Source organism: Cucumis sativus, chromosome 4 (genome assembly GCF_000004075.3).
Source record: "Cucumis sativus cultivar 9930 chromosome 4, Cucumber_9930_V3, whole genome shotgun sequence".
Classification (NCBI taxonomy): Eukaryota; Viridiplantae; Streptophyta; class Magnoliopsida; order Cucurbitales; family Cucurbitaceae; genus Cucumis; species Cucumis sativus.
This window is the reverse complement of record NC_026658.2, coordinates 22880729-22987183: the sequence shown is the minus strand read 5'-3', so window position 1 is coordinate 22987183 and position 106455 is coordinate 22880729. Positions and strand designations below refer to the sequence as shown.

The 106455-nt window shown below is 32.6% G+C and overlaps 16 protein-coding genes, 1 long non-coding RNA gene and 1 pseudogene across 22 annotated transcripts; 10 read left to right on the top strand and 8 right to left on the bottom strand.

Moving 5' to 3' along the window:
• Positions 1 to 1439: 1439 nt before the first annotated feature.
• LOC101221474 (LRR receptor-like serine/threonine-protein kinase GSO1) lies at positions 1440 to 3034 on the bottom strand. The gene has a single exon (XM_004145953.3). It carries the CDS (start codon positions 2872 to 2874, stop codon positions 1609 to 1611), a length of 1266 nt encoding a protein of 421 aa, XP_004146001.1. The 5' UTR covers positions 2875 to 3034; the 3' UTR covers positions 1440 to 1608.
• Positions 3035 to 6683: 3649 nt separating this feature from the next.
• LOC101221238 (proteasome subunit alpha type-4) lies at positions 6684 to 9807 on the bottom strand. Of its 2 annotated transcripts, none has more exons than XM_011655709.2 (2): positions 9569 to 9807; positions 6684 to 7771 (listed from the first exon to the last, which is right to left on the bottom strand). In XM_011655709.2, exon 2 carries the CDS (start codon positions 7702 to 7704, stop codon positions 6952 to 6954), a length of 753 nt encoding a protein of 250 aa, XP_011654011.2. In that variant the 5' UTR covers positions 7705 to 7771; positions 9569 to 9807; the 3' UTR covers positions 6684 to 6951. The 2 variants fall into 2 exon arrangements, with proteins under 2 accessions (XP_011654011.2, XP_004146000.3); XM_004145952.3 differs by having other exon boundaries at positions 6684 to 7749; positions 9569 to 9794.
• Positions 9808 to 12400: 2593 nt separating this feature from the next.
• Positions 12401 to 13903, bottom strand: LOC105435284 (36.4 kDa proline-rich protein). Its single transcript, XM_011655708.2, is given in 3 exon segments — positions 12401 to 12691; positions 13072 to 13615; positions 13618 to 13903. Coding segments are annotated over 2 exon segments (762 nt in total). The 5' UTR covers positions 13865 to 13903; the 3' UTR covers positions 12401 to 12691; positions 13072 to 13100.
• A 6461-nt stretch (positions 13904 to 20364) lies between these two features.
• On the bottom strand, positions 20365 to 23815 carry LOC101218001 (leucine-rich repeat extensin-like protein 5). Its single transcript, XM_004146021.3, has 3 exons — positions 23365 to 23815; positions 22346 to 23260; positions 20365 to 20728 (listed from the first exon to the last, which is right to left on the bottom strand). Exons 1-3 carry the CDS (start codon positions 23435 to 23437, stop codon positions 20697 to 20699), a joined length of 1020 nt encoding a protein of 339 aa, XP_004146069.1. The 5' UTR covers positions 23438 to 23815; the 3' UTR covers positions 20365 to 20696.
• Positions 23816 to 24356: 541 nt separating this feature from the next.
• On the top strand, positions 24357 to 25384 carry LOC101221004. Its single transcript, XM_004145951.3, has 2 exons — positions 24357 to 25027; positions 25148 to 25384. Exons 1-2 carry the CDS (start codon positions 24602 to 24604, stop codon positions 25235 to 25237), a joined length of 516 nt encoding a protein of 171 aa, XP_004145999.1. The 5' UTR covers positions 24357 to 24601; the 3' UTR covers positions 25238 to 25384.
• LOC105435283 (anthocyanidin 3-O-glucosyltransferase 2) lies at positions 25324 to 27171 on the bottom strand. Its single transcript, XM_011655707.2, has one exon. It carries the CDS (start codon positions 26902 to 26904, stop codon positions 25462 to 25464), a length of 1443 nt encoding a protein of 480 aa, XP_011654009.1. The 5' UTR covers positions 26905 to 27171; the 3' UTR covers positions 25324 to 25461.
• Positions 27172 to 28728: 1557 nt separating this feature from the next.
• Positions 28729 to 38808, top strand: LOC101217760 (probable phosphoinositide phosphatase SAC9). 2 transcript variants are annotated; one of them, XM_004146020.3, is made up of 12 exons: positions 28729 to 29560; positions 29676 to 29808; positions 29963 to 31179; positions 32083 to 32190; positions 32346 to 32516; positions 33113 to 33355; positions 33857 to 34288; positions 35251 to 36069; positions 36387 to 36584; positions 37245 to 37715; positions 37817 to 38047; positions 38318 to 38808. In XM_004146020.3, exons 1-12 carry the CDS (start codon positions 28937 to 28939, stop codon positions 38591 to 38593), a joined length of 4923 nt encoding a protein of 1640 aa, XP_004146068.2. In that variant the 5' UTR covers positions 28729 to 28936; the 3' UTR covers positions 38594 to 38808. The 2 variants fall into 2 exon arrangements, with proteins under 2 accessions (XP_004146068.2, XP_011654008.1); XM_011655706.2 differs by having other exon boundaries at positions 29420 to 29560; positions 29686 to 29808.
• Positions 38809 to 39458: 650 nt separating this feature from the next.
• On the top strand, positions 39459 to 43766 carry LOC101217524 (pentatricopeptide repeat-containing protein At3g22150, chloroplastic). Of its 3 annotated transcripts, XM_011655703.2 has the most exons (4): positions 39459 to 42094; positions 42222 to 42316; positions 42436 to 42801; positions 43037 to 43766. In XM_011655703.2, exon 1 carries the CDS (start codon positions 39561 to 39563, stop codon positions 42012 to 42014), a length of 2454 nt encoding a protein of 817 aa, XP_011654005.2. In that variant the 5' UTR covers positions 39459 to 39560; the 3' UTR covers positions 42015 to 42094; positions 42222 to 42316; positions 42436 to 42801; positions 43037 to 43766. The 3 variants fall into 3 exon arrangements, with proteins under 3 accessions (XP_011654005.2, XP_011654006.2, XP_031740200.1); XM_011655704.2 differs by lacking the exon at positions 42222 to 42316; XM_031884340.1 differs by having other exon boundaries at positions 39459 to 42316.
• A 1847-nt stretch (positions 43767 to 45613) lies between these two features.
• LOC105435387 (putative UDP-glucose flavonoid 3-O-glucosyltransferase 3) lies at positions 45614 to 46954 on the top strand. The gene has a single exon (XM_031884926.1). The coding sequence runs from the start codon at positions 45652 to 45654 to the stop codon at positions 46225 to 46227; it is 576 nt and encodes a 191-aa protein (XP_031740786.1). The 5' UTR covers positions 45614 to 45651; the 3' UTR covers positions 46228 to 46954.
• A 168-nt stretch (positions 46955 to 47122) lies between these two features.
• LOC101217294 (anthocyanidin 3-O-glucosyltransferase 2) lies at positions 47123 to 49151 on the top strand. Its single transcript, XM_004146018.3, has 2 exons — positions 47123 to 48355; positions 48505 to 49151. The coding sequence occupies exons 1-2, from the start codon at positions 47272 to 47274 to the stop codon at positions 48879 to 48881; spliced, it is 1461 nt and encodes a 486-aa protein (XP_004146066.1). The 5' UTR covers positions 47123 to 47271; the 3' UTR covers positions 48882 to 49151.
• Positions 49152 to 59673: 10522 nt separating this feature from the next.
• LOC101217050 (anthocyanidin 3-O-glucosyltransferase 2) lies at positions 59674 to 62518 on the top strand. Its single transcript, XM_004146017.3, has 2 exons — positions 59674 to 59699; positions 60708 to 62518. Exons 1-2 carry the CDS (start codon positions 59674 to 59676, stop codon positions 62296 to 62298), a joined length of 1617 nt encoding a protein of 538 aa, XP_004146065.2. The 3' UTR covers positions 62299 to 62518.
• Positions 62519 to 62743: 225 nt separating this feature from the next.
• LOC101216817 lies at positions 62744 to 65006 on the top strand (annotated as a pseudogene).
• A 1395-nt stretch (positions 65007 to 66401) lies between these two features.
• LOC101216580 (anthocyanidin 3-O-glucosyltransferase 2) lies at positions 66402 to 68128 on the top strand. Its single transcript, XM_004146015.3, has one exon. The coding sequence runs from the start codon at positions 66491 to 66493 to the stop codon at positions 67958 to 67960; it is 1470 nt and encodes a 489-aa protein (XP_004146063.1). The 5' UTR covers positions 66402 to 66490; the 3' UTR covers positions 67961 to 68128.
• Positions 68129 to 68887: 759 nt separating this feature from the next.
• LOC101216333 (anthocyanidin 3-O-glucosyltransferase 2) lies at positions 68888 to 70657 on the top strand. Its single transcript, XM_004146014.3, has one exon. It carries the CDS (start codon positions 69033 to 69035, stop codon positions 70494 to 70496), a length of 1464 nt encoding a protein of 487 aa, XP_004146062.2. The 5' UTR covers positions 68888 to 69032; the 3' UTR covers positions 70497 to 70657.
• A 348-nt stretch (positions 70658 to 71005) lies between these two features.
• On the top strand, positions 71006 to 73071 carry LOC101216094 (anthocyanidin 3-O-glucosyltransferase 2). Its single transcript, XM_004146013.3, has one exon. The coding sequence runs from the start codon at positions 71235 to 71237 to the stop codon at positions 72624 to 72626; it is 1392 nt and encodes a 463-aa protein (XP_004146061.3). The 5' UTR covers positions 71006 to 71234; the 3' UTR covers positions 72627 to 73071.
• Positions 73072 to 75937: 2866 nt separating this feature from the next.
• LOC101215851 (zinc transporter 8) lies at positions 75938 to 78726 on the bottom strand. The gene is made up of 3 exons (XM_011655702.2): positions 77938 to 78726; positions 77179 to 77328; positions 75938 to 76590 (listed from the first exon to the last, which is right to left on the bottom strand). The coding sequence occupies exons 1-3, from the start codon at positions 78583 to 78585 to the stop codon at positions 76285 to 76287; spliced, it is 1104 nt and encodes a 367-aa protein (XP_011654004.1). The 5' UTR covers positions 78586 to 78726; the 3' UTR covers positions 75938 to 76284.
• An 11407-nt stretch (positions 78727 to 90133) lies between these two features.
• On the bottom strand, positions 90134 to 95005 carry LOC116403296. The gene is made up of 3 exons (XR_004215976.1): positions 93607 to 95005; positions 91117 to 91219; positions 90134 to 90930 (listed from the first exon to the last, which is right to left on the bottom strand). It is a non-coding gene; the product is annotated as an uncharacterized LOC116403296 (long non-coding RNA).
• Positions 95006 to 98088: 3083 nt separating this feature from the next.
• On the bottom strand, positions 98089 to 103361 carry LOC101220769 (choline-phosphate cytidylyltransferase 2). 2 transcript variants are annotated; one of them, XM_004145950.3, is made up of 8 exons: positions 102955 to 103361; positions 102484 to 102597; positions 102101 to 102196; positions 101817 to 101859; positions 101565 to 101720; positions 101359 to 101439; positions 98821 to 98931; positions 98089 to 98682 (listed from the first exon to the last, which is right to left on the bottom strand). In XM_004145950.3, exons 1-8 carry the CDS (start codon positions 103158 to 103160, stop codon positions 98491 to 98493), a joined length of 999 nt encoding a protein of 332 aa, XP_004145998.1. In that variant the 5' UTR covers positions 103161 to 103361; the 3' UTR covers positions 98089 to 98490. The 2 variants fall into 2 exon arrangements, with proteins under 2 accessions (XP_004145998.1, XP_031740181.1); XM_031884321.1 differs by lacking the exon at positions 102484 to 102597 and having other exon boundaries at positions 102955 to 103279.
• Positions 103362 to 106455: the final 3094 nt, after the last annotated feature.

The window sequence follows — 106455 nt, the reverse complement described above, 5'->3', positions numbered from 1 at the left end:
CCATTTAGCTTAAATTGGGGCAAATCTCTTGCTATAGATTACAAGTGATGAATACGATCGGTCAAATTCAATTGCTTCAACATATCACATAATCGTTTTCATCATCTTAACCATGTTCATTCTTATACACATGGTGGTATACTTAAAGCGAGGGTTAAATAACTCAACTTCAATTACACATTTATCAAGAAATTTCATATTTGTCTTTCTCTTTTACACCACATTTATAGAAGAACTTGACTTACAACTTTAAATCGTAAATATGAACTAAGTTGTCCATAAATTTTAACACAATTTATTGTGATGTTTATTTATACGGTCACATGCAACCTACACACTACATCTTAGGAGTTTTGCATGAGTTTTACTATTAATGAGTTCTTTCTCACATTATAATTTATTCCAAACTTTTCTCTAATAGTTCAATATCCAATAGGAATGGAGGGAGGCAACGGTAGAAAAGAGTAGACAGGCAATTGGGTGGTGGCGACGGCAGCGTCGGTTGGGTTCGTGACAAACTTCCCTTCTTTTATTACACTTTGTCTCTTTCTTTCTCACACTTCCCTCCTCATCTCCATTTATTCATCTCCTCTCTCTCTCTTCATTTCTCATTTCTCTTTTATTTTTCCAATGTAGATAATCTCATCCCAACACACTCTCCACATCATTGAATTGAACATTAGCATTATTTGTTGACGAACGAAGTGAAGGGAGAACGAGGAAACAATTATCCTTTAATCAAATCTTTAATAATTGACTTTAGAAACATTGTTATAAATCTATAAATTAATTTTAATTTCGTACCTAATAAATTAAGTATTTTGTCAACTAAATCAGAATAGTTTGCTTTAAATTTTAATTAGAAGTTCTGTAGAAATCAAGAATCTACCTTATACAAAATCTAATAGTAATCATATGTAAATGCCAAACATACAGTAAAATATCATGAATTAATAATAAAATCAATTAAAATCTTAAACTTCTACAAATTTATCAATTTACACCACTCGTAACGTTTCATTTGGAACAACTTAGGTTAAACTCTTAGTCATAATTTCATTTGAGAATCGTTTATACATCTAATATAGTTATTAATGTTGGAAAATCAAACAACGAAGAATTTCTACACACATTCAAGCATCAATGCACAAACGATTTTCAAAGCTAATCACAATAAAACATAAATCGATACATCTATAATTTAAATTAATACAACCAATACAATTTTAAAGTTTAGAGGTATGAATTGATATTTGTCACGACACCAAGATATGGACCTTAATTGATTTGGATATATTATAATAAAAGAAACCTTTTTTGAAAGTGAAATTAAAAAGGAAAAAAAAAACTTGGAGAAAAGAATAATAATTATATATGAAGAAACAAATATTATAGAGTTTGGCAAAAAATGGTTGAGTTGAAGTGAATATTTCTTTGTCTGATATGAACCAACAAACTAAACTGTTTCATCTTCATTTCATCAAAATATATCAAAACAAATTACATAAAGATATATAAGAATCCCATTTTCAAAATATAAAAACAGAAAACCCAAATTTAAATTTTGTATTCTATAATCTATTAATTATTCTTTATAGCTACATTAATTCATGGACTTTTTAGCAAAGGGCACTGCCACGGCGGCCGAGACAGCGGCGCACCGGCGCTGGCAGGGCAAGACTGAACCTCCACCGGTGGATCCATACAATTATAAGACAAACAAAGCGCCGTTGTGTCTGGCAAAACCGTGCCGGGTTCCAACGGGAACTCCGATATGAAATTGTGCTGTAGGTACAGAGTAGTGGTGCTGCCGCTGCTGACGCTCTTCACATACTCGGCCGGTACGGGGCCGGTGAACCGGTTGTTGTTTAAGAACAGTGTCTCGACGCCGGCGAAAATTGCGGACATCTCTCCGGTGAGATTGTTGTGGCTCAAATCGATGACGGATCCTGCGCCGTACACCGCGGCGGTTGTGGGGTCGGGTGGGGGTGGTGGGACCTCGCCGGAGAGAAAGTTCCGTTGGAGAAAAAGGGAGGAGAGAGAAGAGCGTGTGAAGAGAGAGAATGGGATGGGCCCAGTGAATCGGTTCACGCTCAAGTCGAGAAACACTAACTCCGATAGAGAATCAAGTCCGTTGTGAAGAGGGCCCCACAGCGAGTTCTCCGATAGCGACATGTACCGGAGAGAAACCGGCATCACCGGAAGGCTACCGTTTAATTTGTTGGATTTCAAGTCAAGGTGAAGGAGAGGGGACGACATGTCGGCTGGGATTTCGCCGGATAATTGATTCGAAGACAGAATTAAGATTTTGAGTTCGGGAAGTTTAGTGAGTGTCGGTGGGATGATTCCGGTGAGCTGGTTGTGGCTGAGATCAAGAGTGTGGAGATGGAGAAGAGTAGAGAGGGTGTTCGGAATTACGCCAGTGAGACGATTGTTCGTTAAGGAAAGAACACGGAGGTTACGAAGACGGCCCAGTTGCGGTGGGATCGGACCGGTGACAATGCCGGGGAAGAGGATGAGTTGGGTGAGTTCAGAGAGGTCGGAAATGGCAGTGGGAAGAGACCCAGCAAGTCCAGGGGAATCGGAGCGGCCAGTACCAAGGGAGAGAATTGTGACACGGCCCAGATCGCAGACGAGACCGGAGAAGGAGGAGCAGGGATCAGGGGAGGAGAAGTCCCAGGTGGAGAAGAATCCAGGAGTACCGGAAGAGCTCCGGCGGAATGGGAGATCGGTGAGGCTGTTACGAATGGCCTTGAGAGCTTGGAGGTCGGCGGTGGCGATGGCAATGGCGGGCTGAAATTGAAGGGAGAGAGAAGAGAGAGAAAGAAGGAGGGGGAGGAGAAAGAAAGGGAGAGAAAAGGGAGTGGCAGCCATTGGAGCAGAGGAAGACGATGGATGAAGAGAATAATGGTGAGAGAGATTTTGAGGGTATAAACCAAAGAAAAAACAGAGGAAATTTTGGAGTTTTTCAAAATAATATGAGAGAGAGAGAGAGAAGGAGAAGGAGAAGGAGAGATTGGGGATTTGAAATATTTGTTTGTAATGTAAAAGAATGGTATTTGATCCAAATAAAAACGAGTAGTTTATATGAGTTTAGGTCCACTCTACACTATATATTAAAACACACAAATTTAAAGTTATGAAAGTGATGTTACTAACACTTTGATGTATATAGTCCCCAACTCTAATAAATAACTCTACCTTCGGTTTTGACAACTTTTTATATTAGTTGTCACAAAATAATTACTTTTTCATTCAAACTACTCTCACTTATGCTTATATTAACCATTTAAATAATATAAAGAACTACAAAATCAACTCTCTTCACACCACACCAAGAGACCACATGAGGTAAGGGTTGTAGAGCAAAACAAATTGATGCACCATCATTTCATTGTTTGCTTAGGAGAATAAGTTTCTTTGAAGAGATATCTAACACTTACCTAAATAATATACCGATTATTAAATCTACTTCCAACAACGATTATTACAAAAAGTCCATTTTCATGAATTCTTAAGTTAAAATTTTAAATATATATAAAAAGAAAGAAAAAGAGATGAACAGTGGAAAGATTAAAATAGTTTTATCATTAAATATTCAGGAGGATCACTTTTGTTTCAAGAAGATGAATTTTGTTGCTTCTACAAATTCCTTCTACTAAAGTTGAAAAATTCTTTGTTGACTTAAAATAAGTGGGGAAGAAAAGAGAGATGAAAATTGATATTTATTGAGATAAAGTTGATTTAAAATTTATTCTCTTTGAAAGTTGGATCCCAACTTTATATATTTGTTAAGGTAAGAAAAAAATGGTAGCATAACAAATATTTGAAAAAAAAAAGACTTTAATACAATATTTAAGATTTCCTTTAATTTAGAGTAATATCTAAGGTTTCTTTAATTGTAGACTTAGAAGGCTTCAAACAATCATACATTTTTCTTTATATACACTTCCATTACCTTTGTACTCTTTTTTTTTTTCTAATATTAAGAAAATATTTGGATATTACACTACAAAATAGGTCAATGAACTGAAATATTTACAAAAACATTTCTATCAATAATAGATACCGATAAACATTTATAGAAATACTTTTAACAATTTTACTATTTACAATAACATTTTTATATATAAAAATACTTTTGGTAAGACTTATTTTCCAAGAATTCATTTTCTTAAACCACCTTACACATATATCAATAAATAGTTTGTTCTCTTATACGTTTTCAATGATTATATTTACAACACGTCGAGGAAAGAAAGTACATTCTAACCACCAAGGTAATGAAAGAAAAAAAAAAGGATAAAACTAGATATATAATTGAACTATCAAACTTTTGAAATAGTAGTTGATGTCCTTATTCACTAAATTAATCAAATCGAAAACATCTTTCAAAAGAAGAAAAAAAGTGTAACCATCGACGTCCTTTGAAACAGTGATATGACTTTTAGTTTATGCTCGTTGACATATGAGGATGTTGACTACTTCTTCCTTATTCATTTGAAAAAAATAATTAAATGGAAAATTTGGTCTAATAAACAACTTACTCGAGCAAAAACTATTTATAAATTTTTTATCAAACCTACTTACTAATTAAGTTCTAACTTTCTTTAGACTACATATATGTCATTGTATTGTTAACATGAGAGTGAGTTAAATTAAGTATGAATGTAGCATAAAGTGGCAAAATAATTTATGTATGACTTAAAATATTCAAACAGAAAAGGTAAAGTGTTAAAAGAGAAAAAGAAAAAGATATAGGTATGAATTAAACAAAAGAAGGAAGTGATACAAAATTGAATGCACATATGACAAAGATGTGAATGAGTGAGTGGATGTGCAATAACAAAGGTAGATTTGTTGATGGGAGCTGTTTATAATTTATTTGCAAATATGTTAATCAAAACAAAGATGTCAGACAAAGTCAATATTGAATACAAAACATATTGGTAAATACACACAAAAGCAAAAAAGAAAGACAATCAAATGGAGACCTAAACTTGTCACCATAAAATGCTATAGTATAGCCACCTGCACATGGCTTCAACCATGGGTACATTATCTTTTATAATTTACATATGTTTATCTTTTCATACCACCATGGCACATATAGTATAGTATAGAAGTTCCACATAGATGTGATAAGGTGAGATTGTTCCGGTAATATCTAGGAGTATACTATCGAAATGACAAAAGGCTCGTTTCGTTACATGTTTCGAGCGAAGCTAGGCAAGCTACCGGTCGCTTATTTCACTATATTTTTTCTTAATCAAGAAATCTTTAAACTTCATATTGATCGGGATTAGTTCTAATTTGTTGAGAGTTTTCTTTTCTTTCCGAACTAAACCCTTTTTTAAGAACGTCTCCTTAAACATATGTTTATTTTGCTTGTGTTTTGGAATTTCCACTCACTCAATCACTCTCTTGTGATTGCAACCATATCGATCAACCATCATTAAGTCCTAAATTCAACAAACCACCATTTTAAGATAGGTTGAGGTTTTCTAACTAGAAGGTATCATTATACAAAAGATCCTTGTTTTAGAGGAAGTGTTTACTTTTTGGATCCATCTTAGATAGTCTAAAATAAAGATGAGATATTAATATAGAGATGATATAAAGAGACATGTTATAAGGTGCTTCAATAATTTAGGATGCTCTAGTTTGTATATTTATAAAATAATGTTAGAGTGTGATGGATGAATAAGGTGTGTTGGTAATGTAGAGCCCACAATTGGGAACATCCGCCATGATTTGGTAATGGTAACATCCAAGAGAGCTTCAATAATCGTACCTTATGCTCTTCTGACTGAAATGCAAATGGACGCACTCTTCCATGTGAACAATTTTGGAGCTTTTCTTTTTTCTATCTTAAACTAAAAAACCCAATCAAATCTCACTTATTTTACTCTACAACACATGGAAATCACCCATCATCCCAAAATCTCACTAATTTTGCTTCATATGTATTTATAGCACTCAAATCAGCTATCTAGTCGATAACCAAGGAAATTTTGTACGGATGATCCATTTTAAGTACTCAAATAAAAAGGAGACTAACTTTTTAGAAAACTTAATTTTCTTCATTATGCTTACATCATCATCGTATAGTGAAATTAGCGTAGTAATCCTTTGATGCTTGCAAGTGGCCCTCAATGCTAGATTCTCATTATCATTCTCAATGACTCGACATTTGATCTTGCTCTTAGCTATTCTTGAACTTTCTCCGTTATAAAGAAAGTTAAAAGATGAGAGAACAAGAAACAAGAAATGAATTGTTACATGTTTGATCATGAAATTCCACAAGAAAAGGGAAAAAACAAGGAAAGAAGAGGGAAAAAAAATCCATCCAAACATTCAGCTTCCTACAAACTTTATGAGATGTTGAATGTCGGACACAAATGGCCCAAGAGGCGATCAATCCACGACCAGTTGGTGGAATGGATTAAAGAGCTTTTACTCCACATAAATCCCAACCCATTCATTCAAAATGAGCTTCAACAACAAAATTTTAGCCAATAACAAACCAATAAATCAGTCACAAGCCCATCAGGCATCCTATAAAGAACCAAAAAGGGCATCCCAACAGAGAGAATTTTGCAAACTTTTAATGTAAACTAATGTACAAAAGACTCCCCCAGCAAAGTTTGAATGGCGAACACAAAACCCAAGGAAACAGAAAGTTTGAGAATGAAAAGGAAACTATAGTGCAAGTCCAGAACTTACCTGATTTCAAATTTCAATGTTCATTAAACAAGAAGCGGTAAATAATTTCAATGTAAAGATAATGACCATTAACATGGTTACATAGGAACTTTATAAAGTGCAAATTAAAGATAAGCTCAACAATCTAACAACATATCCCAACACCAGTGTTCACTTCGAGTCAACTGAAGTTCATGAAATATGCCAGACCTAGCACGGCGAAGTAATCCAACAACTAAGAGGTGTTTAGGAAGCTTCAGCTGCTGGTTGAGTCAAACCGGACTTCACCAATAACTTGCTTACTGACTCAGGTGAGCACACTTGATACTTGACACTGCCAGAAGGTGAAAGAAAAACCTCAGCTAATTCAAGTTTTTCTGAAGTAAGACTTGTGCTGTCCATGGTTTTGCTAAGCACCTTAAGTGCAAGCTGGATGGCCTCTTCCCTACTGATGTCATCCTTGTAATCTTGTTTGAGCATTGACTGTGCTGCCTGGTTGTTTGCACCAATTGCAGCAGCCTTCCAACCACCATAGTTTCCACTTGGGTCACTCATGTATAACTGAAAGCCGTAATTTTTGTCCCATCCTGCAAACAGAAATGAAACACCGAAGGGACGTAGACCGCCAAACTGAGTGTAGCCTTGCTTTGTATCACAAAGGGATTGAACTAGTTGCTCGACAGGCATTGGCTCTTGGTAAGCGTAAGTGTATCGCATGGCTTGAACTCTTGCAGTGTTGATTAAAATGTTTGCATCAGACATTATTCCAGCCACAGCACATGCAACATGATCATCAAGTTTGTACATCTTCTCTGTGGAAGTTGAGGTCTGTAGGAGTTTGGAAGTTACCTTTTTTTCACCTACCAAAACAACTCCATCTTTAGATAATATCCCAATTGCAGAACCTGCATTTCCAATTGCCTCCATTGCGTATTCAACCTGGTAAAGACGGCCTTCTGGAGAGAATATTGTTGTTCGGCTATCATATCTTCTGGACATTTTTTGTTATCCCGTTACGGAAAGAGGACAGTTTGAATAGATAATCTGGTAGGGCAAGATAAAAATCCTGAAAGTGAGCACCGATACATTAATGGGAGACAAACAACGCAACGCTGAGGGCACATATTTATTCAAAGAAGGGGAAGAAAGAAACAATGAGGACAATAAAATGTGTTGTATTTATATATTTTTATATGCTTCAACATTTTAAAACATTATGAATTGTTTTATATCTGAGGATCCAGAAATACACTATATTTCCATTGCATCCCTCTCCCTCTCGTCAATCTAACCCACACCTGAATAACTTCAGTTTGCTTCCTTCATCCCCCATGAGTTGCTGCTCTCCAATAATTTCAGTTTGCTCCCCTCTCTATGTAACAAAATAATTTTTTGTTCCTCCTTAATGATCCAAATTCTACAGTCTATCTTGTAGAGATTTAACTTCAATCAAGAACTAATGGGATCAAAACAGAACACAGGAAAAACAATCCAAAGGGAAGATAACAAAAATCTATAGATAATGACATTATTTGTTTGTGTGCATTAAGATGCATCAATGAGTGGTCTAGCTTGACAATTCCATACTCCAGTCAAGTACTTTTAAGAACTGAATGAATGGTCCAATTCCCTCAGTCCACCTTATAGAGTAGAGAAACATTTGCAAGTATTAATATGTTAGTGAGATTCCCCATTTGTAACCTACAACAGGTGTTGAAGTTCAGAAAGTGAATTGTGCAGTCTTAAGGAAATATAACTTTCCAGGCTATCTTCATTGACATTTGACAATTACAGAGAACAAATTGACTGCATAGAAATCTCCAAAAGAGGACTCAGTTGAGAATGTAATAGATTCTTCTTCGAACATCTAGCAACAAAATAGTTGAATCTAGCATGACAAGGACCTTTTCAATATGGGTTCTTGATAACAACTCCATGTGCATTCATTTTGTAAAATAAGCGAATAGAGAAGTTAAAAAACCTTTGCTTACCCATCTAAACAATCTCCCAGCCCTCATTCTAGCAACTTGCACTAATCAATTGACGTAAACCAGCTTTTCAAATCGATCATAAACAGAAAAGCTAAAGGCTCACAACACTTCTACAATATTATATGTTTGATTGTTCTTCAACAAGGGGTCCATTCGATACTGCCCAACAAAGATAATATGCCAGAGATCTCCACGGCCATTTCCCAACTAACACCTCCTTCCTTCCACATTAAGGATACCACCTATAATTGTAAAGGTAGAATTACAGTCACCCAATTCACCAAATAAAATCCTCAACCTTCTATACCCTCTTAAAGGAAATCTCTGACATTTTATCCAATTACACCAAAATGAAAGCAACAACAGGAAGACAAAACTTGAATACGTGTGAATCTTCTCTCTTTGAATGAGAGTGGTTTTAGATTCTTCAACATTTTCTTGAAATGTAAACACCAAGAATGTTCCTTCTTAATAGGAGAAAACTCAAAAAGTAGCTCCAAACGCTTGAGAGGCCAATAAAAAATCGGGCAAGGGAGATAGAAGAAGAACATAGTTCATATAGGAACTCACAACTACAAATATATAACCAAAACATTAACTAAATCATGAAATGGATCGTAAAAATCCCAATTCCCCAAAAACCCAAATGTATTTTCAGAATTCCACTGCCATATTCAACTCAGAATGACCACTTCTCACATGGCCAAAGTAAGTAAAGGCGACCCAACAAAAAAAAACACAAGAATTTCCGTCTAAATTCCATCCCCTATGCTAACCCACCCCTCGAAGAACCATTTTTCCATTAAAGAAACTGGCAAAAGCCTGCATATTCCAAATTAGAAACAAGTGAGAGAGACGAAGTAGAACATCACCTGAAAGCGAAATTCAGAAACAGCAACAAATGGAAGATCAATCTTGTCAGCAAATCCGGTCGCTCAGATCGCTGATGGAGTTCGCAAGTTCAGGCACAAAAGCATCGGCTTCTTCCTCAAGAAAACTTCGGTTTCTAAGTGGGCTTAGTTACGGCCCATCATAGTTGAGTTCCTTTTTCAATTAATATTACAATTCTTTTTGGGATTTTTTAAGAAATAATCCATCTTTTAGTCATTAACTAAAAACGAAGGAAGACGAGAGAGGAAGAAGAACCAATAAATTTTGGAAGAAAAAAATTAGAAATGGCAAACAAGAAACAATAAAAATAAGAAAGAAGGAGAAAAAATAATATGATGAAGCGAACAATATGTCGCAAAGAATAAGAAAAAAAACTTAGAAATCGTCTCACACTAATCAAAACCAATAAAGAAAATATGGAATTTATGAAAAAGTTCATATAAAAAAGTAATCGAGTTTTATCGACTTTTCTTAAATTGTTATATAAGGCCGCAAATATTTAGTATTTTTGTTATATTTACGTAAATTTACTTTTTTTTTTTTTTTTCTTTCATGTTTTTGTGCCTCTTTATTCCTTTTGGGAGCAAAATGGGGATGGAGAGTGGAGACTAATGAATATAATTCTTCATCTCCTATTTACCGTTATATTTATTTATGTTATTATTTTCCTAAGAATATTATCGAAGCTTTTATGATTTTATATATTTGACGTTGATACGTAGATTGAATCAATATTTTCATTAGATTCTAGTCAGATTTATTATAAATCACATAAAATAAACATCAAAATGTCACTAATATATAATAAAGATGTTACTCATCTCAAAATTATAATAAAACATTTATTTTAAACACTTTTTTTGAAAATGAGTTTTTAAAAAATGCATTATTTTTCCCTTATTTTTTTGAATTTTTTGTTTTTATAATTTTTTATTCATACAGGTACCAGTTGAACTAAACTCATGTTGGCAAAAACGTGTGGTTATTAGGTTGACAAATATATATACGTATATATTGAGATATACCTATTTGTGTGTATATGTGTGAAAGTATTGATTAATCCTTTGTAAAGTTTTGGTGAAGGGTAAAGTCATTTGATCTTTAACCATGAAGAACTATCTATACATTTGATGACTTCAATGGTCATACAAAATTTTCGTCTAACAATGGTTTCTCAATCTCGAATGGTGGGTTAGAATACGATTTCAAATGTTTAATTTACAAAAGTAAGATTTTTGGAAAATACTTTTTTCTAAGTCAATTCAAAAGGCGGATATGTCTTTAATTTATAAGTTTTGTGTGGGAGAATTCTCTTATATTTTCTTAGGTATCTTTTATTTTTATTAATTGTTGTATCGAAAATTTAAGAGATATCATAAAATAGATAAAATATTTATCCTTTATAGTGTAATGAATTTTTGCTTTTTAGTGGATTTTTTATTTTACAGAGTGTAAATAGTTTTTTTTTGTTAATTTAAAAAAAAAAACTTAAATTAATCATGGAATGAATTATTGAAATATTAATCACTAATTTATTTTTATTTAGAAAAAAGCAACTATTTTGGTAATTAGTGAATGAAGTATAATTTCTTTAGAAATAAAAAGTGACAAATATCTCTAGAAGACACAGCCAAGATTGATTAGCAGAGAAAAAAAGTATTTTAGAATAAATTTGCAAACAATTCCAAATGTTATTTTGAGTGATTTTCAAAACATTTCAATAAACACTTTAAACCAAAACGCGTTTTTAGTCATTGTCGTGAGCCAACTCATCCACCACAACATTTTTGTGTCTAACAAACGTGTCTAGAATGTTCGATGTTCAAAAGATTAACACAAAAAGAATAGAAACAAATGCATTAAATAAAAGACAAACCAACTTTTATGAGGAAAGTGCAACTCGACATTTTCACTTTCTCAACATTCGTTCACTTTTTTCTCACTCCAAAAGTTGGTTAATAGCTTACTTTTCTTGACTTACAAATTGAGATATAACTCTTAGAATGAGACCTAACGAGCTCATGTTTTCTCAAATTTATAATATCCTACATATATTTCGATTCTTTGAATATATCATTATCGAGAGAGATTTATATAGAAAGAATAAAATCTAAGCTTCCATTAACACTTATTACTCTCTCATTACAAATGGAATTTTCGCCTTTAAAATAATTTTACTAAGAATTTGATTTTTTTTTTATTAAAACGTTGTAAAAACTTTGGTAAGAAATTAAAAGAAATAATATTTAATTTTCAAAATCCAAAACTCCATTTCCCCAATTATTTGAATTCTCTTTTTTAGTTTTTTAAAATTACAAGCACCTATTTCACCTATAAATTGTTGGTTTACTTAATAATCTCTACAAATGTTTTACAATTTTTTTAAAATTTAAACATGATAAAATAAATAAAAATATTTACAAAATATTGTAAATATAAAATGTTATCACTCCCTACATGTATCATGATGGTAGCTATTAATTTGCTGTTTTGTAAATATTTTTAAAAATTTTACTATTTAAAATAATTTCCCTTCTACAAACCAAATTTGGCTGAAAAATTACACGTTAACCCACTAAAAAAAATAAAATGTAAATAATTAGAAAAACTATTAGATTTAATTTTTCTAGACCAAAAACCAAATCATTGTATTCCAAAAACCTAACGAACTAAATTTGTAACTTAATATTCAACGTAAACATAATACAAAATACATATATCGTTTAACCTAAATTTTTAATCACGTAAGTCGAACTATGATTAAAGATTACCATTCATTTGTAAAAAAGAAAAAAAGAAAGAGAACTAACACATGAAATGATTAATGAAGATTCATTATTAATAGTCACATTTAATGGCACAATACAATACATAGATTTGATATTAAAGAGTACAGGAACTGAAACTAAAACTAAAAAATAAGAAAACATTTGACGTTCTAATTAAGAAAACAAAAATAAAATTCATGAGCAAAAAGAAAAGAAAAGAAAAGAAAAGAAAAGAAAGAAGAAAAAGAGTGTTGTCTTTTGCTTCTCAGTTCCCAATTTCGAATATTATTTTTATGAAGTAATAATAGGTACACAGCTGCGCCCGTGACTCCATCCCTGCACTCATCCAAAATCAATATTCAAAATATAAGTCAGAATTATTTTAACCATTCAATTATTTACATTTTTCATCAATTTTCCACCACATTATGTTTAAGATTCCATGTCTCTGTCTCACTCAACCTACCACTTTCATTTCCATCCTTTTTTCTTTTTCGATACACTCCACATTCATACCATAAACATAACCACTATATCGTATGCATGTCAATTAATTTTTATTATGCATAAAAACAACACACTTTACTAACTTAACTTAACCATCTACTTGTAAATATTTCAGTTTAACGTTGCCATGTTTAAAGAGGTTGTTAAAAGCTCACTTAAAAGTTGATTACGAAAGTTTATGATCTCAACATATTTTATTTATTTATTACCTGAAAGGGATCGGAGGAGTAGAGTGAGTTTAGTAATTAGGGCATTGGAAACCAGAGGGAGGGTGTTTGCCACAATCCACAAGAACTTGAAGGGCAATGGGAATGATAAGGTTAATATTCAGAAGCTTAGCTTTAATGGTGGTACACAAACAAACTGCCGCATCCAAATCCACTAGTCCTTCAAGAACAGGGCAGCAAGTTTGTTTCGTACGGTCACCAATTCCGATATGGATCAACCCACCCAACAAGTCCACACACGCTCCCAACTTCAGCGTGTCAATGGGGCATGTCTCCCGTTTCGGCGGCGGAGGAGGACAAGGAGTCGATGGGGATGGAACCACCGGCGCTGGCTTTAATGGTGGACTGGGCACTGGAACATAAGGAGGGGGAGGTGGTGAGGGGTATACGACTGGAGGGGGAGGTGGTGAGGGGTATACGACTGGAGGGGGAGGCGGTGACGGGTATACGACTGGAGGGGGAGGGGACGGTGGTGGTGGGGGTTTAGCTACGGGGGGTTGGACGTAAGGAGGAGGGGGTTTGACGGTGGGGGCTTTGGGACGTAGGGAGGAGGTGGTTTTGGGATGTATGGGGGAGGTGGGTTGACAGTGGGGGGTTTGTAGGGAGGAGGAGATTTGGGGGGTTTAGGGGGATAATGCGGCGGATGTTTGGGTTTAGGGGAAGGAGGGTAAGATGGGGACTTGTCACAATCACATGCAAGAGTGTTTGCATTGAGAAGAGAAGAGAGGTTGAAGAAGAGGAAGAGGAGAAGGGAAATGGAGAGCTTCATCCCCATCTTTTTCTTCTTTCTATTTGAGATTTTGTGAAGTAATTTGGCGAAGGTGTTGGGGTTTTTATAGCAAAGAGATGTGGGTGGGAGGAAGTTTTTGGATCCCACAAAGAATGATTTTTTTTTTGTTTGATGGGTATATGCATTAAAATATTTGTCGTCCTATATTATTCGTAAATCGAAATATTTCAAAGTCAATATTGTTAAGGATTGTTTAAGATAAATTTTGATATCACAATGTCAAGTTCTTTAAATATATTAGAAAAACTTAATTCCAAATTTTAAACTATTATAAATTTACCCTGAGTTTTAAAAATTAACAATATCAAAAAGTTTTAAGGTAGAAAAGAAAAGTTTGGGAAAAGGTTGAATTTGTTGAAAAGAAAATAAAAGTAATAGAACCAATATTTTAAGTTAAATTTTAGGTAGAAAAATGGGGTTTTAGAGATAGAGAATAGGATTGGAAAAGGTAAAATCTTGAGAAAAACATGTCATATAGGAGAGGAGTGTTAAGAAAAAAAGACTTAAAGTTTGAAAAGAAAAAGAAAAATATATCTATTACTGAAAATAATTATTGAAGTAGGAATTGAGTAAACTGCAAAGTTCTTCTTTCTAATTTCTTACGTGTTTCTTTTAGCTCATCAAAGAAAAGAAAAAGAAATCTATATTACCCAATTTAACGACTAATTGTATTTATATATATACACACTCGTATAATTTATATAAGTAGAATAATCAAATTTTTTGTTTCTTTTTTTAAAAAAATTAGAATTTTAAATAAAGAAAGAAACAATAATAAACTTTAATTTATGTAATGCATACACCATCTCATTTGATGTAAGAAAAGAAGTGGTTCTTAATCACTTATCACTCTCGAACGATATTTTCATAATTAGAGAGTAAATCTATCGTTTTTATTATATAGTAAAAACATAGAAATAAGCAAAAGAAGAATGAAAAAAAAAAGAGAGTTATTGAATAAATAATTTAGAAAAATTGTGCATTGATTTCCACACTTAGTTTAAAAAGATTATCAACAATAATTGTTAAATTAAAATGTAGACATTTTTGATTATTTTTGTATACATAATGCAAAAATGAGGAGAAAAAGGAAAAGAGTTTGACTTCGAGAGAGAGAGGGAAAGGGAAATAAGAGAAGAGAGCATGTGGAAAGAAGAAGCGAAAAAATCGCAGTTAAATGAGCTTCGTAACATGTACACTTTCCCAAACTATATATTATACATATATTATTCTACTTTCTCTTATTCTTGTGATCATATGATGAAAACAATTGAATCACCTTTCTTCTAAATCATTAACATACTAAACTTGGTATTACTTTTTTTTTTCTTCTTACTTTTAATTTCCTATATGTTTTAAGTTAACCCACAAGAGGGGGAAGCATCCTTTTATCTTTACCCACTCTTTTAATTACCTACCATAAATCTTCTATTTTAATGAATAAAAAGCTAACATATACTAAAAGTATATATATATTTTCTTAAAATAATCAAAATGTACCTACCTTAATTGACATATTCATATATAAGCGTAATAGTAATTATCAATAGCTAGGTTTGTAGTTGAAGACTTTCTATTTCTATTATATTAAGAAATGCATAGTTTTACTTTGATCAAATTGAGAATATTTATGCTACACAAGGGAAAAAATTTGATCACTTTCTGACTAGATATATATACATTTGTTTTAAATATATATTAGATTTTTTGAATCCTTTGCTCTATATTGTTGAACCGAAACAAATTAGGGTAAAAACAACTACTTATTGGTACCAAAATCCTTTTGGTATTGTTAGAAAAACATATAAGTTAGTACCTTTAAAGTTACTATAACAAATTTGGACTTCTATTAGTACTCATGAACAATAGTTGAAATGGACGAGGGAGTAAAGAATATTTAGTCATAAAACTCCTTTCACGCGTTTTTTTTTTGCGAGGAAAAATGAAGTTTTATGAAAATTTCGTTCAATGGGGTTTTTTTGTCATCAATTTATGACTATAAGAAAGAGTGATGGAATGTATTAAAATGAAAACTAAAGGCATAATTTTGATATGAAAATACCCATAAAATTATGAACTTTTTCAATGCTATGACATGTTTTTTATGTTATCATTTAACAATTATTAAAAAAAGTCATTAAATACTAATACACTTCATCAAAGTTACTAAGTGTTGTAAACATCACTTTCCGTGGAAAACAATATTTTCTTTGACTTTTGGAATATTAACTACAATTTAGACGTAACATCAATTATACGATTAGATAATATATCGTGAAGTGCTTGTTGTTGATTGAATTTAGGTGCATTGAAATTCTAATTAGGATGCTTTCTCAAAAAATCATCCATATATTTACAATGATGGTGGGATGTTACATGGCCAAAAAAATTCACAAAATGTGATAATATGAGATTATTTTAGAGTCATGCAAACTTATTTTCAAATAATAATATAGTATATTAGCAATCATAAATGTACAAAAAAAAAAAAATCTATAATGAAATGGAATTAGGGTTTGAGATATATTAAAAAAGACACTTACCTAAAATTATTGGTAAAAATAAGAGACGAAACTCTATAACAATAGCAATAGTTATTTGTGTGAGTGACAAATATAGTAAATTAGGTGTACGTGTGTTTTGGTGACAAATGAGAGAGAGGGAATGAAATTATGAACCGTACTAATTAATCAAAACTATGTGCGGCCAATCTAAATAGATATATCAAAATGATAGAAAAACATCGTCGTTTAAAATGGTTTAGATTGATTGAGACATTTCATCACACACACTAAAATGTTAAACAAGTGGACCTATCATACACAACGTTGATTAAATGAGTGGATGAAATTTGTTACATATTATTGAAGAAAAATGATATTATGAATATGTACTTTTGTGAAAAGATGGGATATATATATTTAGTTGAAATTTTAGGAATTTGTGATGAGTATAAGAGATGAAAATGATAGTTAATATATGATAGCAGAGACATAATGAAAAAGAAGAAAAAGAAAAAGATTGCATTATTAGAATGGCCTTATTAGAGTCCGTGACTTTAATTTTTTAATCAGAAAGAAAATATCATAAAATCATTAGGGTGAGATTTAATTTCACGTAAATCTAAGTTGACCTAATTTAAATTTAATACTATTTTTCTTTAGACGATTGTGTTGACAATTTTATCGATATTTTTATGGTTTTGGTATTGATATGAGAATGAATGAAATTTTGAATTGATAAAAATATTTACGAAATATAACAAAAAAAAATTCATATTATTTGAATAATAGATGTTTACATTTGGTTGAATATTTTTCTAATATATTTTATAATAAATTTAGTTTGTTAATAATAAAGAATAATGAAAGGAAGAAAAGAAAGAGGCATATGATCCAGCCATGCATTTGGTATACAAAATGAATCCGTGATGTCGGCCATTCTCACCCCATCATTTTCTTTCTCTTCATCTTTATCCTCATCCATCTATTACCATTTCTCTCTTTTTAATTTCTAATATCTCATTTAAAGTTTTCTTTTCTTTTTAATATATATTGTAAAATAGTTTGGATCTGTTTTTGCTATTTATAAGAACTTTGTTTATACAAATTATCTTTTGTCTTCATATTACACAACTTGGTAATAGTTATGAAGACATGCATTCAAATTCTTGTATTCCATTTGTTGTACTAAATAATGAATATATATATACATTCAAATGTGGATGAAATGATTAGACTTTTGGAAAATGAGATTCAAATATTGTTTATAAGATAAATAATGTAATAAGTAAGGTAGAAAAACCATACTCTTGTTTATCTCAACAAATATCATGATCAACACAGATCTAACTTAAATTTATAAATAATTTCATGTTTATTAATTAAAACCTCCTAAACAAAGTTTAGAATTATATATATATATATTTTTTCATGATCTTGATTGAATAATGGCAATATCAAAATATTCATATGGATTTCACTACACATTATTTTGAAAGAATATTTTCCGAAAGCCAACAATAATATCCAATTCCCTATTAATAAAGGCAACTTGTTTTTGGTAATATATATAATAATTCCGTAGGGTTTATTTATCAAATATTAGAAGATGATAGATGAAGAAAAGAAGAAGAAAAATCCAAATTGTTGAATTGGCGATTGGGATTGTTATTGCTTGCAAATATCACATTAAATAATGGAGCCCACAGAAGAGGAATTAACAATAATTATTAAAGTGGAATTAAATTATATTCCAAAGAAGAAAGAAACTAAATTATATTATATGGGAATTATATTTATAAAATAAAAAAATACACTGACATTCAAGATCTCAATTACAACTCAAAGATTTATGCCCAAAATTAATTAATTCACTCAATTAAAATACCAAATACTCCACTTGTTTATTGTCTTTCTCATGAAATTTCAATGGGGAAGAAGAAAGAGATTATTGGCTTTATTCATTTGTGTCAATTTTTTTTTAATTTTTTATTTTATTTGATTGATTTAATTAATTAATTTTGTCTTCTTATATATATGGTTTAGTTAAATAGGAAGTTTCATCCATCCATTCATCCAAAATAATTCCCACCACAAATCAAATTTTCTTTTGAATTGGTCAAAGGCAAAAAAAATCTTTATTCCTATGCCCATATGTTTTTATTTGGAAAATTAAAAAAAAATAGATTTTATAAAATATTTACAACCTATATAACAAATATTTCTATCACTCATAATAGTGATTGATATGTCGATAAATATTTTGATATTTTTAAAAATGTCTTTGAAAAAATGAGAAATTAATAAAATAGTTGTACAAAAGTTTGATTCACATTACATTACAAACTGATTCCATTAAATTTTCTTATAGTAGGAACGATATTACTCTCACTAATTGATTGTCACGATAATATCATTTTAAATATAAAACGATATCTATTATTATTTAAAATATTGTTTTATAATATGAATAAAAAGAATAAGATATTGTAATGGTATTTAAGTTGATAATTTTGTTATTAACATATGATCATCTCATCTCTTACTATGTTAAATTACAAACCAATGTAAAAGCTTTACAATTAATGGGTCATTGTAAATTTAGATTTGATTTTGTTTGTTTCCTTCTAGTTCTTTGATGATGATTTTCAGCAAAATTTTAGACTCTTTTTCATTTTAGTTTTCAAGATATGAAATATAAATGAGAATGATGTAAGATTACTTTGTAAGAATTAAATATCAATATTAATATTTAATGGTATATGCTAAGTTTATTAAGGTCTCATTTAATATAAAGTAAAATGCTACTCTCCTTTTTTTAATGACTTAAATTAAAACTATTGATTTTTGTTTTTAAGCAATGAAACATTTTGGCTTAAAGTGTGGAATAAGTTGGATAAAGAATGTAATATTTTGACTTAGTTGGCCAAATTAAGAGCTAAAATTCTTCTAATTAAATATTTTATATTAGTAGTAGAAAAATAAAAATTATAATAATTATTATTATTAAGAAGATAACAAATGCAATTTGAAGTAGGGAGGGGTCTAGAAATGAAGACAAGTACTTGAATAGCTAGCTGGGTTTTCTTGTAATCTAGTGGAATGGTCCATAAAAACAAGGGTACTCCTAAAAGCCATCCTTAAACTACGGTTACCTAACATACTTCGAACTTTTTATAACACTAGTTTTGACCCTCGAACTTATAAGAATGATAAAAATTAGATCTATAAATAACGAAAACGGAGTCATCAAACTTATATAATTACTACATTTTATACAAGTAAGTTTGAGAGTTCAATTTTAAAATTTAGATAAGTGATGACTTAACATTTAACTTTGAAAGCTTAAAGGTAGAATCACATCTATAACCATACTTTAAAGGTCATTTTTGTAATTTGCCAAAAAAAAAAGTTCATATTTGATACCTAATTTGATTTAGAAAATTGTAAATAATAAAATATTTACCTTTTTTTTTTTAAAATAAAGTGTAATAAATTTTGTTTTTTAATAGTTTTGTATAGAGTGTAAATATAGTTTGCTAATTTTTTCTATTTTTGAAAAAAAGACCCTTTGATTTTTAGTTTTTAAAATTTAAGTTTATAGTTATGAAGTTAAAACACTATTTTCGATTTCGAAGTTTATAATCTTAAACTATTTCTATGTTTTCAATTGTTCGACTTTAGTATCTATTCGACCTTTGTTTTCAATTTATCTTTATTTATTTATTAGTACTTTGATTGTGAATTTTGGAGAGATGTTCTCGTATTATATTTCATTGCTTGAAAAGTATTATTGTTATTCAAACAATTTCGATAAAATTAAATAACTTTGAGAATCTAAATTCAATGTTTCGTGAGCGACCAAAACATTAATTTCTTTTTAACCTAAGCATTATTTCTACGAACGAGTTAAAAAAGCACTCTTAGTTGTTGAACTTTTACATGTAAGTAGTAATTTAATGAGTGAAAATTATAGTAAGAAAATAAGAATTGAGATAGATAATAATCATATATAATTTGAGGAAAGAAGGAAGAGATAGCATTATACAACTTTCTTTCGCATGAATAGCGGAAGATTGAGGTGGAGATATGTGTTGAAGTAAGACTAATGGAAAAGGAGTTGAGAAAGTTAGAAAAGGAGATTAAGAAGGGAAATGAAATTAATTTTTTTAAAAAAAGTAGTTGATGATACATTGATGGAGAAATACAAAAATCAAAATTAAAGTTTGAAATTGAGAGAGAAAATGTTGTTTTTATTCAATATTGTCAAAAATGATGAACCAAATTGTTGTTGTGTCTCCATTTATAATGTTTTCTCAACCGAGGACGAACTTACACCCTTCAAAACCTGCCACAATCAAAGTCACTCTCATCCAATTAATGTTACACATTTTCATCATAATCAAAAGGTCTATACGATTTAATGAAAATGACCTATAAGTAATCTTGTTCTAGGCCGACATCAAGGACATGTTTGCGAATAGTTTTGGAAGTCTTTTGAGTCAAGATCAAAATCACTCTCATGTGCTTAATTGTGTAACGTTAAGTCCATTTTGGTAACAACCTCATTTTCTCGTCTTTAGTATTTTAAAATTAAGTTAATTTTCATTCGAGTTAGAGAATTCAAACTTTCCTTATCCTTGTTCCCTCTTAACTATGCTTGCTTTGGCTTATCATTGTACTTAACAATTTTTTTGTTTTGTTTTTAAAAACCTAGTTAGATATTTGAATTAGTACAAATTGGGGTGGATGATTTGAACTCATGACATTTATGCTTAGATAGGTATAAATGCCAATTGACCTAAACTCTTGTTAGTGTTTGGACATCAAGTGTTGATTTAAAGCCTTTACAAATTTGATGCATTTATAAATACAATTTGGAAGAGTTTAAAATTCAAGATTTAGGCACGGATCTTTTTTGTTTTTTTCTTATTTTCATAAAAGAGATTAAAATTCAAGATTTAGGCACGGAACTTTTTTGTTTTTTTCTTATTTTCATAAAAGAGATATTTAGGATATGTTTGATAGGTAGTATAAAAACAACAAAAATAAATTAAAATATTTACCAACTATAGCAAAATTTAGTTTTCTATCACTATAGCATATCAACATATCAATCATTATCAGTGATAGAATTTGCTATAAATTGTAAATATTTTGTAAAATCTACTATTTTTAAAAACTTTCATAATAAAAACACATATGTATTTCATGTTTTCAAATATGTGTTTGGTAATAGATAGAGGAATCTGATTCTAATTTAAAAAATTATTATATATGATAGAGACATTTTTTAAAAATAACAAAATAAAGTTTTGGATTCTATCAATGATAGTCTTCTATCACTATGGTATATCAGTGATATAATTTGTTATAGGTTGTCGATATTTTGTAAAATTTGTTATTTTTAAAAATTTTCCTACTTGATATTATAATTTAAAATATGTGTATTGAAAATATATAAAAAAAAGAAGTTATTTTTTCAATTTGAATAGTTTGAATCACATCATCCATCATAGTTTTAAAAACAAAATTGAGATTGTTTGCCAAAAACACAAAACATAGTCGAGATTACCAACTAAACATTCCTCATATCTTAACTAGATCTGAAAAACTAAAACCTTGTTTCATAGCTATTTCAATTGATTGTATTTTGTTTTTTTTAATTTTTGTTTATTAAAAGTTTGGTAACTGATTTTGTTTTCTATTTTTTAAAAAACAATATGAAAGTTGTTTTTGTTTTTGAAATTTGTCTAAAAATGACCAAAAGAAATATACAATCGGGATAAGAAATTGGAATAAAATTGTATTTAATTTTAAAATCATATGGATACCAAACAAAACTTCATCAATGGTAACAAAACTTCATCAATGGTATGCTCAACTTGTTGGTTTCTAGTTTTTAGTTTAGTTGTGGTAGTGTGCAATTTGAAAAGATCAAGTAGGGGGAAAGTAGTGAACTTACTTGGATCCACAGTTACAATCATGGCAGTCCCTCCAAAATCACAGGTTCCACCACTCACCTTGTTGTTCTGCCAGTAGCTATTAAAAGCATATGAGGCGTGTGCCAATACAGTATTAGGTTCATAACAATGTCCATTAGGTTGAATGGACTTGCAGTCAGCTCCTGACCCACAAGCATAATCCATAGCCACTTGAATTATTGGATCAGGCACTGTTGGCTTAGCCACACACCATGCTGCACCACTCGACCCTGGCTTCCCCCCATGCCCTCCTGCCGGAGGTGGACCAGCCGGCGGTGGATACACCATTGGTGGCAGAAACACTGGTGGGCTCGGTGGCCCATAACCATGTTTTGGTGGGCTCGGTGGCCCATAATGGTGAGGTGGGCTTGGAAGCCCAATTGGTGGGGTGGGGCTGGATATGTTAGCTGGAGGATTTGGGGCCAAGGGGCCAATTGGCGTTATGGGGAAGATGCTGGGTGAGCCTGGTGGAGGGCTTTGGCTTCTGCTTGGAACACTAGGCTGAAACCCTGGTGGTGGTGGAGGTGGAGCGTGGGAATAGATCATCCCAGACAGCGGAGGAGGCGGCGTGTGGGAATAGATCATCCCAGGTGGTGGTGGTGGAGGCGACGGCGACGAAGATGATCGAGGAGTTTGGGGTGGTGAGTCTTCACAGAAAGGAGGAGAGTTGATGGGCAATGGAGTTGGTCCAAGTGAATCAAAAGGAGGCAATGAGAATGGAGAGTTAACAGTGACAGCATTTGGTTGATCGACTAAGAATTTAAGTTGGGGTTTTGAAATGAACCTCTTTTGAATTTGTAGTTTCAGCTTCTTCAAGGACGACTCATAGGTGGAAGTTCTACTAAGTCCATGTCCATGAATCTCAAATTTGAACTTTCTGGAGTAAAATCCATCGTCTGCAAAAGAGAGCTCTCGTGAAAAACTTACAACAACAACAACAATAATAATAAAAACAGACACCCCAGTTAAAAGAATACAAAAACATAATTGAATTCCTTACCACTAGGAATAGCCAGAACAGTGGGTGAAAATGCGAAAGAGAAGTAAAGTAGGAGAACACAAAATCTCTCCATAGCTCAATGAGCACTCCAAACATGTCCATCTCCAAGGGGCATTTATACAAACACTAGGTGGGCAAAGGTGGGAGAAAAGGGAATAAAGGATGATTCGTTTTGGGTGATGAATGAAATTGAAAGAGTAGAATGAGAATGAGAATGAGAGTGAGAGCGAGAGTGAGAGTGAGTGTGAGTGTAATGGAATGGAGAAGACATAGAAAGCGTAAACCTTTGGTTGGTCTGTAACAAAAAAAAATGGGGGATAGATTCTTGCTTGAGAGAGGAGGAAGATGAAGAAAATGGAGAATTGGGCAACTTTAAATGTTGCTTGGTTTCTACTCAAAGAGAGATTAGTGTGTGAATGTCTGTGGGTGTATCTGGGATCTATGATTGAGCTTTTTCAAAGTTCCGAATTATTGCGAATCAAACAAACTAAATGCAACAGAGATACATATGCTTAACAAAGAAGGAAACATAAGCGGTTTTGTAATATAGAATAAACAAAAATCCACCATTCAAATCATATTCCAATGTTCAATTTCCTTTAATTAAAACATAAGTATATTTTCGTTTAATTAAAACATAAGTATATTTTCGTTTAATTAAAACATAAGTATATTTCCGTTTAATTAAAACATAAGTATATTTTCGTTTAATTTACATAAGTATATTTTCGTTTAATTTGGTTGGCATATTTAAGTAAAATAACTAACTTCTTACTTAATTCTTTTTTTAGTTTTACAAAAAACAGTCCGAAACTGTAAACCAAACGGAAAAGCCAATCCAAATGAAATCAATCCAATCAATCTGTTATTATATTATATCGAGATTGCTTTAAAACCGACAATGGGAATCAAAGGGAGGTGAATTGTTTTTGGTGTTAGGTAAAATTGTTTTTAATAAAAGGAAAATGTGATAGTAGGGATTCGGGGCCAATACCAACCCAACCCAATTCAAACCCACTTTTAGGGAACCACCACAAAGCCCACAACCACTCTGCTATTCCAACGGTAACTTTTCACTCTCTTCTTCCCTTTCCCTTTCTCTCTTTCTCTCCACACCATTAAATTAAAGAAGAAATCCCCTTCTTCAATTCACAACCAAAACAAAGAAACATTCATCCTTTTCTCACCTCATCAAACACAACTCAGAAGCAGAAGAAGCAGCAGAAGAAGTTCCCAAATGAATTTGCAATCTTGGGAAGATGATGAAGAGGAGAGATTGATCAAAGTGGTGGAGTATTTGGAGCCATTGATGTCCAAAGAGCTTCTCTGCAAATTCCCAGATAACTCTGCCTTTGATTTCGATTACTCTCAGAGTACCATCTGGTCTCCTTTGGTCCCTCGGCCTTACAATTCCATGGATTTGGATGTAATTACCCCTATCAAGCTTCCTTCTGATTTCGAAAACGCCCCGGTGACCGCCATGGCTGGGAAGAATAGCTTCAAGAAAGCTACCTCCAACCTTAGGAAGAAGTTCCTATATAATGGCTTCAGTGTTTGTTTTGGGATTTCGAAAAGCTACAGGAAGATGAAGAACAAGAAATTGGTGTCTGATTTCTCCCCTACGCCTATACAAGGTGGTGCTTGCTATCCTAATAACAAAAAGGTTAGTTTTGATTCTTAATCGATTCCATTCTTTTAGCTTTGGAAAGCTGCAAGATCTGTGTATTGTTATTATTCTTGCTGTTCTTCGCTGTAGTTTAACTAATACTCCATGAATGTTTAGGGGTGGAGCAAGTTACTGAGAGCAGCCACCAAGCATTTCAAGAAGAAGAAGAAGAAGGATCCCACTTCTCAAATGAAACTCTATTTCTAAAACACTCATTCATAGAATCATATCATCTACAGTGTCTTTTTTTTTTTTTTTTTTTTTCTTTTCAAATTCATTTCCACTATTATGCAAGAACAGAATATATGTAATTAACTTTATTCTCTCTGTGAATCAATGCTCATTCTTATTTTCCATGATTGGTTCCATAGATCGATAGATTCTCATGAAAAAGCAGACTCAAAACATAATATCAGATAAGATATAAGATACTAAACAGAACTAGCCAACATATCATCAATCAAATTCCCAAATGAAATGTAAGAGGAACCACCAGGAACGAGAGCTTCTCTACTTTTCTTGCTAATTTCTTCCATTCTCTTCCTCACCTCCTCTGCTTCATCGCCGTCCATCAAACGATGAACTGCTCTCTCAATCTGATCTGCAGTCACCAGGGATCCACCTTCCCTGTGGTAATCCATCGTCAACTCCACTGCTAATCCTAATTCTCTAACCATCATGAAAGCGTTCAACTGTTGCTCAGCATATTGCGGCCAAGTCACGAGCGGCACCGCATGCCAAATGCTTTCCAAAACAGAGTTCCATCCGCAGTGTGAAACGAAGCCTCCAATGGCTTTGTGGGCTAAAACATCAACTTGCCGAACCCACCCACAGACTCTTCCTTTCCCTTTAACCCTCTCCTGGAATCCCTCCGGCAAGACATCGTCGGGATCGGCATAATCCGATGGAGATTCAAATTTCTTGTGCGGCGGCGGTGGCCGGCGCAAGGACCAGAGGAACCTCACTCCGCTACTTTCGAGACCGTTTGCTATTTCCACTACTTGGGGTTGGCTGAAACTTCCCCGACTACCAAAGCACAAGAACACCACTGATGACGGTGGCTGATTATCGAGCCAAACCCTAATTTCACTGCTTTGATTTTCATTTGGTGTTGGCCTATTTTCGCTTTCCAGGTCCACCACCGGCCCCACAGGATAAATCGGAGGGATTCCGTCTTCAGATAATGAACTGAAAGCATGAGGTTCAAGCTCAGCAAAGGTATTGACGATGATTCCTTTCGCTTCCTTGAATTTCCGAGCGTGAATTGCCATGGACTCGAATCCGTAGCGGTTAAACGAATAACGAGGCAAAACCCTCACCGGAACTGGGTGAGCGTAACCAGGAATTATCATATCAGCTTCCGATTCGTCGAATTTCACACCGACACATCGATCGCGGGTTTCAAGATGAAACATCGACCCGAGAAATCCAGCACAGGAAGTGAAGAAGACATACGTATTGATGCCAAGTTCATTACCCACATCGATCATGGGAGTACAGAAAAGATCAACAACCAACCCAACAACCGGAACGGCAAGGTCAACAATGGCGTTTTTAACCAGCGTCCGGTAGCTCGCGATATAGAGAGAGTAGTAATGTTCGAAGGACTTGGATAAAATTTTGGGAGAAGGAGGATCGGAGGGAGGGGGGAGATGGATGATACGAATACGCGACGTGGTCGGAGCGATGGCGGGGTTAGACGGCGGCGGATCTGAGGTTCCGTCAGTGGCCGTCGGGGTGAATGGGTATTTGAAGACGAGAATGGTGGCGGTGAATCGAGGGTCACGGTTGAGGAATTGGGTAATGAATTTGATGGTGGAGACGAGATGACCGACTCCCGAGGTGGGGACGAAAACCAGCTCCGCCGTCGCCATCTAGGGAAGAGTGAATCCGTGGTGTTCCTTCTTCTACTTCTACTTCTACTTCTACTTCTTCTTAATGAACAAACTCGATTGGTTGGTAGTATTATCTTTTCGGATTTAAATAAGTTTCCGTTAAAGTTAGATGCTTCAATCACTCTCCACCAAAGTCTCGTTTTCTCATGTACTGCCAATGAACAGGTGAAACGTCACACACTTGTAATTTAAAAGTACTCAAATCCAAATGATCATATGATATAATGTAATAACCAAAACAATCAAAACTCAACTACGTACGCCTCCTAACTCCATCCTAATCCTAAATTTTCAATTATAACCACAAATTATGTGTGAAATATCTATACAATTTTCTCATGAGAAATAGTACATCTAAAAGATAAAAATAACTTTCTTTTTCTTTTATCAAAATACACACACATACTATTCTTTTTCTCTTTCTCTCACCCCATACATCAATTATTCAATTCTATAGGTGTATCAGAAACAACGCATGATTTTAAAAAAAAAATTATTGCTATTTTACCATCTCTACAATCTTTTCTCCTCTTACAAAGTTCAATGTTTGTTTAATTTCTCCAAATTTTAATAATTAATAACATTTTTATTTTGAGAATATTTATTCTTTCTCTAGAAAATCATTTTATAACTTTACTTACCATTTTGAAAATAGGTTCGAAAGCTCCATTTTTATATGTTGTATTAATTTTTCAATTTCTACTTTATTCTTTCAATTTTTTTTTTTTTTAAATTTTCCACTTTTGAAATCAAATTTTAAAATTGAAATAGTCACGTCTTTTCAAATTATATATATACACATACATTTCATGTATAATTGCTTTGATTATTAGTAGTTAAATGATATCAATTTAAGTTAGATTTTAGAACCTTCCTACTCGATAATACAAATAATAGGATTTTTATGTAATTTTATTATTTTATTATTGAAATTAATTAAATAGTGTTAGAGTAATTGCTTGAAAATACAAACAACAATAGTAGTTTGATTGTTTAGTATTGAAAGTATTTAGCTCATCTAAGTCTGAGATAAATACTTATCTTTTTGACGCGGTTGAGGTGGGTAACTTATAGACTTATTTATAATAAGTATATTTCTTGAAATTATATATATATATAAGAGATTAAATAACTATCAAAGAGTTATGCTTTTAAATTTGTTACTTTATTATTATAATTTTTTTTTGCTATTTTTGAAAACATCTCTTTAATTTATAAGATATATTTTGGGGCATTTTTTAAAATAACAAAATAAATTAAAATATTTACAAGCAAAATTTTGGATTATACTAATGATAACCATTGATAGACTTCTATCACTGCCACTTGATGATAGAAGTCTATCAATGTCTATTATTGATATATAGAATATGAAAAGTTTGATATATGTTAGTAAATATTTTGTCAAATTTGCTATTTTGACAATTCTCCATATATTTTTACTAAAGTTTTAAAAAGTATTTAATTGATAAGATATGATTTCTATGGTTTAGATATTTTTTAGTACAACTTGAGTAGAGATAATTTGAACTCGAGATCTTGTATTATTGAATAAATATAGGTGTTAGTGAATCGAGCTTATATTGGCTCTATAGTTTAGATTTTGTGTTTAGTGGATTCGTGTTGGACCAAAACTATAATTTGAAAGAGTCCATTGCACTAAAATTACTATTTAACCAATATATATATTTTCAAGAATGAATAGATTTTGATAGAGTAGAGTTCGTATAAAATTTAGATCACTTGTAAATAGTTTGATTAAACAAATTTTCATTAAACTGTAATTAAAAAGAAGAAAGAAAGAAAGAAAGAAAGTCATAAGAGTGGGAGAAGAAAAAGGAGAAGAAAAAGAAAAAAAAAAAAGATTGAAAGAAATAAAGAAATGAAAAATTGATCTCTTTGAATTCTCTTTCTGACTGATATATCTAATTTCATATGTGCTCGATCCGCCCAATTCTGTTGAATCTCATCAAAAATTTTCGTTTCGGTCCGGCAAGATTTATCGCCACCGATGGCTTTTTCACCCACACCCGGTGGCCGAACTTCCAGAGACACATCCATAGTCGTTCTAACACTCGAATCCGGCGAAGTCTATGTTGTTGCTAGTTTGTCTTCCAGGAACGACACCCAGCTGATCTACATCGATCCCACCACCGGTGCTCTTCGCTACCATGGGAACCCTGGCTTTGACCTCTTCAAATCCGAGTCACAGGCAATTGATTCCATTACTAACGGATCGCGATGGCTTTGCAAGTCATCCGTCCAAGCCAGAGCCATTTTAGGATACGTTGCTTTGGGTGGTACTGGTTTACTCTTTGTCGCCACCAAGCTTTCCGCCAGTGTGCCGAATTTCCCCGGTGGAGGATGCATTTTCACGGTTCTGGAGAGTCAGTGCATCAAGATATCGCTGCAGAATCCGCAGGTTCAGGGGAAGGGGGAGCTTAAGAACGTGCAAGAATTGGTCGAGCTTGATATTGATGGGAAACACTACTTTTGTGAATCGAGGGACATCACGAGACCGTTTCCTAGCCGGATGCCTTCGGATAAGCCCGATGAAGAGTTCGTTTGGAACAGTTGGTTCTCGATGGCCTTCAAAAACATTGGGTTGCCACATCATTGCGTTACGCTTCTACAGGTTTTTCTTCTTGCTTATTTCATCAGCATAATCTCCATAATCCTTTACAGTTTTTTTGTTTGTCGTAAATTGGAGTACTTTTTGGACTGTTGTCTTAGTCGGTAATATTGTGTAGGGGTTTGCAGAGTGTAGAAGTTTTGGGAGTTCAGGTCAGATGGAAGGTATTGTCGCGCTTATTGCTCGTCGAAGCAGGCTGCATCCTGGCACTCGATATTTGGCCAGAGGATTGAATTCCTGCTTCAGCACAGGTATTGTGGCATTTGTTCATTACTAGAAATGAATTAACTTCCCACTGTTGTAATTCTCTGCATCTTATCTGTTCCTATTGTATGTTGATTCATTCCCTCTGTCTGGTAAGAAATATATTCAAAGGTCAAGTTACAAATACTCCAAATCTGACAGGAAACGAGGTTGAATGTGAGCAACTGGTATGGATACCTAAAAAGCCTGGTCAGAGCACTCCTTTTAACACGTACATTTGGCGAAGAGGCACGATCCCAATTTGGTGGGGTGCAGAGCTGAAGATCACTGCTGCAGAAGCAGAAATATATGTTTCTGATTGCGATCCTTACAAAGGAAGTGCTCAGTATTATCAGAGGTTGAATAAGAGATATGATGCTAGGAATATCAATGTTGTTGGTGGAGGAAATCAAAACAAACAAGCTTTGGTTCCTATAGTATGCATAAATTTGCTTAGGTATGGAGAAGGAAAATCAGAATCGATTTTAGTCCAGCACTTTGAGGAATCTGTGAATTTTGTTAAATCATCGGGTCAACTTCCAAGTACTAGAATTCATTTAATAAATTACGACTGGCATGCAAGCACAAGGTTAAAGGGCGAACAGCAAACAATTGAAGGGCTGTGGAAGCTTCTAAAAGGACCTACCATATCAATAGGTGTTTCTGAGGGGGACTATCTACCTTCCCGCTTACAGACTAAGGATTATAGAGGTGAAATCATACATAATGACGACTTTGAAGGTGATTTCTGCATAAGGTCACATCAAAGTGGAGTCATACGATTTAACTGTGCTGATTCCTTGGATCGAACCAATGCTGCTAGTTATTTTGGTGCTCTCCAAGTTTTCATGGAGCAATGCAGGCGGCTAGGGATATCTTTAGATAATGACTGGGCAATGGGTTATCGTACGATGGATACAGCCAGTGGATATACAGCTCCTCTGCCACCAGGCTGGGAAAAAAGGAGTGATGCTGTGACAGGGAAAACATATTATATCGATCATAATACTAGGACCACAACATGGACCCATCCTTGTCCTGATAAACCTTGGAAAAGGTTTGATATGACATTTGAAGAATTCAAGAGATCAACAATTTTATTTCCAGTTTCTCAGTTAGCAGATTTGTTTTTGCTTGCTGGGGATATTCACGCCACCCTTTATACTGGTTCCAAAGCTATGCATAGTCAAATCCTTAACATATTCAATGAAGAAGCAGGAAAGTTTAAACAATTTTCGGCAGCACAAAATATGAAAATTACTTTGCAGAGAAGATATAAAAATGCAGTTGTTGACAGCTCTCGACAAAAGCAGCTGGAGATGTTTCTTGGAATGAGGCTTTTCAAACATCTTCCATCAATACCTATTCAGCCTCTTAATGTATGTTTCTGATAATTTTCTGGACCATTTGGTCTTCAATACCCAGTAATTGGAGAATTATGACTCATATTTGTTATTTATTTACCTATTTTTCTTATTTTGGGGGTGTAGGGTGTGGAAGTCTTATGATTTTATTGTGCCTTTCACCTTAATGTGGTAGTTAGTGCATCCAAAAAAAAAAAAAAAAAAAATTCTATTTATAAAGTTATTATCTTATTTGCTTGGGCGTTTGTTATGATTGACTCCATGTTTTATGTGAAAAGGTGACATCAAATAATCAATATTTTGTAGAATTTGACATCTTGATATTATAGTGTAACTGGCGTACATTGAATAAAACTCTTCCCACATGGTTATTTTAGTATATATGGATAGTTATCCTTAAGGCAGCTGATAACAAGGCAATATAGTGTATATATTAAGTTTTACTTGCATGATGTCAAAGTCGGTAGAAGCCCTTTGGATTCATCTGGGATACATGAGTTCAAGTTTTCATTGGAGCTCTATCATGGATTAAATATCATAGAAGTCTTAGATCCAAGCTTTTGTAGCATCAAAGAGTGGTATTGGTTTTATCTAATGACTGTAGAAAGCTGCTAATTTTGAGGCCAATGGAAGTAATGTGATTTATAACCCTTTTATCGAGAGGCCTTTTTCACCTCATGTTTATCTCAAAGTTATTATCTTCTAAAAGAAGTTTCATTATTTAGGCTGCACAGGAAGCCTCCTTGTAGCTCCTTGGGATTATATCTATAAGGAGGAGTTTTGTTGTAGCTATTCCTAATTTACAATTTGAGATTTTTTTGTTTGGTTATTGCCCTTATATTGCTCATATGGTTATCACGTGTTAATTGTGCTCCACTTTTCTGTTTTTGTGTTGATTGACATTATGGATTGGTGTAGGTACTCTCACGAGCATCCAGTTTTTTACTTAAACCTGTTACCAACATGCTTCCAAGTTCTAATGGTGGAACGGGTCTTCTGAGTTTTAAGAAGAAAGGCGAGATCTGGGTACTGACAATCCTCTTCTCACAGGAATAATATGTTCTAATGGAAACATGATAATATACAGTCAAATTTACTATAAATTTTGTTGCTTGAGAAACTTGATGAATTGATTGGTCTTGCTGCCTTTTCTCGAGATAATTGTGTACTTTGTCCTACAGGTTTTTCCGCAGGGTGCAGATGTTGTTGAACTGTTCATTTACCTAACTGAGCCTTGCCATGTCTGTCAGCTTCTTCTTACTGTAGCTCATGGTGCAGATGACTCAACTTATCCTGCAACCGTCGATGTAAGAACTGGCCGTAATTTAGATGGGCTAAAATTAATACTTGAGGTATATATTCTCTCCTAGAATTTCTTTTGTTCAATGTCATGTGATGTAGAAGGTACAGCTCTTTTGATAGTGCAGACCGCAGTTGCATAAAGAAATTGTTTTGCCAGGCTGCTTATTCACGTGACATTTACTTCGTAAAAAAAAAAAAGCTACTATTGATTTCACGCAGTTACATATTCTCAACAGCTGTTCTATTGCACACTGGGTCATTTTGGTGTTTTCCTCTTTGTCTGGATATTACTTGTAGATGCAGTTAAATGAAACACTGAAAGGACCTTTCACATGGTCAGCCACTCAATATTACACTGTTATACAATGTTGCAATATATCCTCTGCATATTGCTTATAGTTCTAGCTTATGTATATATTTTAAAAATGAATTAATTTAAATTTGTAACAAGTTATCTACATCCGTCTCTACTTGTATCCAGAAATATAAGAACCAATTTCACACTAAAGAAAAAAAAAAAATACGTGAAGCTGCATATTGTGCCATCCATGTGTTACTGCATTCTTGGACCGTTAGTATGTAAGCACTTGGTTAATATGAATGTTCGATTTTGTTGTTCATAAATAGCTTTGTTGGTTTCTGGCAGGGTGCTTCCATTCCCCAATGTGAAAATGGGACGAATCTTCTAATAACCTTACCAGGGCCAGTTAGTCCCGAGGATATGGCTATCACAGGTGCTGGTGCACGCCTCCATTCCCAAGATGCATCAACACTTCCATTATTATATGATTTTGAAGAACCAGAGGGTGAATTGGACTTTCTTACTCGTGTTGTTGCCGTTACATTTTATCCTGCTGATTCTGGGAGAAGTTCAATGACACTTGGTGAGGTGAGAAGTTATAATTGGTTTAGTTACACAATAATTTTTTAGAGGCCATGTTGATAAGGGACCTGTAATATTTAACATGTTATCTAGATTCTGGCAATGGATATTAGAACCCCTCTGTTTTTCCGCTCTCTCTGTGAATGGATAGAAGCATATATCAAAATTTAATTCATTATTTCATTTGGCATTTTTCTTTTGAAAATCATTTGGTTTGTTTGTTTCTATTTGTATATATATTTTTCCCTGTCTCATTTCTTTCTATCTTATTTTTGTTTAGAATCAAAGAAATTTAGTTTTTCATTGACCTAATGTTACATTGACATATTTAAGGAAGTTGACTTCGTTATCATTATTATTGTTATAGGTCGCTAATTTAAATCTTTAGTACTTCTCTCTCTCTCATCACATTTTTTTTGTTTTGTTATTTCTTTATCATGTATTACTATTACGTTAAGATTTGCTCCTTGTTCTACTTTGTAATTTCTTTGTTGACTTGTATTATAGATAGAGATCCTTGGGGTTTCTCTTCCTTGGAGGGGGGTGTTTTATGACGAAGGACCTGGAGCAAGATTGTCCCACCTTACTGAAAAGAATCATAAGGAAATCAACCATTTTTCTTCTGGATCAGGAACCAACCCATTTTTGGTCCCTTCGATAAATGAAGACCTTTCAAAGTCAGTTAAAACGAGTGCTTCTGCAGACCAATTAGTTGACCTTTTGACTGGAGAAGTCACATTTTCAGATACAATTTCTCAACCAGTTAGTGGGCCTGTTGTACATCAGAGAGACGACTTACTTGGTTTTTTGGATCAGCATGTTGGATCTAATGTTGCTGAAGCCAACCACAAAGTTTCTTCTGCAGAAGATCCAAAGGTTACCGATAGTTGTTCCCAACTGTACATAAACTGTCTCGTATCACTTGCAGGACCCCGCATGGTATGTTTCAATTTTTATGTTTTGTTTGGTCATCCTGATGTCATTCTAAATGAGAAAGGTGCACTATATAGATTCCAATTTTGGCATTGCTTCAGAGTTGGCAACCTTGTTCCACTTACAGGTTACAGGCTAACCTACAAATTAAGTGACAAAAACGTAACTTCAAAACTGGCTAACCTAAAAGTAGATGACAGTAACCAAATCATTAGAACATATTAGATACTTAGCTCATCTGAACAAATTGGGTAAAAATGAAAGAAAATAACTATACGAAAAAAAATATACAAAAGGATAATGATCCCTGGTAATGCATACGTGTTTTATGAGTGCTGAAAAGGAAAATAAAGGGGAGCTTGCTAAGACAGTCAATTTGTTTGGAGAAAGTTTTTGGTTGGTTACAAGAGGCAATAGATAGGAGAAAGGAAATTCGGATGAGGTTTTCAGCTAGGAATCAGCAGGCAGGAGGGCTTTCTTGAAAGTTGCTTATTCGTCTTGTGTTAGGACCAGTCACCAGTCAGCGTTTCACTAATAATAACATTCCTTTAGCTGCAGATCCTATCAGATAATCTGACATTTTATTTTAAAATTCATGTTTCAAAAGGTTGAACTAAATGCCTCTCTGCACGTTGATTATTGAAGTGGTGGTTTTTTTAACATCAGGATGAACTAGGTAATTGTTACTATGACATTGGTAGTGGTAATAACTTGGCTTGCTTTGAAGGTTAAAGTTTCTAGTATAAGTTCTGTGATTCCACTTAGTTTCAAGGCTATCTTATGGACACCATTCACCAGAAGTTCAACGCCTGGGCCTGCCATTATTTGGGTTGAGTGTTATGTGTGTAAAAGATGGATTTAATACGACCTTTTTGAATATACGAATGAAGATAATTTAACCATCCGGTATTTTTATTCTGATCCTAATGTAATATATCTTGAAAGATAATATTTATGCAATAATGTAGGAAAAGAAGCTCAGCTTCCAAGAAGCGATGCAGCTTGAAATTGAGCGCCTCCGGCTTAATCTTTCAGCTGCTGAGAGGGATAGAGCATTATTATCCACTGGAACCGATCCTGCTACCATAAATCCAAATCTATTACTTGACGAGATATATGTTGGAAGGTTATGCAGATTGGCAAACAATCTTGCATTAGTTGCGCACACTTATCTGGAAGACAAAATTACTGCTGCTATTGGACTTGATAAAGTTGACGATCTTGTGGATTTCTGGAACATCACAAAAATTGGGGAGACCTGTTTTGGTGGAACTTGTGAGGTGCGTGCTGAAATTAAAACACCAGTTCAAGTTCCCTCTAAAGCGTCCTCAGTGGCGGCTTCCCAACCTGTCTTGGTATGTTCACAATGCCGAAGAAAGGTTTGTAAAGTATGCTGTGCTGGGAGAGGGGCTCAACTTCTGACAAGCTCTAGCTCGAGGGAAGTCCCAAACAGTGGTTATTCAAGCCAGGGAGGATCAGGTCATGGGTGCCGAATTGATGTATCAAATGGTTCGGATGGTATTCTCTGTAAGAAATGCTGTCCCAACGTTCTGCTTGATGCATTGATCTTGGACTATGTAAGGGTATTAATTAGTGAACGAAGAAGTTCCCGTGCTGATGACGCTGCATATGAAGCTCTGAACCAGATAATTGGATCATCAGTAGGGGATTGGGTTTCTGGAAAGAATCTGCATTATCCTGGCCAAAGAGTACACAAGGTCCTAAGAAAATTGCTTAATGGAGAGGAATCTGTTGCTGAATTTCCATTTGCCAGCATTTTACACTCGGTAAATATTTTGAATCTTAACTACACACTCAACCTTTTTTCTACCACTGTGTTGCATATGATTTTCTCGTCTACGAATATAACTGTGAGATTATGTTTTATATATTACTTTTCAAGCATTATTTTTTAAATAACTATAGCTATAACTAAAACTACACCCTTTGTGTCTTTTTAATACAAATTTTAATTACTCTATTTTGGAAGATGTAACTGCAAGATTGATCTCTTGAAAATTGTTTGATCATCTAGCTTGCAAAAGTCTTCCATTTTGTTGTCTTTGTAATTCACAATAAGTGGCAAGGTTCTGTGTAATTGTAGGTTGAAACAGCAGCAGATTCAGCACCAGTCTTGTCATTGCTTGCCCCCTTAGATTCTGGTTCATATAGTTCATATTGGAAAGCTCCTCCAAATGCTACCTCAGCTGAATTTGTTATTGTTCTTGATTCCATTTCTGATGTTAGTGGGGTCATTTTGCTTGTAAGCCCTTGCGGGTACTCTGCAGGAGACACTCCAATTGTAAGTACTGATATTTGTGTGCTTAATATGCTTCTCTGTTAGTGTGTTGGTGGTCAATGGCTTTATTATTATAAATTATTTAGCTATTTACTTGTCACTGTGTTCCAGAAGTGCATCTCGCAAGAATCTAGTTAAATATGTCACTGTGGGATGCTTTGGAAATGGATGGTTCTCAAGGACATGGAATCATTTTAACTGACTCATGACATATATAACCTTCGAATTGTGTTAGTTTTTTGTTTTTGTGTGTGTTTTTTTTAGACGTCTATATGTTAGAATCAGTCTAGTCTGTGCTTTTATGTGATTTTGCGTTTTTATGTTGTCTATATATCAATTTTCTGTTACCACCTTGAGGTAGTATACTTATCCTCGTCATTTCATAATATGTTTTAAGAAATGCAAAATCCGAGGTACAAGTAGTTTGTTTTGCTTCTACAAAATTTCATGTTTTTACTTTTATGGGATTAAAATTTGAACCATGAATTTAGGATATATTATTACTGACCTTCGGAATCTTGGTGGGGATTGAATTCATGTTTTTACTTTTATGGGATTAAAATTTGAACCATGAATTTAGAATATATTATTACTGACCTTCGGAATCTTGGTGGAGATTGAATTCTTGTCAGATTTGAGACTTGTCCTCTTCTCACATTGCAGGTACAAATCTGGGGGAGTAATTTTATTCACAAGGAAGAAAGGTCGTACGTTGGGAAGTGGGATGTCCAATCCTTGATTCCTTCTTCATTTGATTTTTCTGAGCCAGAAAAAAAATACAGCGAGGATACAGTGCCGAGGCATGTCCGGTTTACCTTTAAAAATCCTGTTAGATGCCGAATCATTTGGATGACCCTACGCCTTCAACGCCCTGGTTCCAGTTCTGTTAACTATGAGAGAGATTTTAACCTCTTGTCTCTTGATGAAAATCCTTTTGCACCAGTTAATCCACAAGTTAATCGACGTGCTTCATTTGGAGGATCAAGTGAAGCTATTCCTTGTCTTCATGCTAAAAGGATTATAATAGTTGGAATCCCAGTGAGAAAAGAGACGGGCCTTGAATCATCTTCCGGCTCGGACCAAATGTCTAACAGGACCTGGTTGGAGAGAGCTCCTCAAGTAAGGAGATTCAAGGTAGAAAATCCTTTGTGGTCTATAATGTCTTAAGCCTTTGTGGCCTCTGTCAAAAATCGGGCAGTACTAATTTTATTTAACTGTCCTTTTGTTTTGTTTAGGTTCCAATTGAAGCTGAAAGGGTTATGGACAACGATCTTGTCTTGGAACAGTATTTATCTCCAGCTTCCCCAATGATTGCTGGGTTCCGTCTGGAAGCTTTTGGCGCAATAAAACCTCGTGTTACCCACTCACCTTCTTCAGATGCACAAATCTGGGATGCATCAGTTACATTTTTAGAAGATAGACATATCTATCCTGCTGTACTGTATCTACAAGTTTCCATTGTCCAGGTAATTAGAATACAATCAATTAACTGTTTTTCATGGACAACAATATTGCATCGAAGGATCTTATTCTAGCATGGTTTGTGCCTTTATCTCATCACAAGAAAATATTTCATTCTGTTGCCGATTTTCTCATTTGAGAGATTCAAAATGCTTGCATAGTTTTCCTGGGAAGTTACTTAGTACTCCAATAAGGGTGACTCAAAAGTCAATTCAGCAAGTGATTGAATCATGGAGGTTTCATTTCATTAAAAACAATTGGCATTATTTTTACAGGAGTCCAACAGTATAGTAACAGTTGCTGAGTACCGACTACCGGAAGCAAAGGCTGGAGTAGGATTTTACTTTGATCTTCCTAGGCTCGTACAAACGAGGAGAGTTATATTCAAACTTCTTGGAGACGTTGCAGCGTTTTCTGACGACCCAGCGGAGCAAGATGATTCTGGATTTAGGGCATTTGCAGCAGGGTTGTCATTGTCCAATAGAGTTAAGCTATATTACTATGCAGACCCTTATGAACTTGGAAAATGGGCAAGTCTTTCAGCTGTTTGATGCTTTGGATGTTGCTCTCTCTTACTACTGCCAAGGGGGAAAAAGAAAAAGTAAAAAAAGAAAAAGGTTTTGTGATTGATTGTGTTATTTGATTCCATTCTTTGTTGTGATGCCAATATGTAATCCAATATTCTTTTACGTAATAATATACAAAATTAGGAACTTAGAAGAAGAGTTCTCTTTCCCACGGAATAGATCTGTGTACTTTTTGTGAATATATGTGTACCTTTTGCAAATATAACACCACACACCATCAAACAAAATATAAAAAATGACTCACAAATTTAAGTGGTGTAGGTTTTATCTTTTAATGATTTTTCATCGTAAAATACAAATAATTATTATTATCGTCTTTCTTTAAAAGAAAAAAAAATCCCAAACAAACTACCACTGGAACAGTTAAAAGAAGAGAAGACAATCTAATTAGTGATCACAAAATTATTTGACACTCTTAAAAAATGTTCAATACTTGTATCATAAATTTATAATTCAATTAAAAGAATTAAGTTAATAAAATGTTTATTATTAGTAAATAGTCACATTTTATTATATTTATAAATATTTAAAAGATATTTTTAATTATTTTATTATATTTATAAATATTTGAAAGATCATTTTAATGTTCGATGCATATAAGTATCAATTTAGTTCATGAACTTTGGTTTGTAATGATTTAATTCTTATATGGTAAAGTGTAAGATTAAATTGTTGCAAAATTAAAAGTTGGTTTAGAATAAAAATGGATGTAAATTGTTACATAAGTTTAGAAGTGATTTTTAACCTAAATATTTTGATTAAAAGTAAAAGAAATATTTAAAAGAAAGAAAGAAAAAAAGAGAGGAAAAGAACATAAAATAAAAACGGTTAGATAAACAAAATATTGGTGAGTTGGGCACTCTATCCATCCACTGTCCACTGTGAGTGGAAGGTGAAACGCCATTGTAGAAGAAGCTCATAAAGCTCATCAATGGCTTCCTCTGCAACCCCTCTTCCTCTCTCTCAATCACCTTCTCATCTTCCCCTTCATACCCATTCAACCAACCCCAAAATCCCAACCATTCGTTACCGCCTCAGTAGACTTTGCCAAGAAGGTCAGCTTCATCTTGCCCGCCAACTCTTCGACGCTCTTCCTCGCCCCTCTACTGTTCTTTGGAACACAATTATCATCGGATTAGTCTGTAACAACTTCCCCGATGAAGCCCTTCTCTTCTACAGCAATATGAAATCTTCTTCTCCACAAGTTAAGTGCGATTCCTATACTTACTCTTCTGTTCTCAAGGCCTGTGCCGATACCCGCAATCTCGTGGTTGGAAAGGCCGTACATGCTCATTTTCTTCGATGTCTAATGAATCCTAGTAGAATTGTGTATAATTCCCTTTTGAATATGTATTCTATGTGTTCGAGCACTACCCCAGATGGTAAAATGGTTTCTGGTTATTCCCGGTGTGATTTGGTACGTAAGGTGTTTGATACAATGCGTAAGAGAACTGTCGTTGCTTGGAATACCCTTATTGCTTGGTATGTGAGAACGGAGAGGTATGCTGAAGCTGTGAAACAGTTTAGCATGATGATGAAAATTGGAATAAAGCCAAGTCCAGTCAGTTTCGTTAATGTGTTTCCTGCCTTTTCAAGTTTGGGGGACTTTAAGAATGCCAATGTTGTTCATGGAATGCTTGTGAAGTTAGGTAGCGAATATGTTAACGACTTGTATGTTGTGAGCTCTGCAATTTTCATGTATGCAGAGCTTGGCTGTCTTGAATTTGCTAAGAAGGTTTTTGACAATTGTTTGGAGAGAAACACGGAGGTTTGGAATACAATGATCAGTGCTTTTGTTCAGAATAATTTTTCTCTTGAAGGAATTCAACTTTTTTTTCAAGCTGTGGAATCTGAAGATGCTGCTATCGATGAAGTGACTCTTCTTTCAGCTATATCTGCAGCTTCTCACTTGCAGAAGTTTGAATTAGCAGAACAGTTGCATGCATTTGTCATCAAGAATGTAGCCGTGACACAAGTTTGTGTAATGAATGCTCTCATTGCTATGTATTCTAGGTGCAATTCAATTGATACATCATTTAAAATTTTCGATAATATGCCTGAAAAGGATGTTGTTTCATGGAATACAATGATCTCTGCTTTTGTACAAAATGGACTGAATGATGAAGCATTAATGCTGTTTTATGAGATGAAGAAGCAAGACTTAATGGTTGATTCTGTGACTGTTACCGCTCTGCTTTCAGCAGCTTCGGATCTTAGAAACCCTGATATTGGAAAGCAAACTCACGGCTATCTACTTAGGAATGGAATTCAATTTGAGGGAATGGACAGCTATCTTATAGACATGTATGCTAAATCTGGTTTGATTGAGGCTGCTCAAAATGTCTTTGAGAAAAGCTTTAGTCATGAAAGAGATCAAGCCACTTGGAATTCCATGATGTCCGGCTATACACAAAATGGACTTGTTGATCAGGCCTTTCTCATCTTGCGACAGATGCTTGACCAAAAGGTAATGCCTAATGTTGTGACCCTCGCTTCAATTCTTCCTGCTTGTAATCCATCAGGATACATAGACTGGGGCAAGCAACTCCATGGGTTCTCTATCCGTAATGACTTGGACCAAAATGTTTTTGTTGCAACTGCTCTTATTGACATGTATTCCAAGTCAGGGTCAATCGCCCATGCTGAAAATGTTTTTAGCAAGGCCAATGAGAAAAGTATAGTCACTTATTCCACCATGATACTGGGTTATGGTCAACATGGGATGGGTGAGAGTGCTCTCTTTATGTTTCACAGAATGCAAAAATCTGGCATTCAGCCTGATGCAGTTACCTTGGTAGCTGTCTTGTCTGCCTGTAGTTATGCTGGTTTGGTCGATGAAGGTCTTCAAATTTTCGAGTCAATGAGAACTGTATATAACATCCAACCATCCACTGAACATTTCTGTTGTGTTGCGGATATGCTGGGGAGGGCTGGGAGAGTAGACAAAGCCTATGAGTTTGTCATAGGTTTAGGGGAAAAAGGTAATGTGATGGAAATTTGGGGGTCTCTTCTTGCTGCTTGTAGGATTCATAAACAATTTGAATTAGGGAAGCTTGTTGCCAAGAAGTTGCTTGAAATGGAGAAAATAAATGGGAAGACCGGTTACCATGTTTTGCTTTCAAATATATATGCGGAGGAAAGAAACTGGGAAAATGTTGATATCGTTAGAAAACAGATGAGGGAAAGAGGTTTGAAAAAGGAAACTGGAAGCAGTTGGATTGAGATTGCTGGTTATATGAACCATTTTGCATCAAAGGATAGGAAGCATCCACAATCTGATCAGATATACAGCATGTTGGAGGAATTACTGATGGAGATGAAACATGCTGGTTATAGGCCACTATCCACTTCCTATCTTGGTGGTTTTCTGGAGCCTGATGAATGATACATTTTCCAGTTCAGGAGCAGAAGAAGCAGTCTAGCTCTTGATGATTTAGCCTCACAAACACTTGTAGGCTGGATAAGGTTTGAGCAGGCCAATCACTTGACTTTGAAATTCCATCGTTGTATTTCTATTGTTAGTTTTATGATGTGCAGCCCAAAGTTTAATTTGAAATTATATGCTGCTATATTTGATTGGCTTTGTTGTTAGAGGATAATCATTTTGAAGCAGCTCCAGGCTGGTATTAGTCTGTGAAAGCGAACCATAGCTCAAAGTTAATCATGCCTATCAGCTTCTACTTTCCTGTTAAGTGTTTTCCTAATCTTAGATATCGTGCTGTTTAAAGCTATACCATATTGAAAAGCTATTTAGAGTTGTATGGTTTGGATGAATGAATGATGCGTTTAACCATGATCCCCTGCAGATGGCAGTACCGCCTACTAGGACCCTGGTGGCAACGAGGAAACAGGCATGGATCTGCTTTCCCTTGCTGGCGTCAGGAAAACTCTAGCAATGACGCATCCATAGTTGCATTGGAACTCAAGTTGATTATGATTCATATGTTAGAAGTCCATTTCAAGAAAATTTGAGGACCAAGCCCTCTTGGCTTTTTGCCGTGTTCTGTTCATTAGACGGAGAGATGGAAAGTGGAAACTCATCCACTGGACTGATTTCACGCTGTAATGATTGATTTCAGGTCAAAATATCTCTATAACAAAGATCATCTACAAGCTACCCTTCATCACCAACATGGCACAACATCTTGAATGACTCTCTGCGTTTTGTTCCGGTAAATTTGTTCGCTTTATCAACCTCCCTCAACTGCCCCCTCCCTGTAATAGTAAAAAAAAGAGGTTACATTAAGTTTACCCTCACCCACTAGCTTAAGCTTTTGGGTTGATTAGTGATTTTAGATGTTATCAAAGTAGATGGTCTAGGAAGGTCTTGTGTTCAAGCCTTAATTTCCCTCCTCGTTAATATTGATTTTTACTTGTTGGATAATTCTTCATATTTCAAATTTACAGGTGAAGGGAGTGGTAGATATTACATTAAATTTATCCTCAACCATTAGCTTAAGTTTTTTAGTCTATCAACGACTTAAGAAGCTATCTCTGGAACATGCTCCACATCAAAGAATGCTAAAAAGCCTTGTGTCAGAGAAGCTGTGACGATACTTATTGACTCATCTCGCGTTGTTGGATTTGTTGTCGATATGTTGCACCACCATGATATAGATGTGGCTGAGAAAGAATTTGAGATTTGTTATTATGTGTTTTAAACTTCTAGTGTGAACTCTCTTGCTTTTACTTTCGAGCATTACGATCAGAATTACACTAACATAAGCTGATCTTTGTTGTTCATGGTCTTGTCGATGCTCTTTGACAGGGAAGTGACCATAACCGTCATATATTCTTTTTCGAGCACTTGAATAAATTCTGGAGAAGAAAAGGAGACTCTGTGACTGTTGCAATAATGGAACGAATTCATTTGCAAAAATTGAGGCCTAAGATGGTTGAACTGAGTGTGGTGGTGATCAACCCCAAATTCTACTTCATGCCACTTTCAAACTATGTTCAATTTTTTTTCTAATCAATTTCAATTGTTGGGATAGTTTTGAAATGGTTAGAAAGTTCTTGAGTAATTTTGCACCTTTTGAAACAATACATGTATTTTTGAAACAAATTGTAAAGTTATATATGTATTGTAATTTAGCCAATTAGTCGTAAAAAAGTTCACTTTGGACTTGTTCGATAATGTTCCTATTTCTTGTTTTCGTTTCTCATCTTTTAAGAAACTACAATTGACTAGACTCTGTATGCTTGTTAAAAATGACCGAGAAGTTTGAGGTGGTTTTCATACTGACATCTGGAACGGGTCGCCTGCATCAACGGTCGTTACAATTCTTGCTATGAAGCTACCCATTGATGTCGTAGCTAATGAACATATTCAATCTCTTTGAGTCTCTTTCAAACAACACATCCATTCACATTTTTACTATTTTTATAAACAGTTTCTATGTATTTTGCTATTTTTGAAAATGCTCTATTTTTTTTTTCCTATTTTCAATACATTTTACTTTTTAATTTTTTTATACTATTTATATTCTTCAACCAAATTTATTTTAATTTTAAAAAACTAAATTTACAATTAATGTTCTTGAGTTATTGTTAATATAATTTTCTTTTTTCTCAACCATTTTTAAAATTTGGATAATATTTTGTTTATCAAATTCAATTCTCTTCTTCTTTTTTACAAAATTTCAAAATCATTTACTTTTTCTTTTACTGAAACGTTTCATGTCATCTTTATTATTTTGAGTTTTTCTAATCTTGATGCATTTCTTCAAATAAGTGTAGTTATAGTTACAATTTACATTTCACTTAATAATTCAACCATAGATAAAAACAAGGGGTTTTGCAAACAGAATTTTCACAAATAGCAAATTTTACAAAATACTTAAAGCCTATATCAAATTTTATCATTAATAGTCAGTGATGTATTTATAGTGATAAAAGACTATCATTGATAGAACCTAAAATTTTACTATAACTTATAAATATTTTAATTTATTTTGCTATTTTTAAAAGTGTTCATTTCGCAAAAATAACAAAAAAAAGAAAAAGAAAAAGAAAAGATAATAGTGCATATGTCACAACAATTTCTAAATTTGCATAAATTTACAAAAGTAACCAATTTAATAGTGATGCTCGGATAACCGTATGATTACCATCTGATAGCCTTATAATTACCGTCTTATATCACTATTTTTTTCATATTCATAATATACAAAAAATTGGTGTCATTAGCTGTTTTTTTCTAAATATTTTTTTTATTTGGTGCAATTTTTCTAAAAACAATTTAGTTTAGTCCATAATTATAATCATAGATGTGTACTTTATATTTGAATTAATTATAATTTATTATCAATTTTAACCATTAAATCAAAGAAATTAATTAATCCAACTAAATGGATATTTTTTAAAATAGCAAAATAAATTAAAATATTTAAAAGTTATATCAAAATTTTAGATTGTATCAATTATAGTCATGATAGACTTTTATCACTGTAGCATATCACTCGCTACTGGTGATAAAATTTAAAATTTTTACTATAGACTTGCAGATAGTTTGTAAAGTTTTATATTTTTAAAAATTTCCCTACTTTAAACTAAATAAACTCAAAATAATAAAAACTGAAATCCATTTACCCATGTACAACCAATTCTCATCAACACTTGCTTTTTACCCATTGCAAACCAAGCATTCTCCATTTCCTTCAATGAAGAAATTTGAGCGGCACCGGCATGGGGGTCACCTCGCTTCCATGTTCGAGATGGCCAATACTCTCCAAGCCCGAGATCATCGTCTTGCTGTCACATTCATTGCCATGAGGCTACCGGCCTATGATGCCAAAGCTAATGAATTATATTGAATCCCTTTCTGCATTGTCTCTTACCAACAACTCCATACAATTCATTGTCCTTCCGGAATTACAAACTCCCCCAAAAGACGATGATGGCAAAGCATTTATACGAGAAGCTCTTGAAATCTATAAACCCCACGTCAAACAAGCTATTATCTCCTCCCTGCCTCCAACAACCATCTTGCTGGTTTTGTGTTGGATATATTCTGTTCAACCATGATTGATGTAGCTAATGAGTTTGAGGTTCCTTCTTATGGGTATTATTACACTTCTGGTGCTGGCAATCTTGCTTTTACGATTCTTCTTGAACAACTTTACACACAAAATAATAGTAGTAATGTTAAGATGAGTTCATCATGGTTAGTTAATCAAGTTCCAAGTAAAGTCATTTCTGGTCTCTACCTTATTAACGAAGTTGCTGTTTGGATTCATGCACAAACTAAAAGACTTAGAACTGAAATGAAAGGTATTCTCATCAATACATTTGAGGAGTTGGAATCACATGTGATATATTCTTTGTCTACTGACTCCTCTTTGCAACTTCCACCTTTGTATTCTGTTGGACCTGTTTTACACTTGAAAAAGAATATTGAGACTATGGATCGTGTAGATGTGTTGAAGTGGCTTGATGACCAACCTCCACCATCGGTTGTGTTTTTGTGCTTTGGAAGTCGAGGAAGCTTCGAGAAGGACCAAGTGGAGGAGATTGGACGAGCACTGTTTCATTTGGTCCCTCCGCCAACCGTTGGAACAAAATGGGATGAAAACAGCAATAGACTATACAAACTTTGAAGACATCTTACCCGAGGGGTTTCTCGACCGAACCAAAAATGTTGGTAGAGTCATCAGTTGGGCACCACAAGTGGAGATATTAGCCCATCCCGCCACAGGTAAGGGTTCAAATATCTGTCAATACATCCCAAAATGAAGAATAACTAAAGTAATGTATGCTAGAAAAGTTTTGTGGTAAAATAATAAAAGAAAAAGAATACTTGTGTCATCATGAACCAAAAAAGAAGGCACACATAGCTTAATTTCGAGACCATGGTTGGAGTAACTTTAAATTATAATCAATAGACATAGTTTGTCGAAAGAATTTTCATAGAGAAAGCTCAAGAATATTAAGTATAGTAGAGGTGATTTTAGAGTGGTTTAAACAGGAATAGTAACTGCCATTTCAATTTACTAAAGTACGTAAAATGAATAGTAACTCTCTAAAGTAAGAAAAGTTGGATCCAATCTCCATAGAGCAAATGAGCAGAAGCAACACGTGATTAAAAGAGTGTATTGATCTTACCACATTCATATATTCTGCTCATTCAAGAGCCACACATATTTGGTCCCAACCTTATCTTTGATATTATATAAACAACAACACTTTCCTTCCCCATCTACCATTGCTTAACAATTCTCTGTAAATTTGTAAGTAGTTCATTACCAGATCAAGATCTTTGAGCTCATTTTCATATCTGCCCCTTGGAATTGGTCACCTTGCATTCACCATCAAAATGGCCAACTGAAAACATTTTTTTATCAAAATATATGAGACTGTTGTGTAATTTTTTTTTATCCTTTCACCATGAGAAAGAAATGACAAAATATATGAGATTGATTCTTGTAAAATGTTAAAAAAGGATATCTTCTTATAAACACTATCATTATGTCACATGCAATTCAAACCATTCAATCTTCCATAAACATTATCCACTTGGTTTCATTTCAAAACTCTCTCTCCTTTCTACAACACAACCAAATCCCATCAATTAGTTACTTCTACACATTGCAAACTAAACATATCTCCCATTTCCTTTAGTTTTCTCTGCAAGCCTGCTCCAAATGAAGAAATTTGAGCTTGTTTTCATACCAATACCGGGGTCTGGTCACCTTGCTTCCATGGTTGAGATGGCAAATACTCTCCTCGCTCGAGATCATCGTCTTGCTGTCACAATGATTGCCTTTAAGCTACCCCTTGATCCCAAAGCTAATGAATATATTCAATCCCTTTCTGCACAGTCTCTTACCAACAACAACTCCATACAATTCATTGTCCTTCCTGAATTACCTGATATCCCAAACAATGGGAACCGTTTCTTCCTGGAAGTAGTTCTTGAAAGCTACAAACCCCATGTCAAACAAGCTCTTATCTCCTTTCTTACTACCTCCACCAACCATCTTGCTGGATTCGTGTTGGACTCGTTTTGCTCAACCATGGTTGATGTAGCTAACGAATTTAAGGTCCCTTCTTATGTGTACTACACTTCTTGTGCTGCCTATCTTGCTTTTAGTTTACATCTTGAACAACTCTACACACAAGATAATAGTAGTAATGAGGTAATTCAACAATTGAAGGATTCAGATGTTAATTTGAGTGTACCAAGTTTAGTGAATCAAGTTCCAAGTAAAACCATTCCAAGTGTCTTCTTTATTAACAATTTTGCTGTTTGGTTTCATGAACAAGCTAAAAGAATTAGATTTGATGTAAAAGGTGTTCTTATCAATACATTTGAGGAGCTGGAATCACATGCGTTATCTTCTTTGTCAACTGACTCCTCTTTGCAACTCCCACCTTTGTATTCTGTCGGACCTGTTTTGCACTTGAACAAGAACACTGAGACTATGGATGATGGAGATGTGTTGAAGTGGCTTGATGATCAACCACTTTCATCGGTGGTGTTTTTGTGCTTTGGAAGTAGAGGAGCTTTCAAAAAGGATCAGGTGGAGGAGATTGCACGAGCGCTTGAGAGAAGTAGAGTTCGTTTCATTTGGTCTCTTCGACGACCAGGGAATGTGTTTCAATCATCAATCGACTATACAAATTTTGAAGACATCTTACCTAAGGGATTTCTTGATCGAACACAGAACATTGGGAGAGTCATCAGCTGGGCACCGCAAGTGGAGATATTAGGCCATCCAGCCACAGGTAAAGATCCTACAACTTGGATTTAGAAGTGAAAATATCTTAAGTGTATATATATGTATATATAAGAAAACATCCTTCAAATACAATTTTTTATTGATGTCTTTGTAAAATTGAAACACTAATACAGATATTTTAATTCTTGGTCATAGGTGGGTTCGTATCACATTGTGGTTGGAACTCGACGTTGGAAAGTTTGTGGCATGGCGTGCCGATGGCAACATGGCCAATGTATGCAGAGCAACAATTCAACGCATTTGATCTGGTGGTAGAATTGGGATTGGCTGTGGAGATCAAGATAAGTTATTGTATTGAACTTAAAGAACAAGCCAACCCAATAATAATGGCAGAAGAGATAGAAAGAGGAATTAGAAAGTTGATGGACAACAACAAAAATGAGATAAGGAAGAAAGTGAAAACAAAAAGTGAAGAATGCAGAAAAAGTGTAATAGAAGGTGGATCCTCTTTCATCTCATTAGGAAAATTTATTGATGATGTTTTGAGCAACTCTACAACAGGAGGAAACTAAGGATGTAGTAGGCAGTGACAAATTGAAAAGTTATAACTTGGTATCGAGGAAAAAGTTATAACTTGGGTGTGAAGGAGGCTAGCTAGAAGCCAAATTTATCACTAGACCTAGCTAATTGTAAGGAACGTAAAGTTGAGGAGGGATTGAGCCCCTTGAACATATAGTATATATGTGTAAGTGTCGTTAGAGTAGTTGTTTCATTTTATTAGTCAAATTTTTGGATACATCCATCGCTCTACCCATCTATCTACAACCCATCCAATTCTCCAATCATTTGTTTGCAACGTCACTTACTATTTTTTCTTTTTTTCTTAAATATTGTTTACCTTTTTCTATTTCGTTGTTGGAGTGAGATTCATAAATATCAGCGCAATTCAAGATGATATAGTTTGAGATAATAAAATGGGGCATTTGCAAAAATGACAAAATAAGTTATAATAATTAAGTTCATATCATACACATTTTATTATTTGTAAAAATGGCAAAAACGAAGTCCAACCCACCCATCAAGAAGTAAAATGTCACAGATGCCCTTGTTACTAATATATGTTTGATACACCTTATCCACGTTCGATACACCTAATACACCAATTGATACACTTGATACACCCGATAAATTTGATTATGCACCTGATACTCTTTGATACACCTGATACACTGCAGATACATTTTGTATTCTTCACCTATACAATTGATTGACTGAGTTACATCATTCAGATACTTAATAATACTCTAATGAACTGCATAAAATTTGAAAAACAAAAAATGACGTAATAAGTATATTAACCAACTAATACATATAATATAAGTATATCATAACACTAATATACGAAACTGAGACAAAGTAAAACAAAAAAATAATATAAAAAAATAAAACAAAATCATTTGGAATTAGATTCAACTCAAAATACACATTGAAGAAAGTAAAGAAAAAAAAATCACAAATAAAGTTAAATTACTCCGATCAACAACCATGATATTATATTTCTTATTGCAATTATTGTACTATTGATATTTTAAAATTAGGATTAAGACATAAAAAATAAATAATTTTTCTAGTATAAGAATAAACAAATAATTAGGGCCTTAAAAAGTGGGAGCATATATAAATAAATGGAAAAGAAATAAGTTATTGAATGATAGTTTAGGAATAATATCAAATTTAAGATTGAGAAATAAAATTTTTGTCATATTTGCAAAATTCTAAAGCAATGTGCTATAATTGCTATATCATATTCTCAAAATGCTATCCTATGCAGTTTGACGTTAATTTTCACACAAATAGAATGAAACTATATTTATTTACTCATGATTTTTTAAAATAATTTTTGAAAATACATTTTTGAACTTTATTTATAGAGAGAGTTTTTCCTCGAGACTTGTTATATGCATGTATAAATAGAATGAGCTAAACAATATAAAGAATTTGATAGTATGACTATGAAACAATCCATTCAATAAGCTTTATATTGATAAGTAAAACTTTTTTCATGTATCAATTACATATCGAATGTTTAAAATAACAAAAATAATTTTGGGATAAATTCAATGACTGCCCAAGAAAATAACATTTAAAATTTAAATTTTGAATAATACGCTCTAGAAGAAAAATATGTTTTTCACTTAAATCAAGATCATTTCAACACATTAAGATGACCAAACCAATAGATAAAAAGAAAATAATCGGCTAACAAAAAATAAATTTTCTTATTATTCAATTTCCATAAGGCCTAAACAACAATATTTTTTTTCCTTCTCGCTTATCCAATTTTTTTCTCTATTTATAATGTTAGACAAAAACAAGAGTGACTAAGAAACAACATAGGAATCTCTCTTCAAGTTTGCAAGCAGCACCAAAATGATGACATAAACTCAGAAGACAACCCCTCACCCTCAAATTGTGTGTAACCTCAGCAGCAACCATAAAACAGAGGGTTTTTGTAGCCTTGGCTCACAAATCTTCATTTGAACTTATTGGAAGACTAATTTCTTCACACACAACTTTTTGTTGTGACTTGAACATGAAAAAAAATAAAAAAAAAATTGAATATTTATACCTAAAAATTTGAAAACGGAAAGAATTTGAAAGGTTGAAATAATTACAAAATAGTTAATATGAAATAGGTGGAAGATAGAGAGATGTGAATGGTTTTAGAAAATTGTTAATGATATAATTAATTGGAAAGAAAAGGTTAAAATTATTAATATATATGTATTTATTAATAATTAATTTTAAATTAAAAATAAATAAAAAGCAAATTACAATAAAACAAACAAATCTACTAGCAAAATAAATTACAATAATACTTTTCCACTTTTGATGGTTATTGTTTGAGAATCTTTTGTTCAATTTCCATGTCAATTTGTATCTTTTTTTCATTCTTTTTATTTATGATATTTGTTTGATATCAAATTTAACTTTGCCTCAAGTTTTATTATCATGAAGGAATGGTTTGTTAAAAGAAGATGGTTTCTTTTAGTCCCAAATTCATCAACATTAAAGGTTCATATTTGTTAAAAAATTGATATGTTTTGTTCATGTGGTGGTTGTCTTGCTATTTCAGTTATTTTTTATATGCATTGTCAATATCAAGTGAGTTATTGATAAAGAGTAATTTCAAAACATTATCGATTAATTTAACTTCCAAAGTTTTCTTTTCTATTTAAGGTTCTACTTTTGCAACTCTAATTGTAGTTTATAATGCATGAAAATTCACTAATTGTAGTGTGAGATTGATTAAAAGTGTTTGAATTGAGTTTTGATATTATTTTGAAGATAAGAACGTGTCTGTTGGGCATTTTTGTAGTTCGATTAAGGTTTTCCAACTAAGCATTGCCTCTTAAACTTTGTTCTTATTGTTTAGGTGTTTTAGGAGCACAATGAGTAGAATTCTAGGTATATAATTAACACATAAAAAACTAACTTCTTGATAAACATTTTTTTGTGAAATTGAATCTTGTTGAATCGGGTGGGTTCAATGTTTGTTGGCCTCATTGTTTTTTGAACAACGGACAATCCAATTAGTTACTATCATGTCCATAACTAGTATGACCATGAACAGATCTATTAAGGGGCCAGGGGGAGCACGTGCCCCCCTTCTCACATTCCCGATTTTTGTATTTTAATATTAATTTTGAAGCGTTAAATTACAATATATCTTAAATAATGCTTTGTTTTTCTCATATTCTACCTTTGAGATAGTGCTTGTGCCCTCCTTCTTTAAAACTTGTCTTGGGTTCATATCTCATCTACTACAGTTACTTTTTTTTAATATTAATAGTGCCCCCTACATATGATTACTGATGACTGTGTTTAGGACTGAAATGAAAGTGAACATCGTGATTGATGGAAGTAAGATCTTAGGAGTTTTGTTCTTCAACCTCATGAATGTTATGTTTAATGGAATGAAAAAGTTGGACTTGTATCTTTAGGCTTCCAACGTTCTTCAAGCAATGATATTTCTTATTCTATACAACTTGGGCATTCAATGTACCGATTTTGCTTTTAAGAATTCCTCTTCCTTTCATAAAATCGAGTATATAGGTTCTTCTTAGTTATTACACAATTTGGTTTGCTCCTACTCCTAGTCGGTATATATTGTTGTCGGTAGGGTTTGACAAGTCTATAGTTTAAGGGCTATCAGAAAGGGTATATTTTTATGCCTTAAAAAAAGGAGGATTACAATGAAAGTTGTTTCCTATCGATTGTTTCATCTTAGAACGAAGAGGTTTAATACTGCCTGTGGCTATGCGTTATTGTCTTCCAAAAGCTATACAAAAGTTCAATGTGTCAAGTTTCATATCATGAAATGACTATTTATTGATAAATGTTATGTTAAACTATTTATTGATAAATGTTATGTTAAACTATTTATAAAAACTTGTTTTATAGAACTGTTGTTCATTAAGTCTATCAACTTGCCCTTTCAAAATGTGTTCCCTTTTTCCCAGGTACTGATTGTAAATTGCCAATTAGTTTTCAGTCATGAAAGCAAATGATTTATTAGAAGTATTATGTTTTATGAAAATTTATACTTCCATGTCTTATACATTTTACTTGGTATTTTTTAAAGTCATTTCCAAATGGGTTACACTACAATTTTGGGTTGTTTCTTAGTTTAAAGACTTTCGTTTGCAAATGTTTATGTTTTCAAGTTAAGGGTCAGCTGAAGTTGTTTCAAGGGAGAATGCATGCTTTGAGTCGACATCACACCACCTTTAAGATTCCAAGCGAGTGACCTAGAAGGGGGTGTGACACTAATCATCCACACAAAACCCTTGAATTAATGCTTTAATTAAAAAATTAGCTTGGTGAAACAAATATATGTATCCATATCTGAAACAAAAGTGGAGGGTTGAAAAAAGTGGTAAAATTATAATTTCCAAATAAACTTTATGTAGTCAATTATGAGTTTATAATGAAATTATTGAAATAGAAAATTAGGAGGTTGAACATCAACACTTGTGTACACAAAGACAGCTATGAGGACCAGCACATGTTGCAGACTTTCCTGGCAATAGATGATAATTAAGACTACACAAGAAATAGCATTGTGAATCGACGCAAGGTGTTGCATCAGACAACGGCAAAACAGTCGAGCATCCTTGGGCGCTTACCGTCACCATTTTCTCTCCTTCAATAATACAAATGAACACTTCAAAAACAAATTTTAAATATAAAAGAAAACGAGATATGTAAAATTCAATTGAAATAAAAAAATTAATTGTTAATATAAACAAAATCTCTTCTAAAACTGTAATGATGGGGAAGGAGGTGCCTACCATTGAAAATAAGAAATAGAACAACTACGACCGAAATAATGTTAGACTTCATTTTTTCTATTTTTCTTTCAAGATAAGTTCTTGCTAGCATATGAGTAATGCTTTCTTTTGATCATTACAATATATATGTATCACGATGTTGATAAGCATCTAAAAGCCTTTTTTATTTTTAAATTTTGGTAACTATTTTAATATACAATCTTTTTCCGATTTTATTTTTACTTTGTATGGTTCAAATTATTATAATTTATTTAGCATATATATACTTATTCATGTACATACATTATAATTTCTTTAGCATATATATACTTATTCATGTACATATGGCTATATCAAATGTTCCATATTTAATTTTATATGATTAATTTCTTTTTATAGCTTTATCTACTTAGCATATATAATAAGTAAATAAAAAGATATTTCTAATCTCATAAGAGAAAGGTCTTTGAATGGATTCATTGTTTGTCCCTTATAAGAATAGAATCCATTTAAAGACCTTTTTCTTATCGGATTAGAAATATCTTTTTATTTACTTATTATATGTGTTAAGTAAATAATACTATAAAAAGAAATTAATCATATAAAATTAAATATGAAACATTTGATATATCTGTATGTACATGAATAAGTATAAATATGCTAAAGAAATTATAATAATTAGTAAAATTAAAACAAGAAAAAGATTGTATATTAAATTAGCTACCAAAATGAAAAATGGTTTTTAGATGCCTATCATCGTCGTGATATATATATATATTGTAATGATCAAAAGAAAGCAATACTTATATGCTAGCAAAAATTTATCTCGAAAGAAAACCGAAAAAATGAAATCTAACATTATTTCGGTCATAGTTGTTCTATTCCTCATTTTCAATGGTAGGCAAGTCTTTTCCTATCATTAATGTTTTAGAAGAGAACTTGTTTATATTAACCATTAATTTTGTATTTCAATTGAATTTTACATATCTCGTTTTCTTTTATATTTAAAATTTGTTTTTGAAGTGTTCGTTTGTATTATTGAAGGAGAGAAAATGGTGACGGTAAGCGCCCAAGGATGCTCGACTGTTTTGCCGTTGTCTGATGCAACACCTTGCGTCGATTCACAATGTTATTTCTTGTGTAGTCTTAATTATCATCTATTGCCAGGAAAGTCTGCAACATGCGCTGGTCCTCATAGTTGTCTTTGTGTACACAAGTGTTGATGTTCAACCTCCTAATTTTCTATTTCAATAATTTTATTATAAACCCATGATTAACTACATAAAGTTTATTTGGAAATTATAATTTTACAACTTTTTCAATATATATTTAAGGGCAATTGCGAAAATGGCAAAATAAGTTATAATAATTAAGTTCATAGTACACACATTTTATTACTTACGAAAATGGCAAAAATGAAGTTCTGCACACATCAAGAGGTAAAATTTTCCAAATGCCCTTGTTACTAATATACGTTTGATACATCTTATACAAGTCTGATACACCTAATAAACGTCTGATACATCTAATATACCCATTGATATTACACTTGATACACTTGATGTGCATGATACTCTTTAATACACTCGATATCGAAATATACTAATATATGTTTGATACACCTGATACATTACATATACATTTAGTATTCTTCACTTATACAATTGATTGATTAAATGGACTTGATATGCTTGAAGTTCTACTTATACACTTGATATGCTATTGATATACACTTGTAAACTCTATTCATATACTTGATAATGATTCACTTTACTGATATGCTTTAATAATATATTGTTGATATACTTGATAATGATACACTGAGTTACATCGTTCATATACTTAATAATATTCTAATGAACTGCATAAAATTTGAAAAAATGAAAATCACGTAGTAAGTATATTAACCAACTAATACATATAATACAAGTATATCACAACTGCACAGCCTTCTTCGATTCATAATGTGTTACTGAAGATTCTACCAGTGATTTCATGTTGCAACTGTGATAAGAAATATAATGAAGAACTATGATCATAATTTATGGTTTTATCATATTTTGGCAAAGTATAAATGATTAGAAATATTTTCATTTTTAATTTTTTTGTTGCAATTTTAATATATTTTGTTATAGCTAGAAAATTCATTATATATTTGAAAATTAATTCAAAAGCATACAATATTAATAATAAATGTGAAAAAAATTTAAAAATTTTGCTACGTGCACTATGTACTTCTGTCAACAAATTTAGTGTGGGAGAAATTTTCTTTTCAACACAAAAATCTTTTCGTTGGCAGAAACAATTTCTGTCTACGAGACAAATGTGGACACGAAGTTTATTTTTGGTGACGTAATGATGATCATTGGCAAAAAGACCTTTCTTCCAACCTCTTTTTCGTGGCCAAAAAGTATATTTTTGTCGACGTAATGATGATCGTGGACAAAAATACATTTCTGCCAACGTTCTTTTCGTGGCAAAAAAGTATATTTTGGTCGGCAAAAATATCTTTCTGTTGATGTCTTTTTCGTGGCTAGAAATATCTTTTCTGCTCACAATTTTAATTTGCATGGGCATTTCTGTCGACGCAATGTCAAAACGTGGATAAAGAAAAAGATGACTGTGTTTCGGCCACCCAAAAAAAAAACGTCGACAGAAGCTTGACTCACATTTTTCATAAGAACTGCCCACATTTTTATACGTCGTCAAAGACCAAAATTCTTATAGTGATAGTTGATCGACATTCAACAAACTCAGGGAAGCCAGAGTTATCTTCAATAAGATTCAATCATATATGCATAGAGTCTGTTTTATTTAAGTGTTTGTTATAACTTTAATACAATAGCTTTTTTAGAAGAGCTTACCAGTAAGATGAGACAAAATATTTACTTTGTTGAATCTTATCTGAGCAGAAAACTCCTCAAACGTAGGTGTTATTCACGAAACTGGATTAACAAATTTCTCTCGTTCTGTTATGATAGTTATTTCTGCAGTTAATAACTTTGCATATAGCTAGATGATATATTATTGAGATCATCACGTTTATTTCAATTGGTATCAGAGCGTGGTTCTTGATCGAGGGAGATGCTTCAAGAAGGTGGATCAAAAACTCAGACCACCAAATATTTAATCTGTTTCCACCATGAAGAAAGTGTCCGATAGTGGAAGTATGTTGTCTAGAAAAGAATAGCAGATGAAGTTAACATCTATGATAAACATCACTTCTGCATTAGTGTTATGAATTTCTTAAAGCTGGCCTCTCCAAAACGATTGCTAATGTGGGTCCTTTCTATCCAAGATTAATTAGAGAACTCATTGTGAACCTTCGTTCTTACTTTAATGATCCTAGTAGCTCAAATTTTCAGCTTGTGCATATACGAGGGTCTCAATTCAGAATTTCTTCAGCTATTATTAATAGTTTACTTGGGAATAATGTTTCTTCTAACTGTGCCCCATCTCTGCCTTCAAATGATGAATTAACTTCGATTTTATCAGGTAGTACTTTATCAGTCTGGTCTGTTAATCGTATTCCAGTTGTCTCTTTGAGTATAAAATATGTTATATTACATAAGATAGGCATTGTCAACTGGTTCCCATCATCTCATGTTTCAAGTGTTTCAGCTACCTTGGGTATGCTTTTGTATCAAATTGGTATGGGTTTCTTAGTCGATGTTGGTTTGTTCATCTATACTCAGCTGTTAAGACATGTAGGGACGTATGGTGTGAAGATCTCGATTGCTTTGCATAGATTCTTCTGCAGCTTATTGCTTCATATTTGAATCCTGGAATTCTTTCTGGGCAAGATGCCCCAGGGCTTGATCCCAAAGATATTATCACTCAGTTATAGACTATTTCAGGGATCACATGTCCCTGATATAGAGCATTCTATGCGGCCTGCCAAGACTCCTAGAACTTTTGACTTCGAAGGTGTGGATGTAACTGCGGAAGATATTCATACTCCTCATGATTTGGCATCGCGGATTATTAATACTCTCACTGCTGAATCTTGAGCTCTTAGCACATCCATCAATTTATTTTCTGATCGAAGACTGGAAGTTGATAGGCTTGTTCGTCATTTGAAGTCCCTATTGCCACCATCCAGCTCTGCGAACCAATCTTAAATGGTAATTTTTTTTATGTTCACAGGGGGAGTTGGTAGTTAGCTTTGATAAGATGTTGTTGATAGATTATTATATGGAGGTGTTGGTGGAATATTTATATGGAGATGCTTTGTTGATAGATTATTATATGGTTCGGTTATGATAGTTATTTCTGCAGTTAAATACCTTTACATATAGCTAGAGAATATTATTGATCATCACGTTTATTTCAGTCTTCAACCTACCGGCCTTTGATGCCAAAGCTAATCAATATATTCCGTCCCTCTGCTCAGCCTCATCAACTCTTGCTCTAATTCCATCGTTGTGTTATGTTAAAGTTTTTCCTTTGATTTCCATGAGAAAAAGTTCTTATACAGTGTTAAAAAAGGATACCTTTCTTAAACAGTATCATTCCATATGCAATTCAAACTATTCATTTTTTCCATAAACATTGCTCCAGTACTTGGTTTCATTTAAAAAATCTCTTTCCTTTCTACAACAATACACAACCAAATCCCATCAATAATTACTTCTACACAGTGCAAACAAAACATCTCCCATTTCTTTTAATCTTCTCTGCAAGCTTGCTCAAAATGAAGAAATTTGAGTTGGTTTTCATACCAATGCCAGGATCCGGTCACATCATTTCCATGGTCGAGATGGCAAATATTCTCCTCGCTCGAGATCATCGTCTCGCTGTCACAATGATTGCCATTAAGCTATACCCTTGGATCTCAAAGCTAATGAATATATCCAATCACTTTCTGCACAGCCTCGTAATACCAGCAACAGAAACAATACATCCATATACGATTTATTGTTCTTCCTGCATTACCTGCTATACCAAACAATGGGAACCGTTTCTTCCTGGAAATAGTTCTTGAAAGCTACAAACCCCATGTCAAACAGGCTCTTATCTCCTTTCTTACTACCTCCACTAACCATCTTGTTGGATTTGTGTTGGACATGTTCTGCTCTACCATGGTTGATATAGCTAATGAATTTGAGGTTCCTTCTTATGCGTATTGCACTTCTGGTGCTGGTTTTTTTTTTTTTTTTTTAGTTTATATCTTGAACAACTTTACGCACAGAATAATAGTAGTAATGAAGTAATTCAACAACTGAAGGATTCAAATGTTGATTTGAGTGTATCAAGTTTAGTGAATCAAGTTCCAAGTAAAGTCATTCCTAGTATCATCTTTATTAACAATAATGCTGTTTGGTGCCATGAACATGTTAAAATAACTAAATCTGATGTAAAATGTATTCTTTATCAATACATTTGAGGAGTTGGAATCACATGTGATATGTTCTTTGTCAACGAATTCCTCTTTGCAGCCCCACCTTTTTATCCTGTTGGACTTGTTTTGCACTTGAACAAGAACACTGAGACTATGGATTCCAACTCCTCAAATGTGTATATATATATATGTTAAGAACATAATCGTCAATATTGATTTTTATTGATATCTTTGTAAAATTGAAACACTAATATCAATATTTTGATCCTCGATCATAGGTGGGAGGTGGGTTTGTGTTGCATTGTGGTTTTGGAATTCGACGTTGGAAAGTTTGTGGCATAGTGTGCCGATGGCAACATGGTCACTATAGACTATCAAAATGCATATAAAGAAATAGACAGAAGCCAAGAATATTGAGTATATTGAGTGCAGAAGAGATAGAGAAAGGGACTAGAAAGTTGACGGACAACAACAATAATGAGATAAGGAAGAAAGTGAAAATAAAAAGTGAAGAATGCAGAAAAAGTGTAATAGAAGGTGGATCCTCCTTCATTTCATTAGGAAAATTTATTGATGATGTTTTGATTAACTCTCCCAGAGAAGGAAACTAAGGGTGTAGTAGACGGTGACAAATCAAAAGGTTATAACTTGGGTGTGGCTAGAAACCAGATTTACCACTGGGCCTAGCTAATGGTAAAGAGCATAAAGTTGAAGAGGTGAACTCCTCAAACATATAGTATGTGCACCGATGTCAGTAGAGTAGTAGTTTTATTTTATTAGACAGATTTTTGGATAAAATCCAACGCTCGACCCAATTCTCCAATCATTAATGACAAAGTCACTTACTATTTTTTCTTTCTTTTTTCCCTTGAATACTGTTTACCTTTTTCTATTTGGTTATTGGAGTGAGATTCACAAATATCAGTACAATATATTCAAGATGGATTTAAGTATTATAAGCTACATCTTCTGATTGTGATAATGAAAATGGTACGATTCACCTTATCGGTTGGGTTTTATAGAACTAAATCAGTCAACAAAATGATCATCTTCTAATCTATCATCAGTTCCCTACTTCAATTTTTTTTTCAAAGAATATTTAGGATTGAGTATTATTTTGCTTTGTGAGATTCATTGTTCACTTTATTTCTTTTATTCCTTAACATCTCACTCAAAACAGATGAGTCTAACTTCTTTCATATTTAAATACTTAATTAGGGAACATTTAAAGCACTAAAGCACGGAGTGAGTTACTATAATTTATGACTTGTAATAATATGTGGATATTATTGTCTATGTTTAGAGGGTAGAGTATTATATATAATCTGGGTTGAAACCCATTATTTCATTTGTTATATTGACTTATTCAAGTATTGACGGTGGATTATAGCATGTTTAAGAAAATATCTACTTAGAATACTAGTTGGTAATAATCTTTAAGGGTGCGTTTAGGGAAGAGAATAAGTTATGGGAGAAAGGATTATGATAATCCTAAGATTATAATAATCTTAGTGTCATGATAATATGTGTTTGGGATTAGAGTTATTATTGGTAATATTATGATAATATGTTTTGGAGAAAGGAATATGATTGGTAGTGTTATAATAATATGTGTTTGGTAATAATTTTGAAAGTCTCCACTCACAAAATGAGCAAACAATGTGTGATTAAAAGAGTGTAATTTATCCTATCACATTCATCATATAACATATTGTTCATTCAAGAGCCACACATTTTTGGTCCCAATCTTATCTTTCATATTACAAAGCTAACAACTTTTCTTCCCCATCTACCAATTGCTTAACAATTCTCTGTGTATCTGTAAGCAATTCATTACAAATCAAAATGTTTGAGCTCATTTTCATACCTGCCCCCGGAATTGGTCACCTTGCATCCACCGTTGAAATGGCCAATGTTCTTGTCACTCGAGATCATCGTCTCTCTGTCACATTGCTTGCCATGAAGCTTCCCTATGATGTCAAAGTTGCTGAATGTATTGAGTCACTTTCTACATCTTTCGCAGGAAAAAATATACAATTCAACGTCCTTCCAGAACCGCCCCTTCCGGAAGAAAGTAAAAAAGACTTCATTGTGTTGGTTGAAAGCTACAAGCCTTATGTTAGAGAGGTTGTATCCAACCTTACTGCCTCGGCAGCGACAAGTATCGACTCGCCTCGGCTGGTCGGGTTAGTCATCGACATGTTTTGTACAACCATGATCGATGTGGGTAATGAATTTGGGGTTCCTTGTTATGTGTTTTATACTTGCAGTGCTAGTTTTCTTGCTTTTAGTCTTTATCTTCAAGAGCTTTATGAAGAGAATGGTAGCAATGAAGTGGTGGAACAGTTGCTGAACTCAGATAATGTTGAGTTAACTTTGCCAAATTTTGTTAATCCTATTCCTAGTAAACTCATTCCTACCCTCTTTTCTAACAAGGACAAAGCTGTTTGGTTTCATAACCATATTAAAAGGTTTAGATTGGAAATCAAAGGGATTCTTATCAATACATTTGAGGAGATGGAATCACATGTGGCGAAGTCCTACTCTCAAGTCCTCCCACCTTTATATTTTGTTGGACCTGTTTTGCACTTGAAAAATGCAGGAGTGGCAGGATCAAGTGAGGCTCAAAACAATGCAGATATAATAATGAAGTGGCTTGATGATCAACCTCCATCATCAGTGGTCCTTGTGTGCTTTGGGACTATGGTAAGCTTTGATGAGGCTCAAGTGGCAGAGATTGCGAATGCATTGGAGGAAAGTGGGGTTCGTTTCATATGGTCCCTTCGACAACCTCCACCGAAGGGTAAGTTCGAAGCGCCGAAAAACTACAATGACATCAGAAACTTCCTACCAGAGGGATTTCTCGATCGAACAATGAGTATTGGGAGAGTCATTGGATGGACATCACAAGTGGAGATATTGGCCCACCCAGCCATTGGCGGATTCATATCACATTGTGGTTGGAACTCGGTACTAGAAAGTGTGTGGCATGGCGTGCTTATTGCGACATGGCCGATGCATGCCGAGCAACAATTCAATGCCTTTGAAATGGTAGTAGAATTGGGATTAGCAGTGGAGGTCACGTTAGACTATCGAATAACTTTTGGTGAAGACAAGCCAAGATTAGTGAGTGCTGAAGAGATAAAGAGTGGGATCAAGAAATTAATGGGAGAAGAAAGTAATGAGGTAAGGAAAAAAGTGAAAGCAAAAAGTGAAGAAAGTAGGAAAAGTGTAATGGAAGGTGGTTCCTCCTTTGTCTCGTTGGGAAAATTTATAGATGATGTTTTGGCCAATTCGGCAGGAGGAGGAAACTAAATGACGTAGTTTCATTCATGAGCCTAAAAGCACGTAGACCATTTCATTTTGTTGCCAAAGCAACCACTTCTAAATGTGATGAGAGTGGCATCTTGGATGGTTTTGGTTTGTGATGTTTGTCTTCGTCTTAGAGCTAAACTCAGTTTGTTTCTGGTCAAAACCCTCTTGTTTTGAAGATAGTTAATAATGCACATAATGGTCGTTGCCTCACTTTTTGAAACTCGAGAATTTGCCATGCCCCTTTCCTTACATCATCATCAACCAAGTTTACAAATTTACCATTAATTTTATCTTTTCTTCTTCCTTTTCCCAATTTCTCCATTTTTTTTCCAGTGGCAGTAGTGTCGTCACTGGCTATTAGAATGTTGCAGTGGGGTGAATGGAGTGGAATCACTACATTGGATGTGGTTACCAGAAAGCGAGAGCGAAAAATGGAGAAAGGGCGATCGTTGAACATTGCAGAGGCGAGAGGAGATTAAATAATAGCATGATCAACAACTATAAAAGAGGCTGAACTACTTCCTAAAAATACTTCATAAACTTCCTGTCTTCCAAAACTTAAATAAGTATCTAATAAATTTGGTGTCCAAGTCTCTAAACTTGCTTTTAAAAGGATATAGTAGGTATCTAAACTATCGATTATGTCTATCTTAGCTTTCAAACCTTGTAACTAAGAGGTACTTAACCTATTTGATGCTTCTGTTTAAATTTTTACAAACGTATTGACCCAAAAGTGAAAGTTAATGGTTATATACTATATCTAACCTTGAATTTTATGTCTAATGCATTCATCTTCAAATGACATGCACCTCCTCCTCGAAGGTTTTATCCGCATACCTCCTCTCATTGTAATTCTTTTTTTTTAATACTAAACCTTATCGTAATGTATGTGGTTTCCTTTTCTTGTAGCCATTCATTTTGTGGATCTTCATACTAAGCTTTCTTTATATAAAGAACGGAGTCTCTTCTTCTTCTTCAATCATCAAAAACTCCCATTTTCACCTTTAGAGTTCTAATCTTTGTACCAATACTAAATGAAGAAGTTTGAGCTGGGTTTTCATACCAGCACCTGGAATAGGTCATCTTGCATCTACTGCTGAGATGGCCAATATTCTTGTCACTCGAGATCACCGTCTCACTGTCACACTGCTCGTCATGCAACTGTCTACGACAACAAATCGATGGATCATATCCAACAACTTTCTGCATCTTTTGTTGGAAAATCCATACACTTGATCCTTCTTCCTGAACTGCCCCTTCCACAAGAATGTCAAAATGGTATGCCACAGCTCCTTATAGAAATCTATAAGCCCCACGTTAGAGAAGCTATGGCCAATCAAGTCAACTCTCAAACTAGTCCTGACTTTCCCCAACTAGTTGGATTTGTCCTTGACATGTTCTGTATGACAATGGTAGACGTTGCTAAAGAATTTAAGGTGCCTTGTTATTTGTTTTACACTTCTAGTGCTGCCTTTCTTGCTCTCAATTTTCACCTTCAAGAGCTTTATGATCAGAATAATAGCAACCGGGTAGTCGAACAGTTAAAGAACTCAGAATCTGAATCACTTACTATACCAAGTTTTGTCAATCCGATTCCGGGTAAAGTCATTCCTAGTATATTTGTTTATAACGACATGGCTGTTTGGTTGTATGAAAATACTAGGAAATTTAGATCAGAAATCAAAGGTATTTTGATCAATACTTGTGCAGAGATAGAATCTCATGTGGTTAATATGATGTCAAGTGGCCCATCCTCACAAGTTCCTTCCTTGTATTGTGTTGGACCTATTTTGAACTTAGAAAACACTGTCAACCGAGTAAATATACTTAAATGGCTCGATGATCAGCCTCAAGCATCAGTGATCTTCTTGTGCTTTGGGAGTATGGGAAGCTTCGATGAGGAGCAAGTGAAGGAGATTGCACAAGGGCTAGAGCGAAGTGGGGTTCACTTCTTATGGTCACTTCGGCAACCCCCACCCAAGGGAAAATGGGTAGCACCAAGTGATTATGCTGATATCAAAGACGTCTTGCCAGAGAGATTTCTTGACCCAACAGCGAATGTTGGAAAGATAATTGGTTGGGCACCACAAGTTGAGATATTAGCCCACCCAAGCATTGGAGGGTTCGTTTCGCATTGTGGTTGGAACTCTACGTTGGAGAGCTTATGGTATGGCGTGCCAATGGTGGCATGGCCAATGTATGCCGAGCAACAACTAAACGCCTTTCAAATGGTGGTAGAGTTGGGATTAGCAGTGGAGATAACATTAGATTATCAAAAGGATTATCGCTTAGAAAGGTCAAAACTAGTAACTGCAGAAGAGATAGAGAGCGGAATAAGAAAAGTGATGGACGACGGGGATGAGATTCGAAAGCAAGTCAAAGCCGAAAGCGAAGAAGTTCGGAAAGCTGTAATGGAGGGTGGATCATCCTACATCTCATTGGTTCATTTCATAAATGATGTTTTAGTCAACTCATCCAATGGAAAAGAGTAAAGCGAGAAGTCTCAAAAGCGAATTTACCATAGGCTCAAGGGCCGAGCTCTCTCTAACTCCAATATGTTTTTATATTAGTATAAATAACTTCATTTTAGTTAGTTATCTACCTCCCAGAGTGGTTGGACTTGTTGTATATATGTTCTGCACCGCACCATGATAGATATGTGGCTAAAGAATTTGAGGTTCCTTATGATGTGTTTTACACTTCTATTATTATTGGCTCTCTTGCTTATGCTTTTGAGCTTTACAATTAGTATTATAGTAAGGAGTTGGTGGAACAGTTGCAGAACTCAGAAACTGAGTTATTTATGTCTGGTTTTGTCAATCCGATTACCTAGCACAAAATCGTCCCACTCTTTGTTTGATTATAAGACTGCTATTTGGCTTTATGATAATCTCAAAAGATTTAGATAAGAAATCAAAGGTATTTGGATCAATATATGGAAGAGATAGATAAGAAAGTACAAGTCAAAACTGAAGTGAAGTAGGAAAAGTGTAATGGAGGGTGAATCTTCCTTCATCTCATTGGACCATTTTATAGTTTCATATGCTTAGTGCATGAAAAATTTTCATTTCTCTGTCTTAAATCACCACCAATCTAACCTATAAACTTAATTGAGTGAGTAAAGACAAGTTTAATATTATATCTAACATTCCTACTCACTTGTCAACAAAAGAACATTGCATTTAATATAATATCTAGCACTCTCCTTTACTTGTAGACTTTGAAATATAAAGAATGATTCTACAAGTAAAAATCAATATTAAGTTGGGGAAGAAATAATGTTGTGAGGCTTGAACAAAGAACCTCCCTAGACCACTTGATTTGATACCATCTTAAATCACCAACTGAACCTAAAAACTTAAGTTAACGAGGCTGAAGCAACCTGCTTTAATATAATATCTAAACATGTTGTCGAATCTAGTTGAATTAAAAGCCTAAGTTGATGACAGCCCTATGTGTTGTCAAGTTTGTTGAAAGGATTTTTGTGAGGAAAGGTCAAGAATAATAAATGATAAGAGGTAATAGAGAGTGGTTTATGACTTGAATTTATTGTATATAGTTGAATGTTTTTAGATCCCAAGCAAAGGTTTATTTCGGCCTAAAATTTAACAAGGTCTCATGATCTTTTCCTTATCCGGTTAATAGAGGACTTTGATCACACTTCAAACAGTAAATTTTTGACGAAGAAAACAAAAGATTATTCATAGTCAAACTAAGATAAATCAAAGACATAACACTTAAACAAACAAACAAAAACAAGAAAAAGATTCCCACTTGGGGAATGAATAATATTAGTAAATGAGACATCCCACGTTTTCAAATCAAATATTATTCTTTATCAAAGATTCAACATTCATTGTTTATTAGTTTCAAAGGGGAAAAAACCTGCCTTTTTTTCTTAGCTTGTCTGCTTCTTTTTCTCAGTGCAAAACTACAACAAAACTGCAAGTTGATTTATTATCTTTCTTTGAACAGCAAAGCCATGACGTATTTAGACTTTAATATGTGTCTTATATATGGTTTGCCAATTCTACTTGTAGTCTTCATTTGTCCATTTCCTTTACAAAGATTCATTTTGTCTTCTTCTCCAAGCAAGAAAAATTGTTATATATGTGGTTAACCAACTCCAATCCAAAAGATAAGACAGGCTTGAAGATCCAAAAGATAAGACGCTAATTATCTTTTGAATCAAATGAACAAGTTTGAGTTAGTTTTCATACCTGGGCCGGGGATCGGCCATCTTGCATCCACGGTCGAGCTGGCAAATGTTCTTGTTAGCCGAGATGACCGTCTCTCTGTGACTGTGCTCGCCATCAAGCTTCCCAATGACATCAAAACGACGACGGAACGTATTCAGTCACTTTCAGCGTCTTTCGAGGGTAAATCTATACGCTTTATTGTTCTTCCTGAACTTCCCTTCCCAAACCAAAGTAGTGAACCTCCCCCCCTTATGCTGCAAGCATTCCTTGAAAGCCACAAGCCCCATGTGAGGGAAATTGTGACCAACTTAATTCATGACTCGAACCGTCTTGTCGGATTTGTCATTGATATGTTTTGCACCAGTATGATAAATGTGGCTAATGAATTTAAGGTTCCTTGTTATTTGTTTTACACATCCAATGCTGGCTTTCTTGATTTTAGCTTTCATCTCCAAGAGCTTTACAATCAAAACAATAGCACAGCAGAACAGTTGCAAAATTCAAATGTTGAGTTAGCTCTGCCAAGTTTTATCAATCCAATTCCTAATAAAGCCATCCCCCCCTTCTTATTTGATAAAGACATGGCTGCTTGGTTTCATGATAATACTAAAAGATTTAGATCAGAAGTCAAAGGTATTTTGATCAATACATTTGTAGAGATGGAACCACAAATAGTCAAATGGATGTCAAATGGCTCTTCGAAAATCCCAAAGGTGTATACTGTTGGACCCATTTTGCAGTTGAAGAGTATTGGTGTTACACAAAGCAACAATGCTCTAAATGGTGCAGATATACTAAAGTGGCTAGATGATCAACCTCCAGCATCAGTGGTTTTCCTATGCTTTGGTAGCAAAGGAAGCTTTGACGAGGATCAAGTGCTAGAGATTGCTCGAGCACTGGAGCGAAGTGAGGTTCGCTTCTTATGGTCCCTTCGACAGCCCCCACCAAAGGGTAAGTTTGAAGAGCCAAGCAACTATGCTAACATCAACGACGTCCTACCTGAGGGATTTCTCAACCGAACAGCCGATATTGGAAGGGTCATCGGGTGGGCACCACAAATAGAAATATTGTCCCATCCTGCCACTGGAGGATTCATATCACATTGTGGTTGGAATTCAACGTTGGAGAGTGTATGGCATGGTGTACCAATGGCAACATGGCCATTGTATGCCGAACAACAATTTAACGCATTTGAAATGGTGGTGGAATTAGGATTGGCAGTGGAGCTCACATTAGACTACGTGAAGGATTTTCATATAGGAAGGTCGAGAATAGTGAGTGCAGAAGAGATAGAAAGCGGGATCAGAAAATTGATGGGCGATTCTGGTAATGAGATCAGGAAGAAAATCAAAGTAAAAGGTGAAGAAAGTCGAAAAAGTATGATGGAAGGTGGATCCTCCTTCAATTCATTACGTCATTTCATTGATGATGCTTTGACTAACTTACAAGAGGGCAACTACTAATGCCATTTTGGTTTCATATAATTCATGAAAAAATGTCTGTAACAGTGAAGGAGAGATTTTTGAAATAAACAGAATATTTAGTGGTAAAGCTTTTCTTTTTGTTGGAATAAACCCCAAGTTCTGTATTTCTCAAATTCTCAGTCTTATCTCTCTCTGCTTACTTCTCTACCTATTTTCTCATTTCTCTGTTTCTTTCTTTATAACCCAATCCAATTTGAGTAAATTTGCGTTGAGTCCAAGCCTCCAAACCTCCAAACCTCCACTATATTTCTCTTTTATATCCTACCATATTTGTATAACTTTTTTAACTAACCACAAAAAAAATTAATTTAAGTTGTATTAATTTAAATTCTATAGTCTCCTTTTAGTAATTGTTACATGTTTTTTTTGTTTTGGAATTTGAAAATTAACATATGAAAATCTTAGTATTCAAAGAACTTGCTTCACAAATGGAGTGTTCATGTTTGTTTCAAGACATCTTATTTTCACTTTTGATTTACAAAATTTCACATGTTAGAAGTATGGACAAATATTATTCAGGAAACTTTAAAATTCATTTCGCATAATCTTTTAATACTGTGCAAAAGTGTAGGATTCATACAAAATGATTCATTATTGTTAATTCTAACTAATTATTAAATATAAATACATTTTTTATACCTAATAAATCCCAACTAGTTTCTTTCTCATTAATATTTTATGATATCTTAACTATTTAATATAAATTAATATAGTTAAATATCGATATTTTAATTGTTTTTAGTAAGTAATATAATTATGTTTAGTTGAAAGGTAAATAAAAAATCAATTAATATAATAATAATAACCCTAATTTAGTTGATGTTTAGGAGTTAGTTAAATAATTAATTAACTTTATTTTGTATAAATGATTTAATTGAACATAAATATTTATTTAATTATAGGATTGAAATATCCCAAATGTTGCGAGAAATCTTTTGTTCTCAACTCTATTGAGTTAGAGAACCTAAGAAAAGTCGTTGGTTAACCTCAAAATTTCATTTTCCACAAATCAATTCTTCTATTACTTTTCTTCTATAACAAAGAAGAAAACATGAATCTAATAATGCTACAAAAATTCAAAGCATTGAGATTCACTCAAACACCTCAACTAAAAAAAAAAATGAAGATGGAGTTGATTTTCATTGCCTGGCCAGACATCGGCCATCTCTCCGCCACTCTCCATCTCGCCGACCTCCTCATCCGCCGCAACCACCGCCTCTCCGTCACCTTCTTCATCATCCCACCACCATCGCATACCATTACCTCCACCAAGCTCCACTCCCTTCTCCCCTCTTCCACAATCCCAATCATCATCCTCCCCCAAATCCCTCCTCTTCCCCATCACCCCCAGTTCATCTCTCTAATCAAAACCACAATCCAAACCCAAAAACAGAATGTTTTTCACGCCGTCGCCGACCTTATTTCCAACTCCCCCGATTCCCCCACTGTCCTCGCCGGCTTCGTTCTCGATATGTTCTGCACCCCCATGATCGATGTAGCCAACCAATTGGGGGTTCCTTCTTATCTCTTCTCCACTTCTAGCGCTGCAAATCTCTCTCTCACTCTCCATCTTCAACACCTCTACGATCGTACCCATCAATCCCTAAACCCAGATGTTCAAATCCCCATCCCCGGTTTCGTTAACCCTGTTACAGCCAAAGCAATTCCCACCGCTTATTTCGACGAAAACGCTAAATGGATACACGAAAGCGTTAGAAGATTCGGAGAAAGCAACGGCATCTTGATCAACACTTTCTCTGAATTGGAATCGAATGTTATAGAAGCGTTTGCCGATTCTTCGAGCTCCTCCACGTTTCCGCCCGTGTATGCGGTTGGGCCGATTCTGAATCTGAATAAGAACAGCTCCAGTGAAGGTTATGAGATCCTGAAATGGCTAGATGAACAACCGTTCCAATCGGTGGTATTCCTCTGCTTTGGAAGCAGGGGAAGCTTCGGTCGAGATCAAGTGAAGGAAATCGCAGAAGCTTTGGAGCGAAGTGGGTACCGATTTGTGTGGTCGTTACGGGAGCCATCATCGGAAGGGGAAATACAGAACACGGATTACATTAAAGAAGTTGTTCCAGAGGGGTTTTTGGATCGGACAGCGGGGATGGGGAGAGTGATTGGGTGGGCGCCACAGATGAAGATTCTAGAGCATCCGGCGACCGGAGGGTTTGTGTCGCACTGCGGATGGAATTCGATTCTGGAGAGCCTGTGGTTTGGAGTGCCGATTGGGGCATGGGCGATGTACGCAGAGCAGGGGTTGAATGCGGTAGAGATGGGAGTGGAGTTGGGATTGGCGGTGGAGATATCAACGGAAACCGGGCAGGGCATAGTGAGGGCGGAGAAGATAGAGAGTGGGATTAAGGAAGTGATGAAGGGGGATGGGGAGATTAGGAAAATGGTGAAGATGAAGAGCGAAGAGAGTAGAAAAAGTGTAATGGAGAATGGCTCTTCCTTTACTGCTCTTAATCGTTTCATTGAAGTCGTGATAGCCAAAGCCAAATTAAAATAATCAAATAAGTATAATCCTATAAAACATATAAGTTTGAAAAGTTTTTCTTTTTTTGGTTATAAGGTGTATATATACTTATTTATAGGGGACATTACTTTTAGTTGGATAAATAAAAGGTTAAATCTGAGTATAATAATAATTGGCACAAATTTAAAACTAAAGAGAAGCAGTGGAGCACGTAAGTATTACCCAAATATCTCAAACATCACAAAATACTGATTTCTAAAAATACGAAATTAACAATACTTATCTAGTTCTCTATAAATAAAAAAAACAGCAAAGCAATGACATCATCTACATCCCATTAAATTAGGTTTTAAGAATGATTTCTGAATTTGTCCTCTGTATACTTCACCTAGTGCTCAATATATACAATTGATTTACATTTTGAATTTGGGAATAAAGATGTAAAAACAGGAAGAGATAATTTAGATAAAGAATAGAGGTATGGGCTGATTTGACAGGTTGAGGAGGATTTCAGTTGAACAAAACATTTTAAACTTTCCTAGAAGGTACGAATTCTTGATGACATGACTTTTTGTCCATCTCACCTTTCATCATTTTCTCCTAACGCTTACAAATTTCTATGCTGTCCATCCCTTACCCTTAACCTTCAATTATAAACATATCATCAATCAAAATATAAACTTAAACCATTTTAAATAATAAAATAATAATAAGGACCTTTTTTTTTTAATTATAAAAAGCCATTAATTCAACCCATCTTCTTCCCCCAAAATGAAGAAACTGGAGCTCATCTTCATCCCCACCCCGATCATCGGCCACCTGACCTCCGCCCTCCAACTCGCCCACCTTCTCGTAACTCGACACCCTTTTCTCTCTATCACTATTTTCATCATTAAAATCCCTTTCCCCACCAGATCTGCCGATCAAATTCAATCTCTCTGTTCCTCCTATGCCAACCATCGCCTCCGATTCTTCACTCTCCCGGAGCAACCCATCCCCGGCAACACTAATAAAACCACCATCTTAAAACCCCTCGTCGAATCCCAGAAACAAAATGTCGCCGACGCCGTCGCCAATCTCATCGCCGCGCCGGATTCCCCTACACTCGCTGGCTTCGTCGTCGACATGTTCTGCATTCCAATGCTGGATGTAGCCAAACAATTTTCTGTTCCCACTTTCGTCTTCTACACTTCCAGCGCTTCCTTCCTTGCCCTTCTCTTCCATCTTCAAGAACTCTACGACTATGAATTCAATCACGACATGGACCAATTGCTCAACTCTGTAACAGAGTTTGCCCTCCCGGGTTTCAAAAATCCGATTCCGAGGAAAGTGATTTCCACCATTTTTTACGATAAGGAAACGATTGAATGGGCGCACAATCTCACTCGCAAGTTCAGAGAAGCAAGTGGGTTTTTAGTAAACACATTTTCCGAGCTCGAATCCGGTGCGATTAACTGGTTCGCCAATCAGAATCTCCCTCCGGTGTACGCCGTTGGACCTATTTTGAATGTGAAGGAAAAAAATCCCCAAATCGAACGGGATGAGATTTTGAAGTGGTTAGACGAGCAGCCACCGTCGTCGGTGGTGCTCCTCTGTTTCGGATCAATGGGAATCTTCAATGAATCTCAAACCAAAGAGATTGCAGATGCCTTAGAGCGAAGTGGAGTCCGATTCATCTGGTCCATACGGCAGGTACCACCGGAGAGTGTTCTGCCGGAAGGATTCGTGGATCGGACGAGCGGAATGGGAAAAGTGATGGGGTGGGCGCCGCAGATGGAAATATTGGAACATCCGGCGACGGGAGGGTTTGTGTCGCATTGCGGGTGGAATTCAGTGCTGGAGAGTTTGTGGAACGGTGTGGCAGTGGCGACGTGGCCGATGTATGCGGAGCAGCAGTTGAATGCGTTTCACATGGCGGTGGAGTTGGGAGTGGGGGTGGAGGTGTCCTTGGATTATAGTATGGTGGGGGCGGCGGAGGGGGAGTTGAGGGCGGATAAGATTGAGGCGGGGATACGAAAGTTGATGGAAGGTTCAGAGGAGATGAAGAAGGGGGTGATGGTTAAGAGTGAGGAAAGTAAGAAGGCAACAATGGAGGATGGATCTTCTTTCAATGATCTTAATCGTTTTATCGATCATGTGTTTCATAAAATTAATACTTGTTGATTTTAGCTGTGTGTTTCATCAAGCATGTCATCAAGAATGAATGGGAGAATATAGTATCCATGAAAACATGTTTGAAGATCAAAGAAAAAATAAAAGAGACATGCATATGCATACTAAGAAATATAACAATGTTTGATTGCTTGCAGTGTAATATGGTCACCATTTTGACAATTGGGTCGACCTATTTGGATAAATTTGTGAGCCGGACCCAATAGGTGTTAATCCAATAGGTGTTAATCCAATAGGTCAGTCCAATTCAACATTGGACTCAGACTTTAATTCAAAGAGACAGTCACAATGATTGGGTCATGAACTTGACTATTGGGTTTGGGCCTTCACTTGTAGCCCATGGTTGATCTCTACTTAAGTTGTTGTTTGCGTTTGTCACATAACTGTCTACTCGTAATAATAGAGAAAGTGTATATAAGATATCAATTTGGGTTCATCGCATAGCCTTCATAACTGTTCACCAAATATCTTTTAACTTGCTAATTTAAGTTGATCATTCCTAAAATCTATAATGCAATTAGGTTATTGGTGAAAATTGTTAGTCTCTTTAATTGAAAAATATATAAATTTTATATGATAATGTGATTAAGATTATAGGAAGGAATAAGATGTTTAATAAGTAACAAACTTGGTTTTGGAAGAATATGAAACAATAATTATGTGTAAAGTAGAGGTAGAAAAAAGAAAGAGAAGCCGTAGGAGGGAAACTCAATTTTATATAATAGAAAAGGCATGATTGATATATTCTCTTTATGTTATGAAAAATGATATATGTAGAGGTCAATGGATGTGGGTACCAAAGTCAAGCAAAAGCATTGAACACAAAGGATCATAATGGCCCCATCGCCATCTATATTGAATTTAAATCTTTGACCAAACAGACCACAAAACAAACCATGCTCATCCACATGGGGGTTTCCCAATATTAAAATTATCCTTTCAAAATATATATACTACTACAAAATTTCTCATCAATTAAAATTCTCAAAACAGAGGCTAACTAAGTTGAAAGTATATTTTTTAAAGGTTTAAAATCTTTAACTTTTAACCAACCACATGAGTAGTTTGTAAATATTTAATATTTGAAACTAATTATCAAAATCTTTGTCACAATGTAAATGGCCATATTTTAGGAACTTAGTCTTGGAAAAATAGTTTTTGAAATATAAGCTGTGTCATACTCGAATATTGGTAGAATACCAACACCATTAGTCCTTCAATTGGTTTGGTGTGATCATTTCTATGACTAAGATTTGGATTGAGAGTTGTAGTAAAATTATCCCCACAAAATTGAGGGTAAACGTGGTTGGAATTAATGGAGTTCGAGTTTGAGATGAAGTCCATTCATGAAAATTATATTTTGTTTGAAGAAAAAAGTATATTAAAAAGCAGTTTCGGTCCACCCTAACTTTAATAATTTAGTTCATCAACTTTGTATTAGAATTATTTTGTTTTTATATATTTCATTTTTGTAACGATTGAGCTTTTTAAATTTGTAACAATCATCGAAATTTTATGTTAATTTTTTTGGGTTTTTTCAAAATTATAAAAAAATTGACAAATTAATTACACTCAATCAAACAAAATTTTTTGCATAAATATTTTTCGAATGTTTTATTTTTTACCATTTTCCTTAATTTTTATTATTTTATATTGTATAGAAGGACAAACTTTCGAAAGTCTAAAATTTAAATTAATAGAATTATTAGTATAGAATTTTAACGGGAACAAACTTCTAAACTTGAAGATAAGTGAAAATTCACTTTGAGAACTAAAACGATCAAAACTTGAGCTTCATTTTTGTTGACTTGAGTTTACAATAAAATTAAAACTAAAACCTACCCTCAAAGTATAATGTTATTGTATATTATTAGCATTTTACTATTACCATTGTAAAATAATTTTTTTAGTTTGAGATATTTTAAATTTCTTTTCTACAATTCTCTAAAATTCTTTTTATTTATGTAATCAAACACCTAATTCTCTAATATTCCAATACCAAAAATTGGGATATGATTTTTAGTTGGTATTATTTCTATTTATTTAATTTTTTTAGTACGATCTTGATATGACATTCTTCAAAAAAAAACTTTATACAAAAAAAAAAATTGTTTTTGTAACTTATTATTGACTCCTATGTCCCAATCAAAGTTACTCAATTTTGTCACAATGTGAATGGCCATATTTACAATCTTACCCTTTGTTTTTAGTCTTTAGTTTTTCTTTTTCCTTAAGTCAACTTTTTTATGAAAAAGAATATTATTATTATTATTGAAGAGATGTGAACTTGAAAGTAGAAAAAATGGTGGTAATAATTTCTCTGACTAAGATTTTGATAGAGACATTTAGTAAGCTACACAATTTGAGAAAAACCGTTTCAAAAATATTATTATCAATTTATACTTGTAAAGTTTATGGAATGTATTTATTTAAAATATAAATATCAATTTAGATTCGTTTCTTAATTTTCATTTAAACACTCTATTATCCTTTATTTGAAAAGATATCATAAATTGATTTATTTAGATTTTTTTACGAAAATTTTATATGAAAATCATGTATATACATTTAATCTAAGATTTGAAGAATTTTACATACATTTTATAATTAATATGTTTGCGGGTTTAAAAATAATTGAGCACAATAAATGGTCTAAACTGATTTACAACTTAAGGAGTTTATTTGACTCAAATTCTAAATTTATACCATATAAGTTAAACAAATGTTTGGAAGAAAGTGTAAATTGATATACATAACTTAATACAATTATTAGTTTCACGATTTTAATTGATTACTCTCGTAATCCTGACCAAGGAGCGAGGAAAGGTCACTATCATTTAACAATGGTCTTTGCCTTGAAAGTATTTAATCAATGTGGCCTTTGATGGTTTCTTTGTCTTGGAATTTTATTTGATTGTCTTGTAAGTTTTACGGTATATTACGTTTTTATCCTTGAGTTTTTGTATTTTCTTTCTCAGTCTCTAAGTTTGAAGTATTATACTTTTAATCCTAATGTTCTCCAAGTAGAATACTAACATCTAATAATTAATTTTGAATACCTAATCAATTTTAAAATGATATAAAAATTAGGGAACTAAGTATAAATTCTAAGAAATAAAAGAACTATAGAATGAACCAACTTGGATGATAATTAATATTTTAGTTTTAACCTAACAAAAGATATTTACACAAAACACAGAGTTCTAAAACAGATGATAAGAGACCAACCATTGGAACAATAATATTGAAAACCATACATAACATTTGTTGAATAATTAATTCACACACTACTTCCAAAATCATTAAAATCCCAAATTCCTTTTCTTTTACATTAATTAAATTTTTCTAAACTAAACAAAATAGGGTGGAATCCCTCTAACATTATAGTATTAAAAAATCCACAAGTGCAAAACATTTATCACCAAATAAACTTGAAGAGGTGAGAGGTACAATCTCCCCTCTATACAATTATAGTATTAAAAAATCCACAAGTGCAAAACATTTATCACCAAATAAACTATACACAATTTAACATATCACGTAACTTGAAAATAACTCAACTAATTGAGATATTGGTGTGAATATATATTTTCAAACATAAAAAAAAAAGGAAGAAGAAGAAAGAAAAAGGAATTTTGTGTGGATATTTCTATGCCCAAATGGCAAGTAAAGACATCAAGGCAGCTCCAAGAATAAGGGAAACATTGGCAAGAAGTTGAAGCTTTCCATTGCTTTGCATTCTAGGGTTCATGAAATCCGCAGCAAGAAGATCAACAAGAGCCATATAGATTAAGATACCAGAAGATGCTGCATTTAAAATTCCTTCAACAATAAGTGCTTTTGGGCTGTCTTCATCATAAGTTTTGGTTACTGCAATTCCTATTGCTATACCAATTGGCGTTGTCAAACAGAAGAAAAGCCCCATTAGTATTGTTGCCCTGTTTTTGAACTTTGCCTGCACATTTCAAAATAACATTTAAATTTAATAAACTACCTTAAAATATTTATCTGTATTGTAAGACTCAAATTATAGAAAACATGCAAATTATAGACAACAGTGAGAAGAAGTAAAAAGATGTGTTTAAATAGTAAGTAACTTCCTTTTTGAAGAATATAAAAAATAATAATTATGTGTGAAATACGAGGTAGAAAAAGGAAGTTCAAACCGAAAAAGGCAACTCAATTTAATATATGCTATAATTTCATAGATAAGTATGGTATGATTGATTGCCTTTTTTTGTTCTTCTTCTTATTTTTTAAAATTTGAAAAGGAGGAGAAACTTTTTGGTTGAAGTTTGAGCAGAAATATTTGAAAATAAATAGGTCAACTTTTGTGGGCAACAAAGTCAATGAATGCAGAGAAAAGAGGAAGGACCCAGAAATTGAATTAGAAATGGACAAACCCATCATATCATACAATCCCCATCCAGTTTATGGGTTACAAATTATTAAAAGAAAAAGAAATGTAAGTAGAAAACATTGGAAAGTTAGAAAATAAAGAAAGAGAGAAGGGAAAAGGGGAGAGTTGGAAGAGAAGTAGTACCTGAGCAATGCAACCTCCAAGGCCCATCCCTTCAAATAACTGATGAAAAGTGATGGCGGCGACAAGAGGTCTTATTGTTTCTGGAGATTCAGAGACACCCAAACCTATTCCTATAATTACCGAATGTACCACTATCCCAAGCTCCAATACCTAAATACCCATAAACACATCAACACACATTAACCAAACTATTTCTATCTTTATTTAATTAAACCTCCTCCATCCTTTTCATTTCAATTCTAATTATCATTTAATAATCCACCACTTACTTCAATTCAACATTTTCTATTTTTCTTTTTATAATATTGTTTAAACCTTTTTTTTCTTTTTCTTTTTTACTTTCATTAGGATGTTTTCAAAAATCTTCATTTTTATTATTGTTATAGAAAAGTCCCATCCATCCACGTAAATCAAAATAGATATTTTCATTATTGTTGGACCCACCTCATAACAAGTTTACTTGAAATTTGTCATTTATTTAAGAAAAATGTGTATATACTTCCAAGGTTGAAAGTTTGTGCACAAACTATCATAAAATTTGATAAGAGAAAATCAACAAAAGGTTTGAGGTAAACAAACTAATAGTAAGGATTGAATTTAAGATGGATTGAAATGAAATTTTAAATTGAAAGACAGGTGTGGAATTGTGATGAAGAAGAACAAAAGAGCGAAAAACCAATCAGAATTAGTAAGAAGTAAAGGAGGAAATAAATAATAATGAAGTTTTAAAAGAATGAGACATCAGTTTCGAAAAGTTACCTGAGAAATGACACGATGGCGGAGAATCTCCGTCGATGAGCCACCCACATCGGCTGAGCCATGAGCATGACCATGAGTGCCATGAGTATGAACATGAACATGACCATCATGAGCGCCACAGCCGCCGCCGCGCATCTCATCATCACCATTCAACTCCGGCTGAGCTTTATTAAGATGAATCCGAGTATAATAAGAACTCGCACCCGCATCCACCATCAAAGTACCAATAGCCGCAACCATAGCCACTAAACCAGTGAACGGAAACTTCCCCCACGGATGCTCGTTCAATTTGGAGGAGGTAAGATTCCCATAAGCATCGGGAAGAACATGAATAAATCCAGTAGCTAATATAACTCCAGCAGCAAAAGCTTTAATGATAAAGAAAATATCCTTCTCCGGACTTAAGGCCGGAATCAGCTTCCCTAACAAAGGAATCACCACTCCAATAATTCCAGCGACAAGAATGGTAGCTATGGCAACGACCTTGTATTTGAGAGCTAAAGTTTCATCTCGTTTACCGTCATCTTCGGAATCCTCGGGACACTGGCAATCGGGTGCAGCGAGGACGGAAGGAATGAGAAGAAGAAATAATAAGAAGAAGAGAGAAAGAAGAGAAGGAGGGTTGAAATGGGGCATTGGCATTGGCATTGAGATGGGGGAGATTGAACAGAATGATTAGGGCTTATTGAAGGAGGAGGGGGGAAAAACAGAGTATACGAAAATAGAGGAAGGGATTTATAGGAAGTGAAAGAAGAGAAGAAGGAAAGAAAAAAGGAATATTAAATGTTAGAGTTAAGAAATAATGAAATGAATTAAGAAGTAAAGAAAAGAATGGCGAAAAAATGTCGACATGAAAAGAAAAGAATGGGGGGAAGTGAGGAAAGACTTGAAATTTTTGGTTGAAGTCAACTTCAAATGTCGACACTTTTTTGTAATTATTTGCTTATTTGCCCCTTTCTGTTTTTAATTGGAATTTCCGCTCTTTTCTCATTTTCTTTTTTTTTTTATATACTCTTTCTATATTTTAAATTTATCATTTCTCTTCCTTCACTTCTCTCTATTTAACTTTAAACTAACAATGTATTTCTTGCCTTCATTTTAACCTTTCTTTTTTCTTTTTTCTTTTTTCTTAAATCTTATCCGACTAATAATTAGATACAATTTAGTCTATGTTTTTTTTTTTTTTAGTTTTTTATTTCCCATTCTTTTATTCTAAATTCTAAATTTTATCATTTCTCTTCCTTCAATTCTATATTTATTATTTTACTTTTAACCAACAATCTATTTTGCTGCCTTCATTTTAAGAGATTTTTTCTTAGGCCCAATAAATAGTAGTTAATTGACATCCCGTAAAAAATCATTTAGATTTGGTATAATGATGGTTTAAATTTGGATACCACAATCTTGAATTAAATAACCGTTTAAGAAAAAAATAAAAGAAAATTGTAGAAGAAAAATACGAACCTGAAATATTAAAAAATAATAATGATCAGTTTCGTCATTTTTTCATTTTGTTATACGAGTGGTAAATATTTGATCAGATAGTTATATTTATGAAAATTAACTTAATTTTAATCACTGTTATTTTACTTTAGTTCATGCTTCTCTTATGTAGAGATATATTAAAAAAATATTTTTTTTCTTTTTTCTTTAAAAAACATTAATTGTCACGTGACTATGACAGTTTATCGTTGGATCAGGTTGTATAATAAATGAGAACATCTGGTCGTATCCAAGTTTTTTTCATTTTATTGTAGTTAAAAGGTTGCTAAGAGTAGAGAAATTTTTCAGAGTTTTAAAATGAAAATAAGACTAAGAATAGTTTAATGACGACTTAAAACTACGTGGTAAACGAGTGTGATGATCTATAAGGCGTAATTTTATATATGGATAATTATACAATTTCTACTCTAATTTATTTTATTTAGAAAAGATATATATATTTATGAAATTAGCTTAGAGGTGGTATTGTATTTTTAAAACAAATGGAAAAGTTCAATGTTATTTGTTTAAGTTAGTCAATCAATACTTTAAGTTCGTAATGCTCATTTCTATTTTTGTTTTTAACTTTGAATTGATTAACTTAAATTAATTGTGATGGGAAATTCCAATTATTTTTCACTTTTGATAAAGAAAAAAAATCAATAAAAACAGTATTAATTAATTTGATTATATTTTTTAGATTAGATAATTAATACAAAGTAATATAAATGCCTAAAAATATGCATAACAAACATGTCAAAAAAAAAAAAAAACCATTCATGGTATTCATCTAATAAATTTGAAAAGAAGAAGAAAAAAAAGTCTAAATTGCATATCAAATAGATCAATTTTATCGATACAAATCTTATATTGATATGATATTATCTATTTCAAATATAAACTTTTACGACTTGTTATTTATATAGTTACGTGAAATTTAGACCACATTTGTAACGTAGGTTAGAGTGAAGAAAGAAAATAACGTTAAAGTGAGATAAAATATATTGGTGAGAAGTTGGGATAATAAAGAAATTAGGGGGAGAAATGATTAAAGTAACCAAATATTATAAAATTTGAAATAAAATAATGAAGATAACGAAGGTGCAAATCTTGAAATTTGTAAGAACAATATATATTTAATGGGATGAGATCAAGATGTTTGGATACAAAATAGAATATAATATTAACTCTATAAACTTATGTGTATGTAATTATTGTTCTTTTTTCTTTTTAAAGCAAAGGATTCTAACTGCAAGATTAAGGGATGTTTAAAAAATATAGCAGATTCTCTGACCGGTAAAAGAATAATTTCGAAAATCGAAAAAGTCTACCTGCATGTAATAAAAAAAATACAAAAAATGTCTTTATTAACAAACGATTAATTTGACCACATGTGTGTGTAATTTTTATTCTAATTAAACAACCACGATATGTGATCGGGTAGGAAATGATACACGATCGCGTACCAAATCTAAACGATCTTGGTTTAAGATTGTGTACCAATATATTTTATATTTGGTACATGATCTTGTACTAATATTATTTATATTTGAGTACACACGAATTTAATCGATCCTAAATCTAACCGATCGTGTACCAATATCACAACTATTCTTTTCAAGATCGTGTATCAAATATAAATCTTGTTAATTCTTTTATATTTGGTACACGGTCTTGTATTTGGTGTACCAAAAGCTAAATGATCGTAAACCTAGATTCTTTTATATTTGTTGCGTGATCTTTTACCAATATCGTTTAGATTCTAGATACAAAATAGAATATCTAAAATATCTTTTAGATCTTGTACCAAATCTAAACTTGGTACAAGATCGTGTATTCAAACCTAAAAGATTTTATACCAATATCATTTAGTTTTGGATATATAATCTTATACCAATATCTGTAACTATTTTTGTTCAAGATCGTGTACCAAAATCTTTTATATTTGTTACAATATCTTAGAAGTAATTAGAAATCATAAATATTTGAGTGTTTTTGTTATATTATAAAATTAACCTCAAAATTATTTATTAAACCAAATCTTTAGAATTAGTTCATTCAAAATTTGTAAACGCCTACTTGCATTATTTTTCTCTCCTAAATTTTATTAAGTTATTTGATAATTCTCTTACTTTTGCTTGAAGATCAAATTTAATTTGTTTTAGAAGTTTGACGACGAACTTTAGACATAGAGGAAAGTATAATCTTGTTATCTTTTGTATCACTAGAAAAAGATATTTTAAGTTACAAAATTTGTTTAATTAAATTAATGGAGTCTTTAAACTAATATTTTAATTAAAACGATAAACATTTATAAATAAGTATTTAGAAAATTAATTTTCACTTAACTTTTCTAACATTAATTTAAAAATGGACCCAAATAGATTTGTAAGTACCAAAAGTAATATGGTGCAATTTGCTTTAAATATGTTGATGAAAAATTGCTCACTTTAATGTGAGACGTAAGCATCTATTTGATTCTATAAATGAAGAACATATACAAGTGAAAATTGTATTTGTGGGTTACTAATTTGATTTTTCTTTTCATCTTCATTTTGAATTAATTATAATTTATGAGTACAGTAGATATTAAATGGATTTGAACTCTAAATGTGTTGCTAACTAGTTTGAGTTATTCTTATTTAATGGCTTTATTTAAAGAAAAGAAAAGTCTTTTAGTTTGACATTATTAAATATGTACACGTATAAATGCATTCATAGGGTAATCCTTTCAATTTCATATTATTATTTCTTTTAGATCAAAGTTTCAACACTTCTCTTATCACCAAAATTTCAACTCTATTCATTCAACTCATGCCTTCAATTTGTAGTGTGTATGTATACATACCTATATATTGACTTTATAATACAAATGAAATTAGTATATATTGAAGATATTGTATAGCTTTTAATGCCAAGCACATAACATATAACAAATAGTTATAATTAATATTACTTTCTTCAAAATATATAAATAAAAGAAACTTCATATGATAGGAATGTTAAATTATTAGATGAATAATCTTAAGCTAATCATCTTTTTCTTTTGGTAAGGTTACACTAATAATTTGGGTTTGAAGTATATTATTTGAGTAATTCTTTTAATGATAACATTATCAAGAATATTCATAAATAAAGCAAAATCAATGTATTCCATTGATAGATAAAGATAGACATTGGTAGATGTTAATTAATTTTTATCATTGTCTTTATAGTTGTTGGACAATAAAATTTTGTTATATTTGTAAATAATTTAATTTATTTTTCTATATTTGAAAACTTCATCTTTTATTTTGTATCAATTTATGGTATATTTGGATTACATTTTCAAGTATTTAATTTAGAAAATAAGTTATTATGAAAAAAAAAACTAAAGTGGGGTCACTCAAAATAGATTTCAAGTTTATTTTAAACAATTTAAAAGCTTAAACAAAAATGAGTTCCTTTAAAAATATGTTTTTTGTTAATTCAATCCAAACTGACACTCAGGTTTTAGAAAATGCATTATTAAAAATATAAAGGGCGAGTCTTGAAGACTAAATAAAAATTAATTTAAAAAATATATTATTTGAACTGGAGCAGGTACAATAGGGACATCGTACATATAGTAAATGTTCTCCACGTACTCCTTATTATCATTGCGTATATTTAGGACCTGTTGTGGATCATCTGCAACATCTTGAAGTCTATTATTGTTCGATCTCGGATTAAATATTAAAATGAATTAGAAAACATTGGAATTAAATTTATATTAAAATAATTATACAATATTTAAATGTGTACCAAATGATCCATAGTAGCTTCTGATCAGGTGATATAAAGCCTGCTAATGTTTTTGTACCAATGAATGTATTTTGGAGTTACATCCATAAGAAATTGCCTTAATTGGAGGTCTCGCAACAATAAACCTTGTGCGATTTAGCTATCACATCACTAAATGAGCAACTCTATCTGACCATTCATTAGTCCTTAGGTCAATGTCGTGCAAAAATGGTTTAGTATTACAGCCACATGGAACACCTTATTAAATACCGAACTATCTAAGTGTTCTGTGAGGTTGATGTCACTCACCAATGTAGAAACATATGAAAATGACTAACTGTCTGCCATATGTTGTGACCGTTTGTACAGAAACGTGGCAAATTATCTATGACAACTTTGTACGACTCCCAGATAATCTGAAACACAATATATTGTATGAAACAAATAATATATAACTTAAAATTCAAGTTTAGCACGACGTACCTAATCAGGTTGAAGAAGATCAAACATATACCTATATTGAGAGACTAACATGTGTAGTCGACCTAGTCACACAAAATTAATCTCTCCATCTGTATTGTTCAACTAATATTTTAGATTTTAAATGTATTACATATTAAAAGTTGTTGATTTAAATTAAATTGAAATAACATACCTTGAACCATAAGGTCGACCGTGTAATTGATGGGCATTGACATATAGAAGTTGTAAAGCCACTATTGAGAATCGTTTCCAATCCCATATTTAGATAAGGTATTGTAACATAGACTAGACAACCCCAAGTTCTAAGATAAGACAAGTTAGGTGTTTTATTCTTAAGGATTTCATATGGTGAAGTTTTAGTGTTTGATTTAGGAATCCTATTAAGGACATAATTAACAGGTTTAAATATTTCACTCCAACAAGATGGTGCTACTCTTGATTCAAGCAAGATAACAACTACTAACTCAATTAGAGTTCTATCCTCACTTTCTGTTTTTCCATTCATTTCAGGAGAATAAGGTGCAGTTGATTAATGTATTATTCTTTTTGAGTTATAAAACTCATTGAAGGAAACTGAATCATATTCAGTTACTCTATCACTATGAAGTCTCTTAATTCTTTTGTTAAATCAATTCTCTATTTCAGTTACATACATCTTGAACATGTCAAATGCATCACCTTTATTTTTAAGTAGGTAAATAAAAGTGTAGTCAGAAAAGTCATCTATAAAGTTTATTACATACCTTTTACTGCTCCTAGTCAATGTGTCATCAAATTCACATAAGTAAGAACGGATTCATTCTAAAGGCTTTGTTACTCTAGTTACAAACTTATGCGAGGTTTTTGTTATCTTAGCTTGACTACAACATGCACATTTCTAAAATTCATGCAAAGATAATTTAGGTATAAGATTTAATGTGCTCATGTTGTTAATTAGTCTTTTATTAACATGACAGAGTCTAGTATGTCAAACATTAAAATTAGACAACATGTAAGCAGAAGATAGATTCTTATTAATTTCCAAATTCAACTTAAACATGCCATCAATAGCATAACTCTTTTCCACAAATACATTATTTTTTGTTAAGGTGAACAAGTCTAATCTTATGGTTTGTGTGAAGCCAGCCTTGTAGAGGAGATATTCAAAGACCAAATTCTTTCGAATTTGAGGAGTACGCAAAACTTCCTTCAGAACAAGCATCTTGTCATGTATAAATTTCAGTTCTACTTCTCCAACACCAGCCACATTTGGTTGTGTGATGATCTTCTAGAAAGATATTCTTATCCTTAATCCCATTATATTTTCTAAACAGACTAAGGTCATGACAGACATGGCAAGATGCACCAGTGTCTAGCCACCAACCATCAGACCCCCAATAACATTAACTTTAGAAATCATAGCGCTACTGCATCTTCTTCTATTAGGTTTGCTTGCGAAGCAGGATGATTCTCATTTCTACATTTTCTACCTAAGTGTTCAAACTTATTACAATTATAACAAACAATTTGTACCATACTTCCGGACTGGGAGTTGTTCTGTTTGTTGGATCCACGTTTCATCTTTCCTTTCGGCTTTAGATCCGGTTTAGGACTGCAGTAGGCTTCTTTCTGGGTATCGTGTTCACCTCCTCCCTTTGATCATGTTTTCTCGTCTCTTCCTCTATCCTTAGTCTTGTTATAAGACTTTCTAGCGAGAACTCCTTGGTTTTGTGCCTTAGAGCGTTCTTGAAATCTTTCTAGAAGAGGCAATTTATCAATAATAACCGCAACTTGAAATTGATCGTCTAGTGTCATACCTTCGCTAATAATTTAATGTGTTATCTTTTGGATTTCATGCGATTGAGCCTCCACAGATCTATCATCAGTCATTTGGAATCGCACGTATCATCTCATTGCATACTTTTTTTATCTTGCTTCCTTAGTATCATAGTTCTTGTGTAACGCGTCCCACACTTCTATCACAGTAGACATTGTACTCTAATAGTCATACAACTCATCAGTAAGCCCATTAAGAATTAAATTCTTACATATAAAATCAGTTTTTGCCCATGCAGATAGATCCTTGATTTGTTCCTCAGTTGCATTTGTCTCTGGAATAGTTGGTTTCTCGATGGCACAAGCGGGCAACCTTCTTCAACATGAGCAAAAGTAGCATTTTTTGTTTTCACATTTTGAAGTGTGCTCCCTCAAATCGAAAAGGTCGGTTGGATTGAAATGGTTCGTCCATAATTGCATATCGATGTGTCTTAAACTTGTTATTGCACTTATTTCTTGTATTTCACGTACGGGATTGTTCCTCTCGTGGTTAGTTTGCCAAAAATTCTCACGTACTGATTAGATCGATAAAAAATGTCTGGTTAAACAAAGCTGCAAAATAGAAAACATATTAGTAGATGGCTGAGTCGCAGATCACACTCTCTTTAAGACGTTTTGCGACTCTACTTTCCTTATGGAAACAATATGATAGCACATCGTCTCCAGGATAAAACAACCTCTCGATCTTGAATTGATTTTGCACCGAAATCAATTGGAAATTACAATCACTCACACACACACGGTATTGCTCGGGAAACAAGAAAGATTTTAGAGTGATTTTCAAATTTCTTATTTCTTTCTTTCTTTCTTTATATATTGTATTGAATTATTTTATATTATATTTTTTTGATATCCATGTTTCGACTGTGACTCATTTTTAAAACAATGTATTTGTTGGCTTAATTTTAACCATTTTCTTTATAAAAAAATTATTAAGACAATAATTAGGTGGAATTTAGAGATATATTAAAAATATATTCTTTTTCTTTTTTAAAAATTTATTCACCATGTGACTGTGACTTTATTATTGGGTTCAGTATAAGGTTGTATACTAAATGAGAACATATGGTTGTATCCCAAAAAAAAAATTCCATTTCATTGTAGCTAAAACGTTGCCTAAGGGTGATAAATTCTTTAGAGTTTTAAAATGAAAATGAGACTAAGAATAGTTTGATGGCGACTTAAAGCTATGTGGTAAAGGATATGATGATCTATAAGAACTAATTCTATTTATCGATAATTGTACAACTTTTACTTTAATTTATTTTACTTTAAAATATATATATATATATATTTATGAAATTAGATTAGAGGTGGTATTTTATCTTTTAAAAATAAATGATTATTTTTTTAAAAAAATGGAAACTTTCAATGTTATTTGTTCAAGTTAGTCAATTCATCCTTTTAGTTCATACTATTTTTGTTTTAACTTCACTTAATTAACTTAAATTAATTTTGATGGGAAATTTTCAATTATTTATAAATTTTGATAAAAAAAATTAGTTAAGATTATAGAATAATTATAATTGATGATAATTTTAGAAAGAATAATTAAGTATATACTAATATTTAAAAACTTACAAATATAGCAAAATATAATCGTGATAGACTCTTATCGTCCACACACTCTTATGGTCTATTAGTAATAAACTTATATTTGTAAATTTTTTAAAATATTGTTATATACTTAATTAATTTGAATTTAATTACTAGAGTTGCCACTCTCTCTTTGATTATATTGTTTTAGATTAATTAATTAATGAAAAGGATGCAAAGGACTAAAAATATGCCTAACAAACATGTAAAAAAATCGTTCATGGTATTTATCTAAATAGATAAATTTGAAGAGTAGAGAAAAAAAAATAGATAATCTAGATTGCATATCAAATAAATCAATTTAATCGAGACAAAAACTCTTAAATATCTCTATAATTATATGATATTGTATATTTTAAATATGAAATTTTCACGAGTGAAATTTAGGCCACATCTCGGATCCAGATCCAAGAGAATAAAATTATGTTAGAGAGATAGGATATATTGGTTTAAAGGAGAGATTGGGATAATAAAGAAATTAGGGGACAAATGATTAAAGTAACCAAATATTATAAAGTTTGAAATAAAATAACAAATCTTCAAATCTTCAAATTTGTAAGAAGAATTTGATATTGAATGGGATGAGATAGGATAGGATAGGAGATGTTTGGATACAAAATAGAATATAGTATTAATTTTATAAACTTATGTGTATTTAGTTGTTTTTTCATAAAGAAAAAGGATATAACCACAAAATTATTTGTCTAAATAGGTATTATATTATCTAATCATTTTATTATTAGTTCATCCAAATTTGTAAACGCCTACTTGCATTATTTTTCTTATTTCCTAAATTACATTAATTATTTGATGATTCTTTTACATTTACTTATACCATTCTATATCATTTAATTTATACTTTAATTTCAATCTTTAAGTAAAAAACATTTACACACGTAAAGTCTATTTGTTACATATTTTTAAATCAATAAAATCCTAACTAAATCAAACACAAAAAGTTTATAGTAAGTTATCAATTTGATTTTCTTTCTATCTTCATTAATGATATTTTTTAAATGTCATTATTTTTTTTTTAAAAAAATCTTTTAGTTTGACATTATTAAATATGAACACGTATAAATGCACTCATAGAGTTGACGCATATTATTATTATTTCTTTTACATTAAAGTTTCTAACAATTCTTACCACCAAAATTTCAATTCTATTCATTGTTAACTTAGGCCTTTCAATTGTAGTGTGTAGGGGTATATATAAGTGAAGTTGGACCGAGTCGTAGAAAATATATGGATCAACTCAAAGTGATCAGGTTGGCAAAATTTGAACTCTATCGGTTCAATTTTGAAAGGTCAACCCAACCCAAAAAGTTCGAGTTGGACGAGTTGACTTTTTTTTTTCTTTTTAATTATATTGTTTTTAAAATTTTTATATTAGTTATATGAGTGTGAGAATTCAATTTTATAGTTTCAACCCATTTTCACGTTCTTTTCAAATTCTAAATCTACAATAATGTTCATTCTAAAAGTTCAAAATCGTAAGAATATTAATAATCACAAAAAATAGGAATGTTCGTTAAAATTTAAATTCATACAAAAATTAATAATCAGACAAAATAAAAATATAAATTAAAATTTGAAATAAATTCAAAAGTTTAAAGTTCAACAAGTCCATTAAAATATTAAAAAGTAAATTCAAAAGTTCAAAGTTAAATAATTTCCTTTAAAAATACATTAAACGGTTCAAAGTTCAATAAGAAAAAACATTACCACTTCACATCCAAAGTGTGCCTCGACAGTGGCAATTTTGGGGGAATGTTCTTCTTGCAATCTTGGCCGCACTTGTTAATGCTTGAAAAAAAATACAAACACGTAAGAATTGCATAATGCATATAATGTAAGTAATAACATATAATTCTAAAAAAAACTCACTAACAATAATCAATATGGGTCAACGTCTTCATCCTTGTCCACTTCCATAGTAACATTGTTTAATTGTTTAAAATCATCAATGCTATGATCACCTCGAGTGGAAGAGTTATGTTGTGATTTGTAAAAGTTATATAGACGATACAGATGTATCTTCACGCTCTCAACTATATCCTCAACATCTCTCATAAACATTAGAAAGACAATAATTCAAGTACTTTAACTTGGACCGAGGATCAATCACTATAGTCACAAAAATCAACTTAATCATCTTCTCAAGCGAACCCCAATATTTATCGAACTTTGTTTTCATATTCATAATCATCAAACTAAGAACAAAATTGTTATTGTTACTCTATTTGTTCAAACAAATTGAATTTTGTTAGTCTCCTTATAACCAACAGTTAAAGTCACATATGAAGATCCACTTATTTTTGTAGTTGTTTCATAAAAAACTCTTTCAAAAACTTTACAAATACACTTATTGTCAACCAATCAGACACACTTGGAGGCCCCATTCTCTTAATTCCACGATCATCTTCCAAAATACTCAACAAAATTTGAGTCCTCTTTCTCTTTCTCTTTCTCTTTCTCTAACATTATTTTGAAAGTTTTTTCAAATTTAATTGCATGTTCAAGCATTAAATAGGTAAAATTTCATCTAGTAGCTACATCTAAACAAACAAGAGCCTTACATTGGATTTTTTTTGTCTTGCTTCACACATGCTTTAAAGTTTGCTATTCTCTTAGGTGATGATCATACATATCTAGCTTACAACGTTACGAACACTAGCAATAGAATCATGCATATCTTTCAGCCCATCATTTACAATAAGATTAATTATATGAGCACAACACCTCATGTGCGATAGCTATCCATTTAAAACAATAGATTTTCAACTTTAAGTCTTTTCTTAACATATGAAATAGTCACATTATTGGAACTTGCATTATCAACCGTGATCGTAAAGACTTTGTCAATTTTCCACTCTAACAAGCAAACTTTCAATTGCCCTTCCAATAGTCTCTCCTTTATAATTAGAAATTTGGCAAAAACTTAAAATCTTCTTATGTAAAACTCATTCAGAATCAATGAAAGGTGTCGTGATGACCATGTAGTTCACATTTTATAGCGAAGTCCAAGTGTATGTTGCAAGACAAACTATTTGAGAGCTTTTAAGTAAAAATGATTTCATTTTTTTTCTTCTTTTCAAGATATAGTTGATATATATCTCTAGCAATCGTTACTCTTGATGGAACATCAAACCTAGGACATGCAATACTACAAAAGTGTTTAAAACCCTCAAAATACTCAACGAATCTGAATGACAAATCGTCCATAATTATCATCTTAGCACATGCTAGTCTACATGGTTGTTGGCGCATTGGCTCCCTTTCCATCCTTTGTAGGTATAAGAGTTAAGGTAGTTTGTCCTTATTCTCTTCTCTATACATGTACTTTTTACATTGATTTCTTTAATGTTTCCTCAAAGTGCTAGTTCCACAAATATTACTATCACATGCATAATCTTTGCCACAATAATTACACTTGCAGCCTCCTCCATTGTTAACACTTGCTTCCATTTATGCTAGTCTACATGGTTGTTGGCGCATTGGCTCCCTTTCCATCCTTTGTAGGTATAAGAGTTAAGGTAGTTTGTCCTTATTCTCTTCTCTATACATGTACTTTTTACATTGATTTCTTTAATGTTTCCTCAAAGTGCTAGTTCCACAAATATTACTATCACATGCATAATCTTTGCCACAATAATTACACTTGCAGCCTCCTCCATTGTTAACACTTGCTTCCATTTTTGTGAAATGATCCCACACGGAATAATTTGTTTATTAGGTCTCTTTCTTTTGGACTTGGGAGGTAGAGATGATACAGTATGTAGTTTGAGGAGGAGAATGAGGAAGGGGAAGAGGCATATTGTTATTACCAGTAGCACTCGCATTCTCGCTATCCATCTATAAAATAAAGGAAACCAACGTCTAATTAACATCTAATTAAATTTCCATTTAAACTTACAATACAAACAAATTTATACCAACTAAAATATCTATTTCCAACTAATACACATCTAATTCCAGCACCAACTAAAATTCACATTAATTTGACACAAAAAAAATCAACCATCAAAACATTCAACTTACCATAGATTTAGATAATGGTGATTTCGCCGTATCCGACATTGTGTCCGTGGTGATGAGTTTTAAAGAAACCCAAATATTTGAAAAGAAACCCAAATATTTGAAGCTGTAAAGTGTTAAGAAAATTAAAATTGTTATAAGAGCCAACATGTGCTTTACGAATAACATTCGGAGAACAAACAAACACCATTGAAGTCAAAAAAAAAAAAAAATGATAGTAATTCATGAACAAACATAATCAGTCAAAAAATCCAGTAAATAAAAACTTCTCCATCGCACTCATCGCAACAAAAATGAACAGTATAATAACGCAACAAAAACGACCAATATAATAGTAAAAGTTTCCATTCAACTTCAAATCAGAATCAATCAAACAAACATAGAATAACTTTACAAAGCCTAAAACAATAACTAATTTTGGAGTGCTTAGCTATGTATTGTATATTGTATAGAGGTTAACCGAATACAAATATATAGGAAATTTGGTTAACCGAATACAAATATATAGGAAATTTGGTTAATCGAATCCAAATACAGATGGATGAATTTAAAAAGTTGAATGTTATAAGTGAATAATGGTTTCTTCCAACCAAACCCTAAAAATTAATATCTCATCAAAACTAAAAAAAAAAAAAACCATGAGTTGACTTCAATAAAACCCAAGTAAGAATGTTCAAAATCAAAACTTAGATATGTTTAGAGAGGGGCAAAGACTGCAATGCAAACGACGTAGAGAGGGCAAACGACAAAGAGAAGGCAAAATAGTGAATGACAGAGAGTTGAAGGAGATGATATTGAGTGCGTGGTGCAACTAAGGAAGAGGTGAGCTAAAGGTGAGGGACTAAGGAAGAGGTGAGCTAAAGGTGAAGTGCTCCTGAACGGCTTGGTTTATTAGTTTAGGGTTTGTATATATATATTTATAATCTGGTTGGGTTGCGTCAACTCGAACCGTATAAGTTCAACTCGACTACCCAGCCCACAATTTAATTTTTTCATTTCTTTAACACAATCCAATTCAACATAAACTCTAATCCAACCCAACCCTCACGGTTTGGTTTGGGTAAAATGGGTTGGTCGGATTACCAATTTTTTTGAATACCTCCAGTAGTGTGTATATATGTATAATATATATACATACATACATACAAATAATATATATACATACATACATGTATAGCTTTTAATGGCAAATACATAACATATACCACATAGTTATGATTAATATTACTCTTTTCAAAATATACAAGTAAAAGAAACTTCATGTGATAGGAAAATTAGATGAAGAATCCTAAGCTAGTCATGTTTTTCTCTTTTCTTTTCTTTTTTTTTGTTTTTTTTTTGGAATTTTCTTTTCTTTTTTTTTTTTTTTTGTTTTTTTTTTGGAAAGATTACAACAATAATTCCAGTTTATGTGTAATATTTGGGTAACTTTTTTAATGACAAAATTATTGAGAATATTCATAAATAAAGTAATATTAATGTATTATTTATCGTTGATAGACAATGGTAGACATTGATAAATGTTAATTAATTTTTATCATTGTCTATCGTTGAAGGATAATAAGATTTTGTTATATTTGTAAATAATTTAGTTTATTTCTCTTTATTTGAAAGTATCATATTTTATTTTGTATCAATTTAGTCTTTATACTTTAGCGCATAACAACTTAGACTCTCTACTTTAAAATATGTAAAGTATTAATCATTATGGTTAAGATACATTAGAATTTGTCAAAACATGCTTCAAATCGACATTAATTTCCATCATATAATTTTGATCGATCTGATCTTTATGCTCACTATTGTTGGAAAAACATAAAAATAATATCACTACAAGAAAAATAGCCTGTGATTTTAACTCGCTCAATTCTATTGGTGACATTCTATAAGGAGCTTGTGAAATAGGTGTCATCCTAGGCACCAAGACAGTTGAGAATTCAATCTCTCTATAGGGTGGTAGTCCCGATAATTGTTTAGGAAAAATATCTAGGAATTCTCTTACCACTTGAATAACTTCAAGCTTCAACTTACTAACTTCAGTATCCATCACATGTGCTAGGTAGGTCGTACAACCCTTTCCTAACAATTTACTGGCTTTTAAGGCATAGATCACACAGGTGAAAAGTATTTTTCTATCACCGCAGAAAATAATCTTGTTCTTTCTTGGACGTTTAAAAATAACTTCTTTCTAATGAAAAATTATAGAGGCATAGTGACTAGATAGAAAATTCATTCCCAAGATAACATCAAACTCCTTAACATCTAAGGGAATCAAATCCACTACTAATGTTTTACCAACAATATGAACCATGCAATCTCGGTACACACTATTGACTATGAAACTATCACCTACAGGTGTACTTATCAACAATTCCTTAGTTAGACTTTCTAGCTCTTTATCAAATCCAACACTAAACATAATAGAAACAAAAGAATGTGTTGCGTCAAGATCCATCAAGACATGTGCAGGTTTATAAAATATAGATAACGTACCAGTCACAATGTTTGGTGCATTTGCTGCCTCCTATTGTGTCATTGCAAAAACCTTCCATTCCTGACGAGATCCCACCAATCCTTTTTGTTTTACCCCACTAGAGCCTTCACCCCTTGTTCTTGTGGTTTTTGGTTGTTGACTTCCTGTCTGAGAAGTAGTTTTCTGAATGGTATTGTTCTCCGGTATCAAAAGTAGATAGTCTCTACGATAATGACCTGGTTGACCATAGTTATAACATACACTCCTCTTGCTAGACCTTGACACTACCTTATCAGATTGAACAACATGAGAAGCTCTTGTAGGATATATAGGATGACTAGAACAGCTCGGTCTCTGAGTCCCTCCACCTGATCCAGACTTAGAAAAAGATGAACCACTGTACTGAGACTTAAAATTTCCTCTACTGGGCACCCCCAGTACAAATCTTCCACTTTTTTCATTACCTGAGCAGTTTCGATGACTGTTTGATGTACACTGTACACACATTCTTGGAAGCTTCTCTTTCACGCTTTCTTTCATATACACTTTTCTCTACTCTTAGTGCTGCCTCCATTGACTTTGAGAAATCAACCCAATCTGCACAAGCTGTCACAAGAGTACGAATTTCCTCTCGTAATCCCTCTTCAAATTGCTTGCACCTTTCAATCTCATCCTCAATCACACTAGTGGCGTACTTAGATAATTTTGTATATTTCTTCTCATATTCAGCAACAATCATTAAGCTTCAAGAACTCACTTTGTTTTTCATCACGAAAAGAGCGTGGATAAAACTTATCAAAGAATGTCTTTTTAAACTCATCCAAACTTATATCACCTATAGATTTCCGTCTACTTTCTATCATGCACCACCAATCTTCAGACCTATTTTGAAGAGAAAAAAATTCAAGTTCCACTTTTCTGTCCTCAAGACATCTCATTACTCTAAAACACTTTTCAATCAAAGTAAGTCACGCTTCAGCATCCGCAAAATTTGTTGTCTCGACAAAAGTGGTAGCACCTAAAGCCTGAATCTTTCTATTCCATATTTCTTTTTCGAGTCTGACTGTGTCGATCTAATCCACGAAACCAATCTTTGAGCAAGTCCATCTAGCAATTTCTCTTCCATGTTCCCTTGAATATGAGGATATTTTCTCTCGTATCCATACTATTGTAAGGATATGAAAGAAAATAGATTCAATTTTTTTTTTTAAAAAAAAAAAAAAGAATCGTTATTAATCATTATCTTAATTAATTTTTGAAAATTAAGTCTATAAAATATATTTTCTTCCCCTCTAAACTTCTTGTTTTGATTCCTTGAAATGTAGTGAGCTTCAAAAGAAAAAAAATAAAAAATATATATATATGGAGACTTGAAAGTTGAAGACTTGACTACAATTATGTGTGTGTGGGCGCCAAAAAGAAAAAAGACAAGAGTGGAGAGGGAAAATGATATAAAAAATATGACAAAAACGTGAAAATCAATAGATCTTCCAAGTCGTAGTAAAATCTTAAGTTATACTCCACACTACACAATGCACTTCTACCTTCGTCCTTAGATATGATTTCAAATTAAAAATCAACATGTTTCGAATAAGTTTATACGAAAAGGACAGAAAAGAAGACAAAGTTAGACTATCAAACACACCCGCACGGCTAGTTTGATTTACCAATATTTAATTATTAACATAACTTCAACAAGAAATTACAAGAAACAAGAAGAGAGACGATAGTCAAGCTTTAGTAAATATAGTTTTGTAACCCTAGAAAAGACGTACAACTAGTTTAATTCTCACTCTCAAACTCCACGCCTCCATTATTTCATTCTCTTACATAAGCATCAATATGTGTTGTAAGCTGTAAGAGCATTGACATCCATGCAAAAGATTTTCTCTTTTCTAAGTCACAAAATTAGAGTCCATGCACCTAAAATGTATTATTTTCTTCCCTTCAAATCAACACAGTATGTTTCCTAAATATCATCAAACAAAGTTTTCAAGTATATATTATTATATAGTTTATGATCTCTCTTACTTCAAAAAGTAAAAAATAAAAGATAAAAAGTATGAAGTAAAAAACAGAGAAATAAAGAATTGGAGTAGTGGGAAAGAGAGAAGGAATTGGAATAATAAAAGAAGAAGAAACCCTTTGGAATTGGAAGTCTTCAAAATAATTGAAAAGCTATTTATGTTTTGTCCTTTTCATTTTTCATCTTTTTTCCACAACAAATATCCTTTGTCAATTTTTCCTTTTTAATATTTAATATTTGCCGTTCCAATTTGTCTACCCATTTATATATTTTAAATTGATTAATTAAACATCACTTTTAGTCTCAAACCATATAGAAATTACAATTTAGTTATTTAGATTTGGTTTATAACAAATGTCTTCTTCAACCACCTCTTTCAACTCTATAACAATTTTAGTTTTTAAGTTCATCAATTTTAGTAGGTTAAAATAGGTAACAATTTAGTCTAAATTAAGATTTTTATAAAACATAAAGTTTACATCGTAAAAAAAAACAAAATACGATATACATCGTATTAATTCTATGAAAAATACAGACTTAATAATTACAATATTCAATTTTCTCTTCTATTCTTACCTTTTAAAATTTTTATGTATTTTCTTTTTAATTCTGGAAATATTACGGATATTTTTTTCTTTTTTTATTTATTTTTGTTAATTATAATAGATAGTATTTTAGGAATAATAATCCAGCAATATACAGCAACATTTATAAACTATATTCTTGATCTATAGTCAAAGGTTCAATAAATTAATTTGATACCCAGCAGCAGTATATTACTATATCATACATTATATAATTTTAAAACTGCTTTCAAACATTTATTAAATATATTAACTTTTGAGTAAATGTTGTCGTTATAATGAAAAATAATTTTTTAAAACAACAAAAACTCTATTAACTTATATTTAAAATAGATCTTATCTTATACTATTAAAAAAAATATCATTCAACTTTTTCTACTAATAACTTATCATCTTCCATGTAATTGATAATGTACTAATTGTGATTAAAATAATTAAGCAATCATTAGATAATAAAACATTAATTACAAAATTCCTTTTTTTTTTTTTTTGACATAAAAAGCTCTACACCTTGAAATGCTTATAAACACAATTGATATTTTTCTTTTCCAAAGTATTCTACTTTAAAACACTATGGAATATATAAACTAATTATTCAATAAATGAGCCTATATATGATATTGCATGGGAATTTTAGTAGTAAAAAAATAACAAAATATGACATTTGGAAATATAATTAAAAATAAAAATAGAAATTCAAAGACAAAATGTACTATTTGAACCCAATGTCTTCCATCAAGATACTCCATCTAGAAGAAGAAAAATCATTGTATCTAAGTTCATGCTACATCTTCTACCCAGTTGTACATTATTGCTTTATTATCATCAAATTATTAGATTATATATATATATATATAACTATTTTTTGCATTTTGAATGACACCCATCATAGTATAGCTCACTCAAATGTTCAATCACAAGTTGTCACATGAATAAATATCTTTTTTCTTTTCTAATCGAAAGTAATGCATGGATATACCTATAATTTGAGTTGCATTAAAGTATAACTCTCATATAAACAAGCGGATGAGAAGTAAAGAAAGATGATATTTTAGGATGGATAAGGTAGCATTATTGGGACTAAGAAGATGCCTAAGATAGAGCCCCTCATATTAAGTGTCAAATTGGAATTGGAACTATAAGTTTGTCCACTTTATAAGATTCCATATTCCTTGACAAATTAACATAAAACTTCATAAAAGAGAGATGAAGTAAGCAAAGTACTTCCCAACACTTTTTGGAAGCTGCCCTAAACTTTCCTTTTGGAAAGAGAATGGGAAAAAGGGATGGAAGTTGTCACCTTTGAAAAGACTAAGATTCTAAACACTCTCTCAACCACATACTTTACCTTTGAATTTGATTCATTTTAGTGCTTAGTTCCATCATTTTGCATTTTCCATCCCATTGCGTTGTAAATATAATCTTATCAACAATAACAGAATTTGTTAAATTTACAATTCATTTAAGAAAAATTGAACTTGATTACTAATTTATGATAAACTTATGTGAAAAATATTTTTTCAACTAAAGATAAAAAGAAAAAAGAAATGAAAAATTCAAGTCACCATTAAAACGTACATGGATGAAATTAAAAATGTAAAGACTAAAGATTGACCAAAACCAAAAGGTTTTTCTCCAAGTAAATATAGCTGAAGTACAAACAATTTTTTATAATCCCTCCATTCCCTCCATTCATTGTTGGTCAAAACAATAGCATTTAAAAATTGGATGAGATCCACAAAAATAAACTAATAAACAGTTTTTAATGAATGTCAAATAATGAAAAGGAGTTGGTATTCGAGTAGTACTACATTTATTCCCCAATGATTGAACTTCGAAAAGAAAAAAGAAAAAGGAAAAGAGAGAGAGAGAGAGAGAGAGAGAGAAATACATAATAAAATAACAAAACCATATTTATCACTCTTACATTACCTACAAACAAGAAAACCAAAAGTCCAATCTTCAATTACAATGATTCACGAAAACCAAAAAGAAAAAGAAAAAGGAAAAAAGGCTTTCATATCGACCTGTTTTACAAAGCTTGAAAGGAAAATTTTCATCCATATGCACAAAAAAAAAGAAACATATATCTTAAAAAGGGGTCACCAAAAGAAATGGTTCCTAACCTTATCACCAAGTGCCCTTTCTTTTTTTTTTTTTTTCTGGCTTTGGTAACAAACTAGCAGTTATGGTTTTTACCATCTGCATCATCTAAACATATAGTAGCAAAATATAGTGTAGAATTCACCAACAAGCACGTGACACGTATTCAAACTTGACTTGAAACAAATGCCCTACCTTTTCTTTTCATCTTTCTCAAATTCTTCATAGAAGTCATCGTCGTCGTCATCATAATATTCTTCATTATCATCATCGTAATAATATTCTTCATCAAGGTCTGAATCACTGTCCTTGCCATTTGATATATATTTCAGCTGCTGTGCCCCCTTCAATCGCTCTTGAATTCGATCTCTGATGGCCGTGCCCTAAACAGACCCATGATTTTCAAATGCAACTCGTCAAACTTTAGTTCAAGATTTGCCAAAACAGATGGGTTTGTGTGCCTTAATGACTCCAAAAGTAAATGAATAAATGGGAATGGGGTAATTCATGCATTAACTCACCATCTTATGACAACCTTCTTCAAACATCTCTAGAAACCCAGCTACCCATCGATCAGCATTTTCTACCCATTCATTCCGGTGCATGCCGGCAGTTTTTGCAACTGTTTGAATCTGCAATATCCAAGACAAGCATTTTCAACTTTAAAAGATTTTTAAAAAAAAAAAAATCCTGCCTATAATTAGGTCCAAGTAAATAAAGCATAAAATACAATTGTAGGTCCCCAACAAGACTAGCCAGATAGAGACCTGGTTAGCATTAAAATCAAAAAGGACTTTTTCCACTTCAATGTGCAGAATTAGGATTTAACCACAATAAACATGATCTCAAAGCGAATAACGATGATTAGAAATATGATGCATGGAAAATGGCACTCTATGTTGCAAGTTTTCGGTTACAGCATCATTTGGCCAAAGTTTAAACCTGGATGCAGTGCTCATACTGCTACCAACAAAAGCGAAAAGAACTGCTAGGACAATTGGAAATTATGCAGCAAAAACTTCACCCCAGGAAACGCTTGAAAAATCTCTTAATGCGAAAGAATTACATGCTGCATGAAATGTAGAATATAATATATTTTAGAAAAATAAATAGATAATCAATTTGCTATACTGGACAACCTAAATACAAACTACCCAGTTTCCAAAGTCATGATATCAAAAGCCAGGGGTCCATATGAGCTTTATTGCTTGAATTAGTAAAAACTACAAGACAAATTGTGCTCTTTCAGAGCATTAGATAGTTAGAAACAATTAGTTTCAGAATCATGAATTGTAAAACAAATCATGTTTTACATGCTTCAAAAAAGAACCACAAAAGAAGCAAGATTATCAAAACGAAATACTATACTTATTTCCATCTAACTTAAAATTAGCATATATCTTAAACCTGAATTTTAAAACTAGGGCCAAAATACGCATGGCAGAAAGCTGGCACAAAATTCAACTCCATGAATGTACAACTACAAACTACAATCCTCTTCTAAAAGCCCATATGATAAAAGAAAAAGAAACAGCAGCCACACAAGAAGCTTGCTCCCCTTTACTTTGCCAAGAAAGACAGTCTACATAAAGCTTTAAATTGATGTATACAAAATAGTTTCCTCTAGAGATGAATTTAAACCAAAAATATTTGGAACCAACAGCTTTTAAGAACAAGTTTCAGAAAAACACTAATTTTAGGAATAAGTAAAAAGAACCTGTCCTCATCGTTCAAGTAATTTTAGTCTAAAATAAAATGTAAAGCACGTTTAAGTTTGTCTAATAGGTCCAAAAAAAAATCAATCTCTAATTCTCCCATAACATTCTTCTCGATGATAGTTATCTCCACTACAACATATATAATAACAATAAGGTTAAATTCAAGTTTGGTCTCTTAACTTTCAAGATGGCATGTGATAGGGTCCTGAAGGTTGAACCTTTTATTTTATGTTTAATATGTCCCGTGAACTTTCAATTTATGGTCTAAAAAATACTTGGACTTTCAATTTTATATCTAATAGGTCATTACCATATTCAACATTATAAAATTATCCATAGTAAACAAAATTGAAAGTTTAAGGTCCTATTAGACTAAAAATTCAATTTTATATCCCATGAATGTAAGAAATGGAAAAAAAATGTAAAGTACCTTTTAGACAGCTTAAAGTTATGGATTTATTAATCACTTCTAAGTTAAGAGGCTTATGATTTAAAAGTTCCAAGACCTGCTAGATGTTTTTAAAAGATGACCGACACAAACCAACATGAAGCAACTGGCAGAGAATACTGGAACCAAAGCTATAAAGACTTAAAGAGATAAGACACACTGAGAAAATCTTCCACAAAGAAAAATAGCAGCAATGAATAAATGCATTGTTTCCTATCCAAATAAATAAATGCCTTGTATTTATAGGCTCAAGGTGAGCAACAAAGCAAAAGGATATATAAAAGAAGGCCCATGGTATTATTTTAAGAATAAAGCAGAAGGTTGGTATATAGGAAAGAGAGCAAAAAATCATACTATTATTAGAAATAAAGAGCTTAGAGTTTATGAGCAATGAAAAAAAAAGATAACTGAATAATAATGATAACCATAATAACCATAAGAAACTCACTAAGATCATGTGAGTGAGGATGCCTTGCAAAGTGGGAGGCAAGATGCCAAAAGTGTACCGAAGTGCACACAGCACAACTAGGTATACTTATAACAAAACCTAGAAATACAAAGCTTATCCAATAATGAGCAGCGAAGGACAAACTAATATATAATAGATTCAGCTTTCTCCATTGTGAAAATCTCAAAAAACATTCATCACACTAACGTTTAATTAACAAGTCATAGCAGAGATGCAATAGACATAAGACAAGACACCTTTAAACAAAACCTAGAAAGACTCCTTCAAGAATCCAAGAGGCCTGCTATCTCATAAAGATATTTTCTAATGCAAAACCCAAGGTAGAAGTACAGCTATTGCATAGAAATCATTAAGCCAACATTAAAATCCCTACTTCCCTACAATGTACCAATAGACTTATTATTAAAGAAAGAGACACGGGTACCTTTTCTCCCACTTTTTCTTGATGCTCCTTAACTTTCTCCTGCAATTTCTTCAATCTCATATTTACTCTAAGCCGTTTTTCCTGATAATTGTATACAACAAGATTGGGTTGCTTGTTAAGAAACAAAAACAATAAAACATACCCTCGCTGACTAGCAAGATAAGTATCATCCTAGTAAAATAGATCATTCTAGATGCATATCATGCCTTCACAAAGCTGACTCCAAGCTCTTTCCTCGAATAACCACGGTCCAAATTGCGCAGTACATACTGATTATAATCTTTCACAATCCTCATGATAATGTCTGAAGTTGAAATTCCTTCCGTCCTTTTTGTTTCCTTAAACTTTCCAATCTTTTTAACCTACAAAGGAAAAATTCCCATCTATGAAATCATATGCAATGGCAGATACCCAAGCACCAATCTGATAAAATGAATATGCCCATCTACTGAACTTACAAATTCATAAACATCTTTACCAGCCCCAGAAGCATCAGCATAGCTATATAAAGCCAGAAAAATAGAAGATATAGTTACGAGATGACATAGATCATTTAAATCAGAATATACGAATAAATTCAATATGAACAGATAGATACACCACGAACAAACAAACTCGGCCGCTTCCTCGTACACTTTACCATCCACTATATATTAATTAGATGGATAGAAACACAGATAAAAGGTAAAAGAAGGAATAAACACCATTGCCCATAGTTACTTAACCCTTTTGGTTCACTTACGGAAGAGAATCATGGGCCACAAAGTCAATCTTGTGCTTGTCAATAAATTCTTGAGAGATCACCCAGGGTGCATCAGGAATCACTTCATCCACCCACCTAGGGAAATAAACGGAGCAAATTAAATAAAACCACGTTCAAGAATTCATTAGACTACGATTGATTCCACGTTCATAAGAAAATATATAAAGATCATGTAGATATTGATGAATCGTGAGTTCAATTTTAATCCATCATAGCTACAATTGTATTTAAAGGATTCAGACATGCCTCCTAATTGGCGGTTGTACGTATCAAAAAGCACATCTATGTACAACAATTAGCAAAGACTCAAGGTCCAAAACCCCAACTAAAATAAAATTTCATGTAAAAACAGAAGTTCATACTTGCAATGGCGAAGAGATTCATATCGTTCAGCTTCATTCATAACAGTTTTCCCTTTAAACTTGTGGGTAGTCTCATCATTACAACATCCAACTAGCAAAAAGGTATTCGGGAACCTGAAATTACAAGGGGAAAAAAAAAACAATAAGCACGTCTCAGTCAATTTTTTAAGAAAATAATCATCCTAAGTATGATACAAAGAAACAGGCTAAACACTAAAAGATCAATACAAAAGAAGATCACAGAGTTGTAAAGGCAAGTAAATAAAAACGGTGAAAATACGAACAATCAAGCAATCTAATGCATCAGAAAAAAAAAAACAAACAAAAAAAGAAGAAGAAGTAAATTAGTTAAAATCGAAGAGATTCAGAAACCGTAAAAACCAGGGCATAAGGGATGAGTAATAGATGAATCAGAACAAGAAGAGAAGAAAAATTAAGGAGAAGGAAAAGAAAATGGAAGATGAAACGTACGATTTCTTGGCTTGCTCGAGAGAGCGAGCGTGACCAAAATGGAAGAGATCGTAGATCCCATCAGCGTAGACTCGAACCGGACGGTCCGTTGGGTGATCGGAATTCGAATGGTTTTGAGAACCGTTGAAAGCGGTGGTAGCGGTGGTGGTGGTGATGGTGGTGGTAGTGGTGTTGGTGGTGGAATCGCCGGGCTTCACCTCCGCCATTCGAATTACCTTACAATCTCCTCTTCTCTTTAGCTTTCATTCTTTTCTTCGTTGAGGCTTTTGTTGTGCGTCTCTTAATTTCTTTTTTTTTTTTTTTCCTTTTTTCCTTTTTTCTTTTTTCTTTTCTCTTTTTTAATTTTATTTTTGAAGTCTCCTTATATGGCGTCCACCTCCGACAACGCGACATTTTCGCTCCCTATTTCTTTGTTTTCTTTTTTTTCTTCTTCCGTATTTTAATTATTTTATAGTTTTTATTATTATTATTTTCTTTTGAAGCTATTTTTTAAATATTATAAAATCATTAAAAAAATATAACAAAGTATCGCAATTTTTTCGTATATAGAAAGCAGATAGACTACTCATATCATAATAATAAACACGCATATTGTCTATCTATAGAGTATTGTGATTCATCATCGTTAATTCAACCGTATTTTTAAAATTTTGATAATTAAAATAATTTATCTAGTCATATTTATAAAAAAGAAATTGTTTTTTTAGTACATTATAAGAAAGAAATAATTAAACTTAAATATATATTATAGTTTTTTTTAAATTAAAATAAATAAATAAACATTCATAAACTTTGTGGTAACAAAAGTTTTCATATAATGAAAATTAGGTTATTGCTTTTAATCTATATCTCTATTTATATATCTAAACAAATTTGGTTAAGAAACTTTTTTTAATTTCTCTTTTGTCCCATTTAATTTGTTCGCTAATTAGGTTACATAATGTACGCTCACATTAAATTAATTTTTTTACTGAAAAAAGCATCTTACTTTATCTACTTTTAATTCTAAATAAACAATAGTTGTTTTTAAAACTCATCTTATCAATTAATTTTGAAAATTAGGAATACGATATTAAAAATAATAAAATGGACAAAATATTTAAAAATTAAATGCATTAGATTTTTGTCATTTTAATTTCTTTTTGCTAAAGTGTAAATAGTTTCTTTTTATAAAAATATTCCCATACATATGATAATTAAAAAATTTAACTTTATACGTATCCAACTAGTTTCCACCGCTCCTAACAAGAATATAAAATTGTGAGTTTTACTTGGAAAAATAGTAAAAATAATTGTAAATTGTTAAAATAGCAAAACATAAAAATTAAATAAATAAAACAATCCATCAAAGGTCTCTATCCAATATAAAAAGTACAATTATTCGTCTAAATCTCAAATACACGGTAATTGGAATAACATGTGCGGTATAAAAATTTCCTCCAAAAAAATATAAAGATTAGAAAAGTTGTCATTAACGAGAAGCTTCATCCCATACCTGCAAAATTTAAAATATATTTCAAAGTTCAAAATATGCAATTCATTTGAAATAGGTAATTGCAAAATTGAGACACATTTAACCCAAAAGCTTTGGTTCTACACCATTGGAACATCCATAGCCGAAAGCTTCAAGTTGAAAATGGGAGCATTGTTGATATTATAATAAAGATGAAATCATGAAATTATACCATAGAATCCAAAACTTATATACATCTTAGCAAAATCTGCATCGATGAGTTCGTCAATTCAAATCGGTGAATTTTTCATACATTCGAGATCCATTTGAGCTCTTCTCTCTTGTTTGTAAGAAAAAATAAATATTAAACATCAGTTTTATGAATTAAATAAATAAATATTAATTAATTTGATTTAAATACTAAAAATAAAAAATTTTGTTATGGATTATAGGCATACATGGAGATATTAGGGAAATCTTGTCAATCTCGAAAATATTAGTTAATATTTTTCAAAACTGATTGTAGTTTGCAAATATACTATATTTGTGATGGTATGATATTTTATCTCATTATTTGTATCATGCAAATACACAAGATCGATAAAACACGTATTATCCTACCCAAAGGGGTATAACACACGTATTATATTTCTTGATTTAGACCTGCATACTCGGATGCTTGTAAATAAAATGTCACATACAAAATAAAATAAAAAAACACAATGTGAAAAAATAATTATTCGATACAAGAGGCACAATAAATTATTTTTTAATAAAAATCAAGCAAAATAAGTATATAACCATAATTAGAACGATTGTAGGGATGATAAAACTTTATTTTTAATACATAATTGATAATTTTTTTTAAAATAACTTGAAATTTAAATATGAAAATGCTTAATTTATACTTGTCATTATATGTATCATGTATTATCTAACAATTTTGTTTAAAATAATTAGAAATATAAATGTTGGGGGTGAGAATTTGAACCCGGAACCTCTTGTCACAGGAACATACAGGTGCCAATTGAGCTCATAAATGAGGAAATCTTTTAGCAATTTTTAGAGGAAATTTTTATTAAACATAAGTTTTATGAATTAAATAAATAAATGTTAATTAATTTGATTTAAATACTAAAAATCCCAAAATTTGTTATGAATTATACGCATATATTTAGGTGAATTCCATAAATATCATAAATTAGAATATTTTTCAAAATTGATTGTAGTTTTCAAATACTACTTTTGTGACGGTGTGATATTTGGCAAATACACTATCTATAAAACATGTATTATCCTACATAAATGGCATAAACAAATAAAATTGTTTTTTTTTTAAATATGTAACCACGGATTTTGCCAAAATTCTTAACATTTTTCATGTTTGCTACTTTTCAGTTTGTTATACTAAATTTTGTCATTCCCATAACTATCTCTAGTTTATAAGAAAATATGCCTGATTTTCTTAAGACATCTATGTGTGGGCATTAACTAATTTTGAAGGGTCTAGATAAGTTTAAGCTCACTAGTAAATGACACTGCCTTTCATTAAAAAGTTCTATCTTTCATTTGCATCAATATGTTTGTACTAAAAATACCAATTTTGGATACATATTTTTCGTTCATTTTTTTTTCCTTTTATCAACTTTCTTTGTTTTGAGTTCCAAATAATTTCATTTATGGTTCACTGAAATATCACTCGTTAGATTTTGATAATTTCACGTGGATATGACGAAACTAAGTACATTTTGAGAGATACAGTTTGAGACCTTCAAGTTTATGAACTATTAATACACAAAGGTTTAAAGGACACCTCTTTAAGAAGCCAAGGATTTGAAAACGTTAAGTATTAACTAGAATACACCTATCAAAGTATTAAAATTAAAGACCTAGGGTTATAGGTGGATTCCGAAATTGAGGATATATAAAACAATAAATTTAAGAAAAAGAGGAATAAGGGGATGTTTCATGAGATAAGTCAAAGTGTGCATAAGTTAGTCGACGCTCACAAATATCTAAAAAAAGAATGAGCCAAAAAGAGAGAAAAT

Bases quoted from the DNA above. Each gene is read 5' to 3' on its own strand.
- LOC101221474 (XM_004145953.3), bottom strand. From the start codon at position 2,874: ATGGCTGCCACTCCCTTTTCTCTCCCTTTCTTTCTCCTCCCCCTCCTT.
- LOC101221238 (XM_011655709.2), bottom strand. From the start codon at position 7,704: ATGTCCAGAAGATATGATAGCCGAACAACAATATTCTCTCCAGAAGGC.
- LOC101218001 (XM_004146021.3), bottom strand. From the start codon at position 23,437: ATGGAGAGATTTTGTGTTCTCCTACTTTACTTCTCTTTCGCATTTTCA. The intron at 23,261-23,364 runs GTAAGGAATTCA...TCTCTTTTGCAG, and splicing joins TGTTCTGGCTATTCCTAGTG to ACGATGGATTTTACTCCAGA. The intron at 20,729-22,345 runs GTAAGTTCACTA...TGATTGTGGCAG, and splicing joins GATTGTAACTGTGGATCCAA to GTTTTGAAGGGTGTAAGTTC.
- LOC101221004 (XM_004145951.3), top strand. From the start codon at position 24,602: ATGAATTTGCAATCTTGGGAAGATGATGAAGAGGAGAGATTGATCAAA. The intron at 25,028-25,147 runs GTTAGTTTTGAT...ATGAATGTTTAG, and splicing joins GCTATCCTAATAACAAAAAG to GGGTGGAGCAAGTTACTGAG.
- LOC105435283 (XM_011655707.2), bottom strand. From the start codon at position 26,904: ATGGCGACGGCGGAGCTGGTTTTCGTCCCCACCTCGGGAGTCGGTCAT.
- LOC101217760 (XM_004146020.3), top strand. From the start codon at position 28,937: ATGGCTTTTTCACCCACACCCGGTGGCCGAACTTCCAGAGACACATCC. The intron at 33,356-33,856 runs GTGAGAAGTTAT...CTTGTATTATAG, and splicing joins GTTCAATGACACTTGGTGAG to ATAGAGATCCTTGGGGTTTC. The intron at 38,048-38,317 runs GTAATTAGAATA...TTATTTTTACAG, and splicing joins TACAAGTTTCCATTGTCCAG to GAGTCCAACAGTATAGTAAC.
- LOC101217524 (XM_011655704.2), top strand. From the start codon at position 39,561: ATGGCTTCCTCTGCAACCCCTCTTCCTCTCTCTCAATCACCTTCTCAT.
- LOC105435387 (XM_031884926.1), top strand. From the start codon at position 45,652: ATGATTGATGTAGCTAATGAGTTTGAGGTTCCTTCTTATGGGTATTAT.
- LOC101217294 (XM_004146018.3), top strand. From the start codon at position 47,272: ATGAAGAAATTTGAGCTTGTTTTCATACCAATACCGGGGTCTGGTCAC. The intron at 48,356-48,504 runs GTAAAGATCCTA...TCTTGGTCATAG, and splicing joins ATTAGGCCATCCAGCCACAG to GTGGGTTCGTATCACATTGT.
- LOC101217050 (XM_004146017.3), top strand. From the start codon at position 59,674: ATGGTAAAGAGCATAAAGTTGAAGAG. The intron at 59,700-60,707 runs GTGAACTCCTCA...TGTTCATTCAAG, and splicing joins AAGAGCATAAAGTTGAAGAG to AGCCACACATTTTTGGTCCC.
- LOC101216580 (XM_004146015.3), top strand. From the start codon at position 66,491: ATGAACAAGTTTGAGTTAGTTTTCATACCTGGGCCGGGGATCGGCCAT.
- LOC101216333 (XM_004146014.3), top strand. From the start codon at position 69,033: ATGAATCTAATAATGCTACAAAAATTCAAAGCATTGAGATTCACTCAA.
- LOC101216094 (XM_004146013.3), top strand. From the start codon at position 71,235: ATGAAGAAACTGGAGCTCATCTTCATCCCCACCCCGATCATCGGCCAC.
- LOC101215851 (XM_011655702.2), bottom strand. From the start codon at position 78,585: ATGCCAATGCCAATGCCCCATTTCAACCCTCCTTCTCTTCTTTCTCTC. The intron at 77,329-77,937 runs GTAACTTTTCGA...ATGGGTATTTAG, and splicing joins GCCATCGTGTCATTTCTCAG to GTATTGGAGCTTGGGATAGT. The intron at 76,591-77,178 runs GTACTACTTCTC...TGAAATGTGCAG, and splicing joins TTGGAGGTTGCATTGCTCAG to GCAAAGTTCAAAAACAGGGC.
- LOC101220769 (XM_004145950.3), bottom strand. From the start codon at position 103,160: ATGGCGGAGGTGAAGCCCGGCGATTCCACCACCAACACCACTACCACC. The intron at 101,721-101,816 runs GTAAGTTCAGTA...TTTCCTTTGTAG, and splicing joins GTAAAGATGTTTATGAATTT to GTTAAAAAGATTGGAAAGTT. The intron at 98,932-101,358 runs GTACCCGTGTCT...TGGATATTGCAG, and splicing joins AAGAAAAAGTGGGAGAAAAG to ATTCAAACAGTTGCAAAAAC.